The 144179-nt window shown below is 39.4% G+C and overlaps 4 protein-coding genes across 5 annotated transcripts in view; 2 read left to right on the top strand and 2 right to left on the bottom strand.

Moving 5' to 3' along the window:
* Positions 1–19782: 19782 nt before the first annotated feature.
* LOC134654504 (allatostatin-A) lies at positions 19783–23721 on the top strand. The gene is made up of 4 exons (XM_063509950.1): positions 19783–19890; positions 20571–20704; positions 21295–21422; positions 22550–23721. Exons 1-4 carry the CDS (start codon positions 19783–19785, stop codon positions 22837–22839), a joined length of 660 nt encoding a protein of 219 aa, XP_063366020.1. The 3' UTR covers positions 22840–23721.
* A 10617-nt stretch (positions 23722–34338) lies between these two features.
* On the bottom strand, positions 34339–103363 carry LOC134654506 (dynein axonemal heavy chain 1-like). Its single transcript, XM_063509952.1, has 86 exons — positions 103111–103363; positions 102338–102448; positions 101400–101522; positions 100351–100496; positions 98766–98904; positions 97625–97710; positions 97108–97212; positions 96069–96213; positions 94256–94382; positions 92997–93118; positions 92490–92579; positions 92029–92108; positions 91576–91663; positions 90703–90921; positions 90016–90133; positions 89283–89424; positions 88020–88161; positions 86041–86268; positions 85206–85304; positions 83605–83748; positions 82936–83116; positions 82466–82626; positions 82031–82130; positions 81243–81434; positions 79621–79798; positions 78851–78983; positions 77797–78024; positions 77427–77565; positions 77062–77240; positions 75743–75906; positions 75266–75442; positions 73541–73664; positions 73096–73193; positions 72641–72713; positions 72175–72292; positions 71677–71855; positions 70940–71102; positions 70509–70619; positions 70090–70181; positions 69573–69727; positions 69169–69286; positions 68681–68884; positions 67985–68198; positions 67527–67689; positions 67149–67267; positions 66664–66869; positions 66032–66194; positions 65564–65724; positions 64863–65081; positions 63527–63621; positions 62898–63036; positions 62333–62495; positions 61647–61816; positions 60985–61206; positions 60138–60299; positions 59148–59325; positions 58434–58564; positions 57235–57340; positions 56321–56475; positions 51846–52034; positions 51509–51638; positions 50844–50991; positions 50362–50465; positions 49952–50028; positions 49698–49765; positions 49439–49568; positions 48741–48884; positions 48291–48457; positions 47283–47508; positions 46588–46783; positions 45883–46076; positions 45089–45243; positions 43838–43937; positions 42845–42977; positions 41928–42061; positions 41209–41350; positions 40740–40864; positions 40088–40252; positions 38831–38983; positions 38290–38425; positions 37412–37547; positions 36825–36920; positions 36425–36555; positions 35759–35940; positions 35053–35182; positions 34339–34555 (listed from the first exon to the last, which is right to left on the bottom strand). Exons 1-86 carry the CDS (start codon positions 103276–103278, stop codon positions 34341–34343), a joined length of 12561 nt encoding a protein of 4186 aa, XP_063366022.1. The 5' UTR covers positions 103279–103363; the 3' UTR covers positions 34339–34340.
* A 1238-nt stretch (positions 103364–104601) lies between these two features.
* LOC134654786 (uncharacterized) lies at positions 104602–119180 on the top strand. Its single transcript, XM_063510256.1, has 5 exons — positions 104602–104806; positions 105843–105998; positions 116958–117010; positions 117927–118063; positions 118708–119180. The coding sequence occupies exons 1-5, from the start codon at positions 104618–104620 to the stop codon at positions 119178–119180; spliced, it is 1008 nt and encodes a 335-aa protein (XP_063366326.1). The 5' UTR covers positions 104602–104617.
* A 24431-nt stretch (positions 119181–143611) lies between these two features.
* Positions 143612–144179, bottom strand: part of LOC134654486 (uncharacterized) — a 4942-nt gene continuing 4374 nt past the window's right edge. For both annotated transcript variants that reach the window (XM_063509928.1, XM_063509927.1), the window contains exon 3: positions 143612–144179. This exon is cut by the window's right edge and continues 2679 nt beyond it. Coding sequence is in view for 1 of the 2 variants with exons in the window: in XM_063509927.1 (XP_063365997.1) it covers positions 143933–144179 (247 nt within the window). In the remaining variant the exon portion in view is untranslated.

The raw sequence follows: 144179 nt of genomic DNA, 5'->3' as shown, positions 1-144179 counted from the left end.
CATTTCAATACGAACCAAATAATCGATTTTCGTAATTTTAAAACCAACGAAAAAAAGAATTAAATTAATTTTAGCACACCAACTGATAAAGGCTCTCTTGATTGTTCAAAAACTGTGGAGAAAGTTTTGTCTATTTTACATGTGGAGTAATCTGATGCAAATTTTGGGTTGTTTCTATATGTTGGCTCATGGCTGGTAGAATTGACTTTTAAATGATGATTTTGAATGATAAATAATTAATAACGTTCATTTGGATTTGATTTGGTTTGACTTTGTTTGATATTTTACAATTAGTATTTTCCTTGCGTTGGTGTGATGAAAAGGCTGCAATTTTTTTGTGTTTCACTCGGTGGAATGATTATGGATTCTTTCGCTTGCTCGGGTGTCAATATTAGCACGAGCGGTTAAACAACAACTTTGCCCCCTTATAAATTAAATAACTATTTTTAGTATAATTCCGTAGGCTCATTTCTTTTGCACGCACTATTGAAAAGACCTACGGCGTTTGTTGCAGACCAGCGCCAAACGGGTTGACAGTTTTAACTGTAAGGTTTACTTTGCTTTCTGCCGTTATACGAGATATTTATATTTTGGCCATTAGAGCCATGTAATAATGAGGATAATAAAGATTTTTATTTAATCTCGGGGCTCTCTGATTTGGAATATGTGCCGAGCCATAGAGAAATATATATATATAAGACAAGAGTGCTCACTCCATACATCAGTTAGACTATTAATTTGTGTCTACATCTAGCATCGAGTAGCGGAACTATCAGTACTGCTACTTGACAATAGATGTAGCACCGACCGGAAAGTCTTATGCTGTTGAGATAAGACTTTCCGGTCGGTGCTACATTTATTGTCAAGTAGCAGTACTGATAGTTCCGCTACTCGATGCTAGATGTTAATAGTCTTTTTGGTACTAAAACTGATTTATGGAGTGAGCAATCTATGTATTTTTTTTTCTCTATGGCCGAGCTAATAATACATCAAAGTAAGTAATTAAATTAAGCCATTAAGCAAGTATCACCTCCATTAGTCATTACTCACTCCAAACGGAAAACTTTATTGAATTAGCATGAAACTTTGGTGGGAAATTCATTTATTATTATAAACATTAACACACCTGATATGACACATTAAGATTTATGGAATAGACACAAAGATTAATAATGTTATGTACCTAAACAAAGATAGGGGTCGTCCAGAAATCATGTGATCATATTTGGACTATTTTGGATATCTTCTCTGACCCCCCCCCCATCCCATCGTGATAATTCGTGATATTTCCTTACTCCCACCCTCCCTCTAAACAATCACATGATTTCTGGACGGCCCCTAGACTCATTTGCATCAGTATACCTACTCGTATAATAATCATTATTGGAGTAGGCGGCTTAACAATTCCTGTTTTCATTCTTTTACGTAATAAAGCTCATTCCAAAATAAGCTCTAATGTATTTGCTCTTTCGCCCTTAGGCGACGTAGGAGCGTGAGAGCGGGATAAAAGAAAAATAAATAGATGTCCTTTTTTATGAATACTTTGCTAGTTAATGTTTACGACGTTTTTTGGGCCGTTAATCTTCTCATCGTGTTTGAGACATTATGATTTTTGAGGAAAACTGAAATGAGTTGGCTTGCTTCAGTACATTTTAGCATGGAACTTGACTTGCGTGTAACTAAGGTTTTTTTCTTTTAAATAAATTTTATTCTTATTCTTATTCTTACCTACTTATACAGTTACGAAAGTCTGAAAGATTACCCCTATACTTTGTGCCTTTGATTGCATTCTTTTTAACCGTAAAAGCATGCAAGGCATTTTGTTCTGTGTGTCACCATATTTTTTGTCAAAGGAGCCGTGCTACTTAAAGTTTGATTTATTAGAGTCAGTCGAAACTAACTCAGCAATTAGGTAAATACTTGGCAAGCAACAGAGTGTGAAAATTCCAACATAAACGTAAATTTCTATAAAAATATGACATTTATAGTCCCTGCCACTTCGTCGCTTCCATTTCGAAATAGAAAGATTCTCTGGCCATAATATATTAATATTTTAATCATATCTGCCAGTTAAAATACTAGGTAACTATTGTATTTATTTAAACACACGTACTAATTAATTGTATCGTTGCATAATAAATGAAAATTTGCTGATAATTGACACGAGTGTGAACATTGTAAACAAACGTAGATAATTGTGTCGATGGTTAGTGTAAAGTAATGTAAGCCCCGGGAACATTCAGGACACTATTCTCGCACACCCGAAACCGAATTGCAATTGAATACCGCAAAACCATCCAACTTTGTCGGAGTCGTTTTATTTGACCCTGACGAACCTAAGGTTGTCACTTCAGGTGCAGTAGGTTCAGGAAACAGAGTTTTTAAAAAGCCATAGATTAATTAGCAAACTTGAAGCCATTCTCGAGGGACTAGGGTAACGGCACCAGTGGCCAGCCAGGTACCAGTAGTCAGCCTTTTGAGTCGTTTATTGGTCATAAATATCTGGTATATTCGTTTAAACGAATCGCGAGTACTCAAATAGGAGCTTTGATTCCTTATTGGTTAATACGTCACACGACAGATGCGGTGAGGGAACGGGGGGAAGAAATATACTCGTTCATACAGGTGCTGTTTGTCGACGAGTGCAATAGTGTCATGTCCGCCATATTTTTTACTGCACGTGGTGTTCTCTTAACAGGCAAGAAAAACTATGTTTTAATGTTAAAAGTTATTGTTTTTGTTAATCATTGGTTTATTTATTAGTTTATCTATTAAATTGCATTATATTTTAATGAAAATATCAATATTTCACTTATAAATTGAGGGGGCTGGCCACTGGATAACACTTTTTTCCAAATAATCCAGTGCCCAGCCCCCCACGGCTGACCTTTGGGTTATTCGTTTATTTTATTATTTTCGAGCCATTGCGACCGTTAGGACCGTTAAATTTACATTTTCAAATTTAGTTAGGCATGCCCTAGTCAATTTAAAGTAAAACCCAGTAGTCAGCCGCATTTGAAATAACGTTTTAATGCGGCTGAGCACTGGGTTTCGCGGATCCAGTACTCGGCCATTGACCTTGCTTGGTACGTCGCCGCCAAAAATATGTCCACATTTTTAAACCCTATCTCATTGAAATAAGGTTCAAAACTGTATACATATTTTTGACTTTAACTATACATAACTATCATTTTGCTTTTTCCTGGTCCGTATATGACTTTGTTTATTAATGATAATTAGATCTGCATAGACTCGATTAATTATTTTTTACCGAATACCTACTAGGAACATAATTATATATTACCTGATTTACCTCGTTAATTTTTGACGGATTAATTCTTAGAAAATAAATATTGCGATTCTTAGTTTGCAAGAATAGTGTTAGTTAATTAAGTCCCAACAAACAAATATCCAACAAACTGGTATAGCCAACAAATTTCGTGTCATAAGAATTGTAGGTACCTATAAGATTTTTTTTTATTAAATAAGTAAACAAGTAGGTAAGTAATACATATATGCAAAAAAATTATAAACTAAAACTAAAAACTAAAATTAAAAACTACAACTAATTACAATAACGATAACAAAAATTATAAAAAAAAAAATTATAATATCGTTGATTTTGATATAAATATTAGTGATTTTGATCTAATTATTATGAATAGTTTATATAGGCTGAGTACTGGGTACACAGAGGCTGCTTACTGGATTTTGGAGGCTGACTACTGGAGAAAAGTGCCACTTTTTGTTTAAACTTAATTAGAGATATTATAAAGAGGATTGTTATTTTTTTAAATATTTTGTTTTAAGACTATGATAAACAGTTGATCTAACCATGTCATTTGTTTAATTATCCGACTAATCCTGTAGAAATGCCGAACGTTCAAACTTAAAAAAGTCGTTATAAGGCTGACTACTGGTGCCTTTACCCTACATCGATTAGAATCCTGGGTTTTTGGCTTTCGCTCGATAAAAAAAAATCATGAACATATGTCTTAATTTTTAGACCTCCGTACAAATTTTTATAGGTATAATCAATTGAATATGGATGGAATTGTATACAGTCGAATGGTCTAGCACTAGGTCATTTAGTAAATGTGTTTATCGAAGTTGGAAACTAACATATGTGGTCAGCCTGCAAACCGTTCTAAATGCAGTTACAGTGCAAATCGCACATTGTGTACACATTTGTCCATTGTTCTAATTGACTGACCGACGTCCACGAAATGGCATTGCAACTAGAGATGCACCGGATATCCGGTTACTATCCGGTATCCGGCCTATCCGGCCGTTATTTTAGATACCGGATAGTGGCCTACTATCCGGCCGCATACCGGATAGTAAATATAACACATTTTGGGGTAAAAAATGGAATCTAAAAAACAGTCACGGTCATAATGCTAACGGCACATTAGATAGAAATTAATACGTAACCAATGTCACACAATACACTTATTTGTTTACACAAAAATACGCGCGCGCACTTGTAACTATAAACGAACTTACTACGTAATGACATGATAAAACTCGTTACGATCCTAGAAATGTGTTCGCGCGAACGTTCACTACGAAACCGGGGCCGATTTTTGAATTTCGACCACTCGATTTCGTGTATTTCGTTCAGTAATATCTCCACTACTAGGCATATAAATTCTACTAATAGAATTGAAAACGAGTGGTCGATACCACTCGATTCCAAATTTCTATCACTCGTATTTCAAAAATTAGCATTTCACCGTTTTCCACCGATTTTCTAGTGACGAAATCGAGTGATCGAAATTCAAAAATCGCCCCCCCAGGTCGAAACCTGTACGACGCGCACCTGCAAAACTCAAAATATAGGTATAGTTCCGCCGGCCGAATATACGGCGGCCGGATACCGGATATTCGGCCAGTGTCCAGGCCGGATATCCGGTAACCGGTATCCGGCCAAACAACTATCCGTTGCATCTCTAATTGCAACCCACACATTGGCACTCTTGTTAAGACTCCTAAATTGAGAAACAATTGGGAATTGAGTGGTTTATGCGTCCCGTAAGTAATTAAGTCAGTACCTAAGTAATATTTATTAGCACAAATAATAAATAAAAGACAAAACTTCATTTAGACGAACAGAACATTGTATTGTATTTTTCGTACGTGATATTTTATAAATCTCGCGCAAGTGCGGCCGCGGAGCACAGCTAGTGTTTTCAATATGATTTCAGAAAATGATTATTGATATTTATAAGCACGTCATGATGTCACCTCGTGCTGAAAGGGGCTTAGCATATCATAAATATGCAAAAACGCGTGTGCCCTTTCAGACAGGATTATTCTGAAAATTACAGGATTAAGCTTAAGAAACCCTTCGATAAATGGAAATTATTTATATTGTGAAAATTTGTACGAGGTGATTAACGGTATCATCTTGGAAAAGATCTGTATGGATGGTTGACTTTGGGCGCGATTCGGATTTTGAACTAGATATCTATTAGACATCACCAAGATACGACAACGATCTTTTTAAGATCTAGCCTGTCAAATTTGACATTTCCGCGATTCTGGAGATACTCTTGAACGATGTCCACAATGTCTAACACGTCTCGTTATGTATTTTTAGATCTCAAAACGATTTTGAAACGATCTTAATACGATAATTTAACGTAAAAGTGACATTTGGTTGCCCGAATTGAGCTGCAAAAAATATCTAGTTAAAATCTAAACTACAAGGTACCTAGTACATATCGTATCGTTCTCTTCTCTAGAACGGATCTTGTTTTCCGAATACCGCGGTTTGTATCTTCTACCATTGAGGTATATACAAGAGACGACATCTCGAACAAAATGTTTCCGCACCTCAGAGAAGTGCATGCACTTCTTTGCTTTTAGTACGTCACCGACCACTGACGAGATGCCACACATGTACAGAAAATTAAAAAAAAATTATAATTAAAAAATGCCTTCGTGCGTGTTAAAAAGTTGCAACAATCGCACAAGAAAATATAATAAAAGGGATGGAATAACATTTCACCGGTAAGCAATGGAATAACTGCTGATTTACTATTATTTAGTTTTCAAAGTAAATGTTTGGTCGTAGAAAAAGTATTGTATGCAACGTTTTTTAACTTAGTCAAATAATGCTCGAGGCGTCTTTATTAACAATTTTCGACTTCGCATGCATGCTTGCACTTCTCTGAGGTGCGGAAACATTTTGTTCGAGATGTCGTCTCTTGTTATATACCTCAATGTCTTCTACGCGATTTATACTTTTACAGTACACATGGGGCTACTTTTCCGCACTAGTGCGTAAAATAGCACTTTTCGTGCGTATGTCGAAACTTTAAAGTACCATATGTACTGTAAAACGTTGTTCGATACACGTGCGAATAGGTAATTCGCAACTCGTGTCGATTTAAAACACTCCCTTCGGTCGTGTTTTAATTTATCGCCACTCGTTTCGAATTTCCTCTTTTTCGCACTTGTATCGAAAATAACTATTTCGAACTAGTTTTAACACGTAATGGTTAATACCTATCCAATAAACATGCCAATGGCTTGAAAATGGAAAAATGGCTTGCTCGCCATGGCCGAAATCGGCCGGAAGGATCATCATCATCATCACATGCCAATACACAAAGATCGCTATGAAAAGTGAGTGCATGTACAGTAGGTGCCAATATAGGTGCAAATATTTTTATCAAATTATATTAGGCAGACTATCCTCATACTTATAGTACTCTAAAAGGTGACAAGAGATGGGTATTGTACTGTCGCCATCAGATATATCGGAGCGGCCGAGGTGCTCAAAAATATCTGAACACGACTCTAAAGCCTTGACAATAGAGGCGTGCTCAAATATTTGTGAGCACCTTGGCCGCTGCGATGTATCTGATGGCGACGGTACCAAATGGGCTCATAAAGTTGCACGTTGTCATAAGAGCCTTCCTTTACTAATAAGTAACATAAACAAAAATATACTTGACATATACGTTTCGATGGCAATCTTACTACAACCACAAGGCGGACACGCCATACATCAAAATGATTTGCGTTTATATGTGTGCGCGGCACGTCTGTACACGCGTCATTGAGTTTCTGACGGAATCCTGACATGTTCTCAGTAGAGCGATTTACGCACACATTGATGTCGCGGCCTGTCGCGGGCGAGGTAATCCGAATTGGGGCGGGGCGGTGCGTGTCCGTTCTGTATGATAATACTATTACTTATTCTGTGCTACAACTTGAGTAAACTAATATAGTGTTCCAGTAAGATTTTTTTCGATATGAACCTTAAATTAAAATAAGTTAGAGTAGAATCGTTGTTTTGCGTAAGGATTCAATGTACGTCCTCGCAGTAAATATGTTATTTTGCTCCCTTGTGACACAATCTACTTTTGTGAACTCGAATGTAAGTGGCGCAGTCGGTAGGATCTACTCTAAGATATCGTTTACCAGATTAATAACAATGTATGTACCATGTAAACTAAACTTATAACCATAGATAGACCTACAGCGGTATACATATCAACGTTCCGTTATTACCTCTATTTTTGATAGAATTAAAAATACAAGGTTTTTAATTCTGAAAACTCTAAAATCTGAACTGAACATATTAATAAATAAATATAATAATAATAAAACTATGCCCCGCTGCTGGCGGCACCTTAGGTTAGGTTTTTTATAATGTGTTTATATGTATTTTTTTTATTGTTTTGTAAGTGTTTTTATATTTTACTTTTATATCCATATTATAAATAACCTAACTTGTGATGAAAAATAAATAGAGTGAAATAAAACTATTTACTGTAGAAAAAAGGAGATAATCACCTACATACTTTTTTTTAACTAGAGATTCAAGTTAACGCTAAGATTCTCCACTTGTTGCCATACGCTTTTATATACTAAACCATAGAGCTCACGTTTTCTCAACACTCGCATCGCTTTACAAAGACAGAGGATTCATTTAAAATTCAATCCCGTTCTGAGCCGAGATGTTCTAAGTTATATTGAAATAGAAGCACTGATACGAGAGATCACCTCCATGCGATCTCATAATATTATGCAGCAATATCTGGGAGACCGAGTAAAGCTCGGAAAACATAAAAACTCGAAATTACGCGTTTCCCTAGAGATAAGACCAAGCTAGATCGATTTTTCGCCCTCATATAGCAAGTTTCATCGAAATCGTTAAAGCCGTTTTCGAGATCCCCGGAATATATGATTTGTTAGATGTATTTTCCGATATTTTTTTTTTCTTGTATAATAAATTCCGATCGTCTTTTTTCCCTGTATAAAAATTTCCACACGCCTTTTTTCCCTATAGATATATTTCCTGGTATATATAAATCTGAACGCCTTCTTTCCGTATAGACATATTTTCCGATAGATTTATTTTCTTATACACAAATATCTGAACGCCTTCTTTCCCTGTATTTTTTTAACATAATGCAATATTTTATAGTCCTTAATTTTACTAGGGGACAAATTCCCGGCTGTCTTTTTTCCTGATCAGAAATTTTAAAATAGATATGATTCTTGATAGAAAATTATATAATATGTATTCGCAATGTAATAAACTAAATAGACAGAAAGTTATCTACACGTATAAACTGTATAGAGGATTAATAGGCGTACTTCTGTCAAGTGCCTAACTAAGTACAACGTTTCACTCGTTTGATTTGATTACTGATTGGTAAAATTCCTTTAAAGATAACTAACCATGATACACAAAATATTCCACACAAGATTGCAAACAGGGTCCAAGCAAATAAGAAGTTTTGCCCCTAGTAAAATGAATGACCATGAAATTTTTCGTTAAACAACAAAAATACAGGGAAAGAAGGCGTTCAGATATTTGTGTATAAGAAAATAAATCTATCGGAAAATATGTCTATACGGAAAGAAGGCGTTCAGATTTATATATACAAGAAAAAAAATATACCAGGAAATATATCTATAGGGAAAAAAGGCGTGCGGAAATTTTTATACAGGGAAAAAAGACGATCGGAATTTATTATACAAGAAAAAACAAATATCGGAAAATACATCTAACAAATCATTACTTCATCATACATTCAACACTGCTTTCATATTTTGCTTCATAGCATAACAGTCGTAACAGCCATTACAAAACCAGTCTGAATTTGGATTTTGTTACGTCAGAATACGGTGCATAATTGAATGAATTTTCCAATGAATGCTACAGCTGTGTTTGGTAGCAGTTTTATTTGACAAGTTTATCTATAGCAACTGGCAACTGCCTTGATAAAACCTGACCAGGAATATATTTTTGTCACCGCTACGCGAGAAGAAAATCTCACTTCCTGGCCAAGGCAAGACGTAAAACTTTAGACAAACTACGGGCGGTAATTCGTAAAGCCCCCGATCGCATATTTATGGCCCTCACCTTCGGTTCGGGCCACAAACACCTGCGATCTGGAGCATTTACGAATTCACCTCCCTAGGTATGTAATGTACTATTCACGCGCCATGTTGCGAAATTTCACTGGTACTAATTATTTCATACTATATTGAACTGACGTCCTACATGACAGGAGAATAACAGCTCCCTCTTGACAATGTTCATATATTACTGGTCAGGCTTTACATGAATGTAATGCACGCATGTGTTGTTTTACATTTAAACCTCGACTGCATGATCCCACCATAGGTACATACCTACCTACATTGTGTTGTTATATCTCAAACGGATTAGGCAGCGTTTTCGTTTAAAGCTCCTAGACAACGTCATATTTCAACAAATTAACACAAAACCTTCTTACATTATACGCCAAAACCTTCCTCAAGAATCACTCTATCGATAGATGAAAACCGCATGAAAATCCGTTCAGTACTTTTTGAGTTTATCACGTTTTTTTATCCAAAATCACAATACGCAATTCTTAAACAATTATTTAAAAGCAGACCACTGACACGCACTGGTAGCAAAACGAACCGAGTATTTCAACCACGAAAATACACTCTCCTTCCATTGCTTCTTCAAGACAATTTTCCTTTCCGTGTTTTTTAAAGATTCTGATAGTAATTAGGTCAATCAGGCCATTAACTAGGTAAACGACATGCTCATTACACTAATAGTGTGTTTAGCTCGGCGGTCATTGACCTAATTTCAAACAGCTCACGTTAGTTTAAATAAATCCTTGTACAGATTACCTTCTCATTAAAAATAAAATGAAAAACAAGTTTAAAGTGGGAAGACCCCCAACAAAATACTAATACCAGTATTACCTGAAGAACACACAATTTAATAAACCATTGAACAAAAGTAAATTTTTCGTAAATCTGATCATCCATTTGGAAACACCGATACCATAAAGACAGTGTAAGAGGTACTTGTACCTACACACACATACAACACAAACGTGCGTGTGTTGTGACTAATACCTTGTATTGTTACTTGTAACAACATATCCTGTGTAGGTACATTGTTAAAATCATCTTTCTCCACCGAAATATTGTCTTTAAATATTTAGTACGCTTTCAAGTCCCACTTACGGGCTAGATTCACTCATATTCTAGATTAGACACGTCCAAGATCCCTCGAGAATGAATGTCGTCCCAACGCATTGTATTATATACCATCTAATTTAATTTTTTACAAGCGGAAACGTCTGCGACGATGCTATTAAGCTTAGAATAAATTTTAAAGTGGAAAAATTACTGTTTTGGGTGAGACTTGAACTCCAGAGGCCGTGAGTTCAAGTCTCACCCAAGACAGTATTTTTTCCACTTTTAAATTTATTCAGTACCATCTGTTCAAAACACTTCCAAGAATCATCAGAAGAAATAAGAATTCTGAAATACCTTTTATGCTTGGTGCAAAATCAATGGCCGAATACGAATAAGGTTGCCAACCGATTCATCAATCTAAAAAAGAAAAATACTGTAGTTCTTTTAGTGACAATGTGGTCTGAATGAATAGCGTCTTCACAAATATGTAGCACAATAGGGAGTGGCTGAATGCAGTGAAATGTTAATTTCTTGAACATCAGCCCGGCCTTTTGCTATTGTTAACGTTTCATCTGAGGACATTGTTGACTTTTTTCGAGTATGGTAATTAATTTTCTGAAAGCTTCGGCGCGAGTAATGGAAGTGACACTGAAGCTACATTTGGCGTGACGGAGTTTTATAAGATGGAGATGGAGTTACTGGTGGCGCTCCTCTAAACAAGAATAATAATGTCATTTGGGGAGAAAGAACGCTAGAGCAGGTTGAAATGTATAAGGAAACGATCAAACAAACGTTTTGCGTATTTCGTTTTAAAACAATACCTTCCCTAACAAGCTGTATTTTTTTTATTGTTGAATAATTTATTTCGACGTAAACCATTTTATATGGAGGAGACAGTAAGAGTTACGTAAAAAACAAGCTGTTTTTTGTTCCTGTAGGAATATTTTGATCACATAAATATAATTACGTTGTTTTTGAAGTGAAAACTTCTTTAGCGGCGCTGGGCACTTTTTGAGGTGGGGAAAAAATGATAAACTCGAGACAGCGTAATGCGATCACGTGACCGTAAGGGGCGTAAGGCGATCACGTGACCGTAAGCCCCGTAAGGTGGCCACTCATAATTTAAATGTCATTTAAATCAATAAAGAAAAACTCAATGTTATTTGACATTTATGTTGCGGACTCCTTTTCAAGACTCTTTACCTATGTTCAAATAATTTGACGTTGTCATGGCAGTATGTAAATAAACAATGAATGATAATAATATATAATGAATAAATAGAATACCTCCGCTAAAAGTATGTATCGTGTTACCGGGCGTCGGTAACATAGTGAGGTGAGTTTTCACTACTATCGGCACTCCCGGAGTGCAACCGTTGTTGCTTGTTTTTTACTACGGCATATTGTTGATAATCATAACAATTGTTTGCGGTTGGTATCAAAGCCAAAGGGTATTAATACGTGTTATGTTTTTACACTGAAGTTTTTATTTTAATGACATTTTGTAAAAGAAGGATGACTCGCGTTAGACCGGGCCGTGTCCGGGCCGGTACTTAAACCGGCGCTTACTTTTCTATGACAAATGACAGGTGATCACGTGATGCTTTCCATGGAAAACGAAGCTCCGGAAGCTCCGGCCCGGACACGGCCCGGTCTAACATAAGTCATATTTTAGTAAGAAAAATATTCCTAAAAATTATTTGTAGACGTACCTATTATTGCGCTACCATGTATAAATGTAACTCAAATTGCTCCTAACCTAGTGATTATAGGTATTTATCAACTATTAACTGTAGAATTTCGTGTTAACAACTTCATTAGACTGTCTAGCTGTCATGAGTAACGATATACATCATAATAGGCGGTCATCGTAATGGAATTGTAATCGAATACAATATTCATGTTCCAAGTAAAGGTTAGGTTAGCTTATAGAGGCCAACGGCCAAGTCAAACTTACAATGTGACATCAAAATGATATCTAAATGATGTCAGTTGCCCGTGCGTCTCGCTCGCGCCAATATATGGATCATGTACCATCACGCTCCGCGTTGTTCCATACTTACGCTATGGAATGTCCAATTTAGCTAGAACTCTAATAGTAGTTTATGCAACAGTGATATAATAAGGGTTCTTAAAATTCAAGGGTCGAAGTTACAAAACGAGACGTAGTCGAGTTTTGTAAAAAAAGACCCGAGAATTTTAAGAACCAATTATGAGCTGTTGCATACATTACTTTTTCTATGACAGCTGCAGCAAAAAAAAAAAAAAATTTTTAAGTTATTATTAAAAAAAAAGAGATTATTAAAAAAAAAGAGAGTAAAAAATTGAGTTCTTATTAAAAAAAAAAAAGAGTTATTATTGTAAATGAAAACATACCTCTTTCAATCAAGATGATCGGAACTTGTATCTTTAAAAAAAATAAAGCAGTTGTATTATACTCATAAGATGACTGCTAGCAGTCATCTTATGAGCCTATAGACAAATCATTCAAATGACATTGCTTTAGATATCAGTGTCAGTCATTTAATTGACACATTTAAGTGCTGGAGTAGAAAAATGCTATAACAATCCCGTGTGGTGACTACCTATGTATGTAAACACTTTATTGTACATAAGACAGGTAAAGAAACAGAAACAAACAGAAAGAAACAGGAAAAGAAAGTAAGTATACAATGTACAAAGGCGAACTTATCCCTATAAGGGATCTCTTCCAGTCAACCTTTGACATCATCATTGGAATTTGCGTCTATTGCACCGGAGAAACAATGACCTCTCCACGGACATTACACCATATAATATAGATTTACGAGCGAAATGCACGCGCGACTGACTAGATATCATTTAAATGTCACAATTTAAGTTTGAATTGACCTCGCGAAGAACTGAGCCTCACATGAAGGTTGATTGACGTCGAAATTAATAAGCAAACATGATAGATATTGTCTCTTTAGTTAACTGTAAAGCATAGATACACGGTGTGATATTATGAGCAAAATATGTTTATTCTTTTTTTTATAGGTAGTACAGTACGTTTATTTGGATCTAAAATTCTAAAAGTAATAAAACAAATAATAAAAAGCCTTAAAATAAAAATTACACACTAAAATTAAAATCTAGAATTAAAAACTAAGCTTAAAAACTAAGCACAAAAAAATGTAAAGTGTCTTTTTATAAGTTTTCAGGATTTCAGGAACAAAACTAATGCTCTTTGCAGAGAACTTGGCCGGTAATAACAATTGACAGCAAATGACATATAGGTAGTAAATTTAAATTAGGTACTAATACTAATCTAAATGAGTTAGCCTACATTTATTACAACTTGTTAATGTTGGTAAATAAATACAAAACCACGTTCATTAAAAGTTTGTCCAATTTCATTATTATTTTATTAATAGTTCTTGTTTTATTCTGGGAAATGCGATTCCACTATGCGTTAAAGGGGGAAAAAATACGACTTGTCTAAATTAATAGCATTTGAGAAATTTGTTTGATGATTATGTTTATCAATTGAAGAATACAATTAAAGATAAATACCATACAGCTTTAGCACGAGCGTAAGATAGACTACCCGTCTCTTTCTAATGAATAAATGAATTTCTAATGAATGAATTTGACGACTGGTCTGACCTAGTGGGTACTTAGTGACCCTGCCTGTTAAGCCGCGGTCCTGGGTTCGAATCTTGGTAAGGGCATTTATTTGTGTGATTAACACAGATATTTATTCCTGAGTCTTGGGTGTTTTCTATGCATTTATGTATTTATATATTATATTATATATCTTCGTCTGAGTATCCACAACACAAGCCTTCTTGAGCTTACTGTGGGACTTAGTCAATCTGTGTAAGAATGTCCTATAATATTTATTTATTATTAAATACAGTTAGAAAAGAACGGGTATTTTATATCACGTTCGAAATACCTACTGTTGCGATGGATTCGTGCTAATTTAAGCACTTTGAGTATTAACTTAGCATACAAGTATCTAGGATAACAAATACTTAGGTACTGTAAACGTAAAACTACCCAACTATAGCTTTCGTCCTGCCCACCATACTGAGTGTAAAAGCCACTGAAATTTAAACCAAGTTATTTAAGAAATAGGGTTGATTTTCCTTTGTTTCACATTTAAGTAAAAATCTGTATACTCAACCTATCCAAGCTTTTTATTTATAACTTGCTAAAAATGGAATATGTCCTTCAAAAATCACATTGGGCAGGATATTCCAAAACTGACTACGAGACTACGGATTGAACTTTTGGACTATAGTTGTAGTACCATCGCCCACACTGTTAACTGTACATCGGTGGACATTATGTCTTTTGTAATAGGGTCCACCGATGTACCGTTAGGGGTGTTGATGTTTATACTTACTAGGCTATAGTTGGGGGGGTTTACGATACTTCTCAAATATAAAAGATTTAGGTACCTTAGGTTGCCTAGGTACCTATCTGAATAGACGGGACCCCACTGATACTGGAGACCTAGTATCAGTAAGTAAAAGCTCCGTTTTATCTAAGTAATTTGCCGCACCATTCATTCATATTATTTAGTTGCCGAGTCCATTGGCCTTTGCGTCTATTGCAGACGATTTATGGTGCAAATCGGAGAGACAATGACCTCTCCAGACTTAACACCGCCTGGGACGGAATTAAGGAAACGCAGGGATGCCCTGCTGGGCCTGCATTACCCTCTCGGCTTCACTGTCTTATCCCACAGGAAAGGCCGAGTAAATCTCGAAAATTAGTCTAAATGTAAGGCCTGAGTGGACGCTCGAGTTGAGCGTGCAGCGGGGCGGGGCGTACAGCGTGCATGTTAAACAAATGCAAACGTATAGTAGCGGCCTTAGTGCACGCTGCTCAAATTACTTGTGAGCCCGACGCCACGCTGCACGCCCCGCCGAACGCACCGCTTCGAGCGTCCACTCAGGCCTTACACATATGACCGGAGTTGACTTTTTACTTGAAAGGGCCCGGCCACATGTTAGCGGTGCGGCGCCGCCGCCGCCGCGCGGCGCGGCACCGCAGAAATCTGCGGCACCGCAAACCGCTCTGCGGCGACGCCCGCCGCAACGCAAAATTTTGCGGTGCCGCGCTGCGGCGCCGCAAAGCGGTGCGCGGCGCCGCGCGCGGTGCCGCAAAGCGGCGAGTTTCGCCGCGCGCGGTGCCGCCAAGCGGCGTGCGGCGCCGCGTGCGATGCCACGCTGCATAGTAAAGAATAAAATTCGACTACCAGTTGTTTAATCAGACATGGATCCCTTCACACGTGTTCTGCTCTTGCTGTTGTTATAGCGATAGCGGTTCGCCAAAAAACGCTGCAAATGGTGGTAAAGGTATGAAAATCGGTACGATTGATCTTTACGACATTTGAAACAATTTGACCCGAAGCACCAACAAATAAAAAAAACGAGAGCAGTTATGACGTCATCTTCTTTTTGTATGAAATTTAAAAAAAATTTGTTTAGAAACCTATCGTGTGTAGTATTAAACGAAAGGGCTTTCTGAGCTGATTTCAAAAATATATCACGTCATTACATTTGAGTAATTTTTTTTGATTATAATAAAAATATTTTTCAAATCATACCAAGTTTGGGTTTTTCCAGATACAATACCGTTAAAATTTTTTTGTTAAATATACCTCAAATTATACCTAATATCCTCATATCTATATCTATTTATTATTTATCTTCTTCTTCTTCCTCGCGTTCTCCCGGCATTTTGCCACGGCTCATGGGAGCCTGGGGTCTGCTTGGCAACTAATCCCAGTAATTGGCGTGGGCACCAGTTTTTACGAAAGCGACTGCCATCTGACCTTCCAACCCAGAGGGTAAACTAGGCCCGTATTGGGATTAGTCCGGTTTCCTCACGATGTTTTCCTTCACCGAAAAGCGACTGGTAAATATCAAATGATATTTCGTACATAAGTTCCGAAAAACTCATTGGTACGAGCCGGGGTTCGAACCCGCGACCTCCGGATTGCAAGTCGCACGCTCTTACCGCTAGGCCACCAGCGCTTCATCTATTTATTATTTATATTCATTGTATTTGTTTAGTTGTGTAAAAGTAGGTACCTACTTTGTTTTGTAATTATAACATGATATTGCACCGCCTACAAGTTATCTGATTTGCCCGAAGGTTGACTGGTAGAGAATGCATTTTAGCATTAAGTCCGCCTTTTGTACGTTTGTATTTTCATTTGTGCAATAAAGATTAAATAAATAAATAAATATATATAATTCTAATAAAGCAATTTTGAAAATATTTACATTTAGTATATTTGTTTTAATTTTTTCTACTCCCGTACCTTTATTTGTCATTTAAAAGGTCATACACACACACACATTTAAACCCCTATGCTATAGTTGTCAAGACAAGTCTTTAGTCTATTCCCCAAAAAAGTATTTGTGCATACACGCAGTATCTTTTTGGTACGTTTACGATACTTCGTGTAATCACCACTTAAAAAATATTGTATGAAATACATTGTTGCCAACCTAATTTTAATTGTCATCTCTGACAGATGAGTACTAAGTGCATTGCTGCCAATTTACAAAATATTCATTAGGTTCTATAGTAGAAACAATAAAATTCCTTCAGAAGTCAGAAACGCGCATGTGACACCCGTAATATAGCAAGATCCATAGACTACGAACACCGCTTAGCGTTGCTTGTTAGTCTCCATAGGCTACTGTGGCCAAAATAGAGAAAAAAAAACTATCCAAAATTGTAATTTAACTAAGAGCAAGTACCAGGGCCTCATGAGTTACTAGAAGGTGTCGCTGACCATACGGTCATGGGGCGCGGGGCGCGGTGGCTGGGTCGCGTATCTTAGCTGTATACTTTTGGTTTGTTTACCTACATACATGTCCTATATGATTCCACTTGTTTAAAGTATTATTTTTGTTGAATGAAAAATATTTGTTAAATTTACAATTTTTTTTCAAAGTAAGTGCTTGGTCGTAGAAAAAGATTTGTATGCAACGTTGTTTAACGGAGTCAAAAAATACTCGTGGCGTCTTTATTAACAATTTTCGGCTTCGCCTCAAATTGTTACTCACGCCACTCGCCTTTTTTGACCCCTCTTAAACAACGGTTGCATAAAATACTATTTCAATTTTACAAAGTGTAATAATACCCCTGCCGAATTACTCATAATGTCATTCGGGTAAAATAAGAGTATTGAAACTTGGTTTACATGTTCCTTTGGTAATATCTAAGCTTTAAGTAAGAAAAAGTTCTCATGAGTGGGGGGTGGAGAACTCGGGGAAAGGGGGGGGGGGGGGGGGGTTAAAGGTGAGTTTTTTCAGTTAATTCTTACATAGATAATTTTTACTACGACTTATAGATTCCGAGATATAAGCGACTTTCTGGAAAAACTATGCTTTCTATTTAAATATTTAATTGAGAGATTCATAGATCACACTTTGTAAAATTGACAAATTAAAAAAAAAATACTTCATGTAATTATTTTCAAAATTGCTTTCTTAGGGTTAGATATGAGGATATTAGGTATAATTTGAGGTATATTTTACAAAAAAATATTGAACGGTATTGTATCTGGAGAAGACCAAACTTGGTATGTTTTGAAAATTATTTTTATTATAATTAAAAAAAATGACTGAAATGTAATGATATGATATTTTTGGAATCGGCTCAGAAAGCCCTTTCGTTTAATACCACACACGATGGGTTTCAAAACAGTTTTCTTTAAATTCCGTACAAAAAAAAGATAACTCATCTCGTTTTTTTTTTATTTAATGGTGCTTCGGGTCAAATTGTTTCAAATGTCCTAAATATCAATCGTACCGATTTTCATACCTTTAACATCATTTGCAACATTTTACTGAATTTCTCGGTGTACTGCCAGCGCTATTAAGGCGCAGAAATAAAAAAGCGGCCAAGTGCGAGTCGGACTCGCCCATGAAGGGTTCCGTATTTAGGCGATTTATGACGTATAAAAAAAAACTACTTACTAGATCTCGTTCAAACCAATTTTTGGTGGAAGTTTACATGGTAATGTACATCATATATTTTTTTTTAGTTTTATCATTCTGTTATTTTAGAAGTTACGGGGGGGGGGGGACACACATTTTACCACTTTGGAAGTGTCTCTCGCGCAAACTATTCAGTTTCAGTAAAAAAATGATATTAGAAACCTCAATATCATTTTTGAAGACCTATCCATAGATACCCCACACGTATGGGTTTGATGAAAAAAAAATTTTTGAGTTTCAGTTCGAAGTATGGGGAACCCCAAAAATTTATTGTTTTTTTTCTATTTTTGTGTGAAAATCTTAATGCGGTTCACAGAATACATCTACTTACCAAGTTTCAACAGTATAGTTCTTATAGTTTCGGAGAAAAGTGGCTGTGACATACGGACGGACAGACAGACGGACAGACAGACAGACAGATAGACAGACAGACAGACAGACAGACAGACAGACATGACGAATCTATAAGGGTTCCGTTTTTTGCCATTTGGCTACGGAACCCTAAAAACAATTGGAAAGAAAATTTTGGGTGAACCCATATCTTCGTATGAAGATGCAAATCATTTCAAAATAAAATACCGGCGCGGCACCGCAGAAATCTGCGGCGCCGCACGCCGCTCGGCGGCACCGCGCGCGGCGAAACTCACCGCTTTGCGGCACCGCGCGCGGCGCCGCGCACCGCTTTGCGGCGCCGCAGCGCGGCACCGCAAAATTTTGCGTTGCGGCGGGCGTCGCCGCAGAGCGGTTTGCGGTGCCGCAGATTTCTGCGGTGCCGCGCCGCGCGGCGGCGGCGGCGCCGCACCGCTGACATGTGGCCGGGCCCAAACTGATCTTGCGTAGTACGTAATAATGAAGGATTCTGGTAAGCGTTTGCTTATAATTAATACCTAACTATATACTAGTAAATATGTGTTTCTTTACTTAAGTTAATAGGGCTGCTTACGGTTGTTATGCATGTTATAAATTTACTGTATAGCAGGGGAAGTAAGAGAAAAAAAATAAGAACAGCAGTGTAACTTTTATAGTGTGGAAACGAAACGATAAATATGATTAAAATGATCTCATAATATGTACCTACCTAATGAAAATTTTAAATATTTGTAATTGTTAAGCTAGTAGTTCTTAAGTTAACTGTGGTATAGGCAGGTATAATTTATGTTGTTGTGTCCTTACAGGGCGTCACTTAAACTAACCCAATAATATGTACCACCTTTATAACTGGTTTGTGATATGCAATAAATGATTATATTCTATTCTATTCTAACATATTTAGTAACTTCAAAATCTAAACATCTAAAAACATTAGGTACTTAATGTAATTGGTATCGTTTGTTCCAGAATGCTGTACACATACCTGTCCGTGTGGTGGCTGGTGATTGTGGCGACGTTGTGCGCGCCCGAACACGCGCCCGGCGCCGATCACGAGCCGCACGGCGCCGACGCACATGTGAGTTGCCTTCATATATCATCCAACCTACATAATACCTATGGAGTCGACCGGACAAACTTATAACTTACAGGGCCACCAACTTACAGCCAAACAAACAATGCAGTATTATACTTATAGGGCCACTTTCATCATTCACTAACCCAGGGTTAACCGGTTAAACCATGGTTACCAGTAGGTACCTACTATCTGATACTGGGTTAAAGGTTTGACCCCGGGTTAGTGGGATGGTACAACACTTAGTGGCGCTTACAATTAGTTACTTGTTAGTTTTACTCTACTAATAAGTTTATTTGCCAAAAATGTAATTTTTGATACAAGCTTTTATAGCTGACTGTACTTTTCTTTCAACAGTCAACTATCATAGAGTTCCTGCGTCCATTATCAGTTAAGCTCGATGATACCATAATATTGCATTGTCACCCAACTTAATTAGATAGTTTTACTGGGCCTTTTCCGCAAGTCGACAACCATTGCGCATTTATTTTGCGTGAAAAACGAGTTAGCTCTACTCTAGCCACCTCAGCTCCTCCATGAAACCTAGCAGTACTCAGGTTGCTAACTGCGTCCTTCAGTGTGTACGGAGTCCCTAGGTATTGGTTCCTGTATACTTCTACCTGTATACAGTGTAGGAAATATGTTTTTTAAAATTTTGTAAATTTACCTCTGGCCATCCTCAGGAGTCATCAGAGGAGCACGTAGCGCCGCTAGAGAAGCGCTCGCCGCACTACAACTTCGGCCTCGGCAAGCGCGCCTACAGCTACGTGTCCGAGTACAAGCGCCTGCCCGTCTACAACTTCGGGTTAGGGAAAAGGTTAGCATACTGTAGAATGGGTCATAGCAGCAGCATAAGCATCTTTATTATACTAAAACATGTCAAAAAATAAATAAAAATAACTTAAAATTACAATGCGGGTAGGTCCCGAAGACGCTGGATGCGTTACCCCGCTGAACTGCCAAACTGATGCGTTGAGCGAGGCACCTGCCAGCTCTCCGGGCCCCATTTGCGTCCCTGAGTCTCTTTGAAAGGTCTCCAAAGAGACTCAGGTCGCAAGGACCCCACGGACCCCCGTCTCGACGCCGAACGGAACAAAACTGTATTCAATTTCTAGATCAGCGGTTCTCAATCTTTTTTTTTGACGGAACCCTTTTGGAAAGCGAAATACTTGATGGAACCCTACAATAAAACAATAGTTTTTAGAAGTGTATTTTTTTATTAAATAAGCATAATTCTAAATTCTTGCGGAACCCTAAGGGTTCCGCGGAACACACTGAGAATGGCTGTTCTAGATCATAATAACAAATGTGACTCCTCCTCCAACTAAACGTCCTATTAAACAGGTCAGCTCTTTAATTACCTACTTACAAACCTTATTAAAATTAAAACATTATTATTTTCACCAGGTCTCGCCCATACTCCTTCGGGCTGGGCAAGCGCTCCATATCCGAAGATGATCAGGACGAAGAACTCGCCAACGACATTGAACAGGCGATGGACAGAGAACTCTTCGACCAGTACGACGATGCCCCTGGTAACTACTTCGTCCAATTATAAAACACCAGCAAATAAAAAAAACCTACTTAAAAGTGACGTTCAAATGTCAACTGAAGCTGCATTTACTGTTGCGGCGTTTCAGACCGCGTAGCTATAAGATGCCAATCGCTAACGCTCCGTAGCGATCGAAACGCAACTGTCACTGTCGCACTAATATGGAAGAGTGATAGAGAGACACAAAGCATTTCGTTGTCGTAGCGATAGCGATTGTCACCTTGGCTAGGCCGGCAGTCGCTATCAATGTCCTTGATAAAAATTGAATGATGTTCGCCGCTGCATTACTGCCGCCATTATGACGTCCATCGACGGTCAAGTCAAAATGGGCCCTCGGAACGGGGACTGGACGTTTTATGTGAGGTCTAGCTCTCCAATCTCCCACTCACTGTTAGCCCAAAGATACAGTTATTTCGACCAATGAACGGTAAAAATCACATTATGTATAGAAAAATATATGAACTGCACTTGGTACATTGTTTTTTAAGTATCCCAAAGTAAGATGTCTTACATTCAAGCGCTTATCTCAAGACATGCCATTTTGTCACGTGTGGAATACAACCCCTTGCCTAGTCACGTAAACAGGTAGGTTTTTCTTTATGGTTACGCCGTAGTCCGCACCCTTTTAAAATTTAGGTCAATCGTGCAAGTGTTTAGTGTGAAAAGGTTAGTTGATTTATTGCCATCTTAAAACCCTTATTTGCAACACTTTTTATAGGTACTTTTATCATCTTAGAATTACAATACAATACAATATCACAATGTACCTTGTATGTTTATTACCTGCATTCAAATTTATATTAAGCTTTAATAAAAACTTGCAGTTGAGCCTACAATTTAAATGACATCAGAAATGTATTATGGTGTTATTACATATTTACAACCCGACGCAAATGAGGGGAAGGGGGTATTATAAATTCAACAAATATGTACCTACACGTGTCATACACGTATTCATGTGTATGTGTGTGTGTGTGTGTGTGTGTGTGTGTGTGTGTGTGTATGTGTATTCATGTGTATTGACATTACAGCTGATGAAAGTAATGAACTTATGAAAGTAATGACTCGTTGGAATTAGCTGAGTATTAATAAATAATTATTTGTTTTCAGTTTACGAAGAAAAACGCGCTCGTCCATACAGCTTCGGCCTCGGCAAGCGCTTCGCTGACGATTTATCAGAGGAGAAGCGCAAGATGTACGATTTTGGCCTCGGCAAGCGACTACCGCTCTACAACTTTGGACTCGGCAAGCGCGCTAGGGGCTACGACTTCGGCCTCGGCAAACGGTATAACAGCAAGTTCAATTTCGGCCTAGGGAAGCGGGAGAGGGATATGCACAGGTTTAACTTCGGCCTCGGAAAGCGGTCCGCTGACGATGCCTATGAAAGTGTTGAAGAGTAAATTTAGTTTTTTTGTTTTGTGGGAAATTTCGTGGATGGGTTTAGTAGCTTTTCTTTGAGTGTTGTTAAAATAAAAGCAATTTGAAAAAAAATTATATGTGATGTAAAATATTTTAAAAATTATTGTTACATATTTTGTAATTAGTTTATCGGGTTTAGCTTATTTATTATTATTTTTTTACATGAGACGGTTTACTTGTGAAAAAACCAGCCAATTTTCACAAGTAAATCATGAATAGGTATTTAATCTGTTTCCACGTAACTTCTCACAATCGACTTATTAAATATAATGTACAATTATTTTAAGACCTCGAACTGGACTAAAAATTCCTTCAATTATTGTAACTATAGAAAAAAACTAATAAGTAATAACGAATAAACAACTAGAGAATGGCCTCATAAACTTAAAGGCGACATTTGTAAAATGAAAATTTTAAAAAGAGATTTTTTTTGTCAATTTCCAGTTTCTAAACTAAATAAACTTCGCCTAACTACTGGACTCTGAACATGTATTTTAACGTAAAATTCAATTAAATTTGTTTTTTGTAAATTGTTGTTATAAATACATCCAAGTTATTTATGTAAAAGTTGTAAATTAAGCTAAGTAACACTTAATGAAAAGTAAAGTCACGATTCTTTTTTTTTTACAATTTAGTTAATTTAGAATGAAATTCGTAGTGCCATAAGTGTCAATATCATGTCTTAAAAATTCTTTGAGAATTCTAATTTATTATCTCCGTTGGAATCGTGGCTCTATGACTCATAAGTCATAAATACTTACTACCTAATTAAGTATTGATATAAGTTTCCTTAAAGCATAAGATGTGTTGTTTTCAATATAATCATTAAAACAATTATACAAATCATAGCAAGATTGCATTCATTCTATGTTATTATTTGAACCTTACCCCGTGATCCTGTCTATAAGAGCTAATTAAGAAATCTGTCTTATATCTGGCCCATCGAATATATCAGCAAAAAGTATTCGAATACGATACGAACGATGAAACATAATAAAACAGTCTCAGCGCTACGCCGGCGGACCAAAAAATGTCGAGTACCTACCTACTTAGGTGAGTATACAGCAGGCCATTAAGTACCTATATTTTACAAGCTTTTATTTAACTTGCCTACCTATGTATGAACATACATAGTACCCGTACAAACGTACGGGTCATATCTTGCAAGTTAAATTTGACCCACTTCCCGATTTCCAATTACCTACAGTTCATATTTGCATCGTATTTATACTAATAGCTTCACATAATATAATAAATCACTACATAGTATAAAACAAAGTCGCTTCCCGCTGTCTGTCTGTCCGTATGTATGCTTAGATCTTTAAAACTACGCAACGGATTTTGATGCTGTTTTTTTTAATAGATAGAATGATTCAAGAGGAAGGTTTATGTATAATTTGTTAACCCGTGCGAAGCCGGGCGGGTGGCTAGTACATAAATAAAATAAAGTTATATGATGCCTGGCTAGGAGAGATACAATTACGGATCATTAAATTGACCCTAATAAAAGTTATACCAAAAATATAAGTTCAGTGAATATTAACTTTACATTCACTCTCTTTACCTCGGATTAAGGATTATGGTCTAAATAAAATAACCAAAGCCTCAGATTTAGGTATCCTAGGTAAAATTATTCCTAGGTAACTTTAGTATGCAGTTTATGACCTAATTAAGTACCTAAGATATGTCTTTTAGCTCAGTCTGTCTAAAATAAAAAGTATTTTTAGATAAAAGTTATTACAATTATTCAAAAAGTTATTCAGTGCGACTAATTTACTTATATATTATTTTGATAATTTTAATGATTAATCGGTAATCACATTGTTATCTATATGGTGGAGTAATAGCACACTATTAGTTACATACATACAAAAGAATATATTAGGTAACTTTAATAAAAACCATTTTGTGGACTTAAAGATTTTTTATATTTTTATATGAAATATTTGCGTCTCTCTTCTGTTCCAAGTGCTACATATATATATTTCTACAAATATGTTTTTCCATTACTCGCAAGTAGGTATCTAGTGTTTATTCCAACTGCGTCACAATGGGGTGTCAAATGACACGTCACGAGCCTGCGTCACGAGTGAGTACTCTATAAATTCTATAATATATCATACTGATACCAAAAATAGTAGACGCGGGATTCGTATTTCACGAAATGACCATTTTCGGCAAAAAGTGTAGGTACCTATAGGTACCTACGTACTTGTACTATACTCGCGATTCCGGGGTTGGTCTCATAATAAAACTAGCTCAGTTTAGCGAAGCAGAACCGAACCCTGCATTTAAAGCCCCATAGTGAAAGACACATTATAGTACCTAGGTAAACAAAAACTAGTGTCCGACCGAAGGTTCGGTTTCGGTTTCGGTTTCGGCCAGTTTCTGCCAAAAAATCATGTTTCGGCTGTAGTTTCGGTTTCGGCCAAAAAACGGCCGAACCTTTCGGCCGGGCCGAAACTTACGAAATGGTACTTCGGACAAAGACCAAAAGTTGGGGAATAAGTAGGACAACAATATTAATACCTACATATACTGATTCATGTATATTAGGTACAGGCATTAATTGGTTTATTATAAAACACAATTCCACTAATGAGGGCGCCACTGGACGGTTGACGCAGTCTTAAGAGGCTGTCAATACCTATAAGTGAATGAGATAGCACTGTCGCATGTTACTGGGCCCTGGGCAAGATAATAATAAGAAAACTAGCATTACTTTTTACCTCAATTTACCATTGGTTTGTGTTCCACATGTCCTCTACTTCAGCTTAGCCTTTGGCCTCGCTGCGCCATGCTCGGCCTGCGGTCTCGCTTTTGAATACAATGGACATTGGTTGGAGTCTGTGCTCAACTACTTATCCTGAAGCCTTAAGCACGGCTTTGACTTCGCATGAAAGTTCGCCTCAATGGGGCACTTCGGACTTTTCGGCCCAGGTGAAGATCGGTACCCGGCCTTGCGATATTGTTAACAAAAAATTTCGCGCTCGCTGCGCTCGCGTTTTTGGTTGACCCTGTGTCTACATGTTAGCTTGACTGGTGAATGAATAGAGTTAGACCAAGAAAATTCTGCAATGATTTTGATAGCATACGCAGTGCAACTAGTGCAAATGTTATTTATACGTCATAATTTCATAGAAGTTTTGACGTTTAAAATAACACTTGCACTGCGTGTGTTATCAACTTATCAAAATCGTTGCAGAATTATCTTGGTCTAACTCTAGTAATTTTCATAAAAAACTGCTTAAGTAACATCAATTTCAAGGACATTGGGTGTTGACAGCCCCATAATATGTGTGTTAAAGAGGTTTTATGACATTTTTTCAACGATTTTAACAAGTCTACAAAAGTTTCGGTTTCGGTTTCGGCCGAAACTAGAGCCAAAGCCGAACATTCGGTTTCGGTTTCGGTTTCGGCAAAAAAACATGTTTCGGTCGGACACTAACAAAAACTATGATGTAGACTCTAGACTACCTCCTCAAAATTGCTCTTTAGAGTCTGTGCGGAAAGAGAAGAGTCGTGGAATGTATGGGGCCCAATACATTCCACGACTCTTCTCTTTCCGAACAAACTCTAGTTGCTGCGACTATCATCTGCAAAGATGCTGTGGCCAATGATGATACGGGGTCCCTTTGTTTCCCATAAAGATTTAAGTCATAATGTATTGTTTGTCATATTATCATTAGTCATAAAACTGAAACGCTTAACTTTTCAGGATTTTCGTAAGGTTATCCTATAGATAGGCTAGGTTAGGTTAGGTTTGTTTAATGGCAATCCTGAAAAGTGACGCGTTTCTGAACCAAATGAATTATGACTAACGAAAATGCGGGCAAACAATACATTATGACTTAAAACTTTTTGGGAAACAATAGAGACCCTGATGAAATATAAACGGATCCCACCTCTACCCGTTTCACTCATCTTCAGTTGCAACTTACGCGTTTCTGTACTATTCTATTTTTCCCCTACTTTGTTTAAGAGCACGTGCCCGACGCAGTGTTATGGAGAGACGGAAGTATAATAACAAATTTATTATCACATAATAATATTTGCAGATTTTTTATGCGAATCTCTCTAGCGACATGATTTTCTTGGTGGTAAGTTTTCCCTTATATTTTTAGGACATATTTTCTTGGCGTAAAACATCTTGCACACAAATATTTTTTTACTTTTGAGAAACGGGCGAAAGGACTAATGGAGTACAAATCAGTGAACTTCATTTTTCAAAACTGAAAGGGGGGGAAACTTCTTTTTCTTTCTTTTTCTAGCACTAATTAAGGAGCAAAGCCGCGGATGGACAGACAGACAGGCGAAACTTTAAGGGTTCCTTAGTTGACTACGGAACCCTAAAAAGACAGAAATAACACAGACATCACACTCATTTGGCAATCAACGTGTGGCAAATGCGGCAAATGTCACCAAGTTTTTGCACATTGGGCACGTCGGTATCAGTTTAGTATGCGGACTACTGCCGCCAGCGGATTGGTACAATCACGAGCTATTGTGACGAGGGGTCGCATGCGTGTCGGCATAAAATCATTAGGGCTGAAACACAATTTGCATGCATGCTTAGAGCATACAGTAACTGGACTAGCCTGATATGTCGTATTTGCGTATCAAAATGTCTGCCGAATTTTGCAGGGAGGTGAAGAAATACGAGTAACATTATGCATATTTAGATTTCAGAACAAGACTAGGTCAACGGGAAGTACCCTATAAATTTTGATTTCCTTGAGTGTTGAAATATAGGTACGTTTTTTGCGACATTAACGGCCGTATCGTTTTTTTACGTTAACTTAATTCGACGGACAGACGAACGGACGGCCGGACAACAAAGTGATCCTATAAGGATAAGGGTTCCGTTTTTTCCTTTTGAGGTACGGAACCCCAAAAAATGCCAAGAAACTTCCAAGAAACGATACAAAGAAGTAAATAGGTACTAAAAGTATGGCGCGACATCGACTGTCAGAAAACATGTCGACTGGCTTCATAAACAAAACAAAAACTCCAGAAGGAACCTTATTATTCTTATTAATGTGCCGTAATTGGAGTTAATTGTTGTCACTTTTTAATTTTCCCCACAGTTGGGGCTTCCGCGTAATACTCATTTGTTTCCCGACGTTCAATTAACTGGCCAAGTATACAAGACAGGGTAATTATATTTTTACTTTAATGGATTTATTGAAATCATGTTAATGGTGACTGTTTTGACAATAATAATAAATAACCCCTGATTAATATAGAGGACTTGACTAGCTAAGAAGTTTATTTTCAGTGACCTACGTATGTAGTCATATGTCTGCCATAATTCAACTCTGTATCCTATATGTCTTCTGAACCCCTAGCACATGATTGGCGCGACAGTATCTCGCGGCGAGATAGACTACCCGTAGTCTTTTTCTAACAGTGATAATAAAAGATAGTCTATCTCGTCGCGAGATACTGTCGCATGTCTCGCCAATCATGTGCTAGTCCGGCTATTTAATTTTTCTAATATAACAAAAAACCGTAGAAGGTGCAAAACAGTTTGTTTTATTTCGAGTTTTTTTATTAATTAATTTAGAATAATTTGTTTTGATAAAAATCAGATTTTCGCTCTTGCTAGTTTCAATCAATCTTCACTTAAATAAATAACTAATGGTTTTTATTATAAGAAGCAGCAATAAGGTAACAACTTAGAACACTCATTTAATACACAGACAGTAAAATCCCTCCACCATTATTTTACATCAAGCAGTAAGCTGGTTAATTTAAAAGAATAAATTAATACTTTTTTTGGGTTCCGTAAAATGGTGCTACTTTGCTCTAATGTTTGGTCTACTTTAAGGAAATTTTAAATATTTTTTTTTTCACCACACCAGCTGGTTGTTTCTTCAAAAACTGATAAGAAAGTTGCATTATCCACATGTGAGGCAAAGTAATCAAATGCAAATTTTGAGTTGTGTTGTTATGATTGCTGGTAGAATTGACTTTTAAATGATGATTTTGAATGATTTTTTTTTAATAAAGTTCATTTAGATTTGATTTGGTTTGATTTTGTACGATATTTTTCTTATTTTACAGTCAGGGTTTTCCTTGCGTTGGTGAGATGTTTTTTTTTGTATCACGTTGTGGCAAAAATGTGCGGTGCCTGCTGAAGGATGCAAATGTGGATTAGTAAGTGTGGCTGACTTACAAATGGATTAGTGTTTATTGCGAATCCATATATTTGATATTTGCTACTTGCGTTTTAAATCTCCATCCCAGACTGCAACGGCTCTTACCATAAGGTGTGATTATAGTGAAATGCTTACCTTTTTCCAATAAAAAAAGTGGCAAATCAAATGTATTGCATATAGTTTGTCAAAGGACTGTCTCATTTCAAACATAGACAGAGAGAATCATACTATCTTTGTCTTACAAGCACCCAAAAGAAAAGGAGGAGCATAGTTTTTTTTGTTCTTATTTACTTACTGACAAATTGTTTTGACCAACTATACATACACATTATGTATAAACACTAATCAATGTGGAAACTGGCCCCAATGCCACACGCCCACACTGAAATGCCACACTTTTCCGTATGCCACACGTTTACACGTTTTCCTCATAATATACTTACAAACCTAACCTGCGCAGACCTGTGGGGTACTACTCTACCCGCCCCCATTGGGAAAAGACCAGGAACTCATAACTCAAAACTTCTGTACAACTCAAAACATTCTGTACCTAGCGTTATTGTTTTTGCTACAAATTAACTTCTCTTCTCTTCTCTATTCTTGCTTTTCTCTTTTCTTACTCCTGTGAATTTCCTTTCCCTTTCGTCCTTGGTGGTGACGTGGCCCTTACGGCCACGTTACCAATCTTCTCCCAACAAGAGCAGTCGCTGGTCACAAGGTCGACCAAACTGCATACTAATTAAAAAAAAAAAAAAAAAAAAAAAAAAAAAAAAAAAAAAAAAAAACTCATAATATACTTACGTCTCTCCGTTTCCAATCTGTGTCCTGTGATGTAAATGTCAGGCCTGCGTTTTCCGCATCGCGCCTCCTAATGCAGTTAGTGTCCAAGCTCTCTGGCACTAGAGAAAAAGGAAAAGAATCCCTAGCAGCCTTAGACGACTCTCCGCAGACTCCGCTACATCAGGCGTGGCTCACTCCGCGACTACAAGTACTTACAAGTACATGCGGCCCACACCAATTTTGGTGTCTAGCCATAGTAAATCAATTTTTTAACAAGCAGATACGTCTGCGAGCGATATATTTCGGTAGATGTCGCTGTACGCCACCCCAAAGGCGTGTATGCATAAAGGAAGGAATGGAAAGATTTGCGAGGTCCTGGTAGACTTCCGTAGCTCAATTGGTTGTGGAGGATGCGGTGTTTTATTTTTTTAAGCGCCCTTGAAGTTGTGAACATACTGGGTAATTTTATCTTTCTTGGCATTAAATTTTTGTTTAATTCCATTCAAAGATCTAACGATAGTAAATGTTACCATACTGAATTGGCCTATCTATCAGCTTAGCACACAAAAAAAATCAAGCATCTACCGCAATAATTCACGTCACCATAAATAAAAATCTCATCGTACTTGGCGATAGGCGAAAAATTAAAAAAAATCATAACTCCGAAAATACGAAAAATCGCGGAACATACATGGGGGTGATTCAGATAGCCCTCTAGGTCCTCTACCTCCCAGCTTCAGTATATCACTACTTCTTGGGACACCCTGTATGTGACGTCCCACGGTAAGGGTACCTTTATGGCGGTTGGCGGTTACGCTATTATTAACGCCGCTCCAATATTATTGCGGCGCTATACGACGTAAGCGCCAGCGGCCATAAGGTACCTTTTACCGTGGAACGTCACATATAAAGGATTTATAGCTATCTTCTATCGTAGACTCGACTCTCCTTGATGCTTCGTCTAGTTGATGTGATCTAAACTACAAGCACTGAGCATTGAGAAACCTAATCTAGTTAAAATGTGAGCGATGGATGACCTTTTTTTACACGACTGCCCAAAAAAAAGAGTGTATTGTTTTCAGCGTTCATGTTTGTATGTATATATGTATGTGAGTTTCTTTATTCCACGAAAACTTCAGAATGCCTTAACCGATTTAGATGTATGATATATCATTAGAATCCTTACGTCATCCCGGGTGACATAGGCTATGTGACGTCATTACAAAATCAATATGGCGGACTTAATACGCCATATTACGCAACCTTAAGAAAAAAATATCTTGCAAACCCATCGAGTAGGGCATCAAAATGAAGCGCTTTGAAAGACGATCAATAATATATATACAATATTAATTTAATTTTTATTTGCTTAAAATTGGACTTAAACCCTCAGGTTTAAGTCCAATTTTAAGCAAATAAAAATTTACAAAATATATTAAGAAAAGCTAATCTCATAAAACCAAATATTATCCTATTGTTGGGATATTAAAAGGAAGTGGTTTGACCGCTGATCATAAAAAAAAATATTATATGTACATAGATATTATATTAATCATATTTTACTTGTTTAAGCCAATATGTTCTAAATTGCGCTAAGGTAAAGTGTAAATAAGTTCTTTGTAGAGAGTCTGAGATTGTAGAGTCCGTTTTCAGATACAACTCTGCACTGACTTTGACGGAACAAAGTGTGAAAGTGTCATTATAACCGTATATTTTTATACGTATTTTTTATATAAAGCCCGAGATACACTTGTAAGTTTTACTTACGTAAGTAGGAACAAAGCTATTTGTTAAAATGAGATAATGATATTCATCTCTCATTCTGTAGTATAGCTGTGTCCGTACGTAGTACGTATGTAAGTAAAACTTAAGACAGATGGGCTCTTCCTGCAACTTCCCGAGTATTTTAATTACGAAGGCCGAAGGCCGAACTCCGCATAGGGACGACGGTCCGAAGCGTAAAGGCAGGTGCGTGCTTCCTGTAACTTCCCCAAGTATCCTAATTGCGAAGGCCGAAGGCCGAGCTTCGCGTAGGGCCGAAGGCCCGGAGCGTAAGAAAGGTGCACGCTTTCTGCAGCTTCCCCAAGTATCTTAATTGCGAAGGCCGAAGGCCGAGCTTCGCGTAGGGCCGAAGGCCCGGACCGTAAGAAAGGTGCACGCTCTCTGAAGCATCCTCAAGTTTCTTAATTACGAAAGCCGAAGGCCGAGCTTCGCGTAGGGCCGAAGGCCCGGAGTGTAAGAAAGGTGCACGCTTTCTGTAGCTTCCCCAAGTATCTTAATTGCGAAGGGCGAAGGCCGAGCTTCGCGTAGGGCCGAAGGCCCGGAGCGTAAGAAAGCTGCATGCTTTCTGCAGCTTCCCCAAGTATCTTAATTGCGAAGGCCGAGCTTCGCGTAGGGCCGAAGGCCCGGGGCGTAAGGAAGGTGCACGCTTTCTGCAGCTTCCCCAAGTATCTTAATTGCGAAGGGCGAAGGCCGAGCTTCGCGTAGGGCCGAAGGCCCGGAGCGTAAGAAAGCTGCACGCTTTCTGCAGCTTCCCCAAGTATCTTAATTGCGAAGGCCCAGGGCCGAGCTTCGCGTAGGGCCGAAGACCTGGAGCGTAAGAAAGATGCACGCTTTCTGCAGCTTCCCCAAGTATCTTAATTGCGAAGGCCGAACTTCGCGCAGAAAGGTGCACGCTTTCTGCAGCTTCCCCAAGTACCTTTCGGCCGAGCTTCGCGTAGGGCCGAAGGCCTGGAGCGTAAGAAAGATGCACGCTTTCTGCAGCTTTCCCAAGTATCTTAATTACGAAGGTCGAACTTCGCGTAGGGCCGAAGCCCCGGAGCGTAAGAAAGGTGCACGCTTTCTGCAGCTTCCACGAGTATCTTAATTGCGAAGGCCGAAAGCCAACTAATAGGAAATAATTATGTAGTTGCAGATATATTAAGCCATATAGCACTTTTCAATACGTCTTGTTTTTGGGTCAGACCTAGTTAGGTTTTTAAGCACGTTTTATGCTAACATATCAAAGATCAACGTGATGAAATCTCCTTGAAGAAACTAAATTGTCTTAAATCATAAAAAATGTGGTTGGTTTGTATGGTCACTAAAATGTATAAAATAAAATAAATTAATTAAAAATTAAAAATCACGACTGCAGTTTAAAAGCGAACTGAAAAGCTAGAAATAATTTTTAGTTATGTTAGGTACTCAACTTAATGAATGTAAAATAGAATATAAGTGTTCAGTCAGGGTCATAAACAGCAATCGGAAAAGTTTAGGCTCATTTAGGATCGTGACTGTACCTGCATATTTTATTTCGATTGCAGTCGGGGACCTCTGAATGGGAAAATTTTGATATCAAGGTCCCCGACTGCAATCGAAATAAAATATGCAGGTACAGTCACGGTCCTAAATGAGCCTAAACTTTTCCGATTGCTGTTTATGACCCTGACTGAACACTTATATTCTATTTTACATTCATTAAGTTGAGTACCTAACATAACTAAAAATTATTTACTTTTTAATAGAATTTATTATTTAAACATTTTTTTGTTTCGTGCAATTGCAACGCCTTTTCTTTATAGACAAGCACTTGTTGCAAATTACTTGTGGTTGCCTTATCTCATGCACCACTCTTTTTAACCCCCGATGCAAAAAGAGAGGGGTGTTATAAGTTTAACGTGTCTGTCTCTGTATCTGTCTGTGGTATCGTAACTCCCAAACGGATGAACCGATTTTCGTTTAGTTTTTTTGTGTCATAGATAATTTTATCCCGAGTGTTCTTAGCCATGTTTCATGGAAATCTGTTCAGCCGTTTGAAGATCATCAGCTCTTATAATCTTATAGTCGGGGGGGTTTTTATTTTTTTTAATTTTGGTTAGGTTAATTGTAACCTAACCAAAATTGTTGTGTGGCTCTTACATCTCGCAGCTCTTACACAAAAAACCTATGTGATCGATCATATATTAAATTCTTCTTTGCATGTTCTCAAATGAACACTCAACCTTTGGTCCAATTACTCAAAGCAGTTTTAAGTTTTTGGAATAGATCCGCAAAATCCCGTTCATTTTAGCTGAAGCTAAATGAAAATCCAATTACATAAAATCATATATTATTTATTACCATTAACATAATTATAAATTATTATTAACCCACGACATAATATCTGTTATTGACATAAGTTTTATATTTTGTGGCCTAGAACACGACATTGATACTTTGAACCAATAATCAGGTGCCGCTGGCTTCGTGCAGGGCGTACTCTGGAGTACCAAATGGCCGAAGACTGTCTGGACGTCCTAGGCACCGCTGGACACACAAAGAGCAAAAGACCATAGCGAACTCGGCGCTGTCGACTGGACGGAAACGGCTTTGGACAGAAATTCATGCCGGTCTTTGGTGTCGGAGGCCAAGATCCACGTCGAGACGTCGCGTCACAGCAGTAAGTAAATTAGTAACTATGCTGAGGGCTTCAGTGCTGTGTTCTACAGTTCACACATGCTCCCCATTTCTTGCTTAACAGTTGTTTTAGTAGTATTTAGTTAGATATAAGTCTAGTTGTTTTAGTAGTCCAGTGCGCAGAAGAGCGCGACGCCGCGCTTGATCCAGTGCGCTTGCGGCTTGTGCGTGGGCAGCTCGATGGTCATCACGTAGTTTGTGGAATGGCCCGTGGTAGATAATGTGCCAGCGCGCACCAAAGTCTTGTACGTGGGACAGCAATATAAACCCTGCGCTAGTTTGTGACCGACTTCTGGTTTCATGTAGATTATCGCCATATCTGTCAGTTATGACATATTATTATATTTTATGAGTCTGAGTAAAGGGGTGACAGAAAAATTCTGGCACAACTGGGCCTGGGCCCGTAGACAACATGATGTCCATCGCTAACACTCCGTAGCGAACGAAACGCAACTATCACTGTCACACTAAAATATGAAAAGGGCCCTGCACACGCGGGGCGAAGCCGCGATTCGCGCACGAGTGTGGAGGGGGCTGAAGAGTGATAGAGAGACACAAAGCGATTCGATAACGAAGCGATAGCGATTGTCACCTTGGCTAGGCCGCCAGTTCACATACTCAAACTAGATAAAAATAGGGTAAACTATATAACGGCAGTAGTGATTGATAAGTTTATATGCGGTAAGATTCGTAGGTGGTATTGAATGAAAATGTGGCAATTCGTGTATGTTCTGAGCGCCACTCTGCTGAGTCCAACAACTTGGCTCAAACTTAAATATTGCCAACTTGTCTCTGATTTTGCTGATAAATAATCACCTGTGTACAACTCCTTGGGTCTACTTTCCTCGAGCGACATGTCCCCCATGTTCCACCGAGCGCCCTCGAGGAACAGGCCGCGGACGCAGCAACCGTCGTCGTATTTCTTCGCTGGTGCACCAGCTAATGCCTAACAGAGACATGGTCGAAACATTACGTGGGGAACCAACTTTTTAGTAGCACGGTAAGTTGTGGGCAAAGGTGACCTCCTGTTTCCATCATCAGATCAGCTCGATAGTACAATCGCCATCAGATATATCTAGAGTTTGCACGACGGATCCTAAATGTATGGGAAGATCTCCAGATCCGGATAATTTCATACATTCCGGATCCGGATTTGAAAGGATAGGATATATCGGAGCGGCCAAGGTGCTTACAAATAGATATCTAACGCCTTGACAATATAGAGGCGTGTTCAAATGAACACGCCTCTATTGTCAAGGCGTTAGAGTGCGTGTTCAGATATTTTTGACCACCTCGGCCGCTCCTATATATCTGATGGCGAATGTACCAATATTGCATATTCCAATATTGCATTGTCACCCGAGTGTCACAAACACAACCAATCTTATGGAATGTCTCACATTAGTACTAGCGGCAGCCGCTTGAACTAATTTTACTCCATAAGATTTAACGTAAAAAAGCCGACAAAATGAGGGCAGCGCCAGTCGTGCACCTAGCGAATAGGTACGAGTAGCAAACTAACCTCAAACCCATAACCGACGGTGTCAATGGCGATGACGTGTTTCCTGGCGTAGTTCTGCAGCGCGCCCGTGAGGAAGGCCTGCGGGAAGTAGAACCCGGATATCCAGAACACCTTCGGTATCCCGTGGTCGGTCCACTCCTGCATGAACTTCACGCGGAGAATCAGGTCCTTCACCCATGCCGCTGGAACAGTGGGTAAGTTGGTAAGAGACGTTTATTTTAAGATAATTACCAAGGTACCATTGATTTCAAATATAAAGGTCTTAGTTTAAGAATTTAACTCTCCAAAAGAATATTACAATTCATTAAGTAAATACATTAGAGTTACAATTTTAATTTCTGGTATTCTTTTTTTTTGTTAGTTCCCGTTTCGCTGGATTCCTGTTACGCCGGATTTATTTATTATCATGCCGCGATCAGAAAGGGATTAGAAATAACAGATTTCCATACACTTACGTCAAAATCAATATGGATTGACAGCTATCTCAATCCCTTTCTAATCGAGATTCAGTAATACGCTAGGACGTGACAGGACGTCACGATGCGAATAATATGTTATATTATATGAGAATCCGACGAATCGAGAACTGTTTTTTTGAGATGCACAATACGTAAAGAGTGTGAGTGTGTGCCTGAGTGTGTTGTGTCAAAATATTGTATGAGTTACCCAACGGTTTGAGTGAGGGGTACGCCTTGGAGCTCCACATGACAGGCACCACGTTGATCGCCAGGCTGTTGGACATGTTCTCAAGCGCCTGAGACATCACCACCAAACCCTTTAGGGCCTTCAGGAGATCACTGACAATAATAACATTACCATGATTTCCTTGCAATAAGGAATATTACGCGAAACTGCGTAGGGGGCGCCACTCCCACAATAAATCACAATCTAAGGGTCTACCGCAAACGAGAGAGTCGAAATTTTGTTATCTAACCTCTCTATCACTCTTTATAAGTTACCTACTCTATGGTTTACTAAAGGCGCTAGTGCTGCACTCTGGCGGCAAAACATTGCAGTAATTCTGCCCTAGTTCATATTGATTCAGAATTATCAAACATGTGCTCACTTTAGGGAAGTTGTGATGACTCCCAACAGGCGGTTATATCTAATCGCCTCCTGGATAAGTACTGTGTTCAGAGATTCCTTGTAAGACACTGGGTACCTGTTGACAGATGGATATACAATGAATAGTGTTCTAAAAAGTACCATCACCATGAATCTAGTATAGTTTGTCCTTGTCACAGTCTCACATTTTTTTTATTCCCCACCGTAAATTTAGTATGGATTATGGTGGGCAACAAATAAGTTCGACCAATCATAGTGTCGCATTGCGTATGGTTTGTCCCTTACGGACGCACGGACGCATATACCTACCACATCTATTAGGATCCTACCATCTATGGCCATCACGGATGCAAACGTATCTGAACTGTAGAGGGTAGCACTTGCTTCGACGTGAAGTGTCAATGTACAGTTTATGTTTCCGATTCAGGCAACTGGCAGACCCTCCAACACGCACTGCCCCTGTTTTTGACCATATCTCGTGTACAACTAATTATTATTAAGTAAGGGCAGCCTTGTATGGAGTAAGCACTCAAAGATTACTTATTTATCTATGGTAAAGGTCAAAATGAGCACAATATTTCTACTAACGTAGCAGCGATATAGCCAAGATCTAGTTTCGGTGGCAGAGAACTTAAGATCTCCTTGGCAGCGCGCTCAGTCTTCTCTTCAGCTGATAATCCTCCTTCGCCGGACGCGTCTCTAGGTTGCAAGTTGCGCAGCGTATCTGTATCATGCGGTAAGAAATTATAGTTTTTCAAAGGACTGTCTCATTTCAAACATAGACAGACAGAATCATACTATCTTTGTCCTACTAGCACCCGAAAGGGATGAGTATAGTTTTCCTGGTTGTTACTGACTAACAAATTGGTTTGACCAACTATAGTAATCACTATAGTATAGTAGTAACTGTAGTAGTAGATTATCAAGCCAATTTATCCTCTAGCGGCCCACCAAGTACAATTGGCAATTAAATTATTTTTAACGGTCTAGGGAACAAATCAAATTAAGTATTATAATGAAAATTTTTATTTGTGTTTTTTACCTAGTCACACTACTATAGGTATATATAGCTGGTCAACCAAATCTTGTCAGTAAAAAAAGGCGCGAAATTCAAATTTTCTATGGGACGATATCCCTTTGCGCCTACATTTTTTAAATTTGCCGCCTTTTTCTACTGTCAAGATCTGGTTGACCAAGTATAAATTATAGACTGAAATAGATATCATACACCAAACAAAAAGTGACCGTGGTGGCCTAGTGGTCTAATGGGTGTTCTAGTGGTAAGGAGTCCTTACTAAGGGCGTTAGCCGTGTAATCTGAAGCCGCCGGTTCGATTCCCGCCTCGGCCACCGGTGGACACGGTCACTTTTTAGTGTATGATAATTGATATCTACTTATTTAAGTTTTTTATTTTTAACGGGTCACTCGAAATGATAAGTAGATAGTGTCAACAAACGAATCCATACTAAGATTAGCAGCAGTCTCGGACATGGCGTAGCTGATGTTTGCGTTGCTGTGCAGACCGAACAACGACGGGTCGTCGTTGAGAGGCAGCGAGCGGATGTACTTCGTATAGTCGTCGATGGTCGCCGACGCGTGTTGCTACGTAGACAAAAAGCAATCATTTCAATGAAATCGGCATGCAATTGACCGCATTTCACCGCAAACCATGCAAAAGACAAGCAGCAAGCTAGCAAGCAAGTAGTGGCAAGCTCTCAGACATCTAGCGGTTGATAATGGACACGCCTATGGGCATTATTATGATTGCAGATCAAATCTAAATGGGCCCATATCCTCTATGGCATCATTAGCTTCACATTTTGACGTTACAAATAACATAAGTAGAACCAAAACTGAAACGAAATTGAGCTTGGAATATCCATCATAAAACAATTTAGCTAATAAACTTATTACATGCTTCTTGGCGTGCTATAAAACTCTACGCAGTACAGAACGTGCAACTGGTGGTCCCTCTTATAAAGCCAGCATCTACAAATATCACCAAACCTGCTTGTAGAACCCGTTCTCGTCGAAATAGTACTTGTCGGTGAGCACGGCCGTGGCGTAGTAGTCTCCGAGCAGGCACATCAGGCAACGCCGGTCCCAGTCGTCGGTCACGCGACCGCCGTAGTTGATGTGGCCGGCCACGTAAGTTAACATCTGGATAATAATTAGTGTAAGGTCTGAGTGGACGCTCGAAGTGGAGCGTTCGGCGGGGCGTGCAGCGTGGCGTCGGGCTCACAAGTGATTTGAGCAGCGTGCACTAAGGCCGCTCCTATACGTTTGCATTTGTTTAACCTGCACGCCGCACGCCCCGCCCCGCTGCACGCCCAACTCGAGCGTCCACTCAGGCCTTACACTTAGAGATCATGCATGTTCAGTTTTCATAGCAGTAAAGCAATCGAGACAATGTATAATCAGCATAAGGTTATAAGGTACAGTCGGCCAAAAATATGGTCTACCACCCTACGGTTGAGGTTCGTTTGAACATCATGAGACAACAAGGTCGATTTGACATGAATGTCAGTGACAATTGTCAACCTTAGCGACCGTTAGATCTCGCACAAACTTTTGTCAAAACTGGTAGACCACTCTCTTGGCCCACTGTACCTACCTACTGTCGTTTTTCATTTAGTAAATTTCTTTATCATTCCTGGCATTTACCTTGCGAATAGCGATTCGCGATCATGGAGATTTTGTCCTTCTGTCATTAAAGTTCGCTAATGCTTCGTTTCGTTGAAAAGCTGCTATGCCTGCTATTTACCACCCAACGCCTCAACATTTTATTAACACAGGGAGAACAGTAGTCATCTCTAACACACCCGCGACGGTACTTCTTTGTACTCTGTGAGGAACAAATCTTGAGGTCACCCTCGGTTAACTCTTAGGGAATGTCAAACCCACGTGGTCCGAACTTGCGACAGTCGATCACCACGCCGTGGAACCGACACAAGGAGATGGCCACTGGAATCTGACACCGAGAAACATCTTCCAACGACTAGGTATAGTTGGGTGAATCAACTTTTTCTTGTCACTCGTTGCCATGGTTACGTTCTCCTGGGTCACTCTTTAAAACCGGATTTTTAGGCATTTAAATTCACCAAACACGCTTTTTTGTGATACTTATAAACCCTTTCCATTGAGGGTCGTCTACCAAGCGTGTACAATGTCTTCTAACAAACAATGCTACTATTGGCTGACCGGACAGAATAACAACAAGAAATAGTTGATCCACCCAGCTACTCTCCCACTCTTAGAACATACCCGCAACGGCACCTCGCTGTACTCTGCGAGGAACATATGCAACTGCGACATGCAAATCTTGAGGTCGCCGTCGGTGAACTCGTAGGGAATGTTAAACCCAAGTGGTCCGAATTTTCGCCGCTCCAGCACCACGCCGTGGAACAGGCACAATGAAAACAGCAGCCACTGAAATCCATTAAGTTTGTGACAATCGTAAACAGGTTTGTCTAAGAGCATTGTCATATTTTTCGATCTGAAAACGGATGTCGAATACAACCACGAAGAATGTATACAAAAGTTTACTTTTGTATTTATTTATAGGTACTTTTTTATTGTTAAAATGAAACAATAAACACGCACAAAGTTTAAGTTGATGCCATAGGCTGCCTTTATTCTAGCGAGTCATACGACATCCGATATTGAATCGGAAAATATGAAAACGCTCTATCTGTACGTGGATGGCGGAATATAATTATTTATCTTGGGTTTCCTTTATGCTATCTGTAACGTAGTCTAATAGAGTAAAGGTCTCAAAGAAAGAATCGAGAAAGGACATGATTTTACAGCTGACTCTTGGACTTTGAATTTACATCTGACTTTTCGTTTCTATAAAATTTTCAATCTAACATGATAGTGTATTATAGGCGATTACAGGACTAAAGTGAAACCGAACCTTAAAATTGGGCACTTTGGAGTCGCCCGAGCTCATATACTCAGCAAAGTCTGGGACCTGATTCATGTAAGCCTTGAGTAAGTTGGCTTTTATGCCCCTAGGAGGCTCTACAGTCATTTTGTATCCTGGAAATATTAAATAGATATGAATATTTAACACTTGGCGTATTTTTATCAACAATTATAGGTAGGTACCTAGTCGCATTGTTAATTCATCAACCCACAATGGAACCAGTTGTGTACAAAAGTGTATGTCGAGGACAGCGAAATTCAGTTCACAATTTGATTAACGAAGCTGTCGGGAATACTGAAATCAGCACGGATATGAACCACATCCTGAACTTTTCGAACTAGGACAGTTGTGGAAAAATATGATCCACACCAATTCTAAAGCCATCATACCCTGAGAAAGTAAGGGACAGGTTTGTACAGCATTGCAAGACGAGATGCTGGCGCTGGCTTCTACTCACCATTTTGTAACAAAGCGACCGGGAAGTGCGGGGAAGGCATGGCCGTAAGCCACAGCCTGAAGTCCTTGTGCACCATCTCTGGTGAGATGTGCTCCACGTTCAGCTCAAGCACCGGCATCCACGATGGAGACAAGTGACAGTTCTGTATAATAGCCCAAAAGTGAGTAGATATCGTCAGATGATAACCAAAACTCACTTGCATAAAAAAATGAAAATAAATAATGTTAAATTTCTAGTACGGCTCACTATGGTCCTGTACGGCTACCATGAGTTGACACTTGACGTTTACGCTAGCGACTGCGTCGACTCGATTGCAGTCGATCTCGCTCGCACTGATATGTATTAGTGCGATCGAGTTCCCGCAGTCGCTATGGTAAATTTCAGATACCAACTCATGGAATCCGTGCTGAAGTGGTCGTAGTAATTAGTTGGTTTTGGCTGTCACCTAACGATATAGGACTGTGGTACTTTGAACCGATATTTATGAGCAGTGATTCTGTACCTAATTTCTAATAATAAAACTTAGTAGATACACTCCTGGCATAGGTTCACTCCTATATTGTGAACCCTATATCTCACATAATACCGTCTACGTCTACAAGTTGTTATATTATATTACTACTTGCTCGTTTGCATTTCAATCCTTCAAAGGAATAAATATTATTCTTTGCCATTACCTATCAACATTAAGAACATAGGTACTAAGCAGAACCACATACCTGGAAGAACACCCAATTTCCAAAATCACAACCTGTTCTCATCATAGCTTCAGCGAGCGGACCCTGGCCTTGACCAAGGGAGATGCTCTCAAAACGCTTCCCCATCTTCATCTTATCCGCAAACTTAAGTAAATCTGTAAGAAAACTTAAGTATGAAACACCCTTAAAAGAGAAAATTCACTACAGATGTAGTGCATAATTATTGTCCATCGTTTTTCCACGGAAACGTACGAACGTGTCTTGCTATTTCAGTCAGTCTCGGTACAAAAAGGACCGAGGTTGACTGAAGTAGCATGCCACATCGAATGTTTCCGAGACCTCTGTACACGAGGGTTATGTCAATAAATATTAGTCCCGAAATTCAGCTAGGTACCTTTTACTAGAAAATCTACGCGCGACTTCTTTACCAATCACTTGAAATCAGTCGTCAAATCGTCTTTATGTTACGAGTACCTACCTACCTATTAAGCGGGCCAACTCGAAGGTTCTAATCTAATGGAATATAATGAGAGCTACCGCGTGTAATTTCGCCGCTAGGGGCGCTAGTGTAGTTGGAGGTCTTTCGAAATGTTAAATGCATAGAAGTTTTGGGGGTTTCAAGCTTTTTTATCGCTTTTTTCACTAGTTATTCATAATTGTGGTAAATTTTTGTCCATCTTTGATTATAATCATGGTAAACAATAGATATAAGTAGCTCAATAAAAGTTAGTGGTTAAAAAAAAGTGCCAACTAAAATATATACAAAATTAAACAGTTTGAAATAACGGCAAATTTAGACGTTAAAATACCTTTGTGTATATTACAACGTATTGATTTTATAAAAATAAACATAGCAGAATTTTGAGATCTGTTTTCCTGGACCAACATCAACAGTGGCGCCAACTGGTGAGCAAAAAAACGCTAGCCCTCATTCTTACCAGCAGCCGGGTCTGTGCCAGTAGAAAGCACGAATATTATCGGAGAGAGCGGGTCGGACTCGCCGTACAGCGCCGCTAGATCCGCCGGCTGGGGCTCCACGAAACGACCCCCCAGCCCCACCACCACGTAATCCTGTTCAAAACCCATTAAGGTCAACCAAGGTAAATGCACAGACAAGACATCCGCTAGACTGAGCATAGTAGCGCTACCCCCTCTGCCACAAATATACGGTAGTTTTACTCCATTTTCGAGTTAAAGTGTCTTTGTGTGACGTCCGTGTCTTTGAACGGACCAATCACGGCACGGGACTCGCTCACCTCGTCCCCCGCACCCCAGTATTTTTGGCAGCATCGGTTTCATGAAATAATTGCTCTAAACTCCGTCTAGAGGATTCCTAGTCTATGGGTAAATGCGTCTCTTGTGGTAAATGCGTCATTTGAAGATATCTTCGAAACGCAACATATTATTAACTATTATAGCCATCTGCATTAAAAGTTCAGTGATCACACTTCAAACAGAAAGGGTTGCAATAGTTCTAAAATGTTCCGTTTAGAAGAAATCTTTAAAAGACGCTTTTACCTCAAGTGACGCATTTACCTCGGTTGACCTTACCTGCATAACATTGCTTGTAAAAAAACAAATTCATAGATGTGAAGTGTTTCAATAAAGTTGAATAAGTTTTAGGAAAGTGAATTTGAAATAAAGGCGTATTGTCATTGCTCGTAAAGATGGCTATATACTCGTGTAGACGGCACCACTTTTTGATATTTAACTTTAACACATATATCAGTGAAAGAATAAGCATCAAAGTCAAATGGCGTTCTAAAAGTTTTAAAAAGATGGCAGTAAATTTACTGTGACTACAAAATTTACTTTGACAATCCGTCTCTATACTAAATTCTCTTTGGGTTTAGGAAGCTGTTGGTATTTGAGATGTGCTATAAACAATTAGTCTACGAATGGATCACTGGACAAGCCTTCTACATAGGTACCTGTAATCCGGGCACAACTTTATCGGGCCTCAGACATTTTAGCACCAACAGTTTTTGGAATGAGTCAAGCTGAGTGTCCAACGGTTTAGGATACGCTAGCCTGAAAATGTATGGTCAAAAATTAGTTACACCTAAAAAGACCAAAAAAGGTAGGTGCATGGTAAGTAGGTACTTAAATGTAAAAAGATAAGAGGATAAGATGATAAGTAAGTAGGTAAGGAGATGTAAGAAGTTTCGTATTATGCTCGTGGCTCAAAATACGTCGCAGCAAAAAGCAACATCGCTCACTTGTTGCGCAAATAGTTATATTCGATACAAGTGCGAAAAAGAGGAAATTAGAAACGAGTGGCGATAAATTAAAACACGACCGAAGGGAGTGTTTTAAATCGACACGAATTGCGAATTACCTATTCGCAGGTGTATCGAACAACGTTTTACAGTACATATGGCACTTTAAAGTTTCGACATACGCATGAAAAGTGCTATTTTACGCACTAGTGCGGAAAAGTAGCCCCATACTGTAATAACTATTTTTAGACATCACGTAAAAAATGATCGAATTTAACCTGTCAGCTCCCATAAAAAATATACTCATTACTCATATATCTGATCTAAACATTGAAGAGTTTCAATCTATATTGATAATTATTTTTTTGCCATAAGTATAGTCTGTGCGGAAAGAGAAGAGTCGTGGATTGTATGCGGCCCAATGCGTTTCACGACTCTTCTCTTTCCGAACAGACGGCCTAGCTAAAGCTCGCTCCAGGCTATGTGCGTGAATCGCGTGCGAAGCCGCGAACGCGAGTGTGGAGTCGATTTCGCTGTCTGTGAAAATCGACTCCACACTCGCGTTCGCGGCTTCGCGCACGAGTGTGGAGGGGGCTTAAGGTGACAATCGCTATCGCTTTGCCATCGAATCGCTTTGTGTCTCTCTATCACTCTTCCATATTAGTGTAACAGTAACAGTTGTGTTTCGTTCGCTACGTAGCGTTAGCGATTGGCATGTTGTCTACGGGGCCAAACTCTTAAGTGTAAGGTGCAGTGTAAGGGTGTAGTGGACGCTCGAAGCGGAGCGTTCGGCGGGGCGTGCAGCGTGGCGTCGGGCTCCCAAGTGATTTGAGCAGCGTGCACTAAGGCCGCTCCTATACGTTTGCATTTGTTTAACATGCACGCCGCACGCCCCGCCCCGCTGCACGCCCAACTCGAGCGTCCACTCAGGCCTTACACTAATTATTATCATCAATTACGCACTTATGGGGGTTCATAGAGTCGTAGTAACCCTTAAAGTGCTTCAACTGGCTCGGGAAGTCATCAACGAAGGCCTTCATCGTGGGAACGGAAGCCAGCTGCTGCATGTCCAACCACATGCGTTCCGAGATCCATTTCGGTTCCGGATTTTCAAGTTCCTACAATTCAAGTTGTGTTCATGTCGTGGCCAGATCTTAGTATTGATTAATCTCATTATGTGGCAATCATATTTCATGAAATCGGTTGGCCACATCATGAAAAAGTCAAACCTAACCTAACCACATCATAATACACATAAACATATAAGATACATGTACCTACCCTTTGTGACTGAAAATAGATGGATACTATGACGTCTATACAGGACGACACCATTACAGGGCTAAGTTATTTAGGTCCACTTGCACCATCCTACTAACCCGGGGTTAAGCTGTTAAACCGTTAACCATGTGTTAAATTGTCCTGGTAACCATGGCTCCAGGTTTAACCGGTTAACCCCAGGTTGGAATGGTGCAAGTGGCCCTTAGGGTAATAGGAGTAGGTTTAACCTTTTGGAAGCCAATGACCGATATATCCGCACCGTAGGTTCAACGCCAAAGACCGATTAATCAGTCACAGACCACAGAGCAACATAGACCTACGAGCATATGCATAAAGTTCAATTTGAGTTTTGACACTTCGGTGACGTAGCATCAGCGTGACAGCTTTTGTGTTTGACACGGCGTCGAAAAGGTTAAATACTGAAAAGTAGAGTAACCTGTGTTTAGTTTTCGCCATTTTCAGGCAGTTTTACTCACCTCCTCAATTTTACCCCCATTCAGTAGGAAGTTGAACTCGGTATGTCGGATGACTCCCTTGTCCATCAATATTCTAGCACAGAGTAGAAAAGCGAACAGAAGCTTGTGCTTCTCGAACAAACTCCTGCACACGTTGACGTAGAGCAAAAACGTGAAGTGCTCTATGATGGTTTCTACTCGCTCAATAATATCCTCTGTGGAAAAAATTTCTAACTAATAACGCTGCTAATGAAAACCGACCAAATTCATGAATGAAATTACACGTAAAAAATCTTAAGATTTGTTAAACTGAAATTATAGAAGTGCATTTTCACTTAACTGTGCACCATAATTGTCACCAAACTGACAAATCTGACAAATCGTCAATGTTAAATCCCATACATTTTGTCAGGAATGTGACGGTTAATTAGACTTTACTAAAACACGACTTATCGCGCTAGTTAAAAATGAAATTACCCAGAATTAACAACGAGCTAACGCACTCGACATAAATATAATAACATCGATTCTCCACGAGTGTATTTTTTTATGACAGCCATATCAATAGATCATTAATCTAAAGATGTCGATTTCAAACACCATATGGTTTTTGAAGATCTCTGGATGGAAATACCTCATAAATGTATTTTATGGTTTATGGATTGGATAATAAGGCTTATGACACAATGAGCATTACGATTTAAAAGAAAATGACTCCACAAGTACCGTTAGGTTCCGTCTCCGCCATGGACCTGATGAACAGCTTCACGAACCACTCCAGCGAGTACTGGTACATGGGGTCCACGTTCGCCATCCCGGACAGACAGAAGAAAAGGATCTGCCCGCGATTCGCCACGGGCACGTAACCTTGCCGAGCGTCGTCGATCTCTATGGTCGTACGCTCTATGTCTTCTACTTTTATCTGTTGGTTTACATATCATAGTTGAATCAAAGATTATAAACTTGAGATATTTTCAACGCAATGCCCCAAAATCAGATATATTTTAAGCTTGAGCCAGATTCCGATCATCAAGGGCTTAAGCATGTTTTTATCAGTGGTAAAAAAGTTAAGACCACGAAGTAAAAAAAGAGAAGGGTCACTTAGTAGTAAGATAATCTATAAGACTTCAGAGTTTTGTTTTTGCCTATCGAATTTGGAATCCACCTCTTCTAAAGAAAGTTCATAATATGGTCATTTTTTTTTTTTTTTTTTTTTTTAAAAAAGAAATAAAAAAAAAAATATAAAGATTAATTACAAAAGTATCGGTAAACCAGTAAGGTTTGTCTCGATACCATTTACGGTTTGTCATAATTGGTTATGACCAATCTTATCCTCATTTTATTTTGTACGAGATCTAAGAAAGCTATTTGACCTTATAGTCTATTATAAGGGTGTTTAAGTCCCATTCAAAGTGACTAACCAAGATTTCAGCGCTCTTTATCTTAATAGCTTCTAGGGTCAAAATCAAGGGTACATCATCCACAGGCGACCCTTCGCTGTTGGACAATCCGTACAGAATGTCCGACTGCATCTCCGCCAGCTGTGAAGCCATTTGTGCCCGCGTCACGATCAGCTGACCTCTCAGCTCTTCCAAGTCTGGCCGTTCTTGAGCTACTACGATGGATAAAAGCTGTTCTGCTAGACCACTGGAAATGTTCGTTATACTTTTTAATTATCTGAGCTTCCGGTAGGTACAGACATGTTTCTTCGACCGTTAGTACAATTTAGTGGAGAATACAGTTTGAGCAGTAGGAAAGAAATAAAGAAAAAAAGCGGCCAAGTGCGAGTCGGACTCGCCCATGAAGGGTTCCGTATTTAGGCGATTTATGACGTATAAAAAAAAACTACTTACTAGATCTCGTTCAAACCAATTTTCGGTGGAAGTTTACATGGTAATGTACATCATATATTTTTTTTAGTTTTATCATTCTCTTATTTTAGAAATTACAGGGGGGGGGGGACACACATTTTACCACTTTGGAAGTGTCTCTCGCGCAAACTATTCAGTTTAGAAAAAAATGATATTAGAAACCTCAATATCATTTTTGAAGACCTATCCATAGATACCCCACACGTATGGATTTGATGAAGAAAAAAAAATTTGAATTTCAGTTCGAAGTATGGGGAACCCCAAAAATTTATTGTTTTTTTTCTATTTTTGTGTGAAAATTTTAATGCGGTTTACAGAATACATCTACTTACCAAGTTTCAACAGACGGACAGACGGACAGACAGACAGACAGACATGACAAATCTATAAGGGTTCCGTTTTTTGCCATTTGGCTACGGAACCCTAAAAACGACATCGACACCACGTTGTTAATATTTTTTTGTAAAACTGGCGCCCAACCAAAAATTATTCCATAGACATGAATTCCAAACCGCGCATTACAATTAAAGGATGAAAGGTTTTCTACGTATTACTTACCTCGGTACGAGCGCAAAGTTGACGATCTGCACTTTGACAGAAGTCTCAGGAGTATAACGAGGGTTCGGCAACTTAGTCGTGATATATAATCGGAACCCCGGCATGTATGGGATGAGGGAATCGCCCAGCTTTAGTACCAGTTGACCAGCTTGCCGGAAGTATTGACGCTGTATAAAAGGAAATATTGACGTAATCAGGAATCTTAAAAAAATTGGTCATTCTTATTGTCATCAAAAACAATTATCGATTTAAAAATATATATATTTCAACTCGGGGTCACGGCAAACCTCGACGGCGTTGGCGGGATGACCTCAACGCCTATGACAGGAATTGGTGGGAGACGGGTCAAGACCGGGATACGTGGAAAGGGAGGAGGGAGGCCTTTGCCCAGCATTGGGCGGACACTCTAGGCTCATATAAATATAAATAAATAAATGGATTGGATTTTACCTTTAACACAGGATCCAAAGCTGGATCTAGTTCTTGTCCAACGTTCTCCAATAAGATTGGTTTTCCGAAGCGCAGTGCCGACTCAAAATTTCGCAATAAATCTCGGTCGTTTGGCTTGACGACTACGATGCCGTCAATTTTTCCCTGAATGCAAAGGAAAAGCATTACAGTACACCCTTCAGCTTCATAAAATACGATTTCAACTCAGTACGTTTGGGAAGTTAATGACAAGTCATGATCATCAGCGATTCAAATTGGAAGTTAGCATACGAGTATACTACTACACAAGCTGATTTGCGGCTGACATCATGTTGAACCAGCAGTTCTCAATATCGAGGTATGTAAAATGTCTCATTCTAAGATAAATAAATAAATAAATAAAATAAAATAAATACATGGACATTTTTACACAAATTGACTAAGCCCCACGGTAAGCTCAGGAAGGCTTGTGTTGTGGATACTCAGACAACGATAGATATAATATACAAATACTTAAATACATAGAAAACAACCATGACTCAGGAACAAATATCTGTGCTCATCACACAAATAAATGCCCTTACTGGGATTCGAACCCAGGACCGCGGCTTCACAGGCAGGGCCCACGGGACCCACTAGGCCAGACCGGTCGTCAATCAATTCATAGAAACATTTCGATAATGGTATTGTTCTGTGACTTCTCAAAATTCCCGTATTACCATTGCTCTGATCCACTTATTCGCCTGTGTCTGCGGATCGATGATGAGGGGCCACCGTCGGGAATTCGAGATCAAGACTGCCGACTCCACGGAGAGAGGGTCCCGAGGTAATCCGTACATCTGCCATGTTCTGAAGGTACAAGAGTTTAATTTACCCTGAATAATATATTCATAAATAAATAGTGAACCAGTAATGTTATTAAGCTTAGAAAGACTGGTTCTGAAATAAGCGCATTGACATTAAATTTGAAATATTCACCTGATTTCGACAGCGTCGCCCAAAACAGAAAGCGGTGTGGCACCATGTGTATGAGGTACTTGCACGTCCTGTAACGTTGGTGTCACTTAAATTGCATCGTAGAAAAATGTTAAGAAGTTTGTGAAAAACGAAGGCATAGAAAAAGCATATCGGCTTAGTTCAAGTATGACAATTTAGCACGCGACATAAGTCTTCTGTACCTATAAAGTTAGGGTAGATAATCATGCATAATCTTCTAGTAAAATGTAACGTACCACTATGTGCTGAATCCAACGACCGAGCAGCTCTCTCCGGAACTCATCAGTAAAAGGTGTTATGTATCCCACAGCGCCTGTCGAAACATTGCGAAATATGTACAAATCAATGCAATACACGTGACATTATAGGTATAGCAAATATGAAGTCTATCTAAAATAACTCTGCAACGACACAATAGATTATCACTCCCATACCATACCATAAACTTCGTAGCAAGTTTAAGATTTTTGTAGTTGTTGCCACTATTATTCCACTAAAGCCTTGACTTAGACGCTCTCTAGTACCTACCTTTTTAACATCTCATATTATATGGCCTGGTATATTGACTTTACGTTGTAAGAGACCAACAACGATTACTTCACAAATCAGAATAGGTACTACAGATAAGATTAAACCGTTAACTCACAAGCACTCAAAAGAATGTCTCCTATGAGATTTACTAGAGCGACTTCCAAATCTGCTATAGTTTTAATCCATCGAACTCTTTCGCTGGACAATCCGTTCAGTAATCTAAAAAAAACAGACATCCTATGTATAGGTATTCAATTTCATGAAAGTTTAATAAGTTGCTAGGACGCAAAAAACAGCATGAATTATAAGCTTAGAAGCTCTAAGTAGCAAAATGGGCCAGGTCTCCAAATCTTGCCAATGTCACTTTGAACACCTCACCCGCTTTGAGCTTCTAAGCTTATAGTCTGTGCGGAAAGAGAAGAGTCGTAGAATGTATTGGATCCCATACATTTCACGACTCTTCTCTTTCCGCACAGACTCTAATTCATGCTGTTTGTGTTGAGCACTATGTGTGCTAACTATTATTCTCTTAACACTGTTGTTAATCCATGTTCGACTATGAACAGATGAACAGATATTAGAGACTCTATAGTAAACCTGTTAGCTCTGTCCATTCTGGCTAAGCATGCGTTAATATCATCTTCCATCTTTCTCTTTTCTTCCTCCTTCTCTTGCAAATATGCGTTCAACTTAGCAATGCCCTCGAGCAATGCTTGCATTTTCGCTCTAGCGTTTGCTAGTATAGCTGTAATGAGAAACATGAAACCCCTGAAACAGAATCTAAACCAAAATTGTATAAGATATGTAAATCTTAATGAAAAATCTTGCCCCGAGATGGACACTGAAGATGGGACCGTGCACCAAAAATTATGTTGTATTTTGGTTATGAAAAGTCTACATTTGAGTACAATTGTGCAAGGTACGGAAAGATTCCAAAAATCGGAAAAATTCTCGGAAATTTCTTGAAATATTCACAGAAATATGAGAAATTTCCATTTGACGTTTCGGAATGTTTCAACCGTCATACAAAAATGTGAGAAGTTTCTGAAATTTTCCTATACGGAAAATGGAAACGGGATTATGCGACTTATGTAGCTCCGTCCTTTAGCTATTCAGTTTAGGTCCTAAACAAAATCGCAATAAGACACCATGGTGAGGCCCCAGTACATTTGAGAATCCAGTGACCACAAAACGTACGGCGCAGAACACCACAGACAGTTTGTTATCATCATCATAATTACAAATGAGTGTTTGTCATGTACCTTCAACAGCCGCAAGGTCCTTGGTAGCTTTTTCCAGGGCAGCCTTCTTGGGAGCCACAGCTTTGTTGACATGATAAAATTTGTACATGGCGTGGACCCACATGCAAAGAGACTGGCAAGCTTTTGACACCTACGGCAATAATTAAAGTTTTTATGCATAGAAAAGCATACCTACATAATTTCTGGCTTAGTTTTAACCTTTAGATGCTGTAGGTAGGTAGGAAAAAAAGTATTAAGTAGGTAAATCTTAATTTTTAAACTTGGCCAGAGCGTTTTGCGAAAATACGTTTGATTTTCCACGCCTGTCATGTAGAATAAATCGCGAACGTAATTTAACCTTCAGAATCTTAGCAGGATCATAGTCGGGATTGGTGACGAAGCGCTTCAGTTTTTTGATCATGTCTTCTGTAATAGATTCCTTATCGAACTTCATGAGGGAGTCGAGGAAAGCGGTGGGGTCTGATAACATCTGTGATCCTGGCTTCCAGTAGTTGAGGACCTTCTCCCCGAAATTTGCTCCTTGTTCCTACGAGGGCAGTAAGAGTTGAAGTATATAAGTTGGGTAAGTTGACGAAACCAGGGACAGAGGAAGAGGAACAACGCCAAAGATAGAAAGTCATCATTTTGCTGCATTTGTTACCTTCTTTTGTCACTCTCTCCTCTCATCTACTCATAGGTTAACTGGAAGAGATCCCTCAAAAGGATAATAAGTTCGCTTTTTTGTACTTCTTACTAATTGTATGTTTTTAAGGTGAAGTGAGTTCAGAAAACGGAGTTTTAAAATATTCGTAGCGCTTTTTTGGATCACCGTACAGCTGCCATGAGTTGTATAAGCAATCTTGAGGCCTTTTTCTAGGGAACTCAACGATTCGAACCCTAAGTTTTTGACTTTCGCTCGATAGAAAACAATCACGAACATAGGTCTAAAACGGACTTGAAATATTCGTAACAATTTTGGCACAAAAGATAAAGATATGAAATTTGCTTCTAATAACGCGCAATCTTATTCTTGATGGAACTCAGTGATTCCTTTTTTTTTAAATGAACATTAAATAAATATATTCAAAGACATGATATCAGCGGTCCCGTGCACGCAACTTCTTTGATTCAGATGGCCGCTGGCCTCGGATGAAGGCGGACGCATCGCGCTTTGGAGCTCCATGACAGCTTACTCTTGACAAATAAATCATGTACGTATACGAAAAAGTATACCAGTAGACAGTTTGCATTAAAAGAAATAGGGTAAATAATTATCATCACGTGGAGCTCGAGTTTCATTTTAAATTTGATTTGCTGTTATTTACGGGGCATAATGGTTGAAAAACGCAGTAAACTATCTTAAAACAATACGATTACAATATAATTTAAGTAATTTGCTCCTTGAAATCCCGCTTAAAATGAAAAAAGTTTGAAGACTCATTTTTACTGATTGGAATTAATTTTCATTATGCTGGTATTAATATAGCGTCATTTTAAAAACGTTCCTACGTGACTTCTGTACGTCAATGAACTGTGATGACAGATGACAATTTTGTGATTTTGTATTTATGTTAGAGAACTTTTGTTCTTCAAATATTACCTATTAACATTCAGTGCCGATAACCCGACTATCGGGTATTTTATGATTTCGTTCCCAGGCCGGACGACCCGATAGTCGGGAACGTGGTACTACAGCTTTATATGATGACATTTTTACGGCCTATTTTGTTGCGGTTAACCAAGAAAAAATAAGCGGCTATGGTCTAGCCTCAGTCCTAGCGAGTTTTTGCGGCTTTTGAGACCGAGATATACTTACCTACGAGGCTTACAAGCCAATACCGGTGCGGTCTGGTTTGTGTTTGTGGTTGTTTGGATACATATAAACAGTATTATACAAATTTACTAGGTACCAAATAAATGCATATACAATGTTTGCGTAATTTTAAGATTTTTTTTCAGATTAGTTTACTTTTTACTTTAGTAATAAATACATACAAACACTAACGCTGAAAACAATACACTCTTTTTGTTTGGGCAGTCGTGTAAAAAGCGGTACCGTACTGCTTACACCGTAGCTAAATCAGTCTCCGCATAGTGCAACATTCTATGTATATCAAATTTATGTGCAATCCTAATATATACAGTAAGTAAGTAGGTAGGTTACATTTCTACATGTATAAAATACCTATTTTCCACCCACCAATTTCCACCCTGCCAGGACTTTATTTATTAATAAAGATAAAGAAATGTTTATTTGCAAAAATGTAGTGATAGATAGGTATGTAGTAATTCTGGATGCGTACAGTTCACTTGTAGAAGCATGCAATTTTTTCTTATTAGCTAGGTACAGTCACCTGGAATAGTATCGATACCTTTGGGTTCAGTTGGCGTAAAGGACAAAATTTTAGTTTTCATAAGACGCGAAAAACAGCGATTTTTTTTAAATGTTGATATTTATATAATATTTTTGTTGTTTATGAAGCTACATTTTTGATGTGTATTAAAAAAGTACTCAAAATTTTAGTAACTTTACCCTGAATTAGCGGCCATTGTATGAATTAAATACGAAAGAAGTTACTCAATGTCCTTTACAATTGGTCAAAAACACTATGAATGTCTTTTACACCCATACATTTTTTGGTAATTTAGTGTATCTTGTTTAGTAGGGGGTCGTAAGTGACATTCTCAGACTATTTTATTCCAAATTCGGGGTGTATTAGTTACTAGTCACGGTAGTCATGTTAATGAAGACGGTAAACTAAATATCCCAGTGCTTAATGCTAGCCGCCTTATACAGGGTGGATTTTCTTTTTAGGTCAGTGAGGGCAGCTACCAGATCCCGTGCTGCTACGAGGAAACGGTCTTAGAAGACCTTTCTTCGATTTCAAATTAATGAAGATTGGCTTTTACAGATTTTGGAAAAAACATACAGGGTGCGAAAAAAAGGAATTTTTTGACAAACCTTTTTTTGATGCCAATCGATCCCATTCCTATTGAGAATCAAAAGCTTGTATGCAATCAGAGAAAAAATCCGGCTAGAAAAATCCCAAAAAGCAAGGAAAACTTTTCCCAGACAATGTGTATGACAATGAAAACTTTTATTTTTCACATGCTATTTTTGGATGCCAATCGATTCCATTCCTATCCAGTATCAATAGTTTCCTAGGGGGTCAAGTTACGGTAATGTACTAAAAACTACTAAGCCACAAATTAACTGCAGCCTATGGATCAACTACACTAAACGGGCTCTCAGCGCCCTACGCGTCCAATATAATAATAGCTTTAGGATGCTGTTGGGGCTGCCGCGCCATTGCAGTGCATCGGGGATGTTTTGCGAGAGACGTACGGATGGCTTCTATGCCATAATGCGCAAGCGCGTTGCGTCCTTGGTGAGGCGCCTGCGCGGCAGCCCGAATAGCCTCCTTCAGACGGTGGCAGAGCGCCTAGACGGCCCTTTCCAGCTACACTGGGATTTGCTGCACAGGGCGTCTAACTGACTGTTTTTATGTATTATTAGTTTTAATTTTTAATATTATATTTTTTACTTATTGTTATTGATTTTAATTTTAATATACCTACTTATATTGTTTTTATTATAATTTTGTTAATTAATTTGATTATTGTGTAATTAATAACCTTTACGATACTATCTTTGAACTTATAATTTATAACTAACTGGTCATTTACGCCCCTTGAGCTAAGCTGTTTTTGCAAGCTCATAGTGTAAAAATTGGGTCGTAAAAGCATCTTTTCTCGAGGTATCGAAATTTAAACTATGCAGAACGCTTAGAATTCTGAAAAAAACTGTATAACTCATTTTCGTCAAACTGTCCTTTACGCCAATTGAACCCAAAGGTGTAGATATCTATCTCTTTGAAGGCCGCACGAATATGTGACACGCTCTTATGGCTCTACAAATAAGGTCGTGTCAGATATTATTGAGGTCTTTCGTTGTGTAACATATTATTGCAGGTGACTGTATTAATAACTAAATAATAGTATATACAATTTGAAGCTAAGGTAAGTCATATATAATAATAACATCATCGGAATACACATAATTATGAGTTCATTGAAATTGTCATTGAATTGATTTTGCGCCTTATCGAAAGCCGGACAGAATACAGTTGGTACCTAAATAACGTATTACCTACATCTGAAGACTTCCGTATTTATTCGGTTTATTTAGTATGCGCAATGCGCATCTCAACAACAATCAAATGAATTAGATTATTTACATTTAAGTACGTCACGTTTGACATTAACAGACAAGGAAAGCAAGATAAAATGTATTGTTTCTCTTTCTTCTTTCAATGGAACGCTTTTACAGTTCATGTGCCTCTAAAAAGGCCAATGGTTAACACTAAACTCAAAATGCTCTCATCTGCATCTTAAAAAAAAACAGCTTGGGTCACTGACCTGTCCCAGTAAAGTGAGGTAGTGTGCGTGAAGTGTGCTTGTGTGTGAAATGGGATAATTTGACAGAATCTGAAAATTTTCCCCGGGCATACCTCGCCTTAATATGTATTTTTATACAATAAAGAGTTTACTACTACTATTCCAGATCCAGAGGTGTTGTGAAGAGATAAACTGATCACGATATAACAGACTTGAGCGATCACCGGGAAAATTACGATGAGTGAGATTATTCGTTAATAGAGTGTTTAATTTTTGAAATAAGTATTCACTGACAAAGTGAATATTAGTCAGCGCAGCGATAAATGAATGTAAATCGACTTGTACTTCTAACCAAATAACAAGCTAAACAAGCTAAGTTGAAGAAATTAGCAACAGCCTAAAGGTCCTATCGAAGTGTCCACTGAGTGTCCTTACCTTGACAGGTTTGATATCGAAGACCATGCACAAGGACTCAATGACGAGCACCACACCAGCGGGAGGCTTCTTCATGGCTTTCACCTCCACCACATCGTTACGGTTCAACTCTTGTAGCGCCTTCTCGGCAGCCTTAAGGGCTGGTAACGCTTCGTCTGAAACCGAAGGAATATAGCCTCTAGCGAACCACCATACAAGGAAAATTGCCAATCGAATTTGAATCAATGGTATTAGAAAATAGAGTTGAATTTGCCTTATTTTAAAATCGAACGAAACAAAACAAAAGCAACTCTGTTCCATTTAATTAAGATTTAACACATTCATTGCCACCCAACCAAACAAGACATCTGCGCCAGGCCACAAACATTTCGTCATATAAAGCTGTATTACCACGATCCCGACTATTATCGGGTCGTCCGGCCTGGGAACGAAATCATAAAATACCCGATAGTCGGGTTTTCGGCACTGAATGTGTTAAATTTCATTGGAGGTTATTTGTACTAGTATTAAGACATCGAACCCCAAGAGGATAGATAATGGTTCATTCAACTCTTGACTTTAAAATTACCCTTTTGTAAGAGGGGTCCTGTGCAAAGCAGGGGAACATCAATCACACATGCATGGATATTAGTGCAGTTGATTCCACTGCTTCGCAAGCACACTCACCTTGGACTCAGGTGTCCTCTCATTTATGACAGTGGGCCTATAAATTTGATCGCAACGTTGACCTATAGCGGAGTAGGTAATCTCATAAATTTATTCTTAGAAACAGGAAAAGAAAGTGATAATCATCAAATGATTTGAACCTACATAATGAAAGCCACACGCCTAAACAACTCATCTACAACCGCTTTCGCTTTCCTAACCTCAAAATAATGGCACAGGTTAGCCGTGACTACAAATAAATACTTTACCCAGATCTTTTTGAGCATCTTCAGCCATAGCTGTTGTTTCTGATGCCATCTTCTCGGCAACTGCTTGTTCTTTTTCCACCTTGATGCGTGCTTCTTCTGCAATCGCCTATAACCAGTACAAGTATGTTTAGGACAGTTTCTGGGGCCCGTTTCTCAAAAGCTTGTAACTTGTAATACAAGCGGATGTCACTTTTTGACAGCTTTTGTTAGAAAGGAACTTCCACTTGTAAATTACAAGTTACAAGCTTTTGAGAAACGGGCCCCTGGACATTTAGTAGCATTACTAACGCAAATATCAAGTATACCTGCGACCAACCCTGTATAATGCAATTTATCTGTTTTTTCCTGATTCTAGTTTTTAGCCACACTCAACAAAATACCTTGGCTTTGCTAACATTTTCAAAGACACCTCTTTTTCCTCAAGGATAAAGAAAACTTTAAACTAGGAAGTTATGGTATCGTCTTGGGTAGTCCCTTTCGTAGTCCCATTCTGCTTTCGTCACACATTCTACATTCGTCGAGTTCATCGGTGGTCTTTGTTATCTTTGGTTATATTTTGTTGTTTGCCTATTTCTTATTCCGGTTCATTCCAGTATTCGTCATCATCTTCTTTGGGCATGTTCGATGTTAGTCAATTTCTTTTTCACCTCAGCAGCTCGAACAAGGGTACTTTGCTACTTAAAAACAGTGAGCAAAATCGCATTTTGCTCACTGGGTGAGCAAAATCCCATTTTGCTCATTTTGTCTCACTCAGTGAGCAAAATGCGATTTTGCTCACTGTTTTTAAGTAGCAAAGTACCCTTGTTCGAGCTGCTGAGGTGAAAATGTAATTGTTGGTATATGTTAAGAAAACATGAGTGAATAGAGGTAAGTGATGAAGAAGGAATACATTTTTCGGGTTCTCTAATATGTTCTCACTGCTGAGGTGAAAAGTTTTGTGAACTACGCGAGATCAAAGTTATTTACATCTCGTACGCTTTTGAGTCCCTTACTACGCTCAAGATTCTAAATTAGATTCACTCGCTACGCTCGTGAATCTAGTATAGAATCTTTCGCTTGCACGGGACTCAAAATAAGCACTCGAAGAAATATCAAACTTTGATCTCTTGGTGTACAAATAACTATTTTTTAGTCTCATTCGTTAAGAACTTGGCAAAAAACGAATGGGACCACCAAGACTATACCGAAATTATGCTCACCGTATCTATAGCAATCCGTTCAATGACTTTTCTGGTCTCTTCGGCCGCCTTCTCCATGAGCGGCTTCAGTTCAGCGAGCTCTATCTGAAGCTGCTTTACCTCCACCTCTGTCTGGTTCAACTTGTTCAGACCTAACGAGGACATCCATAATCCATACTAATACTATAAATGCGAAAGTGTGTCTATCTGTCTGTCTGTCTGTCTGTCTGTCTGTCTGTCTGTCTGTCTGTCTATCTGTCTGTCTGTATATCTATTACCTCTTCACGCTTAAACCGCTGAACCGATTTAGATGAAATTTGGTATAGATATAGTTTGAGTCCCGGGGCCTTCCCCGAGACATAGAGGGTAGCTTTTATCGCAGAAGCCAGAAATCACCATTAAGGGGATGAAATGTTAGTTTGTATGGGAAATCAGTAGCCACTAAACCGACTGAGATGAAATTGAATATGGAGATAAGTAGTTTTAGTTGTGAGAAAGGATATATAGAATATTCTTTATCCCCAAAATCCTCTCGTAACGGACCAATTAGCCATCCCTTTAGGAGGTGAAAAGGGGGTGGAAGTTTGTAAATTAAGGGGATCAATAAAATACGGATAGGTTAAAAAATAAGCCACGGAAATTCCAAATTCCACGCAGCAAAAGCTAGTTAATAATATTTTATACTAATAAAATTTAAGAATGGCATAAACATGTGAATATAATTTTACAACTCACCGGTTTTAAGAGCATTTGACTCCTTCAATATATCATTTTGTTTTTTCCTAAACATCTCCGCGTAGCATCCCAACATCTCCATGTAGGACATGGGAGTGACGTAGTTGAGCCGATTCAGCTGCGCTAGGAATTTAGCGCTAGCGTCCACGACGCTTTGATGAGCGAAGCAGCAGACAGACTAAGAACAAGAAATTTTTTGATGGAGCAAAAAAATACTGACTCAAAAATTGCGGGGGCCAAAGCGGAGGGGACGCCCATTGCATAACAAAAAAAACCGGCCAAGTGCGAGTCGGACTCGCGCACGGAGGGTTCCGCACCATCAACAAAAAATAAAGCAAAACAAGCAAAAAAAACGGTCACCCATCCAAGTACTGACCCGGCCCGACGTTGCTTAACTTCGGTCAAAAATCACGTTTGATGTATGGGAGCCCCACTTAAATATTTATTTTATTCTGTTTTTAGTATTTGTTGTTATAGCGACAACAGAAATACATTATCTGTGAAAATTTCAACTGTCTAGCTATCACGGTTCGTGAGATACAGCCTGGTGACAGACGGACGGACGGACGGACGGACGGACGGACAGCGGAGTCTTAGTAATAGGGTCCCGTTTTTACCCTTTGGGTACGGAACCCTAATAGAACGTTCGTGCGTACATGCTAGCTAGCCAAGACTCGCATGGTGTTTATACTGTTGTTCAAACAATGCAAGTAACTTGCACAAGTGCTTTAAGGTGCGTGAATTACATGCATTACGTGGTGGATATATGATATTCAACTCTATTGATCAAATTAAACTAATATTTTTATTACATGGATTAAGCGGTTAAAACAACAATAACTCTCGAAATGGCAGAATGTCGGGAAACGGTCAATTAAGTCAAGCCAATTTGAAAATTAATGAATTCACAAAAAGCTATCAATCCAACGCATCAAAAATAAAAATAAAATAAAAGACTTGACTAAAGGTTGTCTCTAATAAAATACTTACAACCATAGCCTCGTACACCTGCTCTGTGGTCTGCAGCTCTTGCATGTGTTGAAAGAAATGATTGGCAACGGACTCCAGCGCAGACTTGGGCCACTCGCTGAACCAGTCGATGGTGCAGCAGTTTACGAGGGACGGGAACATGCGGAGTCTAGCGCGGAATATCTGGTAAATAAGTGCATAGTCAGTCTTACAGAAAACCTTGGAAGCGTCGGCTAGCTGGCGCGGTTGCACGGAGCCGGTGAGCGGGTTAACGAAAAATAGTAGGTACAGTGGGCCAAGAAAGTGGTCTACCAGTTTTGACAAAAGTTTCTGCGAGATCTAACGATCGCTAAGGTTGACTTTTCTAACGGAGTTTAAAGTAAATCGACCTTGTTGTCTCATGACGTTCAAACGAACCTCAACCGTAGGGTGGTAGACCACTTTCTTGGCCCACTGTACAGATGTAGTACATACCTACTAGTCTTGCTATTTCAGTCAGTCTCGGTACAAAAAAGTAATGAGGTTGACTGAAGTAGCATGACAAATTATACGAACGTTTCTGAGAAAATAAAAGTATGAGTAACGCTAACTGGCGCGGAATGGCAATCGCGTGCGCGGGCGCCAGCTAGCGGACGCCCTGAAACGGATTGACACTAAAAAGTTGAATTACTCGTAGACTCAATAATGCTTGTATAAATACATATAATACATAGCAATAGATACATCCTTTAAAAACAAACACACCATAAAACAAATGTTGCTGATAAGATAAACACAAATAAATGTCCTTTCCGGGATTCAAATCCAGGACCTCAAGCCTTGTAGGCAGGCTCACTACCGACTATGTACGGAAACCGTTAATTGTCACCTCTCCCACAGGGCTCATGACGATGACTATATGCAGATTGCTCCGAACCCTCTTCTGATAGCAAGTGAAGAGGTTCGTCTTGGTAGCAGGCAGGTTCATCTCCATCACGGCGTGACGGACGGACATGAAGATCTTGTCCAAGTCCTCGGCTTCGTAGATGTTTGGGACATCACCGGAGCTTAGGATGTTGTTTAGGTCTTCTAAGAAGGATTCCATTTTTATCTGAAATTATGATAAGATCGTGGAGGAAAAGGACAAGAAAGGCCGACCCCAAGTAAATGGGAAAAGGTCAAGAAGAAGAAGAAGAGATGATAAGGTCGTGCCGGGTAAGGTAAGGTAATAACATCTCAAATATTGTGTTACACATTTGTATTAGCCATTAAGTTTAAATTTACGCAATTAATCATGTAATACGAGTAAAGATATCTCGTAGAAATATGAAACTTTCAAACAAAAACAACAGCATCTGTAGGAATAAAGGATAATACTGAGTTACAGTAACTTTTGAAGTACCTTCCACACCGGAACTTAAGTACGCTGAAGCGGCGTTACGTAGCAAACATTATGAGAAGGCGACACACAATATACATAAGTCACATAACACACACACAATTTGGTGTGAATGGTCCTTAGAGTCGGATGTCGTACATGTATTTTAATACCTGTGCGTCTGAGAACAAAAACACGACGCCTTTATTATCGGCCCCAGCCTTGATCATGGTCTGCTTCAAGTCGTCGCGCCACTCCGACTGTCCATAGGCCTTAGTAATCTCAATCTGGATGCATATTAGTTCCCCCATAAACGCTGCCAGCCGGGCCAGAGACTGACGACCTAGAAGAAATCGTTTTTAGGGTTCCGTACCAAAAAGGTACAAAAGGAACCCTTATGGTCCGACTGTGTCGGTCTGTCCGTCCGTCTGTCACATCGCTAAATATCTCGAGAACTACTTAAGCTATCGATTTGAAATTTGGAATAGTCATGAATAATTTATCATAAATTTACAAGGTGAGACCAACATATGGGCAAGACTACCAATTCTATTTACTAAAGAATATTTTTGCAAACCAAGATAGCGGATACGTACTATTTCATAAAAGTCGTCAAGGGGTAGTCGATTTCAAGGTTTTCGGAGTGCGAATTTATAGATTTTTTTTTTAATTCAAGATGGTTGGCTCTGCACTGTTTCGTATAAGTCGTGATTGAAGTCGATTTAAAGGTTTCTGGAGGGTATCTGACGCTGTACCAGTTAATATAACCAGTTAATATTGGAACTTATACAAACTCATTTAATATTGATGTTCTACCCCAGAATACATGATAAATTAAGGCAAAACGGCCTCTACTCACCAGATCCTCCCATACCAAGGCACAGAGCGTTGGCCATGGGCTGTCGCATGATACGGGATACCCTACACAGGTGAGCTACTGCATCATCGAACAACACCAGGTCCAGAGGAGCCGTGGTCGACAGGTTATAGTCCATCAGGTAGTTAGATAGAATCTCATCCAACTGTGGAAAATAAGCTGTAGTTAGCTCAATTTCAGGGTCAGCATATCTGTCAGGAATTCATCCGTAACAAACGCCGTTTTGACGCCAAACCAATTTTTGCATCGGCGGTTCAAGGAAATTTGATTATAACCTATATCCTTATACGGGATTACGATATAGCGAGAGAGATGGTGCCATCTATACAACTAGAAGCTCGGTACTTAAAAAAAATACAAACCAAAATGTGATACAATAGTTTGATTTGTTCCCTAAGTTGTTTAAGGGTATCCACGTAGTCCAATTTCCTTGTCCAATGTGCATTGCGTCTCGCTCTCTCATTAAGCAAAATGTGAGACGCAAATACACATTGGACCAAGATATTGGACAGATAGAATACCATCCTAAGTAAGAAAGTTGTCTTACCTCCTCCTGGTCGTTGATTTCGACGTACTTCTTGTCATCGGCGCCAGGGTCCATGAAATCACCAAACAGCATCAGCCTTCCACCGAGGACATCCGCCGGTTTCCTCTTAAACTCCTCACGAATCTTCTTTTGTAGCAAACTGTTAGTAAATAAAGACTTATTAAACTTCATTGGTAGATTTTAGTTTCTATTTATCGACTTCGACGAGCGCTGGTGGCCTAGCGGTAAGAGCGTGCTACTTTCAATCCGGAGATCGCGGGTTCAAACCCCGGGTACCAAACTAATGTACGAAATATCATTTGATATTTACCAGCCGCTTTTCAGTGAAGAAAAACATAGCGAGGAAACCGGACTAATCCTAATAAGGCCTAGTATCCCCTCTGGGTAGGAAGGTCGGATGGTAGTCGCTTTTGTAAAAAACTAGTGTCTACGTCAATTCTTGGGATTAGTTGTCAAGAGGACCCCATCAGGCTCCCATAAGCCGCAAGGAAGATGATGACACATCTAAGTTGCATTTGTCAGCAAGTATTGACTTGTGGGCGGCTAAAAGTAGAGTAACATTTTGTAATACGAATTTTATGAAGTGTCAAAGATTGAGAGATTGATCGTGAAATAAACTACAGCCTTACTTAGTAAACCACTGGCGATCCTCGTTGTTAACCAGCCGATCCTGGTACACCCGCTGGTGCTCGTGATACCACAATCTTATCACTTCGTCTTCCTCCTGTGCACACCAAAGTTTAGTACCAATATAATAGAAGAAAGGCCAGCAGCGGTGTCATGTCATGGGTCACTTTCACACTTACATACTAGTTAGAACGTGATAGGCATGGTGACATATGATAAAGAGTTGGCCTTAGCCCATTAGGTCAACAGCACCCTAAACCGGCGAGCATGTATGAGGAATGTTATGGGAGTAACGCAAGCGAAAGAGGTAGGTAAGTATGTCAGGATCGTAGCAAGTGGAAATCCGTGGTCTCTGCCTACCCTTCCGGGAAATAGGCGTGATTATATGTATTAATGGAGCAGTTTTATAGCTGAAAATACTAGGTACAATATGTATTTGTCGTGGTTAGATCTTAGAACTGATCATTTCATGATGTGGCAATCATTTCATGAAATGGTCGGTTGGCCACATCATAAACCTAACAATGTCCCGAAGTGATCAATTCTTCATAGCATTTCATGAAATGATCAAAATCTATGATCTGACCACAACAACAAAATTAAGAATACCAAGACGCGTATACTAGCGCAATTAAAATATTGAAGCCGTCATTTTAAGAACTAGAATAAATGGTGCTGTAAGGCCAGGTACATTAGGCGTCAGCTGGGTTTTAATTTTAAAGCGGTATCGGTTGTCAATCCAGATACCACAAAACGTATGACGCCGTACAGCCGTATTCAGCTGATACATTTGAGTCTCCAATATGTACAAAAGGAGCTAGTAGCCACCCCTAGAGACGACATTATGAATAAGGTACCGTAAAATGGGGTGAGTAGAGTTCGCGGGGAGAGTTGGGTTATGAATGGGGAGAGAAGGGATAAAAGGGGGGTGAGATGGATTTTTAAGGCTACAAAAATAATGTATTCCAATTTAAAATGGAGCTATAGTAATACTCATAGTAAAAAAAAATCGATCCAACAATCTTCCAAAATCACCTTTGTATGAAAACCCAACTCACCCCAAATACGAGGGACTATATACGGGGTGAGGTGGGATTTCCTATTTATCGTCAAAGTTATGAAATGGAACTACCCAAAAGAAAATAAAAACTAAAATACAAACGTCCGGAACACTTATATATATATATACACCATTCAATTTGCATATGTAAAATTTAAATAAAATGTTATCGAGGTTTGAATGCCAGTTTTGCACCTACTCACCCCATTTTACGGTACCTACCTTTTTTTTCAGATATATTTTCACCTTAAAACTGCGTACTAAATCGCAAATCCCACCTTCACTTTATACGCATCCATCATCAGCATGCCCTGGAACACTTTGCTCAGGTCTCTCAAGTTGAAGGTGTAATGCGACTTGGTGGGAGTGGGCAGCAACTCTGCGACCAGCGAATTAAACACTTCCAGCGAGCTCTTGAGGAAGGGCGCTTCGCGTACTACCACCTCTTTGGCGATGCGGGACGTCCAAGAGTTTAGAATCACTTTGAATATTCCGTACTGAAAAATTTTAATATGGTATGGTTGGTGCGGTGGTAGTTTCTGGTAAACCCCCGTGGTTGGCACGTTGGCAGTAGCGATTGGACCGGTGTTCCAATGGTCGTAAGTTCGAGTCTTGCCAGTAGCTATGTGCACAAAACAACCCTCTACCCTAAGGATTTCTAAAAACAAGTTCGCCCATATATAACTTTTACCTTCTTTAGTAATCCCCACCGATGCTACGAAATTCCAGTAGGTAAGCAGTAAGTAGCAAGCAGATTGTGACATAGAAGATCTCTAATAAGTAATGGCGTTGTTCATAAGCGACTGCTAACTTAATCAGTTGATGATCGTCGTATGTCCCTATCTGTCGTTATGCCATAGATAGGGACAAACGACGATCATCATCAGCTGATTAACTTAGCAGACGTTTATGAATAACGACTTACTAGTTAACCATCTGTGATATTGAAGAGAAGCGTGAGGAAAAACAGTCACTGTACCTTGCTATCATACTCCATTTCGGTAAAAGAGATATAGTGGAAATGCCGCATCAGTCGCATGGTGACGGGGTTGCGTCCACCGCCAGGAGGTCCCATGGCTGCGACGATCCCCACGTCGACTAAGGTCTTGAACGCACCGATGTCGGTGCGGTCGTACCAGCCTGTTAACAAACAAAAATGGACAAGAGCTACTTGAACCTGCTTTTGTTTTGCCACACACGTTTATTACACGTGAGAAAATTTCCCTCTGATTCTCATTCATTTCATCAAGGAGTACTGATGACATACCTAAACCTAAACGGGTTCACGGATTCAGTTCTAAGCGTGAAAGACTCCCTAGGCGACTTAGAGCATATAATATACTAAAGGTCGAGGTTACTTATCATCTCGATAAAAATATTAGATTCTTAGGAGCGCCCTAACTTGTTTAAGATTACGTCCTGGACAAGGATCAGAACAAATGATCACCTGAAAAGTCCATGAACTGCCTGATCAATTCGATGGGCGGCTGGGCCCCGTAGACCTCCAGAGCTGGCATATTGAGGTCATCGATGAAGAATACTTGTCTCTTCGTTGGCGGTGGACCGAAGACACCGCGGCGACGTCGGTCTAGTTTACTGTCGATTACGTCCTTGGAAACAAGTGAACAAACAATATCATATTAGGTACCTATTTATCGATATTGCTCTAAAACTAGAGTTTCAGAGGTCTTTAGCGAATTCCGCTTTAGTACAGAAAGCATAGTGCGGTGTGGGATGCTCTACGCCTCGTAAGTAGATGCTAGATGGGAGGAATCCTGGATGATGAGGTATAGTAATAGACAGACTCCTAATAATTGTCTGACTTACTGCTTGGCAAAAAAGAGTAGAAATTAAAAAGTGGCAACATGGTAGTGTCGTCCCTTTCAAACCAATTTATATAAGAAAACGGGACGACACTACAATGTTGCCACTTTTTAATTTCTACTCTTTTTTGCCAAGCTGCAAGTACTTATTTATTGACCGACAAGACTCCGATGTCACTCTGCACTATCAATCACCATTCCAGAATTCAAATAAAGAAAAACAGTGAATAGACTTTCATCGACAAGACTTTCTTACCTGTGTCTGATTAGAAGAGGTCCTAGCAGAGAAAACCAGGAACTCGCATATGAATTTCTTGTGAAGTCCCCGGGACAACTTCGAGGTTATAGTGACGGTCTTGCCAGTACCGGTCGGTCCGACACAGATCACGTGGTTGTAGTTCGTTATTTTGTAGCCTAAAATAGCAGCGCTGCGTACGCTGTCTAAAGTCGGGACTTCAATGTCTGGAAAAAAATGAGTCGACAATAAATGGCTATCCTGTAGAGAACTCTCGGATCTTAGCTCCACTAGGAAGAATCGAGCCCTCCGATTCTTACACAGTTCGAGCATGGGCTCTGAGGAAGCGAAATGTCAACCTATACCCAACTGCAGCGCACATGCACTCTTCCACTTCCTTAGGTCTTTGTGTTCACAGCCTCTGAAGAATTGCTGTGGTAGTTATCCCTGTTACAGCATCAGGCATTATACGGAGTGAGTCACCATAATCTAGAAAGAATAAGTACCTGCATACTGCCATTCGGGGTCGACTTCGTACGGCTCCATATTGGCCATCCAATTGTACCAGTAAGGATTAGCCGGTTCACCGTCTTCCGTCAAGTCGGTAAAACCACCGTCGTGCAATCTAAAATCATAATAATACGCTTACACGGAGACCACCTGAGTAAACTGCAATGGAATAGAAAAGGACAATCGAAAAGCAAGGCCTTGACGATCATGTTCAGGGTCAGTGAAGATGTAGATCAAAGAACAGCCAGAACAGCAGACTTAACCAATTCAGGAATGATGCCTTGAAAATGAGAATAAATTTCGCACAACATAAGAGAACCTTGCGGCGTCCTCAAAGTTCGAATGTATGGATGGGGCGAAGGGCGAATACTTACGTATAATCATAAACTCTCCCTTCTTTGGGAAACAGCGGCTTCAAGTTGTTCGTCTCCGTCAGCTGTCGCATGAACTGGGAGAACACGGCGCGGCCATTATGATCACACGTGGCACCCACGGACCAGATAACCGACCATACTACCCAGCATGGTGCCAGTCTTGCTGAAAAGTAGAAGCCTTGTTACAAAAGATCTTATATTATCACAAAGCACGAGTATGCCTTCGATTGCCACTGACGCACTTTATTTTTATTCTTAGCCAAAAATTCACCTGACATCCGCCGTTATAGCCTAAAACCTAGAAAAGTTATAGGAAATGCAGCTCTAGTAGACAGTCGATAAAAGCTACTATTTCCATGAATTTTGTGCGAAGGAAGTATATACCTACTTAAGTAGTAAACCCAATACCTAATTACAGCTACGCAAGACCTTCAAAGAGAACTTTATTTGTAACTAACGCATCATGGCCAAAAACGGCGCGCCCGGCGGTGGCCTGTCGTCCTTCCCAGTCAACGGTCGCAACCTATAATCCAACAGTTCCAAAAACTTCAGCACCAGCGCAGAGTCAATAGATACTACTATCTCGACGAGCTTCGAGCGGAGTAGATCCAAGCAAGGATACAGGTACGTGGTGATGAGACTTGGTAATATTTTTCGGATGTTATCGGCAATCTGAAGAAGAGCAATTGTTGAATTTATTAAATAATATGCCCACATTACATAATAGGTACTTAAATAATATGCCCACATTCTTCTTGGTAATTATGTGAAAGTAAAGAGTTAGCAAATATTTTACTGATTTGGTTGGATATGGTATTCTGATTTATCTCACTACTTGTGTATTTACAGATGTGTTAGTTGCGGAAAGATTTTAAGCTATATGAAAAGTTCGTAGACGTTATCATTTTGCAAAGAGGAAATTTCGGTACACATATGAAATTCTCAAAAGCTTGTAACTTGTACCTAATACAACTGGAAGCTTTTGAGAAACGGGCCCCAGACCATCTAGCATGAGTTGCGTTCTCGCGCGTGACTCCATACTTGAAGCGAGCAAAATATATGGAGTCACGCAACTCATGCTAGCAGGTCAGCATAACAGTATTGAAATTGAATGCGCTTTTTAAATTACTGCTGAAGGAAAAGACGATACTTACAGGGGGAAGATTGGACTTCATCCAAGCGTTGACCAACGGCGGCAACCCCACCACCCTGGTGTCCAAATACACCATGCCGCACCTGGAGACAGTCGCCGGCGACGCCACCGCCAGGTCAGCTACTTCGAAGATCATTCGTTGCCTGTCTGTCATCTTCATTATCTCACCGCTTGAGAGGCAGAGCTTTTTATTGTCGTCTAATACCTGTAGATCAAATTGAAGGAAAGAAGAAAATGATGAGACGACGGGCGACGGAGAGTAAGAAAAACACATGCTGCGTCATCAGCAGATATCATTCATAAAACATGTTTGGATTAGGAAGAAGAAAGTTCTAGCCCGAAGCTTTAGTAGATGAGAACCTTTGAAGACGGGAAAAATACGACCATTACACGCACATTATGACATTCTTGGGAAATTAGTAAAATAGAAGCCAGAAAGTCCTTATATTGAATATAAAAAAATGTCTAACTAGGTACGTAAGTACGTACGGTATTCATGTTTTCAATCCACACAGCGTCAACGGGACCGTCAAAGATGTACCAACGTTTGTCCATATCCTCCACCGCTATGCCCGCTCGCACCAAGCTCGAGAGGATCCCATCGGTCCTGGAAACAGTAGATAATCCTGAAAATCTATCTAAGTGGCATCTGCCAAATCTTGTTAGTAGGGATAATTCTACATTCTGTAGGGGTTTAGACAAACAATGTCTAAGTATCTATTCCTTTCCCGACCTCGAGCGATTATCATCCACCGTATGGTAACCTACTTTATTGCAGAAAACTCTGAATGTCCATTTGATGGACATGATGTTATAGCCAAGACTATCCAAGTATCCACTACTAAAGAGAGTTACGGATTTATGAAATATGTCCATTAGATCAATCAACATACCATTCATGGGTGTTCAAATCAAACTCCCCATAGAGCTGGCCCATAGTGATGGATTTAGGGTTAACGACGAACGTGTGTACAGGGGTGAATGGGAAACCATCGGGCGCCAGTTTGCCTTTGATCGCAGTCAATGCGTCCCGGAGTATTTCATAGCACTGGAAGAAAAACGACAACGGAGCGTCCAAAGGTGTTTCTAAAAGTGCGTCCAAATTTGGGGAAATGCCGTTAGCGCCATTCGCAAATCGCTCACGCACGTCCGCTACTCCCTAATGCATGCCGGTAGTTAGAGAGCTTTTGGCAAATAAACTCCGGCACGTTAACCAAATCTGAAAGCGCCTAAAAGCAGGTTCTTTGAAGTCCCTTTGCAAAAATGTTAATTTATAATTATCCTCCCCTGTGTTTGAAGGCAAACGTAGATAGTGACGGCCAAAGTAATAATATATCGGAACACGTCCTTATGTCGTTAAATGGACACAACTATCTATTTGATATTGACTGTACAAAAGGAAGGTCTAACCTTAGTCTTTCCAGCACCGGCAGGTCCCACTAACATGAGCCCGTGTCGCACCACGGTGGTCTCGTACAACTGGATTATCTTAAAGATGAACGCTGGAAATACAATCGTATTTACGAATGAATGACACCAACACCGCCTTTACTACAGATTTATTGTGATATGGCTCGATCTCCTTGACATCAGTCTTCCTTATTCCTTAACACTATAATCGGTCCCTTACTGCCCTCATCTACCAAAACCCTACAACTCCTGCAAGCTTTTATGTATCTGCCAATAAGATGTCTTTTCCTAATCTTCAAGCTTCAGGAAAGACAGCATCATATCGGGAAATCGGGATATCATCCTGCCAGCTGATGTATTACATTAATATCGTTTTTTGACTATTGTTAATAACGTTAAGATAAATATAAAATACATACTGTACAGGTCATCGTAGCCCCTCTTAACTAGCATGTTCCTTATGGAGTGTTCCATGATGCCGTAGTCCACTACTGGTATTTCAACACGAGGGAACAAATCTGATATTATGCCTGTTGAAAATCATTCTAGTTTAAGTTTAGGCCATGTCGTTTTAATATTACTAGGAAACATATCAAATTATCAGTTTAACAGTCTACATTATGCTTTTCATTATTCTTAAACGTATGATATACTTACTGTTAATGAAAAGCATATCGTCAGTAAAGAACTTGGGCACGTTGAGGTTTCTCAAAGAACGCAAGACGATTTGCCGTTCATCCCCGTTAGGAATTTGCCGGATCAGGTTACCGGCCACAGTGATTACCTATTCTCCTCCAGTAGGTATATAAAGGTACCTACTCTGTTTCTCTGTTAGAGAAATAGGGTATACCGTTAAACAAAAGCAGGTCGTCAGCCAGGAACTTGGGTACGTTGACATCTCTCAAGGAACGCAGAACAATTTGCCGCTCGTCTCCATTGGGCATCTGGCGGATCAGGTTACCGGCCACAGTGATTACTGTCTTCACAGCTCGCATCCCGAAATCGTAGTGGTCCTGAAAATTAGCAGGCCGCGTAGCCAACGTGCCAATCGCTATCGTTCCGTAGCGATCGAAAGGAAACTGTCACTGTCGCACTAATATGGAAGAATGATAGAGAGACACAAAGCGATTCGATGGCGACGCGATAGCGATTGTCACCTTGGCTAGGCCGGCAATATACCTATAAGTATTGGGAAGATGCTCAATGTGGCCATCGACTGAATTCACTACAGTGTCTCGTACAAACGTGTTTTATATAGGTAGTTTTCGAATCGTTGAGATTGTTGATTGTTCCGCTTACACAAAGGGACTCCAAAATTCCAAGATGAGCAAAGCAGAAAAGACGCCATAGAATAAAACATAGGTACCTAAGCTGAAAGGGATAAGTTCACCTTTGTACAAATGAAGTGTGTTTTTTCATGTTTTATGTTTATTTTTGTACAATAAAGTGTTTTCCTACTACTACTAAGCCTGTACGGGACAAATCCGGGAAACGCTTATTACGACTTCAACTTTGGACAAAAAGCATATACAAAAAAAATATGCATACCTACCTACTTAGACCCGTCCATTTTAAAGGAGAATATACCTGAGAAGACAACTGTTCAGAGCTCAATCTGAAGGTGGTTGTGATTTTCCCCGCCAAGATCTTGGCTTCGAAGAATCCGAAAGAAAAGAGGGAGATCTCCGCAATCAACGCGTAATCCGGTACCATCATGGATATGGGCCGGAACAACGCTTTCAGGTTGTCTGGCAACTCGGTACGGCCTACAAATCAGGATATTCACTAAGCATTAAAAAAAAACCACAGAAAAAAAATGAACATTTCATCAGGGACCGTCAGACAAAATGGCTTATAAACGTATGGTCCACCGGATGGAATGCGGACGTAGCAAGCTATAATACTTTTAAGGCCACTTGCACCATCCCACTAACCCAAGGTTAAGCGGTTAAACCGTTAACTAAGTGTCAAATTGTACTGGTAACCATGGTAGCTCCAAACTCTGCTAACCCAGGGTTAGTGGAATGGTGCAAATGGCACTTATAGTATTTTCATCATGGACCATAATATAGTAAAATATGGCACCTGCATATCCTGGGTTCATAGTTATAAAGACTGAACAAGACTGTTTGAGGGGTAGCTCTACACCTTCAAACCAGAACTTTTCTTGTTTTGCGATTTGAGCCTTCTGGATGGTTATTACCTGAAATAGCATATTTAAGAGGGCTGCTTACTTTGTTGAAGTGGCGTTGTGCAGAAAATAGTAGTAAAACAGTAATTGTCATTTACAACCCTTAGAGACGTTAGAACTTAACGACCACTTGACTGCTTATACAGGGCAATATAGCGCCATCTATTTTAGGTGACCTTCCTATGAAGTACCTATACTGATTGTTTGTTGTTTATGTAAGAGAATGTGACGTTTTGAACCAAAAGGTCGAAAACATCACAAAATTGTTGGTTGTAACTGTTGTAAGAAAATTTATTGTAATTTTTAACACGTGTTATTTTGACATTAAAGATTTTGAAATTGAAATTGAAATTGAAATACCTGCTGTGCTACAACAGAGAGCACTTCAATGTCAATACGGTTGAATTCGTCAAAACAAGCCCAAGCTCCAGATCTGGAAACATGTTTTTTTTTTATCAAACTAACAATAATCCATTCAACAAACTTTTGACAAAGAATACTGTAGGTACAGTCGCCTGCAATAAATATACAACGAAGGCCGCAAAAATATCTGACACGATCTTATTGTATAGCCATAATATAAGAGCGTGTCACATATTTTTGCGGCCTTCGAAGAGTAACATATTATTGCAGGTGACTGTACCTACGTAAAATCTGACATTATCTATGAAAAGGGACTTTATTGTCGATGTCGCTTACGCCATTATTAACAATGCTCCGATATAAATACAATGCCGACGCTGTGCGGCGTAAGCGCCATCGACAATAAGGTCCCTTTTCATAGATAATGCCCCAAATTATAATGGATAACTCACGCAGCCAATCCTTTAAAGAATTTTCCCATTGCCATGTAATCCAGTTGGTCTGAACAGTTGAACACCACGCATTGAACAGCTAATGCTTTAGCAAGATCCTGTAAAAAAAATACAGAGATATTTGGTACCTACATCGCATCGCACGTAACAATCTGTAACTAATTTACGAAAAACATGCGTAGTGGTGGAAGAAAAATGTGGGCTTTTCCAGGCATGGGAAAACAAGTTTTCCAAAAAAATTCAAATATATTCCAATAAATTCAACTTTCTAAGATTCATTTGAAGACAAATCGAGAGTGAATGTAATTTGAACCTTAATTCGGAATGCAAAAGTTGAAATTAAAGTTGTAACTAATAATGTTAGCGAAAGTCTCTTTCTAATCAAACGAATTGGAAAGAGAGTTCCGCTAATATTAGTAACAAGTTGTTGCTGGCCCGTGTCTACCTTAGTGGTTTCAGTTTTGCCGGTGCCAGCAGGCCCGGCCGGGGCCCCTCCGAACTTCAAGTGCATAGCGCACATCAGCGTCAGGTAGCATCGGTCTGTTAATGGCGTGATCACAAGACGTCCACTGAAAACAATCATGACATTCATGATTGTAGCAGAAAATGGAATATTTACATATAGGTATACAGTGTGTAAATCCAATACGGGCGAAAATTTAAACGGTGGTTAGCACAGGCCCTAAGAAGTATATTGAGATAGATTTTACTTAGAAATACAATGAATTTTTTAACCATACAAAATAATTCGGCCCGCAATGTAATACACTACACAAGTTACGGGATACGAGCTTTTTAAAGTAACTGTGAACGCTTGTTGGCAGTTACAATAAAAAGCTCGTATCTCGTAATGTCATGTCATCTTATGTTTCTTAATGTTTGCAGTACATTGCTGCTCGGTACATCGGAAAAAAAATAATTACGGGGTCATAATTAAGTGTAACTTAAAAAAACTTCTTAATTAATGATTAGACGTGTAAATTCTATATCTGGTTTAATTTATTGCCCGTATTGGACTTACACACTGTAGAGTTTGTGTGGAAAGAGAAGAGTCGTGATATGTATTGAGCCCCGTACATTCCAGGGCACTTCTCTTTCCGAACAGACTCTACAATATTACAATATATACCCAGTACCTTGACCTAGAATGAATGGCCATAGAGCTAAGCATGGGTATTAACCTTTTCGACGCCGTGTCAAACACAAAAGCTGTCTCTCAGACGCCACGTCACCGAAGTGTCAAAACTGAAATTGAACTTTATGCATATGCACCTAGGCATAGAGAAATATAATAAGACAAGAGTGCTCACTCCATACATCAGTTAGACTATTAATTTCAGTGTCTACATCTAGCATCGAGTAGCGGAATTATCAGTACCGCTACTTGACAATAGATGTAGCACCGACCAGAAAGTCTTATCTCAACTGCATAAGACTTTCCGGTCGGTGCTACATCTATTGTCAAGTAGCAGTACTGATAGTTCCGCTACTCGATGCTAAATGCTAATAGTCTTTTTGTTACTAAAACTGATGTATGGAGTGAGCAATCTATGTATTTTTTTCTCTATGACCTAGGTCTATGTTGCTCTGTGGTCTATGACCGATTAATACGTCTTTGGCGTTGGACCTGCGGTGCGTATATATCGGTCATTGGCGTCCAAAAGGTTAAATGATTTACGATGACTTCAGCTTGCGGCGTACCTAGAAGGACTGAACAGAGTATAAGAGCATAGGTACTCGTATATTATGTGTAGGTACCGCCAGTAAACCAGGGGTCTCTAATGCCCATGGGCTAGATCCAGCCCATGAGCCATTCCAAATCTGGCTCTACATAGTCATATTTTGACCCCCACGAATTTATCTTCGGTGTAGTATGGCCCTTGGGTCTACAAATTTGGAGACTCACTTTACAAGATGGAAGATAATATGATCCCAATACATTTACTATGAGCTGGCCCCGGATATTGTAAACATTCCTAGAGTAACAAAACCTGTCCAATACAAACGCTATACTATCCTCATTACAAGATCCGGGCGTCTGGCAGCTGTTCATCAGTAGCGGTCAGAGATTACGTAATAAGGATAGGATAGAAAAGTAACTGTCTAGATTCGTTGCTCATAAAATCACCAACCATTTTCCGTGGCTAGTCTATAGCTCGACGATAATCACCTGTTTCCCAGATATTCGTTAGCGTAGACGAAAGAAGAATTAAGCGCGCGGACATCCTCGTGGTTTTGGCTGAACTGGTGATAATATGGTGCCGTGTTCAGGTTATTCTCGTCCTGAATGATTTCCGTGGACTCTCCCTCTTCTATTATGTAGGGTGGTTTTACTATTTCATAATATCTGTAATTAATAAAAGTGTATCTTTTTTTGGAAATTATCAAAACAGACATTTGACCAAATCTCTAAGGGATTTGATCAGGGGCCCGTTTCTCAAAAGCTTGTAACTTGTAGTACAAGCTGATGTCACTTTTTGACAGCTTTTGTTAGAAAGGGACTTCCACCTGTATTACAAGTTACAAGCTTTTGAGAAACGGGCCCCAGGTCGCGCAGGATTTTAAAATGGCGAATCCATTTTATCACTTACCTACCTAGACTTGATCTGGTTTGTTGATTCTAGTAAATGAGTTTATTTCCAGGTACCTGAGCTGGCACATCCACTGGAAGTCAGTAACATTCTTGACGTTTTCATCGACGAGCATACGCGTCACGTCTCGCGCGTGCACCTCTATCACGATCAGGGCGCAGAGTACCTCTCGTTGGAAGTACGTCAGCTCTCCCTTCACTAGGGCACGGAGGCTGTCCAGCTGTGGGGAAAGAGTTAAGTGTCTCATACATACCGGGTGGGGCCTGTAACACGAGCAAATAGTTAAGACCAGGGATGTTGCGAACATCCGCATCCGCAACCGCGGAACATCCGCATTATTTTCAACATCCGCATCCGCATCCGCAACAGCATAAAATCGATGCGGAGCTTATGCGGATGCGGATGTCGAACAAGTCGGTACAGGAACGTCTTAGCGGCGGCGTAAGTGCTAGGTAATTTCGTCATTACCTATAACGAAATCGTCTAGATCCAGAAAAGTCGGCGAAGTTACTGTTTATTAAATATAACGCACCTATATTCTTGCTCAAATACTAAACGTTTGGTTTTTTTTAATAAAAAAATACTAAAAATTTAATATTTGACGTTTTCTAAGTACCTAATCTTGACATCCGCATCCGCATCCGCATCCGCGGATGTGAGCCTTTAAAAATCCGCATCCGCATCCGCATCCGCGGATGTCAAAAAATCTGCATCCGCAACATCCCTGGTTAAGACATCGATTGTACAGTCGACGTCAAAGAGAAATTTACAGCCAAAGTAACAAAAAAATGTTTACACGACCTAAATGCTATGACAATAAAGTCGTGTAAATAATTTTTTGTAACGTTAGTCGTAAAGATCTCTTTGACGTCGACTGTACTCCTCAAACGATGATACTTGTTCAATAACAAGTTTGAGGAGTACAGCGTACAGTCACAGGGCGGACACGCCATACATCAAAAATGATTTGCGTTTATATGTGTGCGCGGCACGTATGTACACGCGTCATTGAATTTCTGACGGAATCCTAACGGAATCTCAGTAGAGCGACTTACGCACACATCCATGTCGCGGCCTGTCGCGGGCGAGGTAATCCGAATCGGGGCGGGGCGGTGCGTGTCCGTTCTGTATGATAATACTATTACTTATTCTGTGGTACAGTTTAATCTGGTATTGGCCCTACCCGGTGGGCAACTGCGCAATGTCCGACGGTTCCAGGTAGTTCGTAAGGCGCCTTTACACTCCAACCGTCTTTCCCAGTAAGAAAAAGGAAAATGCTGTCACGGTGGATGAACCTTTGCTTGTATATGATGTACATTAGAGGAGAGACTGTCACCAATCCCAAAGATATCATCTTCCTCCAATATTAACTTACCATCCTCAAGTTCTCATCATAGAACTGATCCATCCTGAACTCGCTGATGGCATTTTCTACCCCCGCAGTCCAGGCGGTTTGCGAGCCAGCTATCACCACCTGCCCCGGCCAGCGCAGCACCCATTCTGAGCGCGGGAGCCTCCACAGCTCTTCAATACCAGCTACTAGGGTTAACCGGACTGGACAAGGATTTCAATGTTACCTCAATCAAGAGTCAAGATAATAAAATGATACGGATTGATGGTCTTAGAAATCGGAATCGTGAGATTATTTGCAACATATCTGTATTTATTCAAGCTAAATGTAAGTCCCCAATCCACATTGCGCCAGCGTTCGGGCACTGGACTTCCCTGAATGATACTTACTGCTATGCCTCATGGTATCCTCAAGCAACAGCAACCACTGCTCAACGTTGGAACTTGGGTAAAATTGATACTTGAGGTCCACGATTTCGCCTTCACTCGAATGCATTTGCGTGATTTTCAGATCGTATTCAAATGTGACCTGCAAACATTAAGATTAAATAGTCAGAATATGATGGAATAGACTGTTGCAGAGACCATATTTACCTTGATTTCTGAAACAGCTTCTCAAATACGGCTGATCTTCTATCGGAAGAGAATCACAGGCTTTCAGAATTTTCAGATCCATGTAGGTATCTGTTAAAGCCTCGCGCCTCTATTTTTCTTCTACTACGTCTAGAACTAACATCGTCTAACCTATAATACCACTGACCCTGGCAATATTCTCGAAGCACTTCCTCAAATGAGGCTGCACCGCCTTAGGATTGCGCGACTGCGACAGAATCTCCAACAGCTCGTCATCGCTAAGGAAGAAGAAGCGAGGGAACCGGACGCGTTTCAGCTCCATGTATTCGTTGAGGCCTCGCGACACCACTGCTAGAAGATGCCGGGCTTCAACAACGCTGTCGTACATCCGCGTGTCCGGACAAATTATCATAATCTGTAACCAGACCAAGACGAAACGAACACGTAAGACCGAGACGAAAGTCCATCAGGGTCGTATAATACAAAGCTAATGGCTCCTCTACACGATGGGCCAACACCGGCCACTCCAAGGGACGCAGCCATGCGGTAGAATGAGATAGCAATATCACTTGCTCCCTCTAACGCATAAATGCGTCTCTTGGAGTGGCCGGCGTTGGCCCATCGTGTAGAGGAGCCGTAAAACCTCATATTCGCTTTGTATTATACGACCTTTATGCAACCAAGTTATGTCAAAAAGCATTGCGAAATTTTAGTCCGATCTACTAGGTATGTTGTGTCACGCGATTCTGCCAGACGTGCCACGCGAAGGCCGATTGATGCACGCGAACTGATGAAAGTGATGAATCCCTCAAAGTGCTGTGTTAATAGAATAATGAATGAATGAATATATTTATTTCGTGTAACACATGGACACATTTTTATTAGTAGAGCTTACAGCTAGGGGATTAGTAGGTACAAAAATTTAAAACAACACAACACTGATGGGGGAATGCAATCCCTCACAGTGCGACAAGTAGGGACAGTCAACCCTGTCTGCAATCATTCGAAGGATGCTGTTGGGACTGCCACGCACACGGCGCACCAGAGATGCTGCGCGCGCACGCATGGTAGTATAGAAACAATCCACGTACGCCGTTGAGCTACAAAAACGAGGCAGCCCCATCAGCACCCGGGACGCATTGTTGTACTGGACCCTAAGGGCCCTATATGCCCGTTGCGTATACTGCGCCCACAGATTGCAGGTGTAGAGGGAAGTGCAAAACGCCTTAAACAAATAATACCTTATTACAAGCAGCAGCCGCTGACATTATGCGTCTCCAAATTCTCTCCATAGTGTTATATTTTTTCGCTTCCATTGGCAATTGGCGAGATATGTCTTCTGAAGTGAAGATCGGCTCCAAATACATCCACTCCCTTTTCAAACAAGATCATTTTAGAACAATGTTTTTTTAATTATATAGATATTTAATTAGAAGCTTTTATCGCTGACGTAGTTTTCTTTCCACATGCAACTAATACTCATCGAGACAATTCTAACAACCCCAAACACAATTCGTTTGCGTTGTTTTTTCAGAGTTCCCATGGTCACCTCCTGTCTCCATCATTAGATCAGCTACATATCTATCTCGCTCTATCTCTCTATCTATCTCTATCTAGCTCCATGTCATCATAATATTGCATTCTCATCCGAATACGTATGTTATGGATGCAAAATTTCAGCTCAATCAGGAATCGGAAATTGAGTCAATTTAAAATTTGAGTGAGTTGAGTGTGGGTTAAAACCAACTATTAACTAAGGTCAACCGAGGTAAATGCGTCACTTGAGGTAAATGCGTCTTTTAAAGATTTCTTCTAAACTGAACATTTTAGAACTATTGCAACCCTCTCTGTTTGAAGTGTGGTCACTGAACTTTTAATGCAGACGGATATAGTTATATCTTGCGTTCCGAAGATATCTTTAAAATACGCATTTACCTTGATTGACCTTAACATATTTACATACTTACATTAACAGGGCAAGTTAAATAAAAGCTTGTAAAAAGCAACTCACTTCTGGCACTCAATCCACTCGTCAACGAATCTCTGCGTCTGATTGAGTTTATCGCCCCACTCCTGAATCCTCAGTTCAAAAGCGGCCTTGAAGGGGCTGAAGCTGAGCTGCTGGGTCTGAAGCTGGTGCTCATCCAGCAGCTGAAGCGTCTCATCAGCAATTTTCATAATGAATGTTCCTGGAGAAATGTGCCAATAATTACTAAGAACAGAGGCCTGTGCAGGTAGATGACCTACTGGTGCTAATAGTGGACCCTAGGTAAAAGGTATGGTGGTAAGTCAAGTATTCCCGGGAGCAGATGGTCGGGTGCGCATGGTTGAGCTGAAGACTAAGTTGAGGCGTTCGGCAACACGCGTAACGTTGCACGAATTCCAATAGTAAATGAGTGCTGAGCCAGCACTGGGGTGGGGAATGTAGGCGACGGAGCTACCGATACCCATATCTTAAGGGGCCCACAGATTACCAGTTCGCCGGACGATATCAGCCTATCTGTTAAACGTAAAATGTGATAGTTCCGAACTACTGACAGGCTGATATCGTTCGACGAACTGGTAATCTGTGGGCCCGTTTAGATTTTTTTCTACTCCAGCACTTAAATGTGTCAATTAAATGACTGACAGTGATATCTAAAGCAATGTCATTTGAATGCTTTGTCTATAGGCTCATAAGATGACTGCTAGCAGTCATCTTATGAGTATAATACAACTGCTTTATTTTTTTTAAAGATACAAGTTCCGATCATCTTGATTGAAAGAGGTATGTTTTCATTTACAATAATAACTCTTTTTTTTTTTAAATAATAACTCTTTTTTTTTTAAATAATAACTCTTTTTTTTTAATAATAACTCTTTTTTTTAATAATAACTCTTTTTTTTAATTTTTTTTTTTTTTTTTTTTTTTTTTTTTTTTTTTTTTTTTTTTTTTTTTTTTTGCTGCAGCTGTCATAGAAAAAGTAATGTATGCAACAGCTCATAATTGGGTCTTAAAATTCTCGGGTCTTTTTTTACAAAACTCGACTACGTCTCGTTTTGTAACTTCGACCCTTGAATTTTAAGAACCCTTATTATATCACTGTTGCATAAACTACTATTGTAATTTTGTGAATTTAATTTTAATATGATATGAATCTGGAGGATGATGTTGTGTGTTGTGTGGTAGTTGTGCTGCCTGTTCGATGGCATGGAGTCGAACGCCTATGAAGATGACCAGAGTAATTTTTAGGTAAGTTCCTGCGAAAGTATATAAGTAGTCTGATGATTAAAATGAAGGAAATAAAACATAAATATGTATCAGTATTCTTATGACATCACGTACAACGTTTCAGGCGGCCTATCCAAGGTGACGATCGCTTGCGCTTCGCTATCGGATCCCTTTGTATCTCTCTATCACTCTTCCATATTAGTGTGACAGGGACTGTTGCGTTTTGTTCGCTACGTAGCGTTAGCGATTGGCATGTTGTCTACGTGGACAGGGTCTTTTCTAATCCTAAAGGCCCACACGCGGTCAACTTTCTATATCTAACATCTGATCAATCGCAAGGAGTTCCTTTATCCATGAGAGGAGCCTGAAGTCCGGTAAAAAGTAAAATGATGATTGTGATGACTGATGAGGTAAGAACTTACCAGTATTCTTATACGGCGTCAATTCTATGATCTTAGTGGCCCACTCGGCCTGCATCTTATCCAGTGACTGCTCAATCACGTACTCCTTGCTGGCCAGCTCTCCGATCTCCGCGATCAACTCCGCATGCGCGGCCACGCCCTGCTTCAGGCACATCGTGAATGTCTGCTTTTCGTTCATCGTTACTGTGATACCTGGTGAAGACAATATATTTGAAGTATCATATGTTACCATTGTAGGTAAAATCCGCGCCAGTTCATACTATTTTTCTTTCACCGCTCTCACCGCTGATGCGGACCGCACTGCCGGATGTCCTAATAGTTCGCTTGTAAGAGAGCTTAATTTTTTAGGGTTCCGTACCCAAAGGGTAAAAATGGGACCCTATTACTAAGACTCCGCTGTCCGTCCGTCCGTCCGTCCGTCCGTCCGTTTGTCACCAGGCTGTATCTCACGAACCGTGATAGCTAGACAGTTGAAATTTTCACAGATGATGTATTTCTGTTGCCGCTATAACAACAAATACTAAAAACAGAATAAAATAAAGATTTAAGTGGGGCTCTCATACAACAAACGTGATTTTTGACCGAAGTTAAGCAACGTCGGGCGGGGTCAGTACTTGGATGGGTGACCGTTTTTTTGCTTGTTTTGCTCTATTTTTTGTTCATGGTGCGTGGCCCTCCGTGCGCGAGTCCGACTCGCACTTGGCCGGTTTATTTGATCAAAGGTTTACCAACAATCTAAATCAGAGAATCTTGAGAGCCATATCAAGCTCAAGATAATGTATACTGACCCGCTCTCTCCATAAATTCATTCCAATGCCTTTCCTTCATTCCGGGATTCCTCACGGCTTGCAACACAGGAACAAGCGGTCTGAATTCATCAATATCATCCTGTAATACATTTTATCTACATTACATCGATGAGTATTTAGAAATAAGTTAGGACTGAATACTTGAATACATTAGATCCCTCTATAAAGAGAAGCGCTGGTGGCCTAGCGGTAAGAGCGTGCGACTTGCAATCCGGAGGTCGCGGACGCGGGTTCAAACGCCGGCTCGTACCAATGAGTTATTCGGAACTTATTTGATATTTATCAGTCAGATGGCAGTCGCTTTCGTGAAAACTACGCCAATTCCTGGAACTAGTTACCAAGCGAACCCCAGGCTCCTGAACCGTGGCAAAACCGGGATAACGCGAGGAAGATATATGTATAAAGAGCACGCACCCGAATTGTAACAGCCACGTGCTGCACTTTGGGCATATCGGCGAATGTCTTTGTGCACTTGACTATAGTCTTGTAGTACTCGTTGATCAGCGGTTCGATGGTATCAGCATCGACGTACATTAGCGGGTTGTCGAACCAGATTTCTTTGGCTTTAAGGAAGTCTGTAAAGCCATGGTGGAAGAGTTTCAATTGACATATCATACATTAGTATTGAATAGATCATTTAGTCAGAGAATATGAGAGAGTTCCTTATATTTCGATCTTGATAGTTAGAGTCTGTTAGGAAAGAGAAGAGTCGTGAAATGTATGGGATTCATTCTACGACTCTTCTCTTTCCGCACAGACTCTAAGCCACCTATTGCTTCAAAAATCATTAAGGCTTTAATAACAAAAATATGTTGTAAATAAATGTTAATTCCTTAAGTATCTATCCTCATAAAGCCAACAAGAAATACCAGAGAATTACAAACCTGAAGCAGTGACCCAAAGATTTCTGTAGGGTTCGAACTCTTTGACTAATCGGTTGAGGTCCGTGTACGGCGTTACCGGCACACCAAACAGCTTCTGTCGCTGGTTCAATATCCGACCCCAGTCCTGAGAGTCCTTCATTGCCTTCCAAGCCTTCTTTATATCGTTTGCAATCTCATGAACCTGTACAATATTATGATATCCTTATGACTTCTGACCTTTTATTTTACTTGGGATCTGAACCATTTCTTAACAATAGTCTGCGATTTACAGACCTCGCATGCTCCGAGAATCAGAGGGCCTACCGCGAACCACGTTCAACGTGTTATCTCCCTGTCACACTTACGTACGAATTTACAAGTGCGACAGAGAGGCAACATGTCGAAGGTGGTTCGCGGTACGCCCTCAGAAGATGAGGAAGCGCAAGTGTCAGAGCCGCGCTCGTGCGCTTGGCGATAAACGAGGGTGCGTTTCGATCTGTCAAACATCACACGCGGAGATGTCCGTATCGTTCTAATAAAAATTTCAGCATACAAATGCTGATGCTGCTGAAATGCTGAAATCCAAATGCTGAAATGCTGAATCCGCCACCATCTGGTTGTCCAGATGGTGGCGGTGATCTATTCTTAACTAAGACAACACAGGAGAGATGCACAAAACATTAGACGCACCTTGGAAAAGTCACACTGCAAAGTGAGCTGCATACACTGGGCGTTAAACATGTCGATCTTATCTTGCAGTGTCTGCTCGTCCAACTGGTGCAGCTTCCAGAACTTCTCCTGTTCCTCTTCCAGAAAGTCAGTCGTGGTTACCACCTAAATAATCAAACGAGGAAACGTAGAATAATCAATAACTATTATTACTAGATAATCAGTATTTTGCGCCATTATTTGTTTCCGAGCGACAACAACCGGCCAGCAACGTGAAATTAAAAGCGAGACGACGTGTTGGTCGCGTGTAGTGTTGTAATAACGCTCATTTCGAGGTTTAAAGACTCTAACCCTTAAGACTCTCGAAGCTTAACGCCTCGAAGGCGGCAAATACGATTTCTTACATCCATACGCGTAAAATAAATAAATACTATTCTCAAATATAGACGAGTCTTGAGGGCTCGAGTCTTTAAGCCTACAAATAAGCGTTATTCACAACACTGCGCGTGGTTCACACCCCGCTCCCCTCACCTACTATACAGGTTGCGCTTGAGACACTTTTCATTGTTTGGTTTGCCTTCTTCTCTATATGAAGTAATAATAACTCAATGAGAATAATACATAATGAGAATAATACGTGATGACATGCAGTAGGGCGATCACTCCTCTGCATTATGATTATAACGTAGGGGGGCAACTGGCTACGCGAGTATCATCCGTCCGAGACCTAGGAGTACTCGTTGAACCGGACTTGTCCTTCAGGACTCATGTTATAGGCATATGTAAGAAAGCCTACAGAAACTTAGGGTTCATATTGCGTCAAACCAAGAATTTCCATAACACCACAGCAGTAAAGGCTCTATACAACGCCCTAGTTAGGAGTAGATTGGAAAGTGGCGCACTTATATGGAATCCATACGAAAGTAAATATATTACGCTAATTGAAAAAATACAGAATAAATTTCTTAGGCACCTTTACCTCAAGAGCTATGGGGTATATCCATTTTACCCGTTGATGTACCCAACACTTTTTGTCCTTGGAATGGTTGGGTACATCAAGTTAGAGGTGAGAAGAAATTTAGCACTGGCCACATATGTTTTTAAAGTATTAAGGGGGATAATACACAACCCGGAAGTACTGGGTTCGCTGGGACTGTTGGTGCCTCGAGGGCCTCGACGGCGTGCGCCACGCCTGTTGGAGCGCCCGACTGCGCGCACTAATTTACTTGCCAAAGCGCCCATTGTCAGGGCAATAGTAATATTGAACGAAGTCTCCGCCAAAATAGATATATTTAACTGCACTCTGAGTGAATTCACAAAGATAACAAGCCGGCAATTATGTTATCTGCCAAATATTTAGTTATAGTCTGTTTTTCACTGTAATATTTTTAAGTGTGTTAATTTTTTGTCTTTATGTAATACATATCACGTATTGGATTACTCTGTAAAGTGGTATTGTATAGTTGATTATAAAATAAAAAAATAAATGTATTTGTGAAAACAGAAGACGCATGAGACACTTTTTTAAAGCAGATCTTTGGAAATAAAAATATTATATTAATAGCATTAATTACTCGTATAGAGTGCAATAAACAGCAGCTTAATGAGATGATGCAATTTACCTGTTTTGTGATGTTTAGAGGCCAACCGATAGATTCCCATAAGGCTTTGAAATCTTCATTTTCCAATGGCGTATAAAACACGTCTAACACTTCGTAATCCTGCAACGAAAACAACGAATCAGGACTTATACATGTACGCAAAGAGTAAAGTAAGTATATGTAATGTACGTGTACACCCCCGTTTCTACAAATCTTCTGGCTTAAATCCCTCCCTCCGCTCCATCCATCCCTGTGATGACTTCGATCAGACATATTCCTACTTGTTGAAAATTATAATTTGGTATATTATTACATCTATATTAGTAATATTAGCATATGTATATAAAATTTTAAGTAAGTACCTACCTACTGTTGTATTTGGGCATTTCTATTTAACTTATGGGAAACACTTTTTTCTCGTAAGGATCGAAAGAGCTCGTGATTCTGAGTGGAAATAATATAAAAAATCCAAAAACTAAAATGCAAGTTGGGGGTACAACTTTAAAGTTAACAGCCATAGAATTTTTCATCGAGCGTGGTCGTGTCGCCGGTGGTACATACGAAGTTACACGAAGTTTTGTTTTATTTATCAGACCGCGGCGATATGTGAGCCCGATTTTGTATGTATTAGGCCCACTTGCACCATTCCACTAACCCCGGGTTAACCGGTTAAACCATTAAACAAGTGTCAAATTGTACTGGAAACCATGGTAAATCCAGGCTTAACCGGTTAACCCCGGATTAGTTTAATGGTGCAAGTGGGCCTTATTATATCAGTCTACAGAGGTTAGAAGGTTAAATAGACATGTCCATTTCTAGTACATATTACCATCCCCTATACATTTGCACATCATACCGTGTGAACTTTCTTCATGATATCTTCCTGAGTCTTCAGAGCGAATGGTATGCCCTCCATCCACTCCCTAATTTCGAAGACATGTTCAATGGTATTCGGTTTTTCCCCTAGCTTCCTCATAATGTTCTTATACGCTTGTATTACGTCCTCCACGACATTCTTCACCTCTTCCGCCCACATGGCCAATAAGGCCTTCATTATATCTGACCTCTTGTTTACTAATATTTGCTGTGTAAATACAAAGAGTGAAATTCAAGAAAAACTGGTAGAACAAGGCCCCAACCAAGTTGTAAAGATCTATTGCAATAAACTTATATCGACCGGGATATGAACCGTGATTACCTTTTGAGCTCCCGATATTTCGACGCAGTTACATGCATCTTGTTCACGGGTAAGGAAATATCGGGAGCTCAAAAACAATACAAAAGGTAATCACGGTTCATATCCCGGTCGATATAAGTCTAGTGAAACTAACCGTGAATCATTCAATACTGCTATTGCAATAAGTTTGAGATTGCTCATACTTGCGTGATGTTTAAACAAATTTGTGCTCTGAATTTTGTACCATTCCCACCGACCGGCTAGAGTCGGGCCGCGCCGGAGCGCATTTTTTATCTGACTACATTATGTAGGTACGGCAGAAGCGATGCAGTCCGTCCGGAGTAGGGATTGCAGAACCGGTACTGTTTAAAAGAACCGGGATTTTCGGTACCGGACGAAAATGGAACCGGGATTTCCCGGTATTTTCGGTACTTTCGGGACTGCCTTCAAAAATCAGTTTTCTTATCAATTTTCAGTAAAAAAAAGCATAAAACGCCCACGAATCTTTCTTCAAACAATAAAAAAGTAGCACAGTGAAGGTACACACTTCTTTTGTACCATAATATGTGTCTTTAAGAGTTTAAGTCACACAATCATTAATATAATTTGTTTTTTTTTTCCTAAACTACATGACATTTTTACTATCTTTGTTGATTGGCAAAAACTGAATTGTGGCTCAGTAATATCATTTTTTTTTTTAATATGTAAGACGTTTTGTGAAAAAGGATAAAAAAAAATTGATAATTTTCGCATGCGTTCAAAATGGGCTGTGGACCTTCGAACATATAATAACAGAACTACCAATACGACAAATCAAGAAATTATAAAAATATCATTATCACATGTGAGTTTCTTATACCGTGTTTGAATTTGAATTAAAAGTAGTATTTTATTAATTACAAAATTGTCTCTATTTTTGCTTCTAGTTAGTATACCAATATAAAATAACTAATTGTTCGTATAAAATTATTTATCGTACAAACATTTATGCCCGTAAAGTATCAAATTACGCAATTTTATATTGTCGGCATTGTCAAACCCATTGACTTTTTTTTAATTTATTTTAATGTAGTGGTCAGCCGTAAAAGTATTACCATCAGCCTTAGATTGATAAAATATACATATTTATTTTCTTTATAAAACATATTTCATGCTATGTAACAGAAAACAGTCAAATATTGTGCCGGAAATTTTAGTCCCGAAAATCCCGGGAGTACCGGGATTTTAATTTTGAAATCCCGGTTCTTTGCTTGGCTCTAAATCCCGGGAATTCCCGGTACTTTCGGTACCGGTATTTCCCGGGAGCAAACCCTAGTCCGGAGCCGGTCGCATTCGCTAGGAGCCGACCGGCTTGCGGCCGTACAAATGCGAAATGCGCGCTGACTACGCCCGCCCGTTCGGTGGGAATCGTTCTTTTGACTGCTAATATGGAGGTCCGACGTCCAGCGCTAGTATAATTAACCTTTTCGACGCCGTGTCAAACACAAAAGCTGTCACGCTGACGCCACGTCACCGAAGTGTCAAAACTGAAATTGAACTTTATGCATATGAACGTAGGTGTATGTGACCGATTAATCGGTCTTTGGCGTTGAACCTACGGTGCGGATATATCGGTCATTGTCGTCCAAAAGGTTAAACAGCAATAAAATTATAAAAACCTTCAATGTATCAACATTTATAGCGAAAGGTCCGATGTTGATGTATTGCGGTAACCGCCAGATCAATTCTTGTTTGGCGTCGTAATGGGTTTGAACCTCTTCGCGGATTTCTGAAGCTGAATGCTTCTCCTGCCGATAATTTCTAGAACACGTATTGCACAATTATAAACTGCGTAATTAAACTCAACTGACCTTTAAATAGATTGGGAAGCGTTTATCTCCGACCCAGTGCGAGTCGGACTCGCGCACGAAGGCTTCCGTACCATTACGCAAAAAACGGCAAAAAAACTCACGTTTGTTGTATGGGAGCCCCACTTCAATATTAATTTTATTCTGTTTTTAGTATTTGTCGTTATAGCGGCAACAGAAATACCTACATCATCTGTGAAAATTTCAACTGCCTAGCTATCACGGCTGATGAGATACAGCCTGGTAACCGACGGACGGACAGCGAAATCTTACATAGTAATAGGGTCCCGTTTTTACCCTTTGGGTACGGGACCCTAAAAACGGTGGTATAAGAGCATTTTGTACAAAGTTTGCTAGGATTTGAGCAATTAAACAACGTTGAAGGCGTCCGCTAGCTGGCGCGGGTCCACGGAGCGGACGTACACACGCGGGTCCCATCATTGTAGGTAAGAAAAAGCGGCCAAGTGCGAGTCGGACTCGCCCATGAAGGGTTCCGTATTTAGGCGATTTAAGACGTATAAAAAAAAACTACTTACTAGATCTCGTTCAAACCAATTTTCGGTGGAAGTTTACATGGTAATGTACATCATATATTTTTTTTAGTTTTATCATTCTCTTATTTTAGAAGTTACAGGGGGGGGGGCACACATTTTACCACTTTGGAAGTGTCTCTCGCGCAAACTATTCAGTTTAGAAAAAAATGATATTAGAAACCTCAATATCATTTTTGAAGACCTATCCATAGATACCCCACACGTATGGGTTTGATGAAAAAAAAAATTTTGAGTTTCAGTTCGAAGTATGGGGAACCCCAAAAATTTATTGTTTTTTTTTCTATTTTTGTGTGAAAATCTTAATGCGGTTCACAGAATACATCTACTTACCAAGTTTCAACAGTATAGTTCTTATAGTTTCGGAGAAAAGTGGCTGTGACATACGGACGGACAGACAGACGGACAGACGGACAGACGGACAGACGGACAGACAGACAGACATGACGAATCTATAAGGGTTCCGTTTTTTGCCATTTGGCTACGCAACCCTAAAAAAGAATTTGGGGCGGAAAATACTTACTCGACATATTCTTCTATATCCAAGTTATACAATTCCGTATAACATTCATATTGGCGCAAGTAAGCGTTCAGTGGTATAATGGACTTGCGGTAAGCTTTCAACAAGCGCTCCCTATAGTCTACAACATTTGGCTCCAATAAACCTAGAAGGAAGTTAATCAATAAACCCGTAGTTAGTTCTTATCCGTGAACAGTCAGCAGCAGAAGTTGCTAAGCGGGCGATGTGTTCAAAATTACCTTGACACGCTCATATTCTCTCAACAATAAAGTCGCGCCAAGATCATTTTGAACACCTCGCCCGCTTAGCAACTTCTGCTACTGACTGAACAAGATGCATGTAACTGCGTCGAAATATCAGGAGCTCGAAAACAATACAAATGTCCATGTCCCGGTCGATATAAGTCTAGTGAAACTTACCGTGAATCATTCAAAACTGTTATGAGTTAATAGAAATTGAAAGTGTCCACCCATTATGTGCCTTTCCACCGGAAAAGGGTCCTTATGCACAATGGAGCCCTTTTTTAATGGAAAGGTCTTTTTGCACATTAAGCATAAGCGCCGTCTCCATATCGCGCGGCAAGCTATCGAACATTGGCTCGCGCGGCTGCCGATATTCGATTCGATTATATATTATAGCCAATGTTCGATAGCTTGCCGCGCGATATGGAGACGGGCCTATAAAGGACCCTTCTCTAATGGAAACGATGTTGTGAAAGGAGGTAAGAAATGTGAACCAATGGATGTGAGGAACAGCTCCTTATCGAAGACCAGTCCGGTCATAATCATGGGATGCACTTGCGGAATGAAGTGACAGCGGTACAGCATCTCACGGAATAAGCGTTGAATCACGACCTGGGAATCAAAATAATTCAACCCATTAAGGCCCACTTGCACCATTCCACTAACCCGGGGTTAACCGGTTATACCTGGAGTTACCAATTGTTACCAGTACAATTTGACACTGGGTTAACAGTTTAACCGCTTAACCCCGGGTTAGTGGGATGGTGCAAGTGGCGCTAATTTGTACAGTCGCGGACTTTAATTGTTCAGCTATTTTAGGGTTCACTTTACTTTGGACATTTCATACCGTTAGTATTGACAGTCAAATTAGCTTGAATCCTGAATGAATCAACAATTTAAGTCTGTGACCGCACCAAATATTCCCCATTTTAATAATACTTGGTTGAGCCAGTAGCAGAAGTTGCTAATCGGGCCAGGGGTTCAAAATGATCTCGACGCGACTGTGTTAAGAGAATAAGAGCGTGTCAAAATAATTTTGGATACCTCACCCGCTTAGCAACTTCTGCTGCTGACTGTACATGGTTGAGCCAGTAGGTAGCAGAAGATAGTGAGAGGGTAATAAAAATTAGAGAATGGTCAAGTATACGAGTATGTTGATATTTATTTGGGGACATACTAACCTCAAACTGCGGCGGAGGCGTGGTATAATACGGTCCATCGGCATTCAGCATCAGAAAGAAGTAGAACAACGTGACGGTGGGTGACCGGAACGGCGTGTTGATCAGGTCCGTGGGGTCCCACTCCCAGTCATCGTCGCAGATGTATGTGCAGAGGCAGGGCGTCTCGCACATGTAGACAAACATCGCCATTGATTGCTCAATGCTGTACCGGAGCGCGTACTGTGAGGACATGGAACAACTAAACTTCTCATCATCTTCCTCGCGTTGTCCCGGCATTTTGCCAAGGTGCGAGCCTAGGGGACCCTTTGACAACTACCCACTGACAATCCAACCTCTAGACTGAGCTTCGGCCTATTCTTTCATGAAACCGATGCTGCCAAAAATACGGGGGTGCGGGGGGGCGAGGTGAGCGAATCCCGTGCCGTGATTGGTCCGTTCAAAGACACGGACCAATCACGGCACGAGATTGACTCGAAGATGGAGTAACTCTACCGTATGTGTGGCAGAGGGGTAGCGACTATGCTATGTCTAGAGGTTGGATTGTCTGTGCAACTACCTAATCCCAAGTATTGGCGAAGACACTAGCTTTTACAAAAGCGACTGCAATCTGGCCTTCCAACACAGACGGTAAACTAGGCCTTATTGGGATAAGTCCGGTTTCCTCACGATGTTTTCCTTCACCGAAAAGTGAAGGTTTTTTCTTCAAATTTGTCATTACACAAAATAATGCCCTCCAGATCAGATGTCTCTACCGCTGCTGCAAATTTTAACCTAAACTGATCAGACGTAATATGACGATAATAATTGTGCTACTTTTTGATTATCGTCTCTAACCTATGTTTGCGAAGTATTTAAAAAAATCCAACCCCTCACCTGCATGCGAAACCTCACAAGTTGCATGAACCTGTTAAGTTTGCTGACTCCATAATACTCCCATTTCTTCTCGTAAATATTGAACCAGCTGTAATGTTATTTTGAGGACTTCAAAAGTGGTAGGGATATAAATTACTAACTAATTTTAAGAAGAGGCAAACAAAACCCCCTTTTAACACCCTTTTAATACCTTTACTTGTAACTACTTATAGGTACATCGTTATTTTTAGCATTAAGCATTAGAAAAATGTAAACTTGACGTGTCTTTTTACTTACTCAATGTTTTTATCATATTTACGTAAATAAACAATAGGTACAATAATTATCCATACAATCACAAGCAATGAAAACGTGTTAAACTGTACCTATAAAATATCCATACGTCCCTTTCAAAGCAAGAGCGACAAGAGAGCAAAAGAAAATAACTTTATCAACAAATAAAGGAAATGTTACCCTTTTCCGACATCTCTGAATGACATACGTATAGCGTGCGCCGTGTTGTTCAACCACGTTATGTTTAGATATTTCAGCATCTACGAATAATAAGTAATGGCAACTGTCAAAAGTTTGCATAGATGGCGCCATCATAGCTTGCCTCTTTTTCTATGAGATTTGGCTTAAAGAGCGGGCATCCAGGGCATTAAAAAAACAAAAATTTGACACAATCCTAGGGATTGACAGGGCAAGCTATGATGACGCAATCTGCTAAATACTTCGACCGGCCAACCCCATTACGCGTACGCATTTAAGACAACTGAATTATTTGTTACTTTTGTTAGTAACACACACACACACACACACACACACACACACACACACACACACACACACACACACACACACAGAGAGAGAGAGAGAGAGAGAGAGAGAGAGAGAGAGAGAGAGAGAGAGAGAAAACACTATTAAAACTTTACCATGGACGTGCAATGTTGTTGCGCAGCATCAAACTCAGCTAAACTGACGTTTCTTCCATAGTTACTTGTGAAAAACAGCATCGATTCCACCTGCAATGGCTCGACAATTAAATTTGAAAACAGTCAACAAAAACTGTGAAGTGCCCTCTGGAAGTAATAAATTAGAGATGCCAGGTGATGATGATGATGATGAAGATACTCCTGACATAAGTCAAAACTATCCGCGCACGCTCGTACTTCCGTAACGTAAGTACTTAACGTAGGGCTTAAATACGTTTGAATTATTTATGTTTTGCTAGGCGTGGCTCACGCTCGCTACAAGGTAAATACAAGTACATGCGGCCCACACCAATTTCGGTGTCTAGCCATAGTAGTTACCGCGCACCGTTACGGAACGGACGCCTGCTCGCGCTTGCGCCACCTAGCGGATAGACGCGTTTTATTAGAGAGTGAATCTTCTGTACCTAGTACTTTTATTTATTCTGTGGTTTTACCAAGGACGGTTACCTTCAAGCATTCGTCGACGACCAAATGTATGCAGGACACACCCTCCGTGAGAACGAACAGTGAGTACCACTGGTTATATTTCATTCTGCCTTGGAAATCGTCCATCACACATGGATATCGTCCTAAAATTGTGACGCAGATGCATAAAGTCAGCAGCAGAAGCGGCTAAGGGCCACCATTCACTAACCCGGGGTTAACCGGTTAAACGGTGTTACCATGGTTACCAGTACAATCTGACACTGGGTTAACGGTTTAACCGGTTAGAGGGATGGTGCAAGTGGCGCTAAGAAGGTGAAGTGTTCAAAATGAGAACATTTTGAACAATAAATATATAACTAAGTGGAGACGCCTTGTCTGTAATTTCCTGTACAAAACAGTCTGGCGATTATTGCGAGAGAGGGGCACGTCAAATATATGTATACCTATAACGTAAAAATAGCCATGTCAGATAAACGTCAGTCCATACAATGTGTATGACCATTGGTCATAGTTTCGACAGGGGGGAGCGCCTGTTAATGGCTACTCCGTAAGTTATATCCTCCAAGGGTGACTGACACTTGCTAACCTGCGGAAAGAGAATAGTCGTGGAATGAATGGGGCCCAATACATTCCACGACTCTTCTTTTTCCGAACAGGCTCAAACATGTTGATAGGATACACCAAGGGCCGCAAGTGTAGGTATCATGATAACACTGACAATCCAACCTCTAGACTGAGCTTAGGCCAATTCTTTCATGAAACCGATGCTGCCAAAAATACGGGGGTGCGGGGGGACGAGGTGAGCGAATCCCGCGCCGTGATTGGTCCGTTCAAAGACACGGACCAATCACGGCACGGGATTGACTCGAAGATGGAGTAACGCTACCGTATGTGTGGCAGAGGGGGTAGCGCGACTATGCTATGTCTAGAGGTTGGATTGTCTGTGCATGATAATGACAATAATGTGGGTAGGCTAAGCTTAATATGAATAAAGTATATGCTCGGTAATGGTCGTTTGTCCATCTCCTGGCATGGCGCAGTCGGTAGGATTCATACATACGCTCCCACGGGGACCATCTATTCTATCTTATTTAGGTACTATAATAATTGGCAAAGTTCACACTTCACGGAAATGTATATAGGTAGAAGGTAGAGCTAGATTTTCATAACAAATAGATGAAGTTGAATTTGTCAAGCGTTGTGTTTAAAATCGGTACTATAGGTAATAAATATCATGGCAATAAAAGTGGCACCAAAAGAAATAACTATTATAAACGTACCGTAATCAGGGACAGGAGCTACGTAATCTTTTGTTGGCACTCTTATGAAACTATACAAGTCCTTGAACTTCGTTATGGTGTGGATGAATCTCATTTTCCCTTCCATCTTTTTGTATGTTAGATAAGACTGAAATTAAAAAAAAAGCGGCCAAGTGCGAGTCGGACTCGCCCATGAAGGGTTCCGTATTTAGGCGATTTATGACGTATAAAAAAAAACTACTTACTAGATCTCGTTCAAACCAATTTTCGGTGGAAGTTTACATGGTAATGTACATCATATATTTTTTTTAGTTTTATCATTCTCTTATTTTAGAAGTTACAGGGGGGGGACACACATTTTACCACTTTGGAAGTGTCTCTCGCGCAAACTATTCAGTTTAGAAAAAAAATATATTAGAAACCTCAATATCATTTTTGAAGACCTATCCATAGATACCCCACACGTATGGGTTTGATGAAAAAAAAATTTTTGAGTTTCAGTTCGAAGTATGGGGAACTCCAAAAATTTATTGTTTTTTTTTCTATTTTTGTGTGAAAATCTTAATGCGGTTCACAGAATACATCTACTTACCAAGTTTCAACAGTATAATTCTTATAGTTTCGGAGAAAAGTGGCTGTGACATACGGACGGACAGACAGACGGACAGACGGACAGACAGACAGACATGACGAATCTATAAGGGTTCCGTTTTTTGCCATTTGGCTACGGAACCCTAAAAACACACATAATATAGTTTACCAACACACAGACAGGGCTATATAACCGCAAAAATCGAAGTGAGTCAATTGCGGGCATTTTTCTCTGTCACTCTAATTACGTCTTGATTAGAGTAAAAGAGAAAGATATATATATCCCCGCAATTTGCGAATTTCGGTTTTCGCGGTAGACCTCATCCAGTTGCCATCAGATTTATCAGTGTAGGCAAGACGCTTAAAAATGTCTGAACACAATCCTGACTTTAGTGGTACCTATTCATTATTAATTTTCTTTTTACTAAGCAGTAACGTCTGCGAGCGAAACTATTTTTTTAATAGGGAGTATTACTGCAATGTTTTGCCGCCAAAGTGAAGCATTAGCGCCTTTAGTAAACCATAGAGTAACTTATACACATACTGTAACTGTTTTTGACAAGTTCACAGACAATTAACCTTTTAACCGCCATAGAATACGTCATCGAGCGTGCTCGTGTCGCCGGGGGGTACGAAGTTACACGAAGTTTTGTCTTATTTATCAGACAGCGGCGAAATGACCCCGATTTTGTATGTCTTATATATCAGTCTACGGCGGTTAAAAGGTTAAATATGACATCGATACATCAAGGCGGTTTGTTTATAAAGGGCCTACCGGGAAACGCGAAATCGAAACTCAGCTACAGTCTGTGCGGAAAGAGAACCCTGAAATGTATATATACTGGGATCCAATACATTCTACGACTCTTTCCGCACAGACTCTATCTGCCTCTTTATCGCTCGAATATACAAGAGTGATAGAGAAGACAAAATTTCGACTCTCTCGTTTGCGGTTAGTGGAAGTGGCGCCCCCTACGCAGAATCAGGCAGAGTTTCACGTAATATTCCCTATTCAAGGAAAAATTTGTTATTCAACTGTTCAAGTATTATTGAGAAATTAGACCGCCCTGTTAAAGCATTTGATGGTCTGATAGAAAAGTAAGAAACTACCTAGATGTAAGATTTATTTGCAATGCCCTAACAGGGTGCCATGTGTTCTCACAACCTTTTACTGTACATATAGATGTACCATGGTTTCGCAATAAAGAATTCTATTCTATTCTAAGTTAAGCAAAACGTTTACCTCATCTTGGAGCTCTTCCAAGTGTACCTCGTCACACTCACGGGCTTGCTTATGGACCCGCACCATTTTGAGGATCCTCGGCATGAAACGCGGCGGCATGACCGGCAGCCCGTCCAACGCCAGGCAGTCCAAAAATAAATAGAACCTGGAGTACGATTTCAGCTTAGTTCAGTGTTAATAAATTTAAAAGTGGAAAAATTACTGTCTTGGGTGAGACTTGAACTCACGGCCTCTGGATCGATACTCCAGCGCTCTGCCATCTGAGCCACCAAGACCTCATCCATAGTCAGCAAATCTTTCCACCATATTATGGGTCAAGGGGACCGTAGCGACATCTACCGTAAGAGTGTTACACTTCTTAAACGGCTACCGGAGTTCCAAGTCATATTGGAAATTCACCAGTTACGATGTGCTACCCATACTAATTTTAATTTTTAACAAGTACAAGACAGTAATTTTTCCACTTTTAAATTTATTCTAAGCTTAATAGCATCGTTCGCAGACGTTTCTGCTTGTTAAAAATTAAAATCAGTGTTAATAGTCAGAGAGTAAAGCATTGGAGCATAATAGAGTAAAGCATTGGTTTTGCGATAATAGAGACAATGGCCTTTGTTTGAAAGATTAAGGCTCGAAGCGAAAAGTTCACCTCAGAAGAGCCGTACTATAATTCAGTACTAATAGCCTCAACGCTCTTTTCTTTAAAGGTTCCGTCACACAGGCGCGTTTTCCGCGCGGGGCGTGAGCATTTTATATGTAAACGCGCCTGTGTGACTCATCACCGGTGGAGCTATATGTCTTCGTGATACCTATAGTTTACAAATACTAAATACTTAATAATATGGACGATGATACCTAAATCCCTAGCACTTAACACCTTCACTATTGCCCATAGAAAAAAATACAATCATGAAGCAGAAGTGGCTAAGCGGACCAGTTGTTCAAAATTATCTGGACACGCGACTTTATAACAGCGTGTCCAGGTAATTTTGAACACCTCGCCCGCTTAACAACTTCTGCTGCTGTACCGACTGTACCGAACCTTAAATTGTTGTCGACCTCATTCCGCAGGTCTATAGCAAACTGGACTCTCATTACAAACGTCTCAGGGTCGTCAGCCTTAAACATCAATCGGATTCGAGGAATACTGAAAAAACAATCGTTGGTAAGCTATGACAAATCAGTTCCAACTTGAATTTAAACAATTTAAGAGGTCACAAAATATACACTACATAAGTCCTGAAATAACATGGAGGACAACTATTAACCTTTTCGACGCCGTGTCAAACACAAAAGCTGTCACGCTGACGCCACGTCACCGAAGTGTCAAAACTGAAATTGAACTTTATACATATGCACGTAGGTCTATGTTGCTCTGTGATATGTGACCGATTAATCGGTCTTTGGCGTTGAACCTACGGTGCGGATATATCGGTCATTGGCGTCCAAAAGGTTAACTAACTAATCATTTTGGCTCAGCGATCCAAAGAGAATCTTGGCCTCCGAAACGAGAGCGTGCCACATGTCGCTATATTTAAGTTAGTATAATGCAAACATACTCGTATCGTCGTTTACTTCCGTCCAACGCCATAACGTGCCATGTCATCGTTGTTTCGTTGTAACTGTAAGCTGCAACGTTAATCCACTGTAAAAAATATAGGTATCAGTAATTCACTTTGATATCAGATACAAATTGACTGCGTTTCGAATCACTCTTAAATCGGAACACTTTTAAACGAAGTCAGAATAAGTATAATAACCTGCATAAGTACCTAAGTATAGGACTTCCGAACGAATGAAGTTTCGGGTAGAGTATAAAAAACCGGACAAGTGCGAGTCGCCGAGGATTCCGTATTTTTTAGTATTTGTTGTTATAGCGGCAACAGAAATACATCATCTGGGAAAATTTCAACTGTGATAGCTAGCACGGTTCGTGACTTTCATGAGATACTTACAGCCTGGTGACAGACAGATAGACGGACAGAGGAGGCTTAGTAATAGGTTCCCGTTTTTACCCTATGGGTAAGGAACCCTAAAAAGTACCCTACCAATAATTCCAAATCACTGACGTGGTAATGGAATACTCCGCAAAACGGAAACGTCTTTTACCAATTTCTTGTGAAATTTCCAAAGAAATCCGAGGAGGCACCCGACTTTTTGGAAACCATCCGGATCCTGCACATCTGTATTTCGAATAGGAAAGGTAGGAAAGGAAGGAATAGGACTTGGGGCGGCGTCTACGTGACAGAGGGTGCGATCCCCGTTCAGGTTCCTACTTACCCCGGCTACACACGTTAACTATTAATCGTAGCGATTAATCTGTGCAGTCCGATTTGCGCAGTTTTATCTACCGTGTGTATGACAAATCGTTACGATAATCGACAACGATTTGTCATACGTAACTATAATTACGTGTGTAGCCGGCATTAGTCCAACAGATATCGCTTGCCATCCAGCGCGGTAATGCCGCTAGTATCTTTGGCACTTTTGGGCTGGGTGGGGGTCGGAATGGGGCTGATACTGTAAGTAGGATTGTGTGTTAGTAGTGTGCTTTTTTTTTAAAGTTAGTTTTAGTGTCTTTGTTTGGTTTTTTTTATGTCTTTTATGTGCATACGTTTTGTTTTAGATTTTAAGTATTGACATGTGTTTTAGTGTAAATAAATAAATAATAACATAAAAAAATAATAGGAAAGTACTAACATCATAGATATTGTTGAGCACGTGGATCAGATCCCCTGTAGTCTTCGTCTTGCCATCCAGTTTGGGAATGAACGCGAGCGCCGGACACGGATGCTGTTCGCCCTCTATCATCCCGAGAGCAAGCCACTCATCTGGAATTCTAGAACAGTAATTACGATAACAGTTTTGAATGATTCACGGTTAGTTTCAATAGACTTATATCGACCGGGATCTTGGAGGATACAACTAAACGGAGTAGCCATTAACAGGCTTTCCCCTCTGTCGAAAATAGGCGGCCAACGGTCATACACAATGTATGGACTGACGTTTATCTGACATGGCTATTTTTACGTTACGCATACATTTGACGTTCCCCTCCCCCGCAAAAATCGGCAGACTGTTTTGTACAGAAAATTACAGACATGGCGTCTCCGTTTGATTATATCCTCCAAGACCGGGATATGAACCGTGATTACCTTGAACAAGATACATGTACTTAACTGCGTCGAAATATCGGGAGCTCGAAAACAATACAAAAGGTAATCTAATCACGGTTCATATACCGGTCGATATAAAGGGGTCCACTGATTAACAGTCCGCCGGACGGTATCGGCCTGTCAGTTCGGAACTGGCAACTTTTTGTTCTAACTGACAGGCCGATACCGTCCGGCGGACTGTTAATCAGTGGGCCCCTTAAGTCTCATGTAATTACGATAAACGGAGCAAAGGAATAGGGTAGTTGACTGCTTAGTCAAATCAGTATCTTTTTTCGAACTGTCAAAACGATTAACCACTATGGAATCTCTATGAAATACAGGATAAGGACGTCACGGTCAAGTTACCTACTCTTTATAGTTCTTTCGGATTTATTAAATAGAAATTGTGTCTAAAAATAACTGCGGTCTAGGTTTTTCTAATATTTTTTTAGTGCTTTATTTGGTCCATGGTGTGAAATAATTTATTTTAAATACAGGAAACATCCCTATTATGCAAATTGCGAGGATCTTTCTCTTTTACTGCAATGAATCGCAATTTGCGAAATTCGGTTTTCGCGGTAGCCCCTCTGACTTTAACAAGGCTTCGTGATACATATAACGCAATTTGTATCTATAGCCTATTAGTCTACTAATGCGGGTTTTTAGTTTGAGGATCCGATCTCAACGATCTGTTGGATAGCAATGCCCAACTCGTCGTTATGTACAGTCTGCTACAGAGATAACTGACCCCCCTTGCATCTATCTCTGCAGCTAACTGTACTAACAGAAACACTCTATTGACTACGACTGAACCATATATCCTTGCAATAAGGTGGATTATCAGTTAACAGTCGGGACGCTTTGTTGATCGTTTGGCTATTAAGCCCGCTCCACACTCGTGCGCGATCCCGGCGCGAAGCCGCGAACGCGAGTGTGGAGTCGATTTTCACAGACAGCGAAATCAACTCCACACTCGCGTTCGCGGCTTCGCGCGCGATTCACACACATCGTCTGGACTTTATATGATGGGTTCTGACCTACCGCGAACCACGTTCGACGTGTTGCCTCTCTGTCGCACTTGTAATTCATACGTAAGTGTGACAGGGAGGCAATCCTCTCTGGTGTCTCACCGGCAATCAAAGTCAGTGTTATCGAATATTTCCAAGGGTAGCCTCGGGAATGGACTGTGGAGACTGTAATGCTGCTGGTCAGTGATCGGATACTCCGAGGGCGGCAGCAGCCAATATGGCTGTATGCCTAGCTCGCGCAGCATTTTCTGCAAAAAATCGTTGATCATTAACCGTGTCATCAATTTTTTTAAAGCCCCCTCCACACTCGTGCGCCAATCGGGTCTCTATTGTTTCCCAAATAGTTTTAAGCCATAATGTATTTTTTGCCCGAATTTTCGTTAGTCTCAATTCATTTGGTTCAGAAACGCGTCACTTTTAAGAATAAGAATAATAAAACAAACCTAACCTATCTATAGGATAACCTAACGAAAATCCTGAAATGTTAACGGTTTCAGTTTTATGACTAATGATAATATGACAAACAATACATTATGACTTAAAACTTTATGAGAAACAACGGGACCCGGCGCCAATCGCTGCGCAAAGCCGCGAACGCGAGTGTGGTGTCGATTTCGCTGTTTGCGTAAATAGACTTCACACTCTCGTTCGCGGCTTCGCGGCGCGATTCGCGCACGAGTGTGGAGGGCCCTTAACGTGTGGCGTATGACACGATAGGCGTGTCATCGTTATTCTATAGCGCAACGCCTGTCGTGTCATGAAATAATTGTTCGCCGCCACAGCCAAAAGTTTTCGAAAATGGAACACGCAACGAAACGGTTAAGCTAGGATTGGATCTAACTGAAAGTATTATACTAACTCTAGATCTAGATTATGGAATAAAAAGGAACTGTTATATATTATTATTAAATGAAGAGCGAGTTGATAGGTAGGTACACAATATAAAAGATTATCCAAACGATACTACTATGCATATTAGGTACCTATATACCTAATTGAACTCATGCTAGTTCAGTCAATCAAGTCAATGTCAGTACTTTTTGTACCCAGACTGAGTTTGACTGAAATAGAAGACACGTTCGTAAGTTTCCGGGAAAATACGATGGAAAATAGTTATGCACTATAGGTGTAGTTCTATTAAACAGGCTTACCTTTATATTAGCAGCCAAGAATTTTCTACGTAATCTTTCGATTTTGACCAATCGTGGCATATCTTTCGGCAATACGATATTAAGAAACTGCAGCTTCGGGACAAATGCTGAGAATGGGAATTGCTAAAATGAAGAAAGATATATCATTATCACTACGGACTATAACCGCGAATATCGAAGTTCGTCAATCTCGGACGTTTTTCTCTGTTACTCTAATTACGTCTTAATGGGAATAAAAGAGAAAGATCCCTGCAATTTGCGAACTTCGATTTTCTTCGACACGCTCTTATTCTATTCTCTTAAAAATAAAGTCGCGTCAAGATAGTTATAACATGAACATTTGACATTTTTTAGTTTTTTTTTTTTTTTTTTTTTTTTTTTTGTTTTTGTTGAATTGACTCACTAAATTATATTTGCATATGCCAATCTCATTACCCATGTAAATAATGTAAAAAAAATGTATATAGTTAGATAATAAGAAATTATTTCGTACGCCAAAAGGCACATCATGGCTGTTCCTTAGAATATTAAGTTATAATCTATTTATGTACCTGTGATGAACGAATAAAGAATTGAATTGAATTGAATTGAATCACTTTGAACTTTGAACACCTCGCCCGCTTAGCAACTTCTGCTGCTGACTTAGGTACTACTTTCAAACGCCTTACAAAAGGACGCTACGGTCTAGCGAGTGCGTGCGTCACTGCGCCTACAAGAAATATTATAGCAATAATATTGCTATGGTAATATATATATATAATATATGGTAGTATAGTAATGGTAGTTTTGTCAGACACCACTAATTAAACATCGTTACCGGATAAAGCAGTACCATAAAATCAACAGATAGTACCTACTATAGTTACAGTCATCATGAAATAGGATAGTGACAGCCAAAGTGGCTAAATACATATGGCTAGGTACATATGTTTACTCACAACGCTCTCGTCTCCTTGGTAAGTGGTCCACCGTCCTGGAGGCAGCAGCGTCCTCGGTTTTTGCGGTTTCGGCAGGGACACCAACATTGGCGCCAGAGCAGATGTTTTAGCCTGCCAAGAGAAGTAAAGTTGGCCAATAGCCATACACACTAGGGTACGCCTGCGCAGTTTTGCCTGTTCAATTCTGAACAGTTCAACTGCACAGTCGAAGCTGGTTAGAAAACTGCGCAGTAGAAAACAGTGCGTAGCGTATGTGGCATTAATTAGGGCTACGTTTTACCTGTGCAGTTGAATTAACCTTTTACAAAGTTTCTTATAGCGACATTTTCATTGCGTGGCAATTAGCGAACATCATGCGAACATAGTATGGTATGGTTACGGCACTTTTTTGCCAAATAGAAATGACGGGGCTAACGCAATATTGTAGCTTATATTGATCTTTCACTCGTTTTTACGAATGCGGATGCCATGAAAACAAAATTACACGTTAACTAGACTAATACCTTTAAACGAGCAATTCTTGTTTATTTATATATTTATTTATTTATATATATATTTCGGGGATCTCGGAAACGGCTCTAACGATTTCGATGAAATTTGCTATGTGGGGGTTTTCGAGGGCGAAAAATTGATCTAGTTTGGTCTTATCTCTGGGAAAATGCGCATTTTCGAGTTTTTATATGTTTTCCGAGCGAAGCTAGGTCGGGTGATCTGGGTAGATATTTTATATTTACAAGAGCATACTCCAACCAAAAGCTTGTGGGAAAACTGACCTGTAAAATTAATTTCATCCTTTTTTTGCCACAAATTCCTTTCTCCTTTTCATCTTTTATTAAGTCCGATACGAGTTCCGAATAATATCCCCGTTTGGGAATAGAATCCCTTGTTTGATTGTCGTAAACGACATCTTGCTGTCCGATTTTCTTTCTACGGCTGTACATAATTATAAAGTATTCACTTCTACGTAATAGCACTTATACTAATATTATAGTTATTTCCAAAATAGAAAATAATCCATAGTTTTTGAGTTTACCGACATTTTTGGAGCAACGTCTAAGGTTTTTTTTTCTAACGAACGTCGAAGTCGAACGAAACCACCCGCCAGTTAGCAATAAAAACTTTAACAGACGGGCGTACCGAAACGTCATTTTGGTCCGGTCAAAATATTTCTTTCTCGCTCTCATTTATATCTATGTACGTCCTTAACAAACATAGAAGGTATACTTGGTCAACCAGATCTTGACAGTAGAAAAAGGCGGCAAATTTGAAAAATGTAGGTGCGAAGGGATATCGTCCCATAGAAAATTTGAATTTCGCGCCTTTTTTTACTGACAAGATTTGGTTGACCAGCTATAGCATCCTATAGAAGTGGTCTACGCGTGCCTCCGTGAGGGACAAAACATATGGATTCGACCAATCATGGCGTCGCATTGCGACGCTATGATTGCTCGAATTTATTTGTTATGGTGGGCAACAAACCAATTAGACCAATCATCCATACTAATTTACGGTGGGGAATAAAAGAAAAAGTGAGACTGTGACAAGGACAACGAACTAGAATATTCAGTCACCGGACAAGGACAAACAATAATAGCGCTTTCGCTGCTACTCCTACTGAAAGATACATAAGACTATCCCGTTCTGTCAGTTATCCTCACCACTCATGCCCAATCCAGTTATACTAGATTCATGTTAGCAAATAATACAATTTGTATTCTTTGCGCTACCAACAACATAAGAGGAAGGGCGTTTGGTATGCGGTTTCAAAAATTTGGTCTGTTTATGAAATATTATTAACAAAGTCTGTTCCAAACCTAAACAATTTTATGCTAGCAACATTAAGATCGATTATTGCGTTGCGCGAACCATGCGCGAACCGCGGCCATTTTGCAACGTTTGGTTTGTAACACGCTTCATTTCCGCGTACAAACCAACTAATGTGTCATTTCACTAGTGTCAAACAAAACAAAGTACAAGCAAATGTGACTTAGCCAAAAGTTAACTTATAAGTTCGAAGTGAACTATAATTTACAAAATACTTTTACGTAGGTACTAAATATTTTTTTAGATACATTGTAAAGTATTCCACCTCGAAAAAAGTATAAAGTACACTACATTTACGTCGTAAATAACCTGAAAATTCGGTAAGATAAAACATCACCTTTGATTCGCTATTTACACTAAGTTATCGCTCTTAAATATTCTGCGGTCGACATGAAATACAAATAATCATCAAATAATACTGTTTCTTTTTTAAGAATGGAACCACGCCGCCGAAGGATGAGAGCTACTTACAAGCAGTTGAACCTGCTTGTGAAGTTCATGAGTGATAATCCCAACTTGGCGAAAGGCGTCAACTACAGGACCGCCTTTGGCAAGCATTATCACGACGCAAAGTGGCAAGAGCTGGCAAATTTGCTAAATGCTCAGGAGAATGGCATGAATAAATCACCAAGAGAATGGAATAGGGTATGTACACTTTTTCCCTCCTAAGTGACTATAGTTAGGCAGAAAGTTTTTGTAAATGCAGGAAGTGACCAAACTGATTATGAAAGTCACTGATTTTTACACACTTTTATTAAGCTTCACTGCATTTTTTTGTCGCATTTTAAAATTTGCATCTACCACACCTACCCCATGCTTTAAATCTTGTAATTTAAATTAGAACCACTTCCCTGTGTCTGATTCAGTTGAAACTTGGAGTACTTCCATAATCCCGGTGACAATGTGATATGCTAAACTGGAGCTGATCTGATGATGCAGTGGGAAGGTAACCAAAAGAACTCCTAGATAGAAAAACAAACACATCAAGCTTAGGCTCATTAGAAAGGTCTCGAGAAGTACTTGATAGACATGCGTAAAAATGTGTTAGATTTAACTTAGTAACCAAACTATTATGCAGATGTAGTGCATAATTATTTTCCATCGTATTTTCACGGAAACATGCATTTCAGTCTATCTTGGTACAAAAAGTACTAAGGTTAACTGAAGTAGCATGACAAATACGAACATTTCTGAGAAAATATGATGGAAAACAATTCTGCACATCTGTATTCTGTACTTTCTTAAGGCCTGTCTCCATATTGCGCGGCAAACTATCGAACATTGGCTCCCGCGCAATGGATATGGCGCGATCAGATCGCGTTGGCTCGCGAGCCAACCCGGTATCCATTGCGCGCGGCTGCCTCGCGAGCCAATGTTCGATAGTTTGCCGCGCAATATGGAGACGGGCCTTTAGATTTTTAGTTTACTTTGAATTCTCTTATTTGTGTTTTTTTTTTAATATTGTACTGTTAATTTAGTAATACATGTTAGGTTTATCAAGTGTGCTGTGGAGGGATATGGATAAAATAAACAATCTGATCTTATCCTACCATTTCTATAAACTTTTTTATTTTTCTATTTACTTGATTCAAGACTCACATTACTTTTGTTTACACTTACAGATCCAAAACAGATAAACAATATACATGCATGCCTATTTACATGAAACTAATGTTTCCAGTACTGGAAAGATCTCAAAAGTGGTATCAAGAAAAAGGTCCAAGCAATGAAAAAGACTGGCCGTTCAAAACCCTTTTTGAGCAACATTGAACAAATTATTTATAAGAACCTGTGTAATAATAGAAGCAAAAAGAATGCTGTTGCTGAAGAAACAGATGTAAGTATCTTATACTACTTGCAGCAATTAGTGTAAAGCAGCGGCAACAAGCGGCCCGCGGGCCGCAATGCAGCCCGTGAACCTGTCACTTGCGGCCCGCGAGCCTCTGGCTATTTTGTATTTAATTTAATCATTTATTTGCATTAAAAAAGGTTATATACAAGTTCTTTCTTTAAAATATACATTTTCAAATCCCATCTTTCTTAACTGACTATGCAGCATGCAAATCTTAGTGTAACTTAACCTATTTAAGCTTGTTTTGTAAAATTAAATATCAACAAAATTAAAAATAAAGTAAAAATAAAAATACACTGTATTATATCGCGATATTATAGCCGAAATTCGGGAGAGCACATGTAATTGCGTACCTGACATATCCAGACTGGTTTTGTTGGGGTACCCCACAGAAGTACCCTCATATTTCAATACACTACATGCCTTCCCCTCGAGATAGTTCACTAAAACTAAGTTTCACTAATCACTGATAATTCACTAACACTAAGTTTCACTGTTTATTGGTAGTTCACTAACACTATTCAATTGTCTGTTACAAGGTCCTTACGCTCTATCATATTTATACTAAAACTAACTACTTAACGTCGTCTACGAGTCTTGGTTTGAATCTTCAGTCTGTTCATAATCAGATTCTGACAGACTCTCATAGGAATCTATGGCTAATCTCTTGGCTTCCATGTTTTGTGGTGATGAAGGTGATCTCACTCGTTTGTTGGTTGGCGGTATGCGTTCTTGGCTCTGATTAAACGTATAATCCTGAGGCCCAGAAATCCCTATGATATCAGCCCACTGTGAGGCCGGTGGAGTAGCATTTAGTTTGACATTAATATCTTCATCCTCATCACTATCTTCACATGGTTTACTTGCCTCCGTGTCATGTATAACTTCACGACCAGTATCTTCTGATGTATGCTGGCGGCTATCACTCGCCTCTCCCCCATGACCTTGTATCTGATTAATATGTCTTTTCATCAGCTTCCCGTTCCATCGTATTATATACCTACAAATGCCTTGTTTCTTCTCTATGACTCCTTTCAACCAGCGTGGTCCTGAACTGTAATTCCGGAAATACACAGTCTGTCCCATTTGAAATGAACGTACTACAGTGTTTTCATTCTCGTCACATATTTGCGTTTCCTCTTGGTTCTTAAATATGAGGGGATTAAGGTGGTCAAACTTTGTCCTGAAACGCCTACAATTTAAAAGTTCCGCCGGTGACTTGTCACTAGTACTATTGGGTGTAGTACGCAACCCATACAATATTGTAGGTAATTTTATGTTCCATGGAAGTGTGGACTGTTTCTTTAATTTATTCTTAACCGTTTGAACAGTCCTCTCGGCCTGTCCATTCGACGCCGGATGGTAAGGTGGTGTCAAGACTTGTCTTATTCCATTTGTTGATAGGAATTCTTTAAACTGATCTGAAATGAAACTTCTGCCATTATCACTGACCAAGGTGTCTGGTAACCCTTGCAAATATGTCCCTTAAAACATTTATTAGTGTCCCTGAGCTCATATCAGGAACAATCTTTACTTCAGGCCATTTTGAATAAGCATCAATTAGGATGAGAAATGTTTTGCCTTGAAACGGCCCTGCATAATCAATATGTAACCGTGACCATGCCTTCTCCGGCCTTATCCACTTATGGCTCACTTGTTTTTTTTTTTTTTTTTTTTTTAATCTTTATTTAATAAAAGGGTTTTATCATATTTGATGATGTCACCCCCATTGTTACAAATCAAAATTACAAATTTACCGTCGCTTAATTCCTAAATTAACTAATTGATATAAATCTTTAGCTGTTTTTGACAAAGGGTGTGCTAGAATATCATTACATGTACCCACATTCAATATATTAATTTTATGTTTAATTACAAAGGCTTGCCTCTCTGCTTCGTTTCGGATACATTCCATCATAATGTGAGTAGCATCTTCTCTTGTCCCACATTCCGTACAGTTTTGTGTATCACTCTTGCGCATCAAGAAAGCAAAGCTATTAAGTGGAATGTGTCCAGATCGAAGTCTGAGGGCTATTATGATATCCAACCTACTCATACCAGATCCTCTAAACCATGGCACTTGACACAGATTAGGTTGTATTGTTCTGTACCATATTCCTTTGCTCAGAGACCTCTCGTCAAAGTGCTCCTTCCATAAGTCTCGGCATTTAGAACGTACCATGTTTAGACAGTCAGTATGGTATGGCAAACAAGTACATACAATTCCCTCTGTTATAGCTTCCCTGGCAAATCTATCAGCAGATTCGTTCCCCGTTAGACCTATGTGAGATGGCACCCATTGCAAATGTATTTTGATACTTGACCCCGACAATTTATTTAGAGTTTTAAGAATAGTATAGGCTATCGGTGCTCCTCGAAAGCTCGAGGTGCAACGAGCCAAATATTGTAAAGCACTTCTGGAATCTGTACATATAACAAAATTTCCGGTGTTAAATGATTCGACATATGCAATCGCTTCTGCCAACGCTACCAATTCAATGTACATAATAGAAATATTATCATTTATTTGAAGTTTTACACAACTGTTTAATTGAGGGTCAAATATCGCCACACCTGCACCATTTGTACATTTAGATCCATCAGTGTAGATGAAATAGGAATCAGGATACTTGTTCCTTAAAAATACTTGACAAGTTTCCTTTAAGGTATGAACGTTCAACCTCTTTTTTGATATATGCACACCTTCGATATACAGCGAGATTACATTAGAAAGATCCACGTTGCTGACCCACGTATCCAGTGAAAATAGTTCAAGTTGACGTGAAGTATGAATTTGAGTATTTCCTAAAAATTCGTGAGCTTGAATTAATAACGGTTTTTTCTTACGTCTCCAATATAGATTTCCCATTGAAATAGATAGTTGTTCTATTTTTTCCATTGTTATGTTATTCTCATAGGATTTTGTTTTCAGCCAAAATTTATTTGCTAAATAAAATCTGCGTATATGTAGTGGTGGCAGGCTAAGTTCGGATTCCATTACGTGAATTGTCGAGCTTTTAATAAAGCCTCCAATTGTGCGCATGCATCGATTTTGTAACCGGTCTAACTTGGTTAAAGTACTTTTGTGCCCATTTCCGTACAAAAAACTAGCATAGTCTAGCCTACTGCGTATGGTTGCAAGATATAGCCGTCTTAAGTTATCCTGATGGACACCCCAACCTGGCCCTGCTAAAATCTTAAACGTATTTAATAATTTCAAACTTTTTTCTATAATTTCGTTTATATGTTTATTCCATTTTAAGTTTTTATCTAACCATAGACCCAAATATTTAATTGTATCTACCACTTCTAACGGTTTATTGTTAATTTTAAGCCTTACGGTATTTCGGGAATAACCCCGTCTAAAAATACAGATTTTACTTTTAGTTACGGATACGTCTAAGCCCATATGGAACAACAATTGAGCAAAAAAATCTAGGACTGTTTGCAACTCGTGAACGCCATCTTTTAATGTTCGACATACTGTATATAAAACAAAATCATCCGCATATTGTAAGATATTAATATTATTGTTTACTAATTTTACCTTTTTGCATATGTTCATAGTCGCAATATTAAATAGCAAAGGTGAGAACGGGTCCCCCTGGGCTAAGCCGATGCCGGTTGTTCTAGAAATTGTACAAATATCATCCGTTTTAATTGTAAGTATCCTCCTTTTTAAAAAGTTCCAGATATACCGACAAATTTTAGCGCCTATACCTATCTGATCCATTAAGCTTAATAAACTTTTTAAATCTACGTGATTATACGCGTTGTCTATGTCTATGAAGCACGCTAAGGTGGGGTAATTGTTTGACATACCTACTTGAATATCAGAGACTAATGATGCCAGACTATCTACTGTTGATCTACACTTTCGGAAACCGGTTGTACAAGGCGATAGGCAATTATTTTTTTCAATACACCATTCAACTCGCTTAAGTAAAATATTATGATTATTATTATTATTATTTATTCAGGTAATTACAACACAATATCTAATCTTAATTACAAAAGTATCGGTAAACCAGTAAGGTTTGTCTCGATACTCCATCCGCGGTAGATTTTATACAACAATAGAATATCATATCTTTTAACTTAAGAAACTACTTACATTCATAACATGCTCAACTTAATCTATCATTTAAATTACAACAACCGACACCACTGCACTGAGCGCTAAATAAATAACATTTTTCCTTATCCTATTGTTCTGCCGACCGGCCGCTCTGCAGACAAGACCTTGCAAAGACAAGATATCATTGAAATCGGCCGTAACGCATCTGCAGATTGTGGGTCGCGGCCCGGTTTAGGTATCGGAGCGATGCTGATTGCCCGCCATTGGACGGGAACGAACGCCGACATAAGAAACTGATTATATAACGATAATAAAACCTCCTTACCGTTATCTGGGAGATTGCTAATCATTGAGTAGGATATATTGTCACTGCCAGGTGTCGTGTCTTTACGCCGCATGCATTGTTCCATTTCCTGTTTCGTTATAGGTACTTCTAACTTGGGATTGTAACTGTATAAAATTGGATCTTCAGGCGTTACGTAGTCGGGGGTTAAGCTTGTTAATAACCTAATTGCCTGATCCTTATCAATGTAATTGAATGTACTTTTAGATCCTTTAAACCATTTCATTTTACGCCATAAATCAGATTGCGTTGTTGATTGGTCTAAAGATGTACAAAACGATTGCCATGACTCATCCCGCGTTTTCCTTATTAACTTTTGTGTGTCTCGTATTTTAGCCTTAAGAATATCGAAGTTGCCAGGTGTGGGATTGCGTCTAAATGAGGAAAGTGCTAAGCGACGTTCGGCTACTGCTTTTGATAAAGACGAGTTCCAATATGGTTTGGGAACAAATTTACTATTTGGGTTTGAGCTTGTTTTAATATAGGGAATATGAATATCAGCTGATTTATTTATGCATTCTATGAAGTCGTTATACGTATTTTGTAAGTTATCTTTAGGCCGAAGGTTAGAAAATAATTCTTCCAAAGAAGTTCTATATCCGATCCAATCAGCGTTTTTAAAATTCCGGCGGTAATTTAACGTATTATTATTATTACTTGGTGCCAAGTTAGTCGTTATTTGGATTATTATATGATCACTGCCTAATGATTCATTTAATGTTTTCCAAGTAAAGTCTAAAGCAATATCTGAAGAAACTATAGATATATCCGGTGATGATTGTTGCAACTGATTATTAACATATTGGAATCGGGTGGGACTTCCGTCATTAAGTGTTACAAACAAATTATCAGTGAGCGTGTCATGAATGTGTGATCCCCTTGTATCTGTTTTGTACGACCAGTTGCTATGATGTCCATTAAAATCCCCAAGTATAATTGCATTTTTTCTCAATACAGAAAAAATATTGTCCCAGTCATTTCTATTAGTTCGTACCAATTGAGGACAATACACGACAGTAACAAATTTTATTTGATTACAGTTAAAAAGCTGAATACAAAGAAGTTCAATCCCGGGATTATTAAAGTTAAGATTATGCAACTGTGACTTAACAGATCTATGTACAAACAGAGCCACGCCTCCGTACGAATCGTTCCTATCCTTACGATAAATATTATAATTTTTAACCGCTAGGTAGCTATCGGGTTCTAACCAGGTTTCGCATACGGCAGCAACGTGGATTTTTTCTTGAATTAACATATTTTCAAACGCCAATAATTTCGGTCTGAGACTTTGGGCGTTCCACTGGAGTATTTTAAGATTAATTATTTTTTTCTTGTTACTTTCCATTATCATTTAAAAATAAATCCATGACACTTTTTAAAATCGGCCAGCTAGACAATTTTTCTACACACAGTAATATAATCCACTGAATACAACACTTTATAATTTTATGAACTTTCCCCTGCATCGATACTCCTTTTAAAAATAAAATTTCTTTCAAGCGGTATAAATCGATATAAAATCCGTGTAGAAATGTCAAGCGAAATAAATATTGACAAACTGGAAAACTGCAAAGTAACAAAAGAGAAGGCCTGGCGTATTCAGAGACCGATGGAGAAGTCTCTTTCCTACGGAGTTATACGAGACGTGGACATGGAGTTGACTGATGAAGAAGTGTGCAAAAGTATACAATATGATAAACCAGCGGAACTGTTGTCGGCTTTCAGACTTAAAAAGCGCGATAGTAACTCCAAGGAAGGCTGGTCATTAAGTGAAGTTGTACGCCTATGCTTTAAAGGGACTTTTTTGCCGCCATTCGTATTTGTAGAAGGGTTAAGACTCAAACTTGACCCGTACATATTTCCCGTTTCCCAATGTTCCCGATGCTGGAAACTAGGTCACTCACAAAAAAGATGTCCTTCTAGTAGAATAATATGTCCAAAGTGTGGGAACAATCACGCAAACTGCGAAACAACCGAACTAAAATGTGTTAATTGCGAGGGCCCCCATATATCACTCTCTCGGTCGTGCCCAGTTTATTTAAAGGAAAAAAGGCTTCGAGAGCTGATGGCAGAGTATAACTGTACCTACAGAAAAGCTTTAGAACTATATGTAACGCCCGAGTCTCCTGTCAAGAAAGAATACGGCGAGTTTCCGAAGACCCAACATTCTTTTCCGAAATTAAATCTTTCAGAATGTACCCAGTCTGTCCAACCCAATCAACCAACTCCAGTGATATCTTATGCCAAGACAGTGGAAACAAAAGCCATGATACACCATGAAAACGCATGGCTCACTTGTGACGGCATATTTCTGTTTTCAGCACAAGTTTCGCACTTTTTTACCAAACTTTCAATTTCCTTGTCTATAGCTGGCCACCAAAAATAACTTCGTGCTATGGCTTTTGTTATCACTATCCCGTCATGATTTGCGTGTAATTCCTGTAGGATATACGGCCTCATTTTGTCCGGTATAATCACCCGATTACCCCACAGAATGCAATTTTTATATTCTGAAATTTCGTTGCGTTTCTGCCAGTACACCTTATATTCCACATCCACTTTGCTAGGCCACCCGTTTCGAATCCAGTATAATACCTTGCTTAGTGTATTATCTTTAGTTGTCAGTTTCGCCACTTCACTGGCTGACAGTTCCAGGTCTGATGGAGTTTCTTCTATGAGGAGGACTCCTAAGTATTCCTCTTCAGACGATTGGTCACGGGACGGCCATCTGCTTAACGCATCAGCGTTTCCTAGTTTTTTACCTTCCACATATTGTATGGAGTAATCATAGGAGTTTAATAATAAAGCCCAGCGGAGCATTCGTGGAGATATAACATTAGGAATGGGCTTTTTCGGTTCAAACAATCCCAACAATGGTTTATGATCGGTTCTGATCGTAATCTTCCGGCCACTAATAAACTGGTGGAATTTCTTAAGACCAAACACTATAGCTGCTGCCTCTTTATCTATCTGACCATAATTCCTCTCATGAACGTTCATGGTCCTTGAAGCAAACATTACTGGTCTGACAGATCCATCTTCCATGACGTGTTCCAAAACAGCGCCCAGGCCAAATTGTGACGCATCACATGACATAATTATCTCTTTATTCACATCGTAATGGACTAGAGTGTCAGTACCCGACAACATCTTGCGTAACTTCTCAAATGCCTTCTGATGTTGCATAGACCACTGCCATTTCACATCTTTATTTAACAACTTATACAACGGTTCAGCGATATTAGCTTTGTGTGGTAAAAACCGATCATAAAAATTAAGCAATCCTAAGAATGCCTGGAGCTCTTTTACATTACTTGGGGCCGGTGTACTCTCAATTGCATGTATTTTATCCTCACAAGGATGTATACCACATTCATCAATGAGAAATCCTAAAAATTTCACACTTCTTACTGCAAAATTACACTTTTCCTTGTTTACCCTTAGGCCAGCCTCTTGTAATTTCTTTAAGACCATTTCTAACCTGGAGTTATGCTCAGCGACGTCTGTGCCACTTACAACAATATCATCCAGTAATACAGCTATCCCTCTTATTCCTGTAAGCAAGGAAGACATTAGTCTTTGAAAGATGCCTGGGCACGCCTTGACTCCAAAAGCTAAACGTTTCATTTTGTAAAGGCCTTTTGGTGTGTTTATTGTTAACAGCTGTGCTGTTGCCTCGTCCACACTAACTTGAGTGTATGCCCTTTCTAAATCAATTTTGCTGAAAATTGTGCCACCTTGTATCGCTGTGAAAGCCTCATCTAAAGTAGGCAGAGGGTATGTATCAGTGTCGGTCACCATATTTACTGTAGACCTATAGTCACCACAAAGCCTTACATTGCCATTCGGTTTCAGAACTGGTACTATAGGGGTAGCCCACTCAGAGTGTGCAATTGGCTCCAAAACTCCTTCCTCTACTAGTCTGTCTATTTCCTTTATTACTCTCTCCCTCAAAGCAAAAGGAATGGGTCTACTTTTCAAAAATTTAGGTACCGCTCCTTCCCTCGGTGTAATTTTCACTAATGGGCCTTTATACTTTCCCAAACCTTCCTGGAAAACATCACTATATTTCTGTAGGAGCCCTTTAATTTCCTCACCGTTTATTTTCATATGCATTACTCCTTGAACCCGTATTCCAAATGGCTGGAACCAATTTCTCCCTAAGAGGCTGGGTCCATTACCTCTAGCTATATAGATCATGAGGTCATTTTGTAACCCTTTAAAAGATGCTCGCACTTCAGTTTTTCCTAATATCCTTAATTGGTTTTCTGTCCATGTAATTAATGCAACATCATCCTTCTCTAACATAGGTAATTTTCCTTTCCAAATGAGTCTGGCTGTCACTTCAGAAATTAGAGTAAATGCACATCCCGTGTCAACTTCCATGTCAATAATAGAATCATCAATTGATACCTTTACCATATAAGGGTCAACTTTATTTTCTCTCACATTGTTCACATTGGCATACAACCCATTACAATTTGATTTATGCCCCCCATCCTGTTTATTTTTGGTAAGACACACTGCCTCAATGTGTCCCGTTCTGCCACATGCATTACACTTACTCCAACGGAATCTGCACTCCCCCCTATGCTGCCTACCACACCTGTAGCATGGTTTATTCTGTTTGTCAACCTTTTTGTTAGTGATCTTGTTTACTTCCATAGGTTCATCGACCTCCACATCTGGTTTTGATGGTCCTGGCACTACAATAATACTAGAATCAAATGTGGCACTCTCATGTGAAAATGCTATCTCAGCTGCTTGAGTAAATGTCAGCTTCTCACATTGTAACAGTTTCCTTTGAACCTCTTTGCTCCTAATACCACATACAAGCCGATCACGTAAAGTTCGCTCCAAGTCTGTGAAATTGCAATGAATACTCATTTTCCTTAAATTTGCCACATAATCTCTGACTTTCTCCCCCTCTTCTTGATTTCTTGAGTGAAATTTAAAAGATTCTACAATCTCATTAGGTGTGGGGTGGAAATGAGCCTTCAAAAGTTCCAAAATTTGTTTATAGGTTATGTTCGCTATAGTAGTTGGAGATGCCAAAGAAACTATTAAATCAAATAGTTGAGAGCCACATACCGCCAACAAATTCGCCTTTTTCTTATCTGCATCCACAATATCATTTGCACTTAAACAGAATTCAAACCTTGTAATGTAGTTTTCCCAGCACCCCTGACCCATATCAAATTCACCAAATTTAATACCCATTTTCTTGCACTTTGCACTCAAAACTTCACAAAACTCACTAACACAGCCGAATACACGCTTATACTACCGATTTGTCCCGTCGCCACTATTATATCGCGATATTATAGCCGAAATTCGGGAGAGCACATGTAATTGCGTACCTGACATATCCAGACTGGTTTTGTTGGGGTACCCCACAGAAGTACCCTCATATTTCAATACACTACACACTGTCACTACTGTCAGTCATAAAAATAATAATATATCACATATCTCAAACAAAACTACTTTAATTGTCATAACTAGATTGTTGATTAACTAGGTATTCATTAATAGAATAAAATGTCGAATCCAGCAGCCATTGAAAAAGTCCTCTTTTAAATTTACTATAAGGCAGTTCTCTTACAACAATAACAATGTCTGATAAAGTCATAAATATTAACAAAGTACGACCCGCATCACCTTTGTTAACTACTATGTGGCCCTTGGCTGCTAAAAGGTTGCCGACCCCTGGTGTAGAGTAAGGACAGAAAGCACAAAGAAAAATCGTACATTGATCCGTCTGTTCCTATCTCTCTCTATTGCACGCGCATAATTATATTGCTGTTTCGCTGAAGATGCCGGTGGTCAATGCCACTGTGCGAGCGGGAAAGCAATATAATTATGCGCGGGCGATAGAGATAGCAACAGGCCCGTCATTGGTACGAAATTATTTTTGTAAACCATATACTGGCAAGCAAGAATATTTCAGTGGGTGTTAACCTTTTCGACGCCGTGTCAAACACAAAAGCTGTCACGCTGACGCCACGTCACCGAAGTGTCAAAACTGAAATTGAACTTTATGCATATGCACGTAGGTCTATGTTGCTCTGTGATATGTGACCGATTAATCTGTCTTTGGCGTTGAAGCCGTTGAACCTACGGTGCGGATATATGCCAAGTTCATATATTGCAGAAACAATGGCAAGCCACATACATGTCATACATCCGTCTCATTTTACTACATAAGTAGACCCTATTATCGCACTGACATTGCTTTTAGAATGATTTTTTTTTTATCGACCGCAAGTGTGACAAGATAACGGGGTCTATACGTAAGTCTATAGAGAATTTTAGATAAGAGATGTTGACCCATATACAACCAATTGAAAAGTGGTTTTAGTTTTTTTAGTTTTACCCACTGCTTTGCTCTTATCTCAATATATGTTTTTATAAGACATTCAGTTTCTCAGTAAAAAGTTGATAATTAATGTCAAATTTTTGTCTTAGCAAATAAACTATGTAATACAATTTACATTTAAGCATCTTTTTCTTGTTTCAGTGCAGTTATCTCCAAATCCCAACAGAGTCCGATCAGGAACCAGAACAATATGAGTAAGCCCTTGTTTAATCTTTGCTGTTAGCCCCATTCCCACGAGCGTATTTTCAACGTGCGTTAAAAAAGCGCTTGAATCTGCCCGCACGCTAAATGCGATTTAAAGACCAAGGCTTAAAGTTGAAAATCCAACAACACTTGATAAAAAGCGCTACCGCCATCGTGTGAATAAATACACATGTATCCAAGCAATGCATGTTTCCAAGAATGACAAATCATTCAAACGCTTTTTTAACGCGCGTTGAAAAAGCGCTCGTGAGAATAAGGCCTTACAGTTCAATAACCGCTAATCAATATTAGCAATAGCTCATGGCCCATATCATGGGATCTAATAATGTCTTGACTCTTGAGCGATAATAGCTATCATCTTTAACTCAAACATTAAAGCCGTAACAGACTACCGCACCACACCGCGACCTTTGTGCGGTCAAAATATCTCTTTGTCGCTCTAACTTATAACTGCGTCCTTAACGCACGTACGGTCACCAATAGAGATGCACCGGATATTCGCTTACTATCCAGTATTCGGCCGGATACCGGATAGTAACCTACTATCCGGTGCATCCCTATAAATGTATGAATCATTAAATAATGTACTATTACTATTATATACCTAGTATTTATTGTATTTAGAACATGACGATCATTAAGAGATACTCGTACTTAGTTATTCCCGTATTTCATAATCATAATCATTTAATCGCAATTATTTTGTTTTGACATGAATTGATAAAATTGTTGACAGAAGATTGATTATTTTTAAGACATTTTTAATTTGTATCTAATAAATAATATCATGTTAATGTTAATGACGATCATAATATAAATTCATGTAGATTAGTTTAGCATAATTTATAATGTAATTTCATATTATGAGAATAAATATCTAAATCTAAATCTATTATCACTTTTCAGGGTAGAATACTTGGAGGATACGTCGTGTGACGAAACGCAAACGACAGACATGACAGACATAGAATCAGCAAGTTTCGATATTGGCCTTCGCGACCCTACTCTCAATGGTGTGAAATCAGAACTAGTCGATAGAAATGGTAAGTTATAGTAAATCCTGGTTTTCAAGGGGTATTTAAATCATGATAGGTATAAAAATTACATAATTTATTCTACAAATACTTGTAAATACACTTAACTGTGTTGCTCTCCTTTAGAAAAAAAGCGCTGGTGGCCTAGCGGTAAGAGCGTGCGACTTGCAATCCGGAGGTCGCGGGTTCAAATCCTGGCTCGTACTCGTGAGTTTTTCGGATCTTATGTACGAAATATCATTTGATATTTACGAGTCGCTTTTCGGTTAAGGAAAATATCGTGAGGAAACCGGACTAATCCCAATAAGGGCCTAGTTTGCCCTCTGGCTTGGAAGGTTAGATGGCAGTCGCTTTCGTAAAAACTAGTGCCCACGTCAATTCCTGGGATTAGTTGCCAAGCGGACCCCAGGCTCCCATGATCCGTGGCAAAATGCCGAGAAAACGCGAGGAAAATGATTCTTATGCGCGCTGCCAAGGAATGGAATTCCTTGCCGGCGTCTATATTTCCTAGCTCATATAACCCGGCAACCTTCAAATCAAGGGTGAACAGGCACCTTCTGGGCAGGCTCGCTCTGTGGCCATGAGGCCCATGAGTAAGCCCATTTATAATATAAAAAAAAAATGATGATTAAAAGTTTACTTTATTTTTTCAGGTCAAACCCTGGACCTTCTGGATCGGGACCACTTCTTGATAGAAACCATTTTGAACGAGTCAAACTCCAACGCAGAATCCAAACAAGACATGCCAGAGGAATCCAGTGTAATAAACAACGTGAAGGTTAAAAATAATGATATCAATCTAAACACGAATAACTATAACAGTACTGATGTCTTAACAGATATACGAAATCATCTTAGGGAATTAGTGGCTGTACAAAGAGACAGAGCGAGAAACGAACTAAGAGCAGCAAGCGCGCACGAAAGAAGGGCGATTCTTGAAGAAAAGAGAGTGAAAATAGAAGAAAGGCGCTTAAAAATGGAGGAGAGGAGAGTTGCTTTAGAGGAAAGGAAAATGGAAGCTCTAGAAAAGAGATGTTTTGCACAGGAGAGGTTAGCATCCGCAGCTGAGCGGAAAAATGAAATTAGAGAACACAAGATGTCTAATAGTAGTTTTGTTATTACTTAACACATTCACTACCAGGAACCCACCTGGTGGGCGCTCGTAAACTTTGCTCAGGTGCCGGACAACCCGCTGGGCGGGTTGTTTTATACGCAGCTTTAGACGACCGGTTTCTGGGGTAATGCGCCGTTTTTTGTCTGGTAGTGAATGTGTTAATTGCTAAATTGAAATAAATTGCGTTCCGTAAAATGGTGCTATTTTGCTCCTCTCTGGAACTATACTCAATCCAGTAAAATTACTTCCTCGCGTTCTCCCGGAATTTTGCCACGGCTCATGGGAACCTGAGGTCCGCTTGACAACTAATCCTAAGAATTGGCGTAAGCACCAGTTTTTACGATAGCGACTGCCATCTGACCTTCCAACCTAGAGGTGAAACTAGGCTTAATTGGGATTAGTCCGGTTTCCTCACGATGTTTTCCTTCACCGAAAAGCGACTGGTAAATATCAAAGCCAGCGTCAATCTAATGGATATGATAGAGGCCTATCTCTAAAGGCCCCTGTACACAATGGCCCAGCGTGGGCCATTCTGGGGGACGCATTTATGCGTCAGAGGGAGCAAGTGATATTGCTATCTCATTCTACCGCATGGCTGCGTCCCTTGGACTGGCCGGCGATGGCCCATTGTGTACAGGGGCCTTAAAATCCTAAACAAAAACAAAAAGGTACTTCGTACGTATATAAGTTCCGAAGAACTCATTGGCACGAGCCGGTGATTGAACCCGCGAGCGACCTCCGGATTGAAAGTTGCTCTTACCGACCTAGCGGTAAGAGCGACCAGCGCTTCCCGTAAAAGCTTTAATAGACTACCGCACCGCGACCTTGGTGCGGTTAAAATATTGGTTTCTCGCTCTAACTTATGGCTGCGTCCTTAAAGTGGTAACAGACTATCGCACCGCACCAATGTCGCGGTGCGGTGTGATAGTGTGCTACCACTTTAACGCACATACGGCGACCACCTTATGCTGGCTACACACGTAACTATATATCGTAGCGAGGTCGCGGTGCGGCAAAATATCTCTTTCTCGCTCTAACTTATGGCTGCGTCCTTAAAAGTAGTAACACACTACCGCACCGCTGAAGGTCACGGTGCGCCGCACCCATAAGTGAGAGCGAGAAAAATATATTTCTTTATCGCTCTCATTTATGGGTGTGACGCGCCAAGGTCACGGTGCGGTGCGATAGTGTGTTACGATTATAGCCAGTTTAAACTCTCGCACGAGCCGCGAGCCGCGCCACGAGACGCGCGTGTAAGTGGTGGGCTCGCAAGCTCGTCGAGCTAATATAATTTAAACACTAACGGCACGGCATAAGGTTTATAACCGAATGACAAGCCGAACGCGAGTGTACGCGGTGGACTCGCGTCTCGTGGCGCAGCTTGCGACTCGTCTCGTGGCTCACGCGAGAGTCTAAACAGCTATAAGAATAGTTTAAAACTGTACGGTCACGGTGCGCCGGACCCATAAGTGAGAGCGAGAAAGAGATATCTCTACTTAGTGTGTTATGGCTATTATGTTGGGCAACAAATAACCCAACCAACAGAAATAGCTAGACAGTCTAGAATACTATAGCTGGTCAACCAAATCTTGTCAGTAAAAAAAGGCGCGAAATTCAAATTTTCTATGGGACGATATCCCTTCGCGCTTACATTTTTCAAATTTGCCGCCTGTTTCTAGTCAAGTCAAGATCTGGTTGACCAAGTATATATAGGTCTATGATTTGCGCCTATATTTTTTTTAGTAGTCTGGCAACATTAACTCAAAAAAAAAAAGCAATTTTAAACGCCAAAAAAAAAAAGATCTTGTTTAGAAAGAAACTTCAGAAAATGCAAGCGTAGCTTGGGTCACTTGGGTGCCATTTGCAATTTTGCCATGCAATTGATGCAATCCTTGCATAAATTTAATTTTCATATCTTATATTGCATCACAGAGATATTCTCGTCTTTTTAATGTCTCGTATCTCCAGTCCGTTGAGATAATTCAGAGTGCAGTTGTATTTGTATTTTGGGCTGTTTTGTCAATAATTTTAGAGTGAAATGTTAAATTATAGGTTACGTTCGTTTTCACCACTGCCGTTAGTGTTAAGTGTATCGCTACGAGGTTTCAGTAGAGAAAATAAATGTGCATAAGAATCTCAAGAACTTGGTTAGGTTTGTGTCGCAATAATTCTGCGTTGACTTTCTTGCTAGCTCTTTCCAACGAGAGGTTTTACTCCTAATAGTTCAACTCGTCTCTAACACTGGCCTTATAATTTTACACTAAAAAGTTACCAATCAATAATTTAATCTACCTACTATGTATTATTTACATGTAATATAAGAGTGAAAAAGATTTGGGAGTCCTGGGCAAGTTCACATTTCATGCATTTAACTTTGAAACTTTTAGTTGAAAAGTACTTGTTTTTACTGTTGTTGAATTGTTAAAGCAAAGATAAGCAGATTTCAAGGGTGTCTCATCCAAGTCTGGTTATGTATTTGAGATAGTTGTTTGTTGCCTTGCTGTCATCATTTAGAAATAGTCAATATTGTGTGTTTGTTTGTTGTCTTTACCCATGTTCATACAGGGTTTCAAGCATATTACTTAAAAAAAAACTTAATAAAATTATGTAGGGTTGCCATAAGTGTCGACTCAGACCGGGACATTTAAAGAAAAAGTTGGAAAGGTAGAAAAAAGGTACTTTTATTACAATAATAGGTAATTTTAAAGGTTTAGTCCTTGCCTAAACACAAAACAATTTTTAACACAGTCATTCAATGCCAGCAACCCACCTGTCGGGTTCTCTGTTTGCAGTGTTGGCTGAAAGTTAATGCGAATTGAAAATGTTGGCCATTAACCATTATAAATTGAACCTTAAACCGTATCGGACGATTATAGTTTACGATTCAATTTATAATGGTTAATGGCCAGCATTTTCAATTTGCATTAACTTTCGGCCAACACTGTCTGTTTGTAGGCGCTTCTTCCTACAGAGTGGAAAATGCACGTTATCGGCTAAGAGTTTAGGGAAGTGGGACAGGGACAATAATTGTGAATGCACTATACAACAAGGCTAGTAGTTTTCATTAGGTTGAACATGAAGTTTATTGTCTTATGGAAGTAATAGAATAAATACTTGTCCTAGTTGTTTTTACATGTTATAATGTGTTGTATGTGTAACAGTTTGAATGGCGATGCCACGAAAATCTGTTAATTTGAAATCACAAAAAATCAAATAGCAAAATGTAGCTGGACCAGTACGGGATTTGTTTTTAGTTATCAAGTGTTAATAAAACACAATTTTAATGAAACAAAATTTTATTCAGCAAGCCATAATAGCTCATTTACATGTCTGTCTGTATTAGCACTGCGGACACTACATCCATAATAGATGCTGGTGTATGACATGGTGCTCCGGCTAGCATGAGCAGTTGGAGTCATTACTGCATTATTAGTAAATAGTAACCTTTATACCTTACCTTTGTACCTGTAGTAGCCTTTATTTCTTGCATTTTTTTACAATTATATTGCATTACAATTTTATATATTTATAATCATGTCGCTTGTGCAGAAAAGGCCTTTCAGTTTTTCCCATTCCTTCCTATTCTGTGCTGTTCTCCATCAGCATCAGCTCATCTCTCCATCTTGTATTTGGTCTTTTTTGTTTCCTCGGTGTGCCTATTAGTGACCACTCTGTGACTGGTTTTTTATCATGAAAAAATATTTAAATCAATTACAAATTCAACCAAGAACTCGAAAACAAAATTTATTCCGGTATAAGCTAGAATGGTGGCTGGCATTGTTAACTCAAAAACAAAATTTATTCCGGTAAAAGCCAGAATGGTGGCTGGCATTGTTAAAGCCAGAATGGTGGCTGGCATTGTTAAAGCGAGGCGAGTGGTTGAGGTTTACCAAAGATATTTATTCAAACCTTTCGGGCTCCAACACGGGTAAAGGGGGTTTGTTAGATTGGCAAATATTGACATCATGACTCCTTAACACAGCAATCCTTTTAGACTTTCGCACTTCTTCCTTGGTACTAGCCTTAGGGGCAGAGCTTAATACCCAAGGCGTCCGAATCAGAGTGCATTTTACCCTTTATAACTCTAAACCGTCTATCGGCCATTACTGCCGTGTTAGGGTGTAATGTGTTTAAGAATCCGCAGTCTTCCACTATTACTATATCCGAAGTCCTTCCACCATAGCCCTCCGATACGAAATTTATCAATCCGTCTGTAATACTGGTAAAGTAGGTACTTAGGCCTAAATATGGCCATTTGGCGGCAAAATATGTACATAGTAGGTAATAAAAACATAAATGGAACAAAACTTAAAGGATTATTCAAGGATTTTTATAACAACGAAATCATTTCTTAAGATCCTCCTTTACTTGAAAAAGGTAATAATTTTATTGAAATAAGTTCAGTAAAAACTTTTTAGTAAGTCTGATTTAACTTTTATAACCAAAAGTGGCATGTATCTAAGTTTTTCAGCAATGTGTTGACCGTAAGCATCATATTTTTATTAGCTGAAGGTGGTTGCAGTGGTGTATCCATCTTAGATATCTTTAACAATAAAGCATCCGCTTGATTTTTTTATGATCTTTTTGTTCTCAACCCGGTGGCATAAAATCCACCTCCTTCTCCTCCTCGTCGTGGTCATGTTCTCCTCGAACTGGTCCTAGCACGCCGTCTCGCACGTTGAAGGTCGCCCTGCATGCTATCGCCGTACAAGTGTAGTACTCCATTCGACTCGGAATTCGGATGAACGCGTGGTTGGTTGGGCGTGTGGGTTGGGGTCTTCTCTGTCTATGAGTTCCGCATCATTAAATAGGTCTGCGATGGATTCCACATTTATCCTCTCAAATGAAGTATGACCGGGAATGATCTATCAATACAATTTTAATTTAATTTGGTGAGAGTGCTTCGAATCGTTTCTTTCTAAAGTTTTTACGTAATGTTTCCTACTTTTTTTATGGAGTGGCATATCATATCATGCAAGCAGTTTGTTTCTGTTATTGCATGCTTATGATGCTTAAGATAATGAAATTTAGAAATCATTGTATTGTATTGTATGTCTTGCTGCTCCAATTTTTTTTTGTTTCTGGGTAAGGCCACCAAAAATTGTAAAGTAACTCTCGAGACAGTATCACTGTAACGTTCGTGACAAGTAGTAACGCTCGATAAAGCTATGTTCACTTGTTCGCATTATTCTTTTATTTTAATAGACTAGGTATTGATTTTTAGTAATATAATTATGACATTATTATTGCTCGCCTTTGTACATATCTTTTATATATTTCGCTGTTGTGTTGAGGGTTATACTTGTTTATGTGTAATAAAGTCATACATATATACATACATATATAATGTTGTGAAAATGGTGTGGTCTTTGACTCTTTGTCTTGTATTTAGAATAAAACGACAACTGTATTAATATCACTTTTATTTGCAAAAAAGTGGCAAGAGGGAACAATAATTTTAATTACTTAAAATAAATCTTTTCCTTAATCTATTCCTTGGAGTTTAGTGTTAAATTAACTTTCTTAACCACGTTTGTTTTGGGAACGTAATCCCTATCATTTCGAAAACTTTAGAGGATTTTTAACAGTTTAAAAAAAACATATCTTATACATTTTAATATTATCTTCCTCTCCTACATCTTCAATGAAACCTACGTAGAACTTGCAACTGTTTTTTTCATAATATTTAGCGATCACGCTGTCACCTTCTTTCAATTCGCTTACTTCTCCACTGAACAATATTTCGTTTCTTTTTTCTCCGTCTATTTGTACTCTATTTTCTACTCTCTGGTTACGGTCTGTAGCCTTGTTTTCTTCTTGTTTTGTTTGTATATTATTTTCAGGTCCTGTACTATTTATCCCTTCTTCCTCCATTAGTAATCTTTTGTCACCTTCCGTAGATTTGTTTTCTTTTTCTTCTAATTGTAATTTTGAGAGTTTTGACGAGAAAATAATATAATAATTCCATCCATTCGGCTCAAGATGTTGTTATAAATATAATCATCATCTTCCTCGCGTTGTCCCGGCATTTTGCCACGGCTCATGGGAGCCTGGGGTCAGCTTGGCAACTAATCCCAGTAATTGGCGTGGGCACTAGTTTTTACGAAAGCGACTGCCATCTGACCTTCCAACCCAGAGGGTAAACTAGGCCCGTTTAGGGATTAGTTATAAATAGGGGTTGTTATAAATATAATCTCGCACTTAAAAGTTTTGAGGTATGTTTTGGACACGTATTTTTAGTACTGGAAAAAACATATAAATTTATAAAAATATTTAATAAATATATATTGGCTCGATTTGTCGAATTTCAACAATTATAATATTAAAATGTACTTCTCATAACATAGTGGTGTTACGTTTAACCTATTTTAGTAAATTATTTATGAAGTTATTAACAAATACTTTTAGAGGACATGTAAAACGTAAAAAAAGTACAATTTTTGGTGGCCTTACCCTTTTACTACATAAATTAATCAATAAAGATAGATGAATCATCGACCATTAAATCTTCAACAGCTTCTAATATCGTTTTTTGTGCATATCAATGGAGCGACGTAGACACCGAAACCAGTTATCGAAAATAAATACGGCAACTCTTTTAATAGCTTGTTATCAACCTGTTTTATTTGGAGGCATAATATTGTCTGTTAGCGATTCGATGTTTCCGGGAATGGCTTACAATTTTATCTGGATTGCTCCTTTTGCAAGGGTTCTCGTATTCGTCGCTGGGAGGATTCGGCACAATAGAGTTCGAAATTATCATGCACTTCGCGAGAAGCGAAGCTTTCTTCATCAGAATTACTCATACGTCGTAACAAATACATATTTGGTTATTGTTCTGTCTTCATATCGATAATAAAGTCGTTAAAACGATTGGGCGCATTGTAGCATTCGTGGGCTTAGACATGGTTAAATGTTTTTTTTTGTTCCTCCTCGCCTCCATGATGCCCTGTAAAAAAATGTCTCGTTTAACCCACTCAAAGTCATCACGAAATTTGGGTATGGTCTCCATTCTTTTTAAAGTAAATTCTGTGGGATATTCGTGAACCACTATCAGAGTCTAAAAGAAACAGAAATTTTGCCAGGGGCAAATGAGAGCACAGATTAATAATATGTAGCTACAGATGGGATAGTGTCCTTGTGTTAGTTCCCTTTACTCCAGTTGTGGCGTTGTACAAACTCGCCTTTTTATAGGAGCGCAGCTTCCAGGCGATCCCCGGCATTATGTAGTAAATATGTATTTTGGGCCGCGCGGCTCTATATAATGTGTGTTGTATAATGTGGTGCTGTGCTCAAATCTATTGTTTGGCAATATGATTTTATTTAATAAAAAAAAAAATAATGAAAAAGATACGTAGTTATCTCTGAATTATCTGGGTGTAATGAAAATAGCATCCCACTGTGGGGGTGCCCGACACCTGCCCTGCCCCAGTGCTATGCAGGGCCGGCTCATAGTCTGTTATTATGTGCTCGGGGCGAGGGTCGCCTGCGAGCTCCCACACTCGCTGGAACACCGCTGCGTAAATTGATCGCTGATGGTGTGCCATCAGGGCCACTATTAGTGGATGGTAATATTGACCATTGATTGTGCAATGGACAGTTAGTATTTGGCTGGCGGGCAGACCAGCAGGCACAGTTTTAAAAGTGCCATCAGTGAGTATGGTGTCCGCTGCCGCCAGGATATCTTGCTAGCCTGGCGGGCCCAGTATCAGCCTGGCCCCCGCCTGCTGCTTCCACTGTGCCGATGTGCCTAGAAAACTGGCCGTGGTTTTCTAATACTGTCGCCGATTCGGCCATATTCCTTGGCACTGGAGGCTGATTAGCGCGCCTCCAGTTTCTCATCGAAGGCGCAACATTTAGGGCGGTACCACCCGGCACCGTGTTCTTGGTCTCAATCCGGTGGCCTAAAATCCACCACCTCCTCGTCGTGGTCGTGTTCTCCGCGAACTGGTCCTAGCACGCCGTCTTGCACGTTGGAGGCCGCCCTGCATGCTACAAGCACATGCCGTACAAGTGTAGCTAGTTGTTCCTTCTCGCCTCCATGATGCCCTGTAATGGTAATAAACGCGCGGCTCTATTTGATGTCTTATTGAATGTAGTGTTGTGCTCAAATCTATTGTTTCGCCATAAGATTATATTTTATAAATAAAAAATATGACTGAAGAAAAAGAAAAGGTATCTCTGAATGACTTGGGTGTAATGAAAGTAGCATCCCACTGTGGGGATGCCCGACACCTGCCCTGCCCCAGTGCTATGCAGGGCCGGTTCATGATCTGTCACGATGTGCTCGGGGCGATGGTCGCCTGCGAGCTCCCACACTCGCTGGAACACCGCCGCGTAAAGTGATCGCTGGTGGTGTGCCATCAGGGTCACTAGTGGATGATAATGTCCATTGATTTTGCAATGGACAGTCAGTATTGGGATATATTCCTTTGTCGGCTACGATGTTCTAGCTTGATCCGGTGCCCTCGACGGGGCGGGCTGCCCCTAGTTTTTCCTTTTCTAAAAATAAAAAATATAATTGCAATATTTTGAATTTCTTTCCATTGGTCATATGGCATGAGCTTTGCCCACAACCATGTTTGTTTGCCTTGAAAACTGGCCGTGGTTTTCTAGGCCTGTCGCCGATTCGGCCATAGTCCTTGGCACTGGTGGCTGATTAGCGCGTCTCCAGTTTCTCATCGAAGGCGCAACATTTTCATAAAGATAAAGTAAATGGCGGGCGTTACCAACCGGCACCGTGTTTTTGGTCTCAATCCGGTGGCCTAAAATTCACCACTTCCTCGTCGTGGTCGTGTTCTCCGCGAATTGGTCCTAGCACGCCGTCTTGCACGTTGAAGGCCGCCCTGCATGCTACCGCCGTACAAGTGTAGCTAACTAGCTAGAGCAACTGTTCCTCCTCGCCTCCATGATGAAACACGCGGCTCTATTTTGATGTCTATTGAATGTGGTGCTGTGCTCTGTACTCGAATCTATTGTTTCGCCATAAGATTATATTTCATAAACCGGATCAAGCGAGAACATCGTAGCCGACAAAGGTATGGGTACTGGGATCCCTGTTGGTGATATGTCCAAATACTGACTGTCCATTGCACAATCAATGGACATTATTACCATCCACTAGTGGCCCTGATGGCACACCACCAGCGATCACTTTACGCGGCGGTGTTCCAGGAAGTGTGGGAGCTCGCAGGCGACCTTCGCTCCGAGGATATCCTGACAGATTATGAGCATGCCCTGCATAGCACTGCATGGGGCAGGTGTCGGGCATCCCCAGTGGGATGTTACTTTCATTACACCCAGGTAATTCAGAGATACCTTTTCTTTTTCTTTAGTCATATTTTTATTTATGAAATATAATCTTATGGCGAAACAATAGATTCGAGTACAGAGCACAGCACCACATTCAATAGCACTGGGGATAGACTATCTAAATGTCGATACTGTATGTCACAGGTAATTTCAAAGAGGTGTCACTAGGCACTACTTATTACTTTTGTATAATGATATATATAATAATAAACGAAGAAATAAAAGTCTAGGGTGTTCGTTAGTTATGATTAATCATATTTTTTCCACAATAATTACAATAAACTTTACACAACTGTACATCGTCAGTGTAACTATGGGTTATATAGGGATTTTCGTGATGATAAGTTCCACATTGGGCGGCAACTGTAAATCCTGCGGAATATTCATGCGAAAGACGCACTGACCAGCCCCACAACACGTCAAAAAACAAAGCTTTTTAAAAGCTGCTGGTAATGGTAATACAAAAATAGCTGTTGTTGTACGTTCCATCTAAAAATAACAGATAGGTACTCATACTTACAATCAGCGTCAACAAAAATAAAATCTTAACAATACAATTACAAATAAATACCACTTACAGTATTGAAGTTCCCGATTTGGAGATCATGAGTTACTTTTCGTTGTAAATTTTTTAACAATGCTGCGAAGGGTAAATAATGTTACATTTACATGAAGGTGTTGAGGACTCCGTAACCAAACACTCGTTGATTCTCACAGAAACAATCTCAATTCAATGCGATTAGCGCGGATCTAAATTACTAGCAGCTCGTCGGCCGAAGGAAACTTATGTTACAACTATGAAAAGACATTTTTTTTTAATAATTTAACCATCACTATCATTGTCAGAGCTGGAGCTATACTGTGAGCTCTCACTGGTGTCATCTGTGACATTAATTATAAATTTGTCCGCAGTCTTGTCGATTGTGTGATCGAGGTCACACATTTATTTTCCCTCCTTTTTTACGTGTTCCACACAATTGGCCCAATTCTCTCGTCACTTGTTCAATCACATCTAACAGTTTTTTGAGGTCGTTGAAATTGAAGGTCGTGTTATTTCTCGCTACGTAACCTTTTATATCAGCCCATATTCATTCTATTGGGTTAAGTTCACAATGTTCCGGAGGCAATCTTACCACCGTAATCCCCTTTTCCTTTTGCCATTTCGTTTTTCTTTCCTAACTCTTCGAAACGGTCACCTACCAAATTTTTTATATTTATTGAATGCCATTTAGATTTACACTGCAATCAAGCGATTTTTTGTTCTCTCCGGTGCGTACTGGAGCTAAGCTTTTATACTGTCTTCAATATTTTTTTCTGTTGTTGTGGCACTTTATTAGCTCTCTGTAAAGAAAATAAAATTTGAAGCATAATATATCTTTTACGTTTTGATGAAACCCAACAGTACACAACTGCTTTGAACATTAACTGAAAGAGACAGATTTTGAAAGAAGCAACCAAATAAAAATATTGAATCTGTTACAACCATCCCTAACCCCTAGGTATATCTGTACTCATTGTACGTTCTTTAGTCTTAAAGAACTATCAGCCTTTGTAACAGGTTTTGTCACTTTTGTTGAGCTGTAGACTATCGGTGGTGTTTCTCAGGGTTCGTAGGTTCGACACTATGCTGTCACACAACCCGTCTGTGAAGTTCCTAAAGAAATGTATTTTTTTACTATCTATTTATATCTAAGTATGGGGCGCCAGCACGCTGTACAGCGTACAAAAGAAGGTTAAGCTAGAATGAGATAAAGTAAACTATTTCTTTGAGCTTGAGACAGTTGTATATTAAAAAAAATCAGGTAGTACAACGGATAACCTTACGCTATCATTATGTATCTAAGCTTAATACTATTACAGTGGACTGGTTGTCAGTCTAAATTAAAGTTTATCGATTTCTAATCACTGAAATATGCACCGAGCACTCGAAGTCTATAGAGAGGCCACTGTTGTGTTTGCTAAAGTTTTAAAATTAACTGAGAGATTAGATTGGACCACACCTGAGTCACGTGTCTGTAGCAGAAGGCAGTGGAGCCGTAGCCACTAGGGCTTCCAATATCCCGTCTTTTTAAACGCATTTTTCAATACCGGTATTTTTAAAGACAATACCGGGATTCCGGTATTTTAAAAAATGAGGGTAATGCGCAGTATAAACCCTTTAAATCCATTATATTCGGCTGTATCAAAAAGCTTACTAAACGTCAGACGCATCTAGAGTTAGACCAAGAAAAGTCTGCAACGATTTTGATAGCACGCGCAGTGCAAGTGTTATATTAAACGTCAAACTTCTATGAAGTTATGACGTACAAATAATACTTGCACTGCGTACGGCGTATGCTATCAAAATCGTTGCAGACTTTACTTGGTCTAACTCTAACTGGTCTCTAGCCCGCATTTTATTATTGAAACAAGATCATTGCCTAATGCGACAGATAAATATATGGTGGTTGGTGGTGGATGAATCCTGAAGTTATGTGAGTGATGAATATGATGATAGTGTAGGTGATAGTAAATTAGTTCTTATAATTTTATCAAAATATGTAATAATGGCAAACCAATTTTGACGGAAATTTGAAAAAATGTTGTCTGGTTGGTTAAGTTGGACTACAAATGTGACTGGTGAGGTGAAGTCAACAAATTAGATAAAATTATTGCCAACCTGGAGTGTGAAATAAAATTATTGCAGATGGCGGCATTGATTGTTTATTGTTGTAATAGCTTTTAGGACATATCTGGTATTCCAGTGAGCCTTTCTAATTCCCCTTTTTAATAAAACTATATATTTTTAAGCGATTCATATCCAATACCGGGATCCCGGTATTGATGAAGACAGTTTCGGTATTAATACCGGTATTGTGAGAAGTCCGGTATTTGGAAGCCCTAGTAGCCACGCTGCTCCAGTGGCGTGCTGAGGATGCAGCCAAAAAGTCGCGGTGACACACGCCGAAACCGTCGGCGCGCGTCCAGTTGGCTGACTCTCCCAGTCAGGCCAAGGTTGCGGTGAGCAGCATGGACCACGAGCCCAAGGCTACAGCGGCATCCAGCATTGACACGTGCCCGGAGAAAGAGTGAGCGTACCCAAGTAGCGGAGTGGACGGACCGGCATCAAGGCTAAAGAAAAGAATCATCATAAGAAACATGTCACACCTTGACTATGCATGTGCATTTCCTGCCATATTCTACAGAAATAAACCCAGCAATAATTAAAACTCCCACCTTACTCCAAGAATTTACAAGAAAACTTACAATCTGCCACGTGGCCATTTGCCACATATGGACAAAGACGAAAAAAAAGGAAAACTACACTTCCTACAATAAATATGCGAATTCTTACCCGGATTTTCATTGAAACTGTCAATACTAAAATCCCGACATGTATAAGAATAAGTTTTAATTTGGCCTTCTTAAGGAATGACGGTACACGACGCCATTATTTGTGTGTGCTGTAACAAAAGGAATGGAAAATCAGTACAGACGAACGTTGCAGAGACTGAATTATATTCTCCTAACACTACACTTTTGAGTTGCTACTTACCTTGCTATAAGAAGTGTGGTTGCATGTTTTAAGGGATGCCTCCCAGGACGAATAGACTCAGGATGCGACGCTGCTCGTTCACATGCTGTCGAAATCCAAAATTCCAAAGTGTCGAGAGGATCGCGTTCGACAATCGATTTCCTTTCATTATTTTTTTTTTAACTTGCGTCTATGACGCGGAGTCGAGGAATTTGCCATGCAGTGCAAACGATGTCCCAAACAATATTTAGAAAACAACATACGAGGGCTGTTTGATAAGTACCCGTTTTCCAAATGTATTAATATCACGGGCCGAAAATATGTATACAATCGTTTTAAGCCATTTTTCAGAGGTGGGAAAATTTAAAAAAAAACAGTATTCTTTTGTTTTTTTCTCATTTGACAGCGATTCAGTGAAAGCGTGAACTTAAAATTGTGAAAATGGAGAAAGAGCAGTATCGGTCTGTAATTAGATTCTTGTTTTTGGAAGGAAAAACATGTGATGAAATAAAAGTAAGAATGCAAGCGGTTTACCATGAATGTGCTCCTTCTATGACAACCGTCAGATACTGGTTTAACGAGTTTAAGCGGGGGAGAACAACCGTCTTTGATGAGGATCGCCCAGGCCGCCCAATTGAGGTGACTACAGACGATATGGTTAAGAAAATTGAAAATATCGTTTTAGCCGACCGCCGAATTGAACTTCGAGAAATCGTTGATGCTGTAAATGTTCCAATCGAGCGGGTACAAAACATCATCATCATCATCCTCGCGTTGTCCCGGCCATTTGCCACGGCTCATGGGAGCCTGGGGTCCGCTTGGCAACTAATCCCAGTAATTGGCATGGGCACTAGTTTTTACGAAAGCGACTGCCATCTGACCTTCCAACCCAGAGGGTAAACTAGGCCCGTATTGGGATTAGTCCGGTTTCCTCACGATGTTTTTCCTTCACCGAAAAGCGACTGGTAAATATCAAATGATATTTCGTACATAAGTTCCGAAAAACTCATTGGTACGAGCCGGGGTTCGAACCCGCGACCTCCGGATTGAAAGTCGCACGCTCTTACCGCTAGGCCACCAGCGCTTTTTAGCGGGTACAAAACATATTAGAAGAAAAATTGGGTATGAAGACAGTATCGGCGAGGTGGGTGCCGCGTTTACTCACGGAGGAGCAAAAACGGAACCGACTGACTACTTCGGAGCAGTGTTTGGCCGTGTTCAAACGTAACCCGAAGGAGTTTCTGCGTCGTTTCGTGACCGTAGACGAAACGTGGGTCACCACTACCCCCCGGAAATGAAAGGGCAGTCGAAGCAGTGGATTATACCGGGTCAACCTGCGCGAAAGATAGCAAAAATCGTTCCATCGGCTGGAAAGGTCATGGCGACCGTTTTTTGGGATTCGCAGGGTATTATACATATTGAGTTCTTAGAAAAGGGGAAAACGATAACAGGGCAGTACTATGCCAATTTATTGGATGAATTTGACGCTGGGTTGAAGGACAAACGACCCCATTTAAAAAATAAAAAAGTACTGTCTCATCACGACAACGCACCAGCTCATTCGTCTAGAGTTGTGATGGCTAAATTAACACAATTACGCTACGCCCTATTGCCTTACCCCCCGATTTGCCTTACCCCCCCAAATTCTCCAGATTTGACCCCATGCGATTTATTTTTGTTTCCCGACCTGAAAAAATGGCTCGGTGGTAAGCGATTTGGATCAAATGACGAAGTCATTGCCGCCACAGAGGCCTATTTTAATGACTTTCCGAAATCATACTTTTTGGATGGTTTATTGAAGCTTGAATATAGGTGGAACAAGTGTATAGAGTTAAAAGGAGACTATGAAGAAAAATAAATGCATATAAACAAAAACAACTGATTATTTTTTTCATAAACGGGTACTTATCAAACAGCCCTCGTATTAAAAGACTAACTATACTGCGTGTTAATATTTTCGAACAATTAAACCTAAATATTTAAACCACTAAAGAAGATATCTAAAGTTAAATAATAACCATAAACAATATACAGGGTGTCCCATAAGTGACACGTCACAGCGACACTGGAGGTAGACCAGGCCAAGAGGACTCAAACCAACTTAACATGACCCCAGTTAAAGTGGCACGGTTTTCAAGTTATTGGCAAATTAAGGTTTTTCATGAATTTTGCACGTTTTTAACATTGTTAGTGTCAGTGTGCACTCGGAAAGGTCTCAAAGTTAGTTTTTTTTATGTTTACGGCATCACGAATAGTTAATTAAGATAAATGAAGAGGTATTTGGTCGATAAACAATGTAAAATGCAAAAAAATACTGGTTTAATCTTGAAATAAAATCACAGCGAAACATTAATTTCGACTTTGACCACCTGTGGTGAAAAAAAAATACTAGAAAAGTAATGAGCAAATAACGTCAGTTTATTAAGCATGTCATGTAGATTCAATAATGGTATAATACATGCTTCCTGCGGTAAAATAGGAATTATTATCATCTTTCGAATGCCTCATAAAAAGTAAGTTAAAATTAGGAAATCTGCAAACCGTTGCTACTTAGTAAAAATAACGATTGCACACTGACACTAACAATGTTAAAAACGGGCAAAATTCATGAAAAACCTTAATTTGCCAATAACTTGAAAACCGTGCCACTTTTACTGGGGTCATGTTAAGTTGGTTTGGGTCCTCTTGGCCTGGTCTACCTCCAGTGTCGCTGTGACGTGTCACTTATGGGACACCCTGTAGAATTACAGCTGACTTCCACCTGATCGAGTACCCCTCGATGCCAACAGATGGTGCTAAAATTTATCCGTAACGACAGTTATTCCGCAATACCGCCACTAGATGTCGATAGGAGTATCATAACGAGATCAAAGTGACCATAGTAGCATTTGAACCGTTACACCTTTAGGAAATATATAGTACTCATTAGTTGTTTATAATGTCTCCACAATTCGACGTGGTTAGTTTTCTTGGAAACATTCTCTCTTTAGTTTAGTACGGCCACCGTTGGTGGTTTACTTGGCATATGTTTGTGTGTGTTTATGTCGGTGTAGTGTTCCTTGTGTGTTCATTGTGTTGTTTGGTGTGTAGTGTTTATGTCCCCGAGCTGCTACCCGGAGAGTTCACTCCCGTCGACGACATCCATACTCTCCGTCCCCTCCGTATGGACATCGCCCGGTACAGCACTGTCCTGCTTCCGCTCGGGTTCTTCGTTTTTAATATCTGAGGGTTGTTGATTTGTGTTTGCCCTCAAGATCCTAACTCGTACGCTGGTAGCTGAGAAGTCCAGCACCTTCGTCTTTTCCTCGCCCCAGCTCTCCTCAACTCCTTCCGGGACCAAAAAGGTCCCCGTGGCCTAAAATCCACCACCTCCTCGTCGTGGTCGTGTTCTCCGCGAACTGGTCCTAGCACGCCGTCTTGCACGTTGAAGGCCGCCCTGCATGCTACTGCCGTACAAGTGTAGCTAGTTGTTCCTCCTCGCCTCCATGATGAAAAATATGACTGAAGAAAAAGAAAAGGTATCTCTGAATTACCTGGGTGTAATGAAAGTAGCATCCCATTGTGGGGATGCCCGACACCTGCCCTGCCCCAGTGCTATGCAGGGCCGGCTCATAATCTGTCACGATGTCCTCGGGGCGATGGTCGCCTGCGAGCTCCCACACTCGCTGGGACACCGCCGTGATCGTGACCGTGATCGCTGGTGGTGTGCCATCAGGGCCACTAGTGGATGGTAATAATGTCCATTGATTGTGCAATAGACATCAGTCAGTATTTGGACATATCACCAACAGGAATCCCAGTATCTATGCCTTTGTCGGCTAGGATGTTCTCGCTTGATCCGGTGCCCTCGACGGGGCGGGCTGTCCCTATTTTCCTTTTCTAAAAATCCACTATCATGTCAAAAATGCAATATTTTGAATTTCTTTCCATTGCTCATATGGCATGAGCTTTGGCCACAACCATGTTTGTTTGCTTTTTGTCTTAGTCTTTCTAGTACACTAGGGGGGGAGGAGGGGTCCTTTGGCCCCCGGTTTCGGCTACTTTTCCTTTTGCCAAATCTTTACACATTAAGGGTTTATCTAGACTTCTAGAGCCCGCTTTAAGTTGGGCTTCAAGTAGCATTGGACACTACCTGCCGAAGGTTCATGACTTCGTTTTTGTAGCCAATGTAATACAACAACAGTATGTTTACACGCACCTGTGAGACAAACATTATCTAATAATAAAACTTGTGCCTACCAATTGAAAACATTCACAAGACAAATCGCATCTAGATCAGTACCTACTCGTTGTAATACTATTGACCACTGAAATACTATTAAGTGAGCTCGTCATATTTTTTTAAAGATAAATGCTGTGGATGATACCTTAACACTTAAGAATACGACAGGAGCCAGCAGTACTTAAAAATACTGAATTAAAATCCGAGACCTGGGTTCTTGAATTCAAATTACCCAAAATACGAGAAATGGTAGAATAGAATAGGATTCTTTATTGCGAAACAATGGTACATTTAGTTGTTACAGTAAACGGATGTGAGAACACATGGCACCCTGTTAAGGCATTGCAAATAAATCTTACATCTAGGTAGTTTATGAACATTAGAACTATGCCTAAATTTATATTTAATTAAAACATTTTCTTAACTTATTTCTACTAACAATTAAATAGTTGTACCTACATTAGTATTTACACAGGGGATTAGTATTAGTACCTGGTACACTGTTAAAAATATTCAGGGAATTTTACATAATTTTAGGGCAACTTTCGTTGCCCTAACTTTTCTGTATTTTTACATAATTATGTAATTTTACAAGGCGTAGGTAATTTTACATATCGACCTGATTTCATTATTATGTAATTTTACATTTATGTAATTTTACATAATCAAACAAATTGACGGTTATGTAAAATTATATTTATGTAATTTTACATAATCATGCTGTCAGATATGTAAAAATCTCACTTATGTAATTTTACATAATCTGTAAAATTTCATGTATGTAATTTTACATATACGTAAAATTTCACTTACGTACTTTTACATTTTTTTCGGTAATATTACAGAGTAATTATGTGTTTTGTTACAAATTTCGTATGTATAAATACATAAAGTTTGTGTATTAGTAATGATTTTTATGTATGATTACATTTTATTCAGTAATATTACCGAATTATTATGTATTTTGTTACAGATTTCGTCTGTAAAATTACACCAACTTCATGTATTATTAATGTTTTTTTGAGTATTTTTACTTTTTATTCGGTAACATTACACAATTATTATGTGTTTTGATACAGATTTCGTATGTAAAAATACATTAGGTTTTTGTATTATTAATGATATTTTATGTATATTTACATTGTATTTGGTAATATCACAGAATTAATATGTGTTTTATTACAGATTTCGTATGTGAATTTACACAAAGTACATGTATTATTAATGATTTTTTTAAGTATTTTTCCTTTTTATTCGGGAATATTACCGAATTATTATGTATTTTGTTACAGATTTCGTCTGTAAAATTACACAAACTTTATGTATTGTTAATGTTTTTTTAAGTATATTTACTTTTTATTCAGTAATATTACCGAATTATTATGTATTTTGTTACAGATTTCGTCTGTAAAATTACACCAACTTCATGTATTATTAATGTTTTTTGAGTATTTTTACTTTTTATTCGGTAACATTACACAATTATTATGTGTTTTGATACAGATTTCGTATGTAAAAATACATTAGGTTTTTGTATTATTAATGATATTTTATGTATATTTACATTGTATTTGGTAATATCACAGAATTAATATGTGTTTTATTACAGATTTCGTATGTGAATTTACACAAAGTACATGTATTATTAATGATTTTTTTAAGTATTTTTCCTTTTTATTCGGGAATATTACCAAATTATTATGTATTTTGTTACAGATTTCGTCTGTAAAATTACACAAACTTTATGTATTGTTAATGTTTTTTTAAGTATATTTACTTTTTATTCAGTAATATTACAGAATTATTATGTGTTTTATTACAGTTTGCGTATGTGAATTAACCACAAACTTTATGTATTTTTAATGATTTTTGAGTATTTTTCCATTTTATTCGGTAATATTAATGATACAATTTATGTATTTTTACATAAGAAAACTGTGATTTTAAATATGGGCAAGGTAAAATTACTTGTTGTTTGTGTATTATTACCTGTAAAATTAGGTAATATTTCATGTTATTAGGGGATATTTTTCTGTAAAATTCAATACAAATTCTGTACATTTACGGTAATTCTCCGGATTTAGTTATTAATTAGTTAGTTTTTTTTTATGTAATTAATTAATGCAGCCTGTCTGCAGACTGCATTTATTAAAATACATAAGAAAACAAATACCAACTTGCCAATAGCAAAATCCTGAGAATTATCGATAGCATGTGAATGTACAAAATTTGTATAGAATTCTTTAGGAAATATCGCCTAATAACATGTAAAACGAACTAATTTTATCAGTTATCAGTTAATTTTATCATAATATACAAACAACAAGCAATTTACAGTTTGGAGGTTATTTAATAAAAAACAAAATTACAAAGAAATAAATTTATTGAAGTTCTTGCACTAAAATGATAGAGCACACGTCTACATGCATATCTACATGCATAAACACACATACCACGCAGAATTTTATTAGTTTTATAGCAACATTGCGAGTTAAACACTTATCTAACTTAGATTAACTTAACACTAATTTGTAAACTACTTGAAATCAAACAATCAAAGCATTTTCGCACGTACTATAGCCGGAGAGCTAGCCACGGAAAAAGGTATGCAATTTATAGAGCAACGAAATCCCTATAGTTAGTGTGCCATACCATCATTATTAATTAATCCGGGCGCCTGGCAGCTTTTCAGCGGTGGGTGCGGGAGTGGATGGGAAACAAAGGGGTTGTAAAATCAATTGAAGGTGTGCAATTTATAGAGCTCTGTGTTTGGTGTGATAGGTATAATAGCTAATTATGTATTTAATTCAAATATAACAAAGCAAGGCGTTTTATTCGGGGGAAAAGTAGTGCCAGGTGCCAAGTGCCAGGCCAAATTGCACCTGACTCACAATTGCTTTACGCATAGTGTCTTGAGTCTTCTACTTTTTCCTAACACTTACCTAGGCGTAATTGAACAGTGTAGTACTATTATTTATTCTGTGACAGAGTACAAAAAGTAGAAGACATACGACACTATGCGTAAAGCAATTGTGAGTTAGATGCAAATTGCTCGTGCTCTTCGACAGGCGCACAAAGGATTGTGTACTTTCATCATCTGGCACTACTTTTCCTCCAAATAAAACGCCTGAAAAGAAATAACCCTTATTAAATTCTCAACAAAAAAGGTATTTTATTCATTTTGTTGATATGGTGCACCATATTCATGTTATAGCTAGATGAACTTCGATAAAATTTTACCGTTCAACAAGCTGGTTTTCTCCATACGATTTCTGACCGTCTAGCATGAGTTGCGTTCTCGCGTGCGAGTCCATACTTAAAATCGCGCACGAGAACACAACTCATGCTAGACCGCCTGTCATTGCAGTACTATCACGTATTATTATGTTACATATATTCAACTTCAACAAGTTAATACATGAATATGGTAAGTCTTACCAAACAGTTGCATGTAACTTTTTTTGTACAAATTTGATTAAGGATTATTTCTTACCTTGACACTTTTTTCCAGACTCTAATACTTCCCTCAAAAAATTAAAAAAAAAACCATCAACCGGGACATATTTCATGCTAAAAAGGGGGGTTGTGTCAGGGGTAGGGGAGGGGACGCTAGTGTGCGTAAAGCACCATACCCAATGCTATCATACTACGTTCATTTAACGCTGGCTGTAATTGTTTTTCTTCCCCATACATTAGAACATAACGGGTTATACCCGCTAGTTACCACCAAATTCTTACAGTGGTAACTATGTACTGGGAATTTTTTTCCCAGTAGTTACCACCAAAATTTTGTTAGAGTTAAATACTAATAAAAGTACAGTATAAAATACAGGTTGTTTTTTTTATAGTCACCTGCATTAATTTACGGGGATGTAAGTCATACTGAACAACTTTTACTATGGAACCAAAGGCGAAAAAAAATTGACTCTCCCATACAAATATCAACATCAATTTTTAAGTAAATTTATGTTTTAATCAATTATTATAAATTGATTAGTGTTTCACCAAACCGAGTTGGTGGTAACTATATACGGAGAAATATTTTTCCCAGTAGTTACCAGTGGTAAAAGGTGGGGGAAAAATTCTCAGTAGTTACCACTGGTAAGAACTTGGTGGTACCTAGTGGGAATAACCCAACATAACTTGACGGAATCATTTATGGAAGAACAATTTAAACATTCCACTCACTTGCTCGCGCACTTATTTCGAACCTAGAAATGAGTCCGCGCGAAAGTTCACTACAAAACAGGTCGAAAACTGCACAAATGCGCACCTGAAAAACAGAAATGTAGGTGTATTTCCGCCGGCCGCAGACCGAATATTCGGCCGATCGTCAGGCCGTACATCCAGTATTCGGGATCGGGCCAAACAACTATCCGTTACATCAATAGTTCATTACGTACAAAGCCCTAATAAAATATTGAAGAGAGGTAGTATTACGTGACAAGTGACGATACCTTATCTTATAGGATCAAGAAAGAATTCAAATCATCGAAATAATGAGTACGGGCTGCAAGGAATGGCCCAGTGATGCTTGAAGCAACGATTTTTTAGACGAAGATATGCCTTACAATATATTTATAATTATGAGTCATATATATGTTTATAATTATGAGTCTTTTAAGTAGCACGTAAAATATATAGTGCCTAATAAATTATTATTGATGGGTATGTACTACTCGACACGAAAATAAATTAGGAAAAATATGTTCTTTAAAAAAGAGTGTACAGATGTGTGTACTATATCAACTATGAAGTCATTTTTCAAAAATATATACAGGGTGATTTCAGGGTCGTGATCCAGAACCACTTTTTGTGACTCTGTAAATGATCCACATTATCGTATGGTAGTATTTGATTAAAAGATAATTACTTTAATTATTCTTATTTTTCAAGTAAAATTATTGTTATACTAAGTAATTATGGTCACCCTATGACTTTTGACATACGCTGTATGGAAAGCGACAAGATGTCACATTGAGTAGGGTCACCAACTTGTATGCAAAAATGTTTTTTCCTACTTGTCATCTGGAAAATCATCATCATTATTGGTGAAAAACAATAATTAACAACATCAAAAAGCTCATCTTTGGATTCTGTATGATGTCTGGCTCTCTTGCTCCACGACCCCGAAATCACCCTGTATAGGTATATAAACCCCTATAACGGAAACCTATGTGTGTTAATAATAGTGTGGTAGCCTGTTCCTATTATGGTCTAAGATCCCACATATACAGGGTGATCAATCCAAATGGGTCAGTATGGAGAAGTCAGAAACTATGAGAGATAGCGAAATCTGTTCTTAGGAACCATGGCTTCGATTTTAGATTTAATAATAATGGCATTCAATTTTTTTTTTATCTATCATACATAACCGGGATTCGAACATGGTCAATATTCTTGTTGTTTGTTTGTATGGCAACTTTTAAACGATGCGTGATAAGGTGGGAGGTGCTCGACCAAATATCATATAGGGCCCCGAGACAAAACAAACTACATAAAAAAAAATCAAAATGGCCGACATTTTTTTTAATTTTTTCAAGTTGGTACGAGCGCACTGAGATTTGGCATGCGGCGAGCCTAGGGGCCCAAGATTACCATGTCAAAATTTTTGTTTGAAAAAATCCAAAATGGCGGCGGACACGGGCAAAGTCAAATAATCTCCAAGTAGGTTAAGCGAGTCCGAAGGCCTTAGCCCGGAGCCTTAAACACGACCCAACACTTTTCCTATTGAGCGTCGCGTTTTGGGAGTCGGGGTGGAGGCTCCGGGCCTTCGGCTGTCTGCCGGGGTCGGCTTTCAGCCTCCCGGCCTGAAGCTGGCCCTTCGGGCTCGCTTAACCTACTTGGTAATTTGACTTTGCCCGTGTCCGCCGCCATTTTAGATTTATCCAAAATGTTTTTTTTGACATGCTAATTTTGGGCCCCCAGGCTCGCCGCATGGTTCCTAAGAACAGATTTCGCTATCTCTCATAGTTTCTGAATTATACTGACCCATTTGGATTGATCAACCTGTATAAGCACCCCCCACCTATTACGCATCGTTTAAAAGTTGCCATACAAACAAACAACAAGAATATTGACCATGTTCGAATCCCGGATATGTGTGATAGATTAAAAAAAAATTGAATGCCATTATTATTAAATCTAAAATCGAAGCCATGGTTCCTAAGAACAGATTTCGCTATCTCTCATAGTTTCTGACTTATACTGACCCATTTGGATTGATCACCCTGTATAGTCGACCTTCACCAATCTGTCTGACGGATGAAACTATGAAAATATGAAAGAAAATATGTTCCAGAACATAAATAAATAGGGTTACCTAAAGAAATATGGTCAAGGCTAATTTTAATAAAATTTTTGAAAAAAAAAATTTTCGGCAAATTTCACCGATTTGTCTGACGAACGAAATAAGTTTCAATGGAAAGTAAACAGGGTTGCCTGCGAAAATCCGGTCAGAAATAAGGGTTGCCAGGCTTTTAATTAAAATAAGAAGGGAAGACTTTTAGCGATAACTCATAAACGGCTTAACTGATCAAGTTTGTTTTAATTTTATTTGATTTAGTTTTTTAAACACTATTTTCATTTTTTTCATATTATTTGGACAGATGGTTCAAAAGTTAGAAGGAAAAACCGTTTTTTTTTTCTAAACGATTAGTTCGATATAGGGTTACATACATTTTTTTTCTTGTTTTTTCGTTTGATACCAGTGTTGTAAGATGATATTTGATATGAGTTTTAAAATAAATAGGGTTTTCAAAAAAAAACATGAAAATAGTGCTTAAAAAACTCACTACATACCACCAAGTTATTACCAGTGGTAACTACTGGGATTTTTTTTCCACCTTTTACCACTGGTAACTACTGGGAAAAAAAATCCCACTAGTTACCACTAACTCGGCTTGGTGGAATTTTATTCCCAGTAAGTAGTTACCACCTAAATATTGTTAGAATTCAATACTTATAAAAACAGTAAAAATAGTATAGTATAAATGTAGCGTGCTGTAATACATGAAATTAAAAATAGCCTTGACCGTATTTCTTTAGGTAACCCTATTAATTTATGTTCTGGAACATATTTTTTTTCATATTTTCATGCTTTCATCCGTCAGACAGATTGGTAAAGGTCGACCATATGTGGGATCTCCTACTATTAGTTTTTTTGTATCAGCATCTCTGTCATAAAGTTGTGAAAATTTGTCACACAAATCCCGTGCAATCACTCTGCAAGCTGATCTTGGTGTTACTTTTGATTCTTGGAAGAGTTCAGGTTCCGTCACACAGGCGCGTTTTCAGGGCGGGGCGTGAGCGTTTTATATGTAAAAGCGGCGCGCCAAGCTCACGCCCCGCCCTGAAAACGCGCCTGTGTGACGAAACCTTTAATCTGTTATACAGTTCTCACGATAGCGTTGACTTCGGCATTAGAAATCGGTTTACAATCATTTAATTTTGTCACTAACTACTACTACTACTAACCGTATTAAAGAGACTATTGAGCGAAACCAAGGTTCCAAAGTGTTCGGAAGTCTATTGTAATAAATTATTTGGCAAATTAACGGACATTTGAAGGCATAATTAATTTGTTTATTTCAAAAGGGTACAATCAGATACTCTGGTACAAAAAAAGTATACTACCTATTAATAATTGGTCCAATTCGTGAATTTTGTCACACATTGATCTTGCGACTGAAACTCGATAAACCTAGCTAGAAGTTTCTAAAGCAAATCTAAATAAGCATGATGCAGACATATAAAATGGCAATTGTCAATAATATGTGTTTTATAAGTGTTAAAATGTAGCAAGCTTTGGTAGTCACTACATATTTTTTTTTCATTAAGATCTGATTGAGGTGTAAAAAGCTTTTGGCATAAGCCTATTTCTGAATTATATTGAAATTTATGATTACATCCAATGAAATATGGATTTTCATACGTATCACTAAATAGAATCATCTCTACTTCA

Source organism: Cydia amplana, chromosome 15, assembly GCF_948474715.1.
Source record: "Cydia amplana chromosome 15, ilCydAmpl1.1, whole genome shotgun sequence".
NCBI lineage: Eukaryota > Metazoa > Arthropoda > Insecta > Lepidoptera > Tortricidae > Cydia > Cydia amplana.
Note: the sequence above shows the minus strand (reverse complement) of the source record. Positions and strands in the feature narration are given on the sequence as shown.

Excerpts from the sequence above, each read along its gene's own strand:
- LOC134654504 (XM_063509950.1), top strand. The coding sequence starts at position 19,783 with ATGCTGTACACATACCTGTCCGTGTGGTGGCTGGTGATTGTGGCGACG. Across the intron at positions 20,705-21,294 it reads AACTTCGGGTTAGGGAAAAG|GTCTCGCCCATACTCCTTCG; the intron begins GTTAGCATACTG and ends TATTTTCACCAG. Across the intron at positions 21,423-22,549 it reads CCAGTACGACGATGCCCCTG|TTTACGAAGAAAAACGCGCT; the intron begins GTAACTACTTCG and ends ATTTGTTTTCAG.
- LOC134654506 (XM_063509952.1), bottom strand. The coding sequence starts at position 103,278 with ATGTACAGCCGTAGAAAGAAAATCGGACAGCAAGATGTCGTTTACGAC. Across the intron at positions 77,566-77,796 it reads GCTTCGAGAATATTGCCAGG|GTCACATTTGAATACGATCT; the intron begins GTCAGTGGTATT and ends TAATGTTTGCAG. Across the intron at positions 38,984-40,087 it reads ACAGCGAGGTGCCGTTGCGG|ATGTTAACTTACGTGGCCGG; the intron begins GTATGTTCTAAG and ends ATTATTATCCAG.
- LOC134654786 (XM_063510256.1), top strand. The coding sequence starts at position 104,618 with ATGAGAGCTACTTACAAGCAGTTGAACCTGCTTGTGAAGTTCATGAGT. Across the intron at positions 104,807-105,842 it reads CACCAAGAGAATGGAATAGG|TACTGGAAAGATCTCAAAAG; the intron begins GTATGTACACTT and ends TAATGTTTCCAG. Across the intron at positions 117,011-117,926 it reads CAGGAACCAGAACAATATGA|GGTAGAATACTTGGAGGATA; the intron begins GTAAGCCCTTGT and ends ATCACTTTTCAG.